The 144,179-nt window shown below is 44.6% G+C and overlaps 5 protein-coding genes, 1 long non-coding RNA gene and 1 pseudogene across 8 annotated transcripts; 3 read left to right on the forward strand and 4 right to left on the reverse strand.

The window, feature by feature from the left end:
- Positions 1-15,912: 15,912 nt before the first annotated feature.
- Positions 15,913-17,315, forward strand: LOC136351446 (uncharacterized). Its single transcript, XR_010734555.1, has 4 exons — positions 15,913-16,182; positions 16,456-16,651; positions 16,740-16,845; positions 16,932-17,315. It is a non-coding gene; the product is annotated as an uncharacterized lncRNA (long non-coding RNA).
- Positions 17,316-28,827: 11,512 nt separating this feature from the next.
- On the forward strand, positions 28,828-31,555 carry LOC4344823 (uncharacterized). Its single transcript, XM_015792830.3, has 3 exons — positions 28,828-29,114; positions 30,842-31,161; positions 31,312-31,555. Exons 1-3 carry the CDS (start codon positions 28,917-28,919, stop codon positions 31,388-31,390), a joined length of 597 nt encoding a protein of 198 aa, XP_015648316.1. The 5' UTR covers positions 28,828-28,916; the 3' UTR covers positions 31,391-31,555.
- Positions 31,556-59,448: 27,893 nt separating this feature from the next.
- LOC107277247 (uncharacterized) lies at positions 59,449-60,758 on the reverse strand. Of its 2 annotated transcripts, none has more exons than XM_015793593.3 (3): positions 60,522-60,758; positions 60,089-60,371; positions 59,449-59,843 (listed from the first exon to the last, which is right to left on the reverse strand). In XM_015793593.3, exons 1-3 carry the CDS (start codon positions 60,587-60,589, stop codon positions 59,628-59,630), a joined length of 567 nt encoding a protein of 188 aa, XP_015649079.3. In that variant the 5' UTR covers positions 60,590-60,758; the 3' UTR covers positions 59,449-59,627. The 2 variants fall into 2 exon arrangements, with proteins under 2 accessions (XP_015649079.3, XP_015649080.3); XM_015793594.3 differs by having other exon boundaries at positions 60,089-60,368; positions 60,522-60,730.
- A 3,036-nt stretch (positions 60,759-63,794) lies between these two features.
- On the reverse strand, positions 63,795-65,137 carry LOC107281872 (uncharacterized). Its single transcript, XM_015793606.3, has 2 exons — positions 64,342-65,137; positions 63,795-64,240 (listed from the first exon to the last, which is right to left on the reverse strand). Exons 1-2 carry the CDS (start codon positions 64,972-64,974, stop codon positions 64,019-64,021), a joined length of 855 nt encoding a protein of 284 aa, XP_015649092.1. The 5' UTR covers positions 64,975-65,137; the 3' UTR covers positions 63,795-64,018.
- Positions 65,138-68,714: 3,577 nt separating this feature from the next.
- On the reverse strand, positions 68,715-70,042 carry LOC107278382 (uncharacterized). 2 transcript variants are annotated; one of them, XM_026027342.2, is made up of 3 exons: positions 69,252-70,042; positions 68,968-69,154; positions 68,715-68,883 (listed from the first exon to the last, which is right to left on the reverse strand). In XM_026027342.2, exons 1-3 carry the CDS (start codon positions 69,969-69,971, stop codon positions 68,843-68,845), a joined length of 948 nt encoding a protein of 315 aa, XP_025883127.1. In that variant the 5' UTR covers positions 69,972-70,042; the 3' UTR covers positions 68,715-68,842. The 2 variants fall into 2 exon arrangements, with proteins under 2 accessions (XP_025883127.1, XP_015648790.1); XM_015793304.3 differs by having other exon boundaries at positions 68,715-69,154.
- A 9,372-nt stretch (positions 70,043-79,414) lies between these two features.
- On the forward strand, positions 79,415-82,606 carry LOC136351419 (uncharacterized; annotated as a pseudogene).
- Positions 82,607-108,643: 26,037 nt separating this feature from the next.
- On the reverse strand, positions 108,644-111,238 carry LOC4344824 (cinnamoyl-CoA reductase 1). Its single transcript, XM_026027584.2, has 7 exons — positions 111,001-111,238; positions 110,712-110,884; positions 110,301-110,486; positions 109,743-109,911; positions 109,101-109,347; positions 109,054-109,067; positions 108,644-108,982 (listed from the first exon to the last, which is right to left on the reverse strand). The coding sequence occupies exons 1-7, from the start codon at positions 111,128-111,130 to the stop codon at positions 108,855-108,857; spliced, it is 1,047 nt and encodes a 348-aa protein (XP_025883369.1). The 5' UTR covers positions 111,131-111,238; the 3' UTR covers positions 108,644-108,854.
- Between the last annotated feature and the right edge of the window lie 32,941 nt (positions 111,239-144,179).

Consider the following 144,179-nt stretch of genomic DNA (forward strand, 5'->3'; position numbering starts at 1 on the left):
AAATTGCACTGTATAGTAAAGTTCTTCAGCATAAACATTTGAACTATGTAGAAAAGAAACTTCTTTTGCTGCAATGGATGTATTTTTATGAACTTTGTAAAGATAGAGGAATCATCCTTTGTAAGGTGATTAATTTGTATCCATGTTGTTTGTTTCGGGGATACCTTCACTAAATCAAATGGTGGATGTGATTTATAATAACTTAATCAGGTGTCTGTACCTAATTCTAACCACAACAATATTTTGCTGGAGTTTTCAGGACTCAAGGACAATAACGTTATGCCAAACAGTTAGATTTCATAATACTAAGATTATGTAAAGAATCATCACAGCTTGCTTATGAAAGCTTCAAATTTACTTTCAACTGTGAACATAGCAGGCAAACCCCAAACATCTTGTGGTATATAAAAAAAAGGATAACATCGTTGAGTCAAAGTACAATGAACGTGTCGAATGAAATTTTTTCTTTAGACCAACAATGTAATTCTTATTCTAGGTTGTACATGTATACTCCATCTCGAATAAATGCAATTCTTACTCTAGGCAGCCTATACATTACCCTGCTCAGTCATGACTCAAAATTAGTTCCAAGAACATGTAATTAACGCAGCTATTAATCATGTTTGTCATTAGTAAATCAAAGACAACATAAACCACAATGCTTACAGTAAGTAAAATCCAAGTTTGGATAATCATGTTTGGATCTTCATAGGTCTGTTTGCTTAAGATGTTGGTTGTGTCCAAATGACATGGCTCAACTTTCATGCTCTGGATATCTTGAGGTGACTCCATTTGTGAAGATGAGCTCTACATAAAAAAATAAAGTATTAATTATTATGCAATACTAATTATTTAAAAGAAATTAGGGATACTTATTACGTCATGCTTTATTTTATTGGATAATATAGGCGCTAATCTTCTCATCCTGAATTCTTATGAACTTGTTGATTTCATTGCTGCACAGGAGATGGCAATAATTTTTCCAATAATATCTGCAAAAAGAAATCATTAGAACAAGATAATGATGTGAATAGATAATATCGAGAAGCAAGAAAGGGAAGCACTTAAGGATTGCGGTAAATATCATCTACAGAAATCAATGACCATATGGCAATTGAATGACTTTGGATGGGAACACTTTCACTTTCTGCATTAGACACTGAAAGAGATCAGTAGGCACCTACAACCAAGGTCTGTGTGCACTGTACAGTACCAGATCAAGGTCCTGGATGAGTTTGAGCAACAGATCAAGCTTTCTCAAGGCTCCTTTTCAACTGCAGTTATGGTTTTTCATATATTAATGGACTCACAGGATCAACGAAGAACAAAATCACCGAAGAACAATTCTAATTCTAGGATCAGCTATAGACATCAAACAATAATCGCTTAAAAATTAGTCACACTTTCTAGAACCATAACAAAAAATTGTCACACTTTCTAGAACAATACAAAATCTGCATTGTGTTTGTACCCAACTGTTATGTAGGTACACTCACATTCATGTCACTCTAAGTCCCGTCAGGGGAAGGGGAAGTGGACTCAATCAATTTTTCAAGTTCGTAATAATTAAAACTCAATCAATCATACGTTAATACCACCTCATTTTGTATAAAAAACTTAATATTCATCTTCACCTTCAGGAGAAAAGAACATCTCCTAGGTAGCATTTGAGACTGAACAGGACAAGGGCACAGTAGCCATTTCAATGTTCTTCTGTTCTGCCCTTCTGTGCAGAGGAGACCAAATCTAAAACTTTTTATGTGCATCATATTGATGCTATATTTAATTCCATGAATAGAAGAAATATGCTTTTGTTACATCGAAAATTCATTCTGACGAGGTTTTACCAGGAGCTACTCAGTTCTCACATGATAATGAAAAGAATTTTGTAGTATGTTGTACATGGAGCCTGAGATTTTGAATTGACAGCAAAATTCGGTAGGAGAATGTTAAAATCATCCCATTATCAAACCTTGAAAACATACATCGATCACCATTTTCCTCCCAAATTATTCAGTACGCACCCAAACCAAAGATACAAAGATGAAGTTGAAAACTTGACACCTCTCACTCCGGAGTGCCTATTTGTAACCATCACCTGTTCACCTTACCCACGGCGAACAGGCGAGGCAGCGAGAGTGAGGCCGGCGAGCAGAAGGACGAAGAGCCCAAATGCCACCGGCGGGCTGACGTCGCCGGCGGCGACCATGGTGACGGCAGATGAGGCGGCCGTGATTCCCACCACAGCTGAAGCAAGGTTGCCGCCACGGCCACGGTGAGTGTCTGCGCCGGCTGCTACCTTCGCCTCCATTGGGAACACCGGCCTTGGCACCCAATATAAGCCACTTCAATGGAAACCTTCACGGATTGAATAATTGAAACATACGTGTTTCCTGAAAATAGCTAGTAAGAACAATATACTCCGGTATAATGAGCTAAGCAAATTCGATGAACTAAAACAAAGGGCGGAGGAAGTTGTTTACCTGCCCTGCGTTGAGGGAGGAAGGCTGTGGCGCAGGGATGGTCTCAGGTGCTTTGCAAATGTTCGAGATCGATGGCTCGTGTGACTTACTCCCTCCGTCACTAAATATTTGACGCCGTTGACTTTTTTAAACATACTTGACTGTTCGTCTTATTCAAATTTTTTTGTAAAATATGTAAAATTATATATATACATAAAAGTATATTTAACAATAAATCAAATCATAGGAAAAGAATTAATAATTACTTAAATTTTTTAAATAAAACGAACGGTTAAACATTACTTTAAAAAAAAGTTAACGACGTCAAACATTTTGGGACGGAGGAAGTATTATATAGTGAGCCAGGCCAGACCGCGGTGCAATTTGACGTTGGAAATGGTTTGAAACACACAGGACACAACTAACAAACCTGGATTAATTTCTTCTAGACCATGATATGTGTGTACTTTTCCAACCATTGACCACGAGAGCTGACCAGATTAATTAGTTCCTGCACCTCCTTGTTTTAGTATACGTACAAATTGCTAGCTAGTCAACGTGGGTGGCTCGGCGCATAACAGCGACGAATCTAGGATGAAAATAAAGAGGTGCCTTGTTTGAATGAGTTTCGGACGAGCAATCATCTAGCTTATCAGAATTTAGACAAGCCTCTTAATTAACGTATGATTAGATAAGTGTTCACTCTTACAAACTTTAAATTTTGATTTAATTGAATTTTGAAGAAACTTCTCTATAATAAGTTTTTTGAAAAATCATAATATTTAACGGTTTGACAAAAAAAAAACTCAAGAACTCTAGATCTGAAAGAACAACAGGGCCTAGAGCAAGTAAACTATACACACCAATCTCTTGTCGATCAAATTTCTAACTTGTACCAGAAAGGACTCAAAATAAAGAATAAAAATACAACAAGTGTGATAACTGTAGTTGCTGGTAAATATATATTTGAAAAACGGTGCAATGTTTTTTTTCCATTTTTTGTATTTGGTTGCACTTACAATATAAAAAAATTAGTTGGATATATATATTGTTGAGATTATAGACATATAATGATTTAATCTATTCCATAAATAAATCATGACATTACAGATGAAAACTAGCATGAACGCATCATTAGATCTATACATGTAAACTACACAGTATAACATGAACAGATCAAATATGCGCAACATATTGAACACATACCGAGGTGACGGAAAGACCGGCTGCTTGGTCGAAACTTTTCGCAGGTGTCTACGAAGGCACGAAACACGCGAGCGAAGAGGAAGGCGAGCCGTCGCGAACAAACAGGGAGCAGTCGCGCGAAGCGCTTCCCAAAAACCTTATTGCCGCCTTCTCCCGGTGCAGGACGACGAAGGCAGAGGTTCCGGAGACCTGCTCTCCCAATCGCCGGTGCACGCCGGCGAGCGGGATGGAGTAGTCTACGAGCGACGGCGTAGTACAGAGTAGGAGAAAAACCCTAGATTGATTTCGCAAGTGTTGCGTGAAGACGGCAGGTCAGTTTATATAGAGAAGGGTCGCTTGATCAGGGCGCCCGCACGATCTCTACTGCGCGTAACCGAACCGGATAAGTCGCGCGTAACTTATCCGGACTCCACGCCGTTTGCACGCACTGGATTTTTCGGAACGTTTCCAAAACAAAAACGAATCCGAATTTGCAGCAAAACAAAACTGCAAAAGGAGGCTGCATCTGCGCAAGGGTGAGAAGCCAATTTTTCGGACCATTCGACGCGTACGTCCTGCCCGGCCCGGCCCGGCCCGGCCCGGCGAGGCGAGGCGAGCGAGCGCGCGCGTGTGTTTCCCCTCTTCTCTCCACCACACATGCTTCAAGTGGCTAGGAGGGCATCCTCCCTTTTAAGGAGGTCCCCCTCTCCTAGAATAAGCAAGGTGGTACTAAACTCCACATGCATGCCATCCCATGAGGTGGGCTTTTGTGATTTTTCAAAGAATTAATCTTCGAGTGGGCTAAGGCCCATTCATTAATTCCAACAATCCCCCACCAAATCTCAAAATCCCACTGAGATTTGCCTTTTCCAATATACTGTTTATATACCAGCGGTTCGATGGAGACCAATTAAGGTTGAACATCCACCTAGAACTCCAAGCTACACTTACTCACAACTTGAACAATGGACTACGCCTTGAATTGCAAGTCTTGTGCAAGCAAGTTTCACTCAAAGTCTTATCTGGTACTAGACCGTCTGTAGACTACCCCTCGGGTGGAGCGTATAAGTCATACTCCTAGGTCTTTAGTAAGCTTCCTAGAAGATTCACCCAAAATCTTCATAGACTGCGACCAACAGTCAAGCTCACAAAGGTGAGTTCTTTCAAGAATGCTCTGCAGGACAACATCTTCGCTAATTAAAGCCAACAGAACTCATTAAGGCATAGCCAACCTGCCTTGCAGCTCACGAGAGTATATGCATCTTCACTTGGAGAGGGTATATATATTGGTACTCTCCTCTAGTTTATTAATGGTTTGTTCTTCCCAGGATCTAATTCACGGGATCTCCGATCACATAGACTGGGTTACCACCATAGTATAACTCACATGGGTCTCAAACCCATCTCCTTCGATGCATTGTCTATCACATTTCGTGATAGTCCCTTCGTGAAGGGATCTGCCAGGTTTCTCGTTGTTTGGATGTAATCCAACGTTATAACTCCGGAGTTTCTTAATTTCCTGACAGACTTCAATCGTCTTTTCACATGTCTAGACGATTTCATATTATCCTTAGAACTATTCACTTTGACAATTACCGTTTGATTGTCACAGTTCATAAGGATAGCCGGCACCGGTTTTTCAACAACAGGCAGATCCATTAATAGATCACGCAGCCATTCTGCCTCAACAGTAGCAGTATCCAGTGCCGTTAGCTCTGCTTCCATGGTTGACCTCGTCAAAATGGTCTGTTTGCAAGACCTCCATGAAACAGCACCACCACCCAGTGTGAAAACATATCCACTAGTGGCTTTGATCTCATCCACATCAGAGATCCAGTTAGAATCACTATAACCCTCCAGTACCGCAGGATACCCAGTATAGTGAAGCCCCAATTCCACAGTACCTTTCAGATAGCGCATTACTCGCTCAAGCGCACGCCAGTGATCATCTCCTGGATTAGAGGTAAATCGGCTCAACTTGCTCACAGCAAAGGAGATATCAGGCCTAGTTGCACTAGCCAGGTACATCAACGAGCCAATGATTTGGGAGTATTCCAGTTGATTCCTAGCAATTCTCTTGTTCTTGCGAAGCAACAAGCTAGGATCATAAGGTGTTGGAGAAGGCTTACTATCAATGTAGCCAAAACGATTCAAGATCTTCTCCACATAATGGGACTGCAAGAGTGTAATCCCATTCTCACCTCTAATTAGCTTAATGTTTAAGATAACATCAGCTACTCCCAAATCCTTCATATCAAAATTTTGAGACAAGAATGATTTAACCTCATTTATCACCTCAAGGTTTGTCCCAAATATCAGTATGTCGTCAACATACAAGCACAAAATAACTCCCTCACCCCCACCATGGCGATAGTACACACATTTATCTACCTCATTGACTGCAAAGCCTGCAGATGTCAATGTTTTGTCAAATTTCTCATGCCATTGCTTAGGAGCTTGTTTCAGACCATACAAAGACTTCAACAATTTGCACACTTTGCCTTCTTGACCTTCAACTACAAACCCATCAGGTTGATACATATAGATCTCCTCATCCAGCTCTCCATTAAGAAAAGCTGTCTTAACGTCCATTTGATGAACGAGAAGACCATGTGAGGCTGCTAGGGAAAGTAGCACACGAATTGTGGTCAATCTAGCAACAGGTGAGTAAGTGTCAAAGAAATCTTCGCCTTCTTTCTGAGTATAGCCCTTAGCAACAAGCCGAGCCTTGTACTTTTCAATAGTACCGTCAGGCCTAAGCTTCTTCTTGAACACCCACTTGCACCCCACAGGTTTACACCCATAGGGTCGCTCTATCACCTCCCAAGTCCCGTTAGCGATAATGGAATCCATTTCACTACGGACAGCCTCCTTCCAGTAGTCTGCATCAGGAGATGCATATGCTTCTGAAATTGACTTAGGAGTGTCATCCACGAGGTACACAGTGAAATCATCACCAAAAGACTTAGCCGTCCTTTGTCTCTTACTCCTTCGAGGAGCTTCACTGACATCCTCCTCAGAGACAAGTTCATGTGTATGTTCAGTTTGTTCTGGTGGTGTGATTGAACTGGGAATTATTTCAGAGGGTTGATTCGAACCACTATGTGTATCCTTCATTGGGAAAAAGCTCTCAAAGAAGGTAGCATCACGAGACTCCATAATTGTACCAACATGCATGTCCAGTACCTCGGATTTAACTATTAAAAATCTATAGGCAATGCTATGATGAGCATATCCCAGAAAAACACAGTCCACAGTCTTAGGTCCAAGTTTGCGCTTCTTCGTTATTGGTACATTGACTTTCGCCAAGCACCCCCATGTGCGCAAATAAGAAAGTGATGGTTTTCTACCAATCCATATCTCATATGGTGTTTTGTCCTTATTTCTGTTAGGAACTCTGTTTAACACATGATTTGAGGTCAACAATGCCTCCCCCCACCATGCCTTAGGCAGTCCCGCGGTGTCCAACATGGCATTCACCAAGTCAGTCAGTGTGCGGTTCTTCCTTTCAGCAATCCCATTAGACTCGGGAGAATAGGGAGGCGTCCTCTCATGTATGATGCCATGTTCCTCACAGAATAAGTCAAACTCGTTCGAGAAAAACTCTCCACCACGATCAGACCTAAGCCTTTTTATCTTTCTGTCAAGTTGATTTTCAACTTCTGCCTTATAAATTTTAAAATAGTCTAGAGCCTCGTCTTTCGTTTTCAACAAGTACACATAGCAAAATCTAGTAGCATCATCAATCAATGTCATGAAATATCGTTTTCCACCCTTCGTCAACACCCCATTCATTTCACAAAGATCTGAATGTAGGAGTTCTAGTGGTGCCAAGTTTCTCTCCTCGGCAGCCTTGTGAGGCTTGCGAGGTTGCTTCGATTGCACACAACTATGGCACTTAGAACCTTTGACAATGGAAAACTTAGGAATTAAACACATGCTGGAAAGCCGAGACATCAAGCCAAAATTAATATGACATAAACGTGAATGCCAAACATTAGCCTCATCATCCACACTGCCACAAATATGGTTCACAGACTTATTGCAGAAATCAGAAAGGGAAAAGCGGAACAGGCCTCCGCACTCATAACCTTTACCAATAAAATATCCATGTTTAGACACGACTACTTTATTAGACTCAAAAACCAACTTAAATCCGTCTCTAGTCAGACGGGAGCCACTAACAAGATTCCTGTCGATAGAAGGGACATGCTGCACGTTCTTCAGCTGCACGATCTTTCCCGAAGTAAACTTCAGATCTACCGTGCCAACACCATGAACAGAAGCATGTGACCCATTCCCCATTAGGACGGTGGAACCCCGTGCGACCTGATAAGAAGAAAACAATGAGATGTCAGCACAAACATGTACATTGGCCCCAGTATCAACCTACCAATTAGTAGATTGATTAACTGAAAAAACAGTAGGTAAATTACCATACCCGCTTCCATCTCCAGTGTTGCCAATGGTCACATTAGCAGACTTAGAAGTCTGCCCTGCAGGTGCCTTCATCCCCTTGCGCTGTGGACACTTCCTAGCCAGATGACCAACTTGACCACACACAAAGCAAGTCCTCTCATCCTGATTAGGATTGTTGTTGTTCTTCTTCTGCTTCTTGAAGTTGGTGGTCTGCTGAGCTTTGTATTTCCCCTTGCTCTTGTTCTGGGCCTTGTGCACAACATTGGCACTGGACTGCCCACCATCGCCCTTAGACGCGGCATCTTTTTCCCGAGCTTTCTCCTCAACATCAAGAGACGCTATCAACCCCTCAACGGAGTATTCCTATCTCTTGTGTTTGAGTGCAGTACCGAAACTTCTCCAAGATGGAGGTAGTTTTGCAATAATGCACCCGGCCACAAATTTGTCGGGTAAGACACACTTAAGGAGTTCGAGTTCCTTAGCCATGGTTTGTATCTCATGAGCCTGTTCGACTACAGAACGGTTGTCAGCCATCTTGTAGTCATGAAACTGCTCCATGATATACAGATCATTGCTAGCATCAGTAGCACCGAATTTAGTATTCAGTGCATCCCACAACTCCTTAGCGTCGGTCATATGCATATACACCTCGACCAGACGATCGCCAAGAACGCTAAGAATGCATCCCACAAAGAGAGTAGTGGCTTCCTCGAATTGCTTCTGCTGTTCAGCAGTAAGAACTCCTTCAGGTTTGCCAGTACTCACCCAGAAGCATTTCATAGCTGTCAGCCACAGAGTGACCCTGATCTGCCATCTCTTAAAATGCACACCGGTGAATTTATCCGGCCTCAGTGCATCGGCAAAACCAGCCATAGTAAAATCACAGTGCCTATAATAAGGTTTTTCGATTGTTGAGATTATAGACATATAATGATTTAATCTATTCCATAAATAAATCATGACATTACAGATGAAAACTAGCATGAACGCATCATTAGATCTATACATGTAAACTACACAGTATAACATGAACAGATCAAATATGCGCAACATATTGAACACGTACCGAGGTGACGGAAAGACCGGCTGCTTGGTCGAAACTTTTCGCAGGTGTCTACGAAGGCACGAAACACGCGAGCGAAGAGGAAGGCGAGCCGTCGCGAACAAACAGGGAGCAGTCGCGCGAAGCGCTTCCCAAAAACCTTATTGCCGCCTTCTCCCGGTGCAGGACGTCGAAGGCAGAGGTTCCGGAGACCTGCTCTCCCGATCGCCGGTGCACGCCGGCGAGCGGGATGGAGTAGTCTACGAGCGACGGCGTAGTACAGAGTAGGAGGAAAACCCTAGATTGATTTCGCAAGTGTTGCGTGAAGACGGCATGTCAGTTTATATAGAGAAGGGTCGCTTGATCAGGGCGCCCGCACGATCTCTACTGCGCGTAACCGAACCGGATAAGTCGCGCGTAACTTATCCGGACTCCACGCCGTTTGCACGCACCGGATTTTTCGGAACGTTTCCAAAACAAAAACGAATCCGAATTTGCAGCAAAACAAAACTGCAAAAGGAGGCTGCATCTGCGCAAGGGTGAGAAGCCAATTTTTCGGACCATTCGACGCGTACGTCCTGCCCGGCGAGGCGAGGCGAGGCGAGCGAGCGCGCGCGTGTTTCCCCTCTTCTCTCCACCACACATGCTTCAAGTGGCTAGGAGGGCATCCTCCCTTTTAAGGAGGTCCCCCTCTCCTAGAATAAGCAAGGTGGTACTAAACTCCACATGCATGCCATCCCATGAGGTGGGCTTTTGTGATTTTCCAAAGAATTAATCTTCGAGTGGGCTAAGGCCCATTCATTATTTCCAACATATATGACCGAAAGCACTAGGCGGTAATGCTTCATAGCCAGCTATTTCGTTTCTTGTCACAATGGCTAGCTGCACGCAGATACCTGTTAGCACCTATGGGGCTATGGCCGGCCAGAGCTGGGGCTGGAGCCCCAATCAGCCCCATCGATGGATCCGCCGCTGCGCATAAAGCCAAGTTGCCGCCAACCACTGGATGATAGCGAGTGAGCGGGGGCGATAGCGAAGCGATCGAGTGACCTGCGATGTGCGCGGGTGGCGATCTGGCTCGGAATTTTGCCATATTTCTTGCCTCGTCTGGCAGGCTGGCGCGTGGTCCTCGGCGTCGTAATGTCATCTTCTACCTTACAACTCCCTTACCACTTAGCACTGTGTTCGGTAAAAAGGGTTGGGAACCCTTCCCACCTAGCACACTGAATCAAACGGTGGATTAACACATTTTTTTAAGATAATAGAATATAAAATTCCAGCCTTTGCTCAAAAGAGGTACAGCCAATTATTACATAATAGCACTAAAGAACAGAGTGTAATTCTAAACGAATAAAACATACCACAAAGGATAACAAAGAATCCAAACTAACGTAAAGAGATCACAATCATTGAAGTCTATTTGTAAATCTCCAACCATATTTGGTAAAAAGTTGCATAACCGTAGTCTCCAACTTGCGACATGCAACTTTCAGAAACTCTTCATCTTCATCACACCTTTATAATTGTGCCCAAAACTGGAGTCAATGAGTTGCCCTGAAAATTAACTGCATATAGGAAAATAATGGTGATTTATCAAAAACCATATCATTTCTACTCAACCATATTGCCCAACAAATGGCAGAAGCTCCAACAAGTATCAATTTAGTCGTTTTCTTATCAACTCTCAAAAGCCACCTATCAAAAATATGAGATATGCTAATAGGAAGGTTAAAACCAAATGAGAACTGGACTGCTCTCCATATGAACTTCGCAAAATGACAATTTATAAAGAGATGTTGAATAGACTCATTCTTCAAACAAAAAGAACACCTCAAGCTGCCATTCTAGTTCCACCTCGCCAAATTATCCTTAGTTAACACAACCCCTTTAAGCAAGTACCACATGAAAATTTTAATCTTAAGTGGCATCTTAAGCTTCCAAATGCACTTATTCCTGTCAATATAACCATTATTAATTAAAGCTATGTACATAGACCTCATCGAGAACAAGACATTCTGATGGAAATTCCATCTAAAACTATCAAACGAATTATTCAACTGGATATGTATAATAGAGGCACACAACTCATGCCAAGAAATAAGATTCTGACCAACTAAAGCTCTCCTGAAAGAAACATTAAGCGGAACAGATCCCATAATAGTGGCAATAGATGATGTTTTCCTTCGGACAATAGCGTATAAAGACGGATATTTATCCTTGAAAGCCAAGTTGCCTAGCCATCTATCTTCCCAAAATCTAATTTGTTCCCCATCATTGACAATCCAAGAACCCATATTTAAGAAAGTACTTTTGATATTCATAAGACCAGATCAAAAATGGGAGTCATATTGTTTCTTGCCTACTTAGGTTGTAGACTTATTATAAAGATATTTCCTCTTCAATAAGTCTTGCCAAACCCCTTCCTCATTAATTAACTTAAACAACCATTTACTCAAAATACATTTATTTTGTATCTCCTGAATCCCAAGACCCCCCTGGTCCTTGGGTTGGCAAACAATATCCCACCTAGTGAGCCTGTACTTTTTCTTATGATCATCCAATTGCCAAAAGAACCGCAATCTATAATAATCAATTTTACGAAGAACCCCTTTCGGTACCTCAAAAAAAGATGTCATAAACATGGCTAAACTTAAAAGTATAGAATTAATCAACACCAATCTACCGCCAACAGATAAATGCTTGCCTTTCCAACTACTAAGCTTTTTCTCAATTCTCTCTTCAGTAACTTTCCAATGTTTATTAGAAAGCTTCCTAAAATGCATTGGAATTCCTAGATATTTAAAAGGATAGGAACCTAACTTACAACCAAAGATATCAGAATGTTGATCATAACATTCCTTTGACTGACCAAAACAAAATAATTCACTTTTGTGAAAATTTATTTTTAGGCTAGATAACTTTTCAAATACATATAAAATCAATTTCAGATTCTTTGCCAGTTGCAAGTCATGGTCCAAAAAGATGATAGTATCATCTGCATATTGCAAGATAGACAAACCATCATCAACAAGATGGGGAATAACCCCATTCAAAAGTCCCGCCTTCTTAGCCCTCTTAATCAATAGAGTAAACATGTCAGCTACTATATTAAAAAGAATATGAGATAAAGGGTCCCCTTGCCTAAGACCATTGTAAGTTTGAAAACAATTACCAATTTGATCATTAACTTTTATACCAACATGACCACCTTGAATAAAAGATGCTATCCACTCACACCATCTAGGAGAAAAGCCTTTCATTCTCAATGTTTGTTGTACAAAAGGCCATTTAACTTTGTCATAAGCTTTCTCAAAATCAATCTTAAAAATTACACTGTTTTTATCTTTACGATGTAATTCATGCAATGTCTCATGTAAAATAACCACCCCTTTCATAATATTTCTCCCAGGAATGAACGCTATTTAAGTGGGAGTAATTACCTTTTGAGCGACATCCATAATTATATTAATAGCAACTTTGGTAAAAATCTTAAAGCTAACAATAAGTAAGCATATAGGTCTATATTGTTGAATCTTCATAGCCTCTACACACTTAGGCAAAAGAATCATAGTACCAAAGTTCAGAGAATATAAAGGCAAACTCCCAGAATGAAAGTCTTTAAACAGTTCTAATAGGTTAAATTTAATGACATTCCAAAAAATTTGGTAAAACTCAGCAGGAAATCCATCTGGACCCGGAGCTTTGTTGTGCTCCATTTGGAAAATAGCATCCTTAACCTCATTTTCAGTAAATTCCTTAGTTAATGCTTCATTCTCGAAATGTGAGACTTGAGGAATGTCAGCAATATTATTCTCATCTAACTGAAGGTCAGACTCATTAGGAGGGCCAAAAAGACCTTTATAATAAGTGGTAACATGCGACTTTAAATTGACATCACCATTTATTAATTGATCACCATCCTGTAATTGATAAATTCTAGTTTTCCTATGTTTTCCATTTGCCACTAAATGAAAATACTTTGTATTAGAATCACCCTCCAAAATATCCTTAGTTTTAGACCTCTAATACCATTTTATTTCTTCTTCCCGTAGGATAGCAGATAATCTATTCCTAAAAAACCATCTAATATCAATTTCCTCTTGAGACAGGAGAACAGTTTCTGCCTTTTTATCCAGCGCATCCAACCTATCTAAAATCTGCTTTTTCTCTTTTTTGTATATACCGCTGGTATGTTTAGCCCAACCCCTAAGATGTTGTCTTCTCTTTTTTATATACCGCTGGTATGTTTAACCCAACCCCTAAGATGCTATCTTAAGCGGCGAATTTCCGCCTGCTAACGCTCCATAGGAGTATTTCCTTCATCAACACTAGACCAAACTTCCTTTACCATATGAACAAAACCATCACATAAAAGCCAACCAAGTTCAAACCTAAAACTATGTTCAGCATTACTAAAAGAGGAAGATTTTTTATTTAGAAGCAAAGGAGTATGATCCGAAATATCTCTATTAAGAGCAACAACAGAAGATAAAGGGTACTTTTGCTCCTATTCCGTCAACACTAAAACCCTATCCAGCTTTTCATAGGTTGGATGTGCTAAATTATTTGCCCAAGTAAAATTCCTACCAGACATTTGTAACTCCTTGAGGCACAACCCATCAATAATAGCATTAAAAAAAGGGCCATCTATCATTATAATTGTCATTATTGTTTTCATTAGGGCTACAAAGTATGTTGAAATCACCACCATTAAGAATTGGTAAAGTCTCATGACTGTGCAGTAATTCTGCAAGGAATTGATCCTTAAACTCATTCTGTGCAGGTCCATACACTAAAACTAAGGCCCACTTAAAATTGTCAGCCTTACTTCGCAAATGAAACTTAATATAAAAATCACCCTCATCAATCAAACCAATATCAGCATTTAATAAATTAATGCCCAAGAGAAGTCCACCATATCTACCTCTAGTGGGTTTACAATACCACAAAAAATCTTCACCAGCACAAAGATTGTTAAGAGCAGTTGTAGAAAATTATTTCTTAACAGTCTCAAACAAAGCAATAAAGTCAAGTTGATGTTCTTTGGTTAAGTTAGAAATAAACTTATGTTTGAAATAAACTTATGTTTTTTCGGGTCCTTGAACCCATCACAATTCCAAAAGATTCCTTTCGTTTAAAACTAATTTTTATTATTCTTTTTCTTTTTTTACCTTTCTTACCATTATTAATAGTATTAGGAGAAGGTACCATAGAATCCAAAGTGGACTGAATATTAATATTATTTCCACTTAAATCCATCACCTTACTAAAATTTTCCTTTAAAAATCATGGCCAGAAATATTTTTGTAAAATTCTAAGTGGTCTAAATTATTCTCTAAAATTTTCTGTGAATTTTTAGAGCTCAATAACTAGTTTTAATACCACAAAGTTCATTTAACCTATTAAAATAAATAGAAAACAAATTAAAATCCCTCTCCCTATCCTTGTGCCTTTTCGGCCCAAGTGTTACTCTCCCTCTCCCTCAGCCCGCAGCCTCTCTCCTGATCCTTGGGCCGGCTTCCCCATCCCCTCCTCCTTCTTCGGGCTGCCGGCCTTGCCCATTTACTCCTCTCTCGCCGAGAAGTCCATTTTGCCTCCCTCCTCTTAATTAATTTCAAAACATTAAAACTCCGAGTCGAATTTTAACTTTTGTGAAAAAGTTATCAAAAACAAAGTTGTATAACTTAATGAGATCTATCAAATTTATTATGGTTATTTCTCCATCCGAGTTTGATTAACCTATATAAAATTTGAATTTTAAAATATAAGAAAAATCAAATAATTTTTCGGGTAGTAAATAATTTGAAATGAAAAAAATTGTCAACAACAAAGTTGTATAACTTATCAAGATCTACAACTTTTTTTTTGGTCATTTTGCTATATGACTTCATTTCAATAATTTGAATTTGAATTTCAAATTATGACAACTTCAAACAATAGTTTCAAATACTAAATGATTTCAACTGAAAAAGTCATCAATAACAAAGTTGTATAAATCATCAATATCTATAACTTTTATTTTGGTCATTTCTTCATCCGACAAAGTAATAGTAATATTATTTACAAAATTTATATATCTCTCTCATAGTTTATAAACTATATAAGAGATATGTACATTTTGTGAACAATGTTACAATTCGCTTTGTCGGATGAAAAAATGACCCAAATAAAAGTTATATATCTTGATGAGTTATACCACTTTGTTATTGATGACTTTTTTAGTTGAAATCATGTAGTATTTGAAAATATTGTTTGAAGTTGTCATAATTTGAAATTCAAATTCATATTGTTCAAACCAAGTCATATAGAAAAATGACCAAAACAAAAGTTGTAAATATTGATGAGTTGTACAACTTTGTTGTTGATGACCTTTTCATTTGAAATAATTTATTATTTGAAAATATTGTTTGAAGTTGTTATAATTTAAAATTCAAATTCAAAATTTTGAAACAAAGTCATATAGCAAAACGACCCAAACAAAAGTTGTAGATCTCATTAAGTTATATAACTTTGTTTTTAACAATTTTTTCACATAAGTTTATTTAATATGATAAAATTCGATTTGCAGTTTTAATATTTTGAAATTAATTGAGAGGAGGGAGGAAAAACAGACGCTGGGCCGGCGGCCCGAAGGAGCAGCTGGCGCCAAACTTTCAGTGTGGCAGGATGTTGATCAAAATTTCAATGTGAAATGACCATTTTGTCCAGATATTTTAGTGGTAACTTCGGATGCACCATGGGTATTTTAGTAAAATAGCCAATCCAAATCAGATAAGCCGCCACCACACGCGAGGCGCTACTGCAGATGAGACCGCCGGCCTCCGTCTCCGCCGCCGCCGGGCGCCGCTCACCGCGCCGGCTTCCTCCCCCTTCGCCGCTTGCCGTGCCGGCATCCGTCTCCACCGCTGCCGGACGCGGGAGCTGTGGATCCGCTGCCGCCGGCGCCTCTCGGGCCTGGTGGGGGCGTGCAGCGCAGCATCCGGAGCAGCCACCGGCGACGTGGATCGAAGCGCAAGAAGCACCGGCGAGAGAGAGCTCCGACGAGTCCTCCTCCTCCTCCTTCTCCGGCAGCAGGTCAGGGCGCAGATCCCCTCCCAGCAGCGCGCCTGCTTCCTACATCTCGCGAGCTCCGTCCATCGAGAGGCTGCTCGATGAGGACGCCGCACTGCTGCACGCGTGAGCATAGGGAGCACGGCAGGCGATCATGGTGGGCCAGGACGGTTTGACACGGATGAAAAAGAAGAGGAGAGGCGCCAGTCTTCAATTCTTGCTTTATGCCTTTCTTTCTTTGTTTCTTGCATTAGTTTTCTTGGCGAGTTTTGACGCATGTGCCTCACCCATGTGCAGGAGGGCGGAGGCGGGATTTGCTACTGTGAGAGGGGCGCTGGTGATTGGTGAAGCGCCCCAACTTCGACTGCTATTTTCAGAGATCTTCAAAACTGAATAGTGTTTTAATCCATTTGCCAACAAAAAGAAAAAGAGGTGCAGAAAACAGCTTACTTGGGGGATACCATGGATCATGCTTGATTTGATCAGCTCAACGGTGATTTGATGCTATCTAGATTCATCCTTTTTTTTAAGTTCAACACTGTACACATTTGCTGGACATAATGCATATATGTTGTTTTCAGGGTGACAAATACAATGAAGAAGAACCTAATGCATTTGATTTGTTCAAGGAGTTCCACTACAGCAAGAAAAAAAAATTGCTACACCACTGCTGTATAGGAGGCTATTGTAAGATAAGTTTCAAACTTTTTGCTCTTTGTAATGCTTATTTTTAATTCTCTCATCAACAACAATGTTTGCTCCTTGCTTGCTAGACTCAAATGGAAAACAAGCTGTCTACAAGTTCGATGAAGAGGACTCAATCTGAGATGGAAGCGAAACTTAATCTTTTGCTCAGTCAAGTTCGATCAAGTTAATTCATGCATGATGCTATATCTTTTGCTACTACATGCATTTTGCTGCTGCTGCTAACTTGTGTCAAGTCAATTTTGACTAAGCTAAGCTATACATGCTTGCATTTTGCTGCCGCAGCATTCATTAAGCTCCTAGACTTGTATGCATTGCTTGGAATCTCTATTTGTTGTTGGCTTGAGCCATGGTAAACTGCAAGGTTGTATGCACTTTGAATGTTGTAATCTGATGTTGGATGAAAAATCATGTGATATGATATTGAATGGAAAAATGATATTTCTATTTGATTTGCTGCTGGCTGTGTATATGGGCTTTAGTTGTGAAATTAGGCTGTATATATGGGCTGTAAGCGATGTAGTAGTGGGCTGAAAAGGGCACTAAAAAATGGTGACAAAATTGGGCTGCAAAGCTGCTGAAATGGGTTGTAAAGCTATTGAAAATGAGCTGCCAAAATGGCTGAAAAGGAGCTGCGAAAATGGATGAAATTGGGCTAAAAATTGGCCCATCTTTGATTTTGGCCTGTTAATAAATAGGTTGAGGTAGTGTCTACGTAAGCAACCATGTCCGCATCCATGATGATGTGGCATTCAATCCGTGACGGTTATTTTTCGTCATAGAAATGAACTTGGGCTGGGCTAACTAGGCCTCGGGCTCTATCGTGATGGTTTAAAACAGTCACCGATTCCATTAATCCGTGATGGTTTTTGGTAAATCGTCATAGAGGTTAATCCATGACGCTCAATCCGTGACCATCTCTGAAACCATCACAGATGCTGCATAGTGACGGTTTTTTGATGATCCGTGACGGAAATTTTTCATCATGGATTAACAGATTCCTTGTAGGAGTTATTATTATTATTTTTCTGTATTTTATGGTTTACCACGTTGTTGCAACAAGTTTAGGTCTAAATGACTACAACCATATGCTCTTGAAAAAGCATTGATGACAATCCTATTACTCAATTGCTTTCCGAAGTTTTAACCAAAGCCTATTGATCAGTTACTGACGATGGGCAGCAAATGGTGCGCAATACATGTCCACGTCGGCTGGCTCAACTTGGGTTATAGCGGTAGCAGTGCGATTGCCCATGTATGTTTATTTTTTACTGTCTACCCATATGACATATCATTTGACTAGAGACCACCCCAAAAATAATGCGAATTTTGAACCGTTGGATTGTTTTGAGATACGTGCAAGACAACAAAACCCTAAAACCCCGTTCTTCCCTCCCTTTATTGACCCCCTCCTCACGTTGCCGCCACTATCACCAGCACCGATCATGACTCCCCCTTCTGCGCCGCCGTCGTCACCCTAGCACGTCGCCTTTTGGCCTTGCTAGATGGCTGAAATGCGTCAACAGTGCCGACGAGTGTCCCCCTCTTCCTTTCCCTCCCCTCCTCTCCTTTTCCGCAAGCCAGCGGCGTTGAGCTGCCCCCGCGCAGCGGATCCACCACCATAGACCGCTACCTCCTATCCCGTCATTCTGCTTTGCCCCTAACGCTAGCACCGACCCACCACCCATTCTCGACCTTGAGGCGCCGCCGTTGCCCTACCGCCCGCCCATTCCACTGCCTCCCACGACCATCCCCCTACAGGCCTATACTCGCCGATCTTCTCTCTCCCCCAACCTCCCTTCCCACCCTCACTCTAACCCGAAACCTTAAACCCTAACTCGTCGAGCCATCGTTGATCGCTGAAGCTGGGGGAAAAGGACCAGGGATCACCAAAGCACAAATCATGAAGCAAATCCTAATGTTAGAAATTTGCAAGATATTGACCCAAATTTCTACCAATGGACATTTAGCAATTCCATTTTGTATCATTATTTAAAATATTTAACATCATTCCGTACAATATAATTAATAATTGGTACAAAATTTGTTCCCATTGCAACACATGGGCATGTTTTCTAGTATAATACAATCTGAACTACTCATAAAATACGTAACTTTCCGATCATCACACATAAAATTTTGCAAAAAAAAAAAAGAGATCAGAGATCGAATCAAATAAGAAAATAAGAGATAGATTTAAATGTTACCATGATCGGTGGTAACAAACTAAGAATTCTATCTGGATTGCCCCTGAGCCGCACAAGTTACAAATAAAAATGTGAAAAGGCATTGAGAAGAGGTGACAAACCAAAAAGCAAAACCAGACATCAGCTTCAATAGTGTAACACCCTGAAAATTTGACCGACAAAAATCTAAACTCTAAAAAAAATGTGGGCCTTCGAAAACTTTTTAAATAAATTGCATCATACCGATTTTATTCGATGATTTTATTGGATTTTGATCTCGGAGTTCATCGATTACAAATAGAGGAAACATTAATTAGGAATTAACCTTGAAATTAGGTTGGTTAAAGAAATAAATAAATTATAATTTAAAATAAAGATTAGGTGTGGATTGAAATAAATAAAATATTACCACGACCATATTTGTGTCAATTAAATTTAAATGCGATGGAATAAGAATTAACCCTAATTAAAAATTCAAATAAATTATATAAAATATGGGTAATATTAGTCTCGGGAGAATGCATTAATTAAGATAACACAAATATTGAGTAAAATTCATATATGCAAAGATTAGGAATTGTGGAATCAAATTTATAAAAGAAATAGACTAAAATGAGAAAAATAGGAAAATGCACTGTTCATTGCACTCTAGGTGCTCGACGCGGTTCCCCTAACCCAGCCCCTCCTCTGCCAAGCTGCCTCGCGCCCCGCGCGCCGCGCGTCGCTCCGCCTCTCCTCTGCCGTCGCCGACGCGTCTTGCCGCCGCCGCTGCGCCGCGCACCGTCGCCATCGCCGTTGCCGCGCCGCGCGCTCACCGCCCCGCGCCCCGTGCCCTGTCACGCGTCGCCGCACCGCCGTCCCCTCGCGCCCCGAGCCGCCGCGCGCCGTCGCCGCCCGTCACGTCGCCGCTGTCGCCGTCGCTGTCGACGTCCCGTCGCCGAGCGCGCGTCCCATCGCCGCCTCGCGCCCCGCGCCGCCGTGCCGCCGTCGCGTCACCCGCCCCCTCTCTCTTCCCTCTCCCCTTACTCCCCCTCTCCCCTATAAAAGCCCCCGGCCCCTTCCCCCTTCTCCACCCCACTCCCTTCCCTCCTCCTCTCCCTCTCCCCCTTCTCCACGTGCCGCCGTCGTCGTGCCGCCGCGCCGCCGCCTTCGAAGCCGCCGCGCCGTGCATCGCCGCCTTGCACCACCGTCGCCGTCGCCGCCGTCGGTAAGCCGCCGCCCTTTCCCCCGCCATGCGTGCTGTCGCCGCCGCAGCCTCGGGAAGGGAGAGAGAGAGAGAGCCGGGAGAGAGAGAGGAAGGGAGAAGCCGAGAGAGAGAAAGAGAAGGAAAAAGAAAAAGAAAAGAGAGGAAGATAAAGAAAAAGAAAAGAAAAGAGAGAAGAGAAAAAAAAAGAAAAAGGAAAATAAATAAGAGGTTAAGGAGGCTTAGAAATTTAAAATAATTAGAATTTAATTATAGGTTGATTATAGTCGAAGAATTGCAAAATTTAATATAGATTATGGATTATTCTTGGTAATTTCTATAAGAAATCAATTCGCGGTAGTGATTTAGATGTAATTAATAACTAAACAAATAGATGAATTCTTATAGATTATTATAGATTATTTTTGGGTAATCTCTATAAGTAATCAATTCACGATAGAAAATTCGGATTTAATTACTAGGGATTTTAGCCATGTATTATATTTAATCATTTAGTCATAGACTAAATTAAATCGTATAATATTTCTTGGATTTCGTCCGATATTTAGCTCGCGATAGAAATTTCTAACCTATTATATGGATATAATACCCGGGCGGATTAAATTAAAAACTTGCGCTAGTAAAATGATTATGCTACAAAATAGTTTGGGGATGGATGGAGTTAAACAAACGAAGTAGCTCTATTTCACGAACGAAAATAGATAATGTATGAAACCGACTTTCGCGCTTGATATCTTCTTGGATTTACTTGGATTTTATTTGAATTCTAACCGAATTCAAATCAATTTTCGCACGTAACTATAGAGCCCGAGGGAATTGCGGATCCAAGCGAAGGCCAAGACCCGCAAGACTTTGAGCAAGGCAAGTCATCACTATTCCTTAAACATGTTGATCTCAATTGCGAAATTGTTTTGTTTACAAATAAAATTGCATGCAATGATGAACATCCTACTTGCGATTATGCCATGCCTTAATTATTGTTTACCCCTTATTCCTTCGTAACCATGTTTACGTATGAGTGCCTAGTCAACTATGACAAATGCTTAGAAATGCTATTCTAGAATTATGCATACTCATATTTATCAAATGCTATATGCTTGGGCAATTACCTTTGGGAAGGTAATTGAGATGCGGCATGTGGAGACATGAGCACCACATTGCCATGATATTGATGACATGATTTGCGAAAGGAGAAATAAAACTAAACAACTGTTTTCGACTGGGGCGGACGGAGGATTTGGGTGGTATCTGGAAAGGGCTAGTACCGTCCCCGGTCAATTAAGGACCGAGCCATGAAGTTAAGCATGAAACAACCCCCCGTACAACCGCACTTCTCGTATGGGTATAGACCTAGCGGATTAGATAGCCGAGCGGAGGCAGTATCCCTGTATAGATGGTTCACCCCTGAGCGAGGCAGGTGCGCTACGGTGGGACAGTCGTTGAGGTAGGGCCGAGAGGCGTGCCCTACAGCGGTGTCGCCATTGGTAGGACTGCCATGAGTGTGTGTGAGAGAGAACTTAACTTGAACCATAATTTAATATGTGTGTGAGACTTCTCTTTCCCGGGAGCGCCAGAACTCCTCTCACTGCTAGAAACATGGACGCCTAGAGTGCATGAGGATTTAAGTTCATGGAGCGGGTACTGCCAATGCGAGGTTATCGAAAAGCTTTGCCGTGACGCGTCTCATGTGTTGGGACGAGGCTCATGTATTGGGCAGTCGCGGAGTGCGGGTAAAGTGTACATCCACTGCAGTGTGAGTAAACCAAATCTATTCGAATAGCCGTGCTCGCGGTTATTGAGCACCGGGACATGTATTACACTTGGCTAGACTCAAAATTCTTAACTGGTATGGAATGGGGTATTGCATAATGATTTCTATGCTGATGGAGCCACTTCCTGAGAGGCGGGAAGGTGGACGTCCTCAGAAAACCATGACGACTCGATGGCGGGAAGCTATCCTTGGGATCACAATGGATGGTGGACAGAACCGTCATTGTTTAATATGAACACTGGTACTAAAATTTGATCAGTCTGTGCTAGGTCTTAGGCTTGTGAAATGTCACACCCTGAAAATTCAAAATATATAAATTGTTGTTTAAATGGAATTTTTAGAATTTCTTTTAAAAGCCTAGAAGAGAAGATCTAATTTTAATTAATAAATTCCAATATAAAATGGGGCCAGATAAAATTTTATTAAATACTTTGCTTAATTCTATAATCCCTAGATTTTTCTGGGATTTATTTGAGCTAAGGAAGTATTTTTAATAAATGGAATTGCATTTAAGGAATAATTTAAATTGAAAAAGGTTTTAAAAAGTCTTCTTTTGGCTTTGGGCCGAAAGTCGGCCCAAAACCTCCTCTCTCTCTCCCTCGGCCCAGTCGGCCCAGCCCAGGCCGCAGCCGCGCGCGCGCGCTTGCTGTCGCTGACAGGTGGGTCCCACTTGTCAGTCGTCGTCTTCCTCGCGTCGGCCGCCGCCCGAAACCCTAGCGAGCCGCCGCCGCCGTTTCCTTCCAAATCCGGCCGCTCCCTTTCCGTTTCCGGCCGAATTTATAGAGGGGAAACAATCTCCGGGATCTCCTCCACCTTTTCTCTTTTGGAATCATCCTCTACTTCGGTTTGGAAATCGATGGATTCGAGTTTGTTTCGGATTCGTTCTTCCCGAAGTTTCCTTCGCCGTTGCCGGTCGCCGTGGGCCTTCGCCGCCGCCTCCTAGCCCCTTTAAAAGGACCCCCGAGCTCTCCTCTACCCGCCGCCTCTCTCGCCTTCGCCTCTCGTCGCCCGTAGCGCTCTAGCGCCGTGTGCCCTAGCGCTGCCGTCACCGCCGTCGCTCCAGCCGTGCGCCGCCTCCGTTCCAGTCATCGTCGTCGCTCGGGAAGACCGCCGTCGGGATCGCCAAGTCGTCGCCGTCCTCGTCCGCCTCTTCGTAGCCGTCGGAGACCGCCGGAGCACCGTCGCCGCCGTCGACCCGATCTCCGCCGCCGTTTCAACCTCGTCGTCGTCGCCGTCCGTTGGTCTTCCGCCGCTCTTTTGGTCACCGGTGAGTTCGCCGCGTCGCGCTCTACCCGTTGGTGCCCTCCGTTTGCGTCCTCGCGCCGCCGTTCGCCGGCAAGCGTGCGCCGTCCGAGCCGCCGAGCCGCCGCCGCCGGTGGTGACGTCATCGCTAATGTCATCGTGGCCGTCTGCCGTGAGCCGCCGTGGACCCGATCGATCTCGGCCGTCCGTTTTGGATGGATCGATCTCAGCCGTCCGTTCGCGTGAACCGCCGCCGTGCGCCCGGTCCACCGCGAAACCCTAGCCACTGATGCAATAATTCCCTTTTTCCTTTTCAAAAATAATTCATTATTGCGTCATAATTCAATTAAAATCAATATAAGTGTTTTAATCCGAATTAATCTTCAAAAATTCATAACTAATTCATCTTAGCTCGGATTTAGTTGGTTCAAGTCTCTAAATTTTTCTAAAATTGAGATCTACATGTTAAAAATATCCACATGTACTGTTCATGCTTGTTTATGTGCTGTTTTGGTGATTTTGCTCTTTTCTGCTTAGATTCCGTCGTTTCCGGAGAGTCCGTTTTCGCCGGAGAAGAGTTTGAAGAGTTCTAAGGCCAGCAAGGCAAGTCACACAGATCCCAAACAACCCTTTGAACATGTTGATCCTATTTAAAGCTATTGTTTCTATTCAACTATTGCATTTATTTTCGAATGTCATTGGGTGGAATTAACCTATTCTTTGTTATAGCCCTTTTGTTCTTGATTACTTTATTCCTTGATACCTTGGGTTAATATAATTGGACTAGTTGAGCTTTATATATATTGGTTCAACTAGATATTAGATATAATTGCTTAGCCCTGCTTAGAAACATTAGCTCACTATTGGGATAATTTATGACTCACTATTATTTAATGATGGCTTAATGATAGTTCACGATGGTCAATCGTGATTGGTTAATTAATTATTTGCCAACTAAAACTTGATAATGGTGGGTTGTGAGCACATGGTTTTGATGGTCGTGCTCATGACAATTAAGGACCGGTTCACGAGTTTCGGTTGTGAAACATTAACCGTGCCAACCACAAGCCAGCGTGGGCAACGGCTTTATCTTTTGTATAGCATGGTTCATTGCAGGGCACCAGACTGAGAAGTGGCGGTGATAAGCCCACGGGGGTCGCTGGGGAGTCCATGCCTTGTTTATAAGGGGGTGATTATGATCCAGGAAGGTGCGCTGCGGTGGATTGTGTTATGCAAGGGGTATTGTCACAACTCCTTTCCGAGGTACCGTGGTGGTATTGAGGCACATGGTGACATGATGTGGGGTTGTGTCTTGTGGGTACAGTGGTACACCTCTGATCAGAGTAAAACTATTCGAATAGCCGTGCCCGCGGTTATGGGCGGGTCTAACAATGTCTTTCGTGATTAGTCTCACCCTTCTCACCATAGTAAATGATGCTATAATTGGTAATAATTTGATTAGCTCCTGGTTTGGAATGGTATATTCCTGGTTTGGAGATAGAACTGTGCGGCCGGGATGGTTGTTCAGAGTGGTTGGGCCTATGCAACAGGGTATGTTGTATAGCGTTGGATTAATATTGTTTAATTATTACTTAACTGTTTTATTAAATTCTGAAATATTTGCTAAATGCTGCTTTTGCAAATGAAACCCTACTATGCCATCCTTTGTTATCCTGTGCACTTGCATTTTTGCTGCGTGGCTTGCTGAGTATGTCATATACTCACCTTGCAATCATTCATCAGAGGAAGAGTTCTACAATGATGCTGAAGGTGTGGAGGATTAGGTGTAGCCTTGGTCAAGCTGCCTGTGAAGTGGAGCCGTCTGCGCCGTTTATCTTTCTTTCCGCTGCTTAGATCTTTATTGATTGAGAGGAACTATCTACCTCTGTAATGACATTTTATTCGCTTATTAATTAGAGTAATAATTGTACTCTATTATCAATTTGTTATTGTGTGCCTCGGCTGATTCCTGGACGAGGGTTCACACACATGTAAGCGTTTGGAATTTTGGATAGAAATTCCGGGCGTGACATGAAAAGAATTACAAAACCTGCTTTGCGCAAAAAGAACCATAGCCATCCTTTGAATACCCCTGTCATGTGCATTGTTGCTGTGGTGGCTTGCTGAGTACGGTTGGTACTCACCCTTGCAATATACAAACTTAATTAGAGGTCAGAGATGAAGCTTCGGAGGATCCCTACGCTTACTACCAGGAGGGTGATGAAGACGATGGCGCTCAGTAGGTCTTAGTTACGGTCGTTGCCTGTGGCAATGGCGTGCCGCTGCCTTAACTCCGCTGCCTTATCTACTTCTATTTTTGGGATGTATTCCGGACCGCTCGGTCCGATGATTTAAAACTATGCCTGTGGGCTTATGATGTAATAATTCGTACTAGACACTCATGTATGTGCACTTGGTATTTCAGGTATGAATTCGTGTGTACCAAACTACTTGATCCAGGGAAATGGTACTGTTTACACGTTTGATTCCTGTTATAAAAACGGGGGTCCACAAATAGCTTCCCCAAATTGAGAAAAGGGATAAACTAGATTGAAATTCCCAAAATTAAAGAGGAGATAAACGAGATTGAAACTCCCCAAACTCGAGAAGAGGGAATAAAATAGACTGAAATTTCCCGACAAAATTCCCCCAAATTCGAAGATCCTAATTTCAGGTAAGAACCCTAAGAGTCAAAATCCAAATCAATTATGGTAAGGGTTCGGGTTATTTACCAGACTTGAAGCCCCTAAGCTAACCGGAGCTTTCCGGGAAGCGGCATCGCCGCACCTTCACCTCCTCGGAGTCGCGTCGGGTTCCCCGTGCACGCGCTGTCCTGGAGCACCCTGCCATTGTCCCTTGCCGGAGACGGGAAGCGCTGGCTTGGTGTCGCACCCTCCCCCCACACCCACCCCCCTCCCCGCCGACGAGGACCTCGTCGTTTGCGCGCCCGCCTCACCGGATCATCGATGCCGTGACACGGCTAGGTGCCGTCCTCGGGTGCGCCTCCTAGCCGGTGAAGTAGGAGCCGCTTGGCATTCGTCACCGCACGTACACCAGCTCGCCAGACCGCCGTCGTTGCCTTCGCCGTTGTTCCGCTCGCTCGTCGCCAGAGAGAAAGAGGATCAGGAGAGAAGGATTTGGGAGCTACGGTTTTGCCCCTCTCTCCCAGTCACGCTTCATCCGGCGCCGGGATGATCGGAGCAGTCCATCAGATTGGACAGCTCAGATTCGCCCCGCGTCAGATCGCCGCCGCTGCTAATTACGCAGCCACTGGAGCGCGGAGGTGCATCGGGTCGTCGCCGCGTATGTGGGCCGCGATTGTTTGCTTGACTTGCGGGCCATCAAATTGATGGGTCCCCGCTACACAGTGCATTCGCGCGAAGACGGGTTGGCTTCGGAAGACGTGGGCCAAAAGCAAATTTAACTAAATCCCGCCAATTTTAATGCTTATAATGTTAAGAAATTTGTTTATAAGCCTTCTTAGCCAAATAAAGTTGCTAAAAAATTATTTCAGCTTCTAAATGAAATTATTTCTAAACCAGACATCGACTTCAATGGCTTCATCTTAGGTCAGAGAATTAATTTTCGTAATTGAAAGGTGATTGCTTATAGGTTAAAACAATAAGATCTTGAATTAGAACTCTAACATTGTGCTGTCAGAGCTTAACTTTAACCTACTCAATTCCTTATTCACATCATCCCTATGATTAGAAGCCATCGGTCCCATCTTGATTCGAGATGAACAATTTTGAGTCAAATAAGTTTAATCTAATCTGTTTAGCTTCTTATCTTTACTGCTTAGTAAAGATTAGCTCCTGTTCATGTTCAAATTAAGTTAATAATATTGAATTAGGGTTCATAATGCACTGCTATGTTTAGACTTATTTTAAATTTCATGTTTTATGTCAGTAGAATTAATAAATTATGGGAAGGGAAGAATGAGATCAGTCGGTTTCAATTTTCCCGAAATCCCCAAATTGAAAAGAATCATAAGCCCCGAAATCCGAATCAAATCCAAAACCAAATCAAAGTAAGAAAATTAAGCTCGAGTTTGGATTCTTAGTAGATTTGGAGCCCTAATTCTACCGGCAAACCCCACCACTGTGTGGGTCTCGCCGAGAAGCAGCACCGCCGCACACTTCACCTCCTCGTGGTCGCGTCAAGCTCCTAGAGCCCGCAGATCTAGGAGTTCCTCCTCTGTCCCATGCGTTCGCGTTGGCTTGGCGCCCCACCCCCACACTCCATCGACGAAGCCCGGCCGCTCTCGGAGCCCGTCGCCACTTGCGCACCCGCTTCGTCGGACCCCCGACGCCGTGGCTTCGCATGGCGCTGCCCTCGGGAGCGCCTCCCAGCCTGTGAAGCCATAGCCGCTCGCTGCCGCGTGCGTACTCCACCTCAACGGACCGTCGTCACCACCATCACCGCCATCCACTCTCTCGCGTCGCCAGAGTTTGCATCGGGGAGAGTAGGTGAGAAAGGGGATTAGGGTTAAGGTTTTCGGACCCATCCCCCCTCCGGCCGATGATTTCATCGACGCGGGACCGATCTGAGCCGTCCATCAGATCAGACGGCTCAGATCGGCCCCGCGTCTAGCCACCACTGCTGTTGGGCCACGCAGTCTTTGGGCCGCGGAAGATAACTAGGCCGCACTCAGTTCGCCTTGCATCGAGCTATCGCCGGTAGATGGGTCGCGCACCGCTTGCTGCGCGCTCGTGCTGAATGGGTCAGGCCGATATTTTGGGCCAGTTACGGAAGTAATGGGCTGAAATAAGATTTTATTTAATTCCTGTTGATTTAATTCATTTAGTCATTTACAGAATTTTCTTTGGCATTATTTTGAGCCAATTTTGATTTCCTTTACCTTTTCTGTACTTGTAGAGTATATTATAATAAATGTTATCAAAGTGCAATATCATTTTATTGTGAACTTTTTCCTTTTAAACTCGATGTTTAATTCAGAGATTGTTGTTTTAATTTGTCAATATTTTTCTCACCAGTGTTGAAATTAGTTGTTATTGTTCGTCACATCATCCTGTGTGTACCTATATAATATGATTTTTTTTCCGTCACATTGCAATGTAATTCCCTGGTTTGACTAAAATATTTATCAAATATGGTTCATATTTTTTAAATTAAACTCCGTTGGATAAATTTCTAAGTAGGCTCGAAAAATAAATCTAAGGCTGAATTCTAAATCCTATGCTAATTCATCAAATTAGACTCGATTCTATCGATTAATTTGGTAATATATCAAATTAGACTTGATTCTTACCGATTTGAGATTCTCAAGGCGTGGTAGATTTTTCCGTTGCAACGCATTGGCATGTACAGAGAAGATAGATGGAGATAAGATAAGATTGATATTTAGTATTAAGATAACAAGATAAGTTGTTCACGAAATAGTAGTAATTACTTACCGAGTTCCGACTTGTATCTGGACTGGATATGTAGTAAGTCGAATGCGGGTTGGTCACGACACGGCGTCGGTCTCGGCTCCTTGTATCCGACTTGTATCTGATAGTGTGCGTACATATATAGCAAACCTGGTGTCTTGCGGCCCCAAATTCAGATCTGAGGAGGGATCGAGGAATTGGAGTAAATATAGGAGCTTAGGAACCGACCGCCCAGGGATCTTGCAGCGGAATCGTCCATGGCGGCGGCGCTTCGATTTGCGGCGAGGAAGGTCAGCGGTCGCGCCCTTCAACAGGCGACGGCTTTCGTACCGCCGTCGCCGGCGGTTAGAGAGGAACAACGGCGGTTGTTGCCGAGGCTTATCCCCGGCGCCGGCGGCCGGATGCCGCTCCTCCGCTCATTCAGCTCCGCCGGAGCTGCTCCAAACAATAAAAAGGTATGTGCTCGTTTGTCCCTGATTTCCCTTTTACCGTCGTCCTCTCTCGGCAATAGATGACGAGCTATCCTGTTTGGTATCTATCGATTTGGAATAAATAAAAATATAACTGAACAATTTTAAGACCTAATGACACGATTGGCACCGTCCGTTAAGATTTAACTGGTATTTTAATTGCTGCTGATTGTGAATTTTCCCTGGGGAGATACACCCTGGTGGGGGATTGTGAATTTTCCCTGTGGAGATACACCCAGGTGGGGGGATTGGGTTAATCCCCTCCCAATCCATCTCCACTGTGGGTGTAGGAATCGTTACTGTTTGGATCACATAGAAATGTCTCATGTAAAGTTCATAACTTAAATAACATTCAGGGATTGTAGCAGTAATGTTACCCAAAATTTGAATTAATATACACAAAAAAATCGAATTTAAATAGTATGACAAGGTCAAAAATTACAACCCACAGAAAATTTGAAAAACTTTAAAGAAAATAAAAATATTTCTAAAAACTAACTTATAAGCGTGAAAAAAATAAAATAGGACCAAAATATTTCAGTTAGTAATTATTCCAGTAAACCATTCCAATATAGTCACAAGAAAAACTTCTCAAACTTTTAAAACAAGCAGAATAAGTAATTAGTGCTTGCCATTGCAAACATTTGACTTAATGACCTCCAATTTAACAACACAACCTTTGGTACTCCATGGGCAACAACTCGACTAAATCTGTAGTTGACGTCAACTGGACTAAATCTATAGCAGTTGGCATCATATACTAACTACAGTTTACACACAAACTTGCATATAACATTGCTCTATTGACAACACATGGTCACAAATCTATTTCTTTTAAAGTTGATGTTCCTGTCATTCCATCTCCACCCAATGAGGACTTCATCACTACCAAGGAAAAAAAATGTGACCAGATTAGGAGCTTAGTAACAAGTAACATGGATTAAATTGTAGAAAGCAGAATTATATTAATTGAAGCTAAATCATCTGAGCTAGCTTGCTAAAAGCCCCTCTAGTAACAACACATGAGATGAATGACAATAGTAAACAACACTCTACCTCACAACACCTCCCTGTGACAGTAGTGAAAACTTAGTACTATAAACTCATCTAGGCCCCGTCCGTTATGATTTAACTGGTATTAATTGCTACTGATTGATCGGAAAGCACTTCGAGCTTCATTATCTCTAGAGCTGTTCCCTTTTTCTAAGCCGATCTTGTCATTAACCTGCAAGGCTCTTCTTTAAATGTTGAAGTAGGGTATGTTTCTTCATTCTCCGCCGCCTTTAGTTTTAGGTTTTAGTTCCAAACTATAAGGACATTGAGGAGACAATCCTCCTTATTCTACCCGCATACAGCTTTTTAGGACATCGATTTCAATATTACCTGCTTAAATGTTAATACTGAAATGATTCCACGCACTCCCCCCCTCTGACCTTGTGCAAAGCTGCCTAAGCTATTCATGTTGGTCATTAGAAGAAAATTTAGCTAACAAATTTGGTAATAAAGAGAAGGTGCACTCTATGTTTCCTTCTCTAACCTTGTGCACAAATTGCCTCATGTACTCGTTGATCATTAGAAATTTAGCTAACAAATTTGAACCAAGCATTCAAGCTTTCTACCTTCATGCTGACAACTTTGATCGAATATGTTTAGTTTATTTTTCTCATATATATCTTTTCTACCTTCATGCTGACAACTCCTTGTATGGCCAGCATGATCATTTGCCTCAATCAAAACATATCGTGGATGTGGAGCTGGAGCTGTCTCGTATCCCTGCGAGCATTAGGCCACAAGTCAAGACCTGGTATGACCGGCATTTTCCTCACGCAGAACCTACTGTGAACGGGGAGTCTGGTATCAGCAACAAAGAACCTGCTAGCCTTAGGGCACAAGTCGAGGAGAAGAAAATCGAGCTGTTCCATCTGCTATCGCAGCTGGAATATAGTGGTGAGAACTCCAACCTGGAGGACGAAAGGATACTCAGGCAGCTTCCGCCATACCGTGAACTTAAGCACCTAGTTAATGGTTACGGGTAAGTAAATTTGCACTACTGATTGTAATCTCGTGTTAATAATGCCTTCTTTCTTTTGCTGACTAAAATAGTATAATATATGTATGTAACGTGCTGTACATTTTTTTTTTCTAAACTCATCTCCTGCCTTTGTGTGTCCATTACTGACAGAATAAAGCTAGTCGTGAAACGGATTGCAATAGCTTCTGTTCTGAGCGCCATTTTCATAACGGCGATGGTGAAGATGTGAATCCACAAAGTTTGGTAGCTGGAAGCAGGATGACGCTGCAATTATCAATTCGTATAAGTCTTTCTAGGGACTCAAGTGCTAGTGTTGATTCATTTTGCTGTACGCTAATTTGCCTGCTACTGTGTGAGACTGAAGTTTTCAAATACTGAGTGGTAACTTTTTAAATTCTGAGTTGAAAGTTTCAATTACTGTTGGAAAGTTTTCATAATTTGAGTTGAAAGTTTTCAAAATTTTCAATTTTAAAATTAAACATTCTGTTGAAAAGTTTCACTTAAACATTCTAATCGATCATGATAAAAAATTCACCTAAACACTATATATATTTATGTACACGGATTGGCCAATTGCAATTATGAAATACTCGCACGAATTAGCGAACTCGTAATAACGTAACCTAAATAAGGATATTTCCGATTGTCGGTCGTGCGATACCCGTGCGACGTCCGCGTGCGTACGTCTGATGATCCCGCGTGAGTACGCTCGCTGAAGCGTCGGTGCGGCTCTCTCGATCATCATCATGGGAAATTGAATTGAGGAAAGATCTTCAATACTTGGGCACTTACAAAGATCTTTAATTGAGGAATATTTGAACTTACAAAAAGCTTTTTTCTAGAAAAATAATAGCGCACACACTCACTCCAACAAGCGCACACATGCAAATCTTGAAGAATTAAAGTAAGAGAATTTGGATTTTAATTTGATCTATGAAATTGAGCTTAAATTTGAATTTGAGGGAATTTTGCGAGGGCATTTGGAAAAGATTTTGAACTTTAAATTGGGTTTGACCTATGTCTTTGGAGATTGACTCAAAAGAGTTAAATTGGTGATATCCGGACCAAAACTTGGACAAACCTAGGACAGAGATAAGCCTTTCTTTTCAAGAGAGAAGATTAAGATTTACTCTTGAGAAGATCCGTGGATAATACAAAAAGTCAAATATACTCCCTGTCCCATAAAAACCAACCTAGTATTGAATGTGCCTTGATTCGTTGTATTAAAATATATCACATCTAGTTTTAGATTCACTTTTTTTTTATGGAGGGAGTACGTAGGTAGTGCCAAGATAAAGGGTTTAATTTTAGCATGCATAACATGTATGCTTGTATCAGGAAATCATGGTCTCATTATCAGGAATTTTTTCCTCGCAGGCTATACCAACAGGTGCATCGCATCACATGGTGTTAGTTGAACAAAATGCTTTCAATTAACCAAAATAGATGCACAGAACAACCCACTACGCCACCATAACAGCAAACCAAAACCACACACAAATTCCTGTACTTAGACCGAAAGATGCTACCAGTAAGGAGGTAAGTTTGTGATGGGGGAATTTTAGTGGAAGCTTGAATTTGAAGGGTGCGTGGTCCAAGGTTAATCGAGTGAGAGCTCATTTGGGAGCCAAGGGAAAAAGACCTTGGGAAAAATTTTGGAAAACATGCTATGGGAAATTTTCCATGTAGCCAAAAAACAAAAAAATAAAAATCACATAAAATCTCGAAAAATAAGAAAAATCGCAGAAAAAATAAAAAGGGAAAATCTAGATAAATTGAAAAAAAACAGCAGAAAATCTAGAATAAAAATAAAAATAAAAATATTCAACAAGAATATAGAAAATACAGTCATATGAAAATGATGTACTTTTTACAAGATCATAAAAGAAATTGATCTAAAAACATACTGAGATCGATTCAAAAAAAAAAAACATACTGAGATCATGAGATCACGAGATCACGAGCTCATGATGAGCTTTATGATGTAACAACACTATATATCATCAAAGTCGAAGAAGTATCAATGACATCCATGCATCAACACATGCAAATACTATAGTATTTCATACAAGGTTATAATGTCTAGAACAAGAACGAATGATGAGTAATCAAATAAATAGGGCTGAAGTCTACAGACCAGACTATAGAGAACCCATGCTAGCTAGCGTTTGCTTATATCACGATTGGATAAAAGTATGTACAAAATCTGCCAAATGTTCTCCAGGTACAAAAACTTGATGAAATGCATGTGTGCCAACCATATCCAATAAGGCATCTTGAATCTCCCAATCATCCTCTCCATTACAAGAATAATTGTTCTGGGATGGCATCATCAAAATAAATAGAAAAGCATGTTCGTTTTCAAGAGAGAATGCAGAGTGTCATAACATAGATTATGGGCACTTACTGACTGAACCAGAACCAATATGACAGTGTATAGCGAAGTGAACCAACTACTTAGGTTGTGTTCTTCCCCCTTCTTTCCCAACTCATCTTTCTCTTTTTCCACGCGTAAACGTTGTATTTTTTATAAAAGTTTTCTATATGAAAGTTGCTTTAAAAATCATATTAATTTATTTTTCAAAAATATTAGCTAATACCTAATTAGACTCCGTTTTGCGTACGGGTGGGATTAGTTCCCAACCCCATATGCCGAACTCAGCTTTAGTATGACAGCTATTTGCTACAGCTAGTATAGCTTCCTGAAACAACAAGTTTCCGAGAGAGAACTAAAGAAAGGATACATGCATAGTATTATTTGTCAAATTGAAGAAAGTATGCCGAAAGAAGGATTGTCTAGGAAGATTAGTAAAACAGGACATTTACTCGATACAGTACAGGAAACTACTGCTAGTAAAACAAAACTAATCTTCCCTCAATCGACCAGCCATGATTCCCGCCCAAATTAATATACTATGACCAGTTTCTTCCTCCACTCTGCAATGCAGTGAACAAAAATAAACAACAATTGTAACGACAGTTAGCCGAAATCATCGCAAATGGAAACCAGGATACAGAACCAGAGATGGTGATGATCATCGCTGATCAAGAATAATTGGACTATGGGGCAACAAAAATCCACTTAGGCTGAAACTAAGCAAAACAATTAATGGCTGCTCATATATAGGTAGAACGGAATTGGGTTCGGCAGACCACTATAGTCAAATGTTTATTGTTCGTACGAATTAAATAGATTCTCTAACTTCCATGTGCGTTTTCATGTACATTGTAGTTGGATTTAACAACAGAAGTACTAGATAATATAGTCTTAAGAAATCTACAGGAGCAATCCCTTCTTTTATAATAAGAGCATAATTCTTTCTCGAAAACAATGAGCACAGATGAAATGAATTAATAAGCAGATCTTGGACTCAATTCTACAACCTTATGCCATCACATAAGGTTGGACTCTAAAGAAAATGGCAGAACAGTTTCAGAGCTTCGAGGGAGATCTCTACCAGAAATACATCCTGAAGGGGCAGACAACGAACTTCAACATATTCCCGAAGCTAAGGGATCACTGGGACGAGTTCGTTGCTTACAAGACAGGGCAACAAGGGCAGGCGATGATGGAAAGAAACAAAGAAAATGCCGCCAAGAAGAAGTACCATCACCACTTGGGGTCAGGCGGCTATAGCGTCGCGATGCCGAAGTGGGAGGAGATGGAGGCAAGCTTGCTTGAGAGGGGTATCGAACCGGCCACCGCTAAATGGTCGGATCGATCGAAGTTCTGGTACTATGCTCATGGTGGAACGCTTAACCCAGTTGATGGCTCCCTGGTCTTCAGCGATCAGATACGCGAGGCTGCCAGTCGACTAACGGACGCAGTGGAAGCCTCTTCTCAGGGCACGTTCCGACCCGACAGAGAGAAGGACGAGCTGTCACTTGCCCTACAGACTCCCGAGCATCCAGGACGAACACGAGGGAAAGGGGTGATTCCTTGGAAGATTGGATTCAAGGAGGACATCCACACGTACAGGAGTCGGATGAGGAGCAAGAGAGATACCGAGGCGAAGATTGCAGATCTTAAGTACAGGGTATCGAGCTATGAGCTCAGCATGAAAGAGGAGGTGGCAAGGAAGGTGGATAAACGCATGTCCGCACATCGGTCCCAAGATCCCCAGCTGTACATTCCTCCTGCAATGGTCAGCCCATCAGGCAATCGTAGCAGCTGTGCCTCAACGGGACAGGTAGGATCATAGAGCATGGACGCCATGCAAACTCAGGACGAAACCACCTGCCCCGTTGATGAGATCACTCAGCGGACACCATGTGAGCTGCATATTCCCTTCAAGAACTTATCAATCAAGGTATGCTCGTAATTTTATGATTTTTGACTTGTCCATTCCGCAAGTTGCTGCTTATGTTGATTACTAATAGATAACCTCTCACCACGTGAAGGTGGCGTCGGGAATGGCCATCCCAACGGACCCTTCAGGGACTTACCACTGCAGGCCGATTCCAGCAGGATACTCGAAGGTCGAAGTTGAGTTGGTGGAAGCCGCGTACAAGGACCTCGAGTTGGACTACCCTGGAGGAGACGGTGAGACGCATCTACGAGACACAAGCCACGCCATTATACTATGGCGCAAGCGGTACATCATCCTCCCTAGGCGACAAGCGGCGTCTCATGCACCATCTCCTCTGGCTCCGCCATCTCCTCCTCAGGCTCCAGCACCGTCTCCACCTCAGGCTCCTGCGTCAACTCCTCCTCAAGCTCCTCGTCCGGCACCTTCCAAGTCAAGGTCCCACCAAGCTCCACCGTCTGCCCGCACAAGGGCAACGAAGAAGGCGAAAGTTGACGCCGCCGAAATAGTGAAGATATTTTGCTGGCTGGCGCCTGTGATTTTTTCTCTCCTGTTTTGGGAGGGTTTTCTACGTTAAATCTCGTGTCTTCTGTGATTGATCTATTGTTCTTTATCGTTTGTTTGCCTATCGTTTCCTAACAAGTGGTATCAGAGCATTGTTTCCACATTAGGGTTTCACGATGGCGTCGATGAAGTATGATCTACCGCTGCTAGACTACAAGACGAGATTCCCGCTGTGGCAAGTTAAGATGCGGATGGTTCTAGCGCAAACTTCGGATCTTGATGAGGCGCTGGAAAGCTTCGGGAAGAAGAAAACGACTGAATAGACCGCTGAGGAGAAGCGAAAAGATCGTAAGACTCTGTCGCTGATCCAACTTCATCTATCTAATGATATTTTGCAAGAAGTGTTGTAGGAAAAGACTGTTGCAGAACTTTGGCTCAAACTGGAATCGATCTGCATATCTAAAGATCTAACCAGTAAGATGCATATCAAGATGAAGTTGTTCTCGCACAAGTTACAGGAGAGTGGTTCTGTGTTGAACCACATATCGGTCTTCAAGGAGATCGTTGCCGACCTAGTGTCGATGGAGGTACATTTTGATGATGAAGATTTAGGTCTTCTAGTGTTATGTTCACTGCCTAGTTCATATGCAAATTTTCGTGACACCATACTTTTAAGTCGTGATGAACTAACCCTTGCGGAAGTTTATGAGGCACTCCAAAACAAGGAGAAGATGAAAGTTATGGTTCAGTCTGATGCCTCGTCCTCTAAGGGCGAAGCATTGTAGGTCAGAGGCAGATCTGAACAAAGAACCTACAACGACAGCAATGATCGTGACAAGAGCTAGAGTAGAAGCCGTTCTAAGTCCCGAAGTAAAAAGTTCTGTAAGTATTGCAAAAAGAAAATTCACTTCATTGAAGAATGTTGGAAGCTGCAGAATAAGGAGAAAAGAAAATCTGATGGTAAGGCCTCTGTTGTTACCAGTGCCGAAAACTCTGATTCAGGAGATTGTCTTGTCGTTTTTGCTGGTTGTGTTGCTAGTCATGATGAATGGATACTTGATACTGCATGTTCGTTTCATATCTGCATTAACAGAGATTGGTTTAGTTCTTACAAGTCTGTGCAGAATGGAGATGTTGTGTGTATGGGAGATGATAACCCACATGAGATCGTGGGCATTGGCTCTGTTTAGATCAAGACACATGATGGCACGACACGCACGCTGAAAGATGTGAGACACATACCAGGAATGGCGAGAAATCTCATCTCACTCAGCACACTTGATGCAGAAGGATACAAATACTCCGGTTCAGGTGGAGTTGTAAAGGTATCAAAAGGTTCTCTCGTTTATATGATTGGTGATATGAATTCTGCAAACTTATATGTCCTTAGAGGAAGTACATTACATGGTTCTGTTACCGCTGCTGCCGTTTCTAAAGATGAACCTAGTAAGACTAACCTGTGGTATATGCGTCTTGGACATATGAGTGAACTTGGTATGGCAGAATTGATGAAGAGGAACCTGCTGGATGGCTGCACTCAGGGTAACATGAATTTCTGTGAACACTGTGTTTTTGGTAAGCATAAAAAGGTAAAATTCAATACCTCAGTCCATCGCACCAAAGGTATACTTGATTATGTACATGCTGATTTTGGGGGCCTTCTCGTAAGCCCTCTCTTAGTGGCGCTTGTTATATGCTTACCATTATCGATGATTACTCTAGAAAAGTGTGGCCTTATTTCCTGAAACATAAAGATGATACTTTTGCTGTTTTTAAAGAGTGGAAAGTTATGATAGAAAGGCAAACTGAAAAGGAGGTAAAAGTACTTCGCACTGACAATGGCGGTGAATTTTGTTCAGATGCTTTTGATGATTACTGCAGGAAGGAAGGCATCGTTCGGCATCACACCATCCCGTACACTCCACAGCAGAATGGTGTGGCTGAGCGCATGAACAGAACCATCATCTCCAAGGCTCGTTGTATGCTGTCCAATGCTCGCATGAACAAGCGTTTTTGGGCAGAGGTTGCTAACACCGCCTGCTACTTGATTAACAGGTCGCCTTCTATCCCACTTAATAAGAAAACTCCCATTGAGGTATGGTCTGGTATGCCTGCTGGCTATTCACAGTTGAGAGTTTTTGGATGCACTGCTTATGCTCATGCTGATAATGGAAAATTAGAGCCTAGAGCTATTAAGTGTCTGTTTCTTGGTTATGGTTCAGGAGTAAAAGGATATAAGTTATGGAATCCTGAAACTAATAAGACCTTCATGAGTAGGAGTGTTGTTTTTAATGAATCTATTATGTTTAATGACAGCTTGCCCACAGATGTCATACCAGGTGGTTCTGATGAGGAGCAGCAATATGTCAACGTGCAGGTGGAGCACGTGATGATCAGGAAACTGAAATTGTTGGTAATGATGTTCATGATACTGTTCAGCACTCACCTCCTGTTTTGCAGCCACAAGATGAACCTATTGCACATCGCAGAACAAAGAGGAGTTGTGGAGCTCCAGTCCGCCTTATTGAGGAATGTGATATGGTTTATTATGCTTTTAGTTGTGCTGAACAGGTGGAGAATACTCTTGAGCCAGCCACATACACTGAAGCTGTTGTTTCTGGAAATCGTGAGAAGTGGATCTCAGCTATGTAGGAGGAGATGCAGTCTCTCGAGAAGAATGGCACATGGGAGCTTGTGCACTTGCCAAAACAGAAGAAGCCTGTCCGTTGTAAATGGATTTTCAAGAGAAAGGAGGGTTTATCTCCCAGCGAGCCTCCAAGGTTTAAGGCAAGGTTAGTAGCAAAAGGTTTCAGTCAGATTGCTGGTGTTGATTATAATGATGTGTTCTCTCCAGTTGTAAAACATAGTTCAATTCGTACATTCTTCAGTATTGTTGCTATGCATGATCTTGAGCTTGAGCAGTTAGATGTGAAGACAGCATTTTTTCATGGAGAGCTTAAGGAGGAGATATACATGGACCAGCCAGAAGGGTTCATAGTAGCTGGTAAGGAGGATTATGTTTGCATGTTAAAAAGATCCTTATATGGTTTGAAACAGTCCCCCCATCAATGGTATAAAAGGTTTGATTCATTTATGTTGTCACATGGCTTTAAAAGGTCTGAATTTGATAGATGTGTGTATATTAAATTTGTTAATGGATCATCTATATACTTGCTGTTATATGTTGATGATATGCTGATTGCTGCCAAGAGCAAGGAACAAATCACTACATTGAAGAAACAGTTGAGTAGTGAGTTTGATATGAAGGATCTTGATGCTGCTAAGAAAATTCTAGGTATGGAAATCACTAGAGATAGAAATTCTGGTTTGTTATTTCTTAGTCAGCAAAGCTACATTAAGAAGGTTCTTCAGCGTTTTAACATGCATGATGCAAAGCCTGTTAGTACTCCTATTGCACCTCATTTTAAATTATCAGCTTTACAATGTGCTAGTACTGATGATGATGTAGAATACATGTCTAGAGTTCCATATTCTAGTGCTATTGGTTCTTTGATGTATGTCATGGTTTGCTCCCGTCCGGATTTATCTCATGCTATGAGTTTGGTTAGTAGATACATGGCTAATCCTGGTAAAGAACACTGGAAAGCTGTTCAGTGGATTTTCAGGTACCTCAGAGGCACAACTGATGCTTGCTTGAAGTTTGGCAGGACTGATAAGGGGCTTGTTGGATATCTGGATTCAGATTTTGCTGCCGATTTGGATAAGAGAAGGTCACTCACAAGTTATGTGTTTACCATTGGTAGTTGTGCTGTGAGTTGGAAGGCAACATTGCAGCCTGTTGTTGCCCAGTCTACCACTGAAGCAGAATACATGGCTATTGCTGAAGTATGTAAAGAATCAGTTTGGCTGATAGGATTGTTTGCTGAGCTTTGTGGAGTTGATTCTTGCATTAACTTGTTTTGTGAAAGTCAAAGTGCTATATACCTCACTAAGGATCAGATGTTTCATGAGAGGACAAAGCACATTGATATCAAGTACCATTATGTTCGCGATGTAGTCGTGCAAGGTAAGCTAAAGGTATGCAAGATAAGCACTCATGATAATCCTGCTGATATGATGACAAAGCCTGTTCCTGTTGCTAAGTTTGAGCTTTGCTCAAGCTTAGTTTGTATAGTGGTTTAGCCCAAGAGGCTATTTGGCGCTGAAAGTGTTTTTTATCTTTGTTGTGTTCAGGGTGAAGGATTGATTCATGCTATAAGAAGTAATTTGTCTCAAGGTGGAGTTTGTTGAGTTGTGATCCAAATTCATTTGCACTTAATAAATGCCAGCTTCTGCCGTAGTGGAGCGGAGGCTGAAGCTGGCCCATTGGGTCGTGCACCTGGGGACGCCCGGGGGTGCGAGGGCGGAGCCCCCGCGAAACGGATCGTCATCCCTTTTAGGGTTCCACCATATATATACCTCTTGTAAGTCGCCGTGCGGCGTTGTAACCTCACCCAGATATAGTAAAGATATTTTGCTGGCTGACGCCCGTGGTTTTTTTTCTCCTGTTTTGGGAGGGTTTTCCATGTTAAATCTCGTGTCTTCTGTGATTGATCTATTATTTTTTATCGTTTGTTTGCATATCGTTTCCTAACAGATTTTTAAGAGATTTTATTGTCAAATATGGTCTTCGGAAACACAATAGCTGTTTGCAATGTATTAAAGCAAAAAAAGAAATCACTGGGCTAATAGCTGGTCATTATTCTCCATAGAGCTTGTGTTAGGGATGAGCAGACTAGCAGTATTTAGTATATCCTTGTTCTTTTTAGCTCATTTAACATTTACACGTGGAACCATGAATTTTCATTTTACAAAGTGATGTAACAGAATTTCATTGCCCTCTTATTTATTAGATTAACAATTGACTTATGATCAAATATATTGGATATCTCGATTTTATGAAAAATTTCCTAATTCACTGTTGCAATATAATTGTAATAATGGTTGCTACAAAGGAGGGCACAGCTTTATACATTGTGCTGTGGTTAGACACTTTTTATTAGTACTTTATCATGATTCATGAGCCTATTCCTATCATATTTGGCCTTGATTTGACTAGCAAAAGAAAATTAATTGTTCTTGATTTCAGATAATGTTCTGTAAAAAGTTGTCTCAAAAACTCTGCAACCTGCATATTACATTAGACTGAATATTGGATACTTTAGTGTGTTCTTGATTAATTCATTGGCTGAAAAGAGTTCATAATGTTACAAACATATGGAGAAAATAGTTCATAATTCTTGATTAGTTCTTTCTTTTTTCCATACTATTAGCAATCTGACATTAATTAGATGTGCTAATTCAAAGGATTGGGATGAATTGGATGCACTACTACATGGAATGTGTAAAAATTTCGATCAATCTCTGTAGGTCTAGTCATAGATAGATCGATGTCATTTCCTGTACGGAGTAAATACTCAGGAGCCCCCCTCGGCCTCTTTGTGCTTTGCCATGAACTCAGTATAAGCTTGAGCACTGATCCTATTTTGCTAATGATGCTATACTGCTAATGTGATCTACTTATATTTATATATATTTCTATACAAATAGTTCCCTTCTGACATCGATTGTTCAAGGAAATGCTCTTCTACTGATGTATATTTCCTCCTTGTAATTCTGCTACTTTTTATACTATATTCCAAAACAGTTCTGCCTCTTGAATTAAAATATAGGGCTAGTTCTATTCATAGCATGGATTAATGCCTAATGCAGATCACTGATGATAACTCATTTTTCACTCGCAGCAGGTAATGGAGCTACTAATAGCCTTGCAGTAATGCCCTTCTGCTCTTGCACTTACGGAGAATTTGGATTTTTGGGACTCTTAGTTTCTGTTTGTATGAAATGAATGTAATTAGTCTTCAGTGGCTTATCCTAGCTGATTGTGGTGATGGATATGATGTTTAAATGAGTAAATCAGGTATTGTGAATGCGTGACTGATTGTGGTGACTGAATGGATATGATGCAAGCAATTTTTAGTACATTCTATGTGGTATTCAGAATTTTCATAATCTTTTTAGACAGTCTTCAGAATTTCTTATTTTCTCCAGAAATTTTAGTTTTTTATTTACAATATTTCAAATTTTCGGTAATGCTATTTTTAAATTTCAGGACTATATGTTTAGTTTTCTTTGTATTTTTAGTGATATGAAATTTAAATATCAGTGTTGAATGTTGCTTGGCCTGAGTTAATGTCTGAAGTGAACGTTAACCTTCCCCGCCATTTGCATTCCGAATGACCAAGGGAACCAAATCCCTGGGATGGAGGGGATTGGGTGATGGGAGGGGATTCATCCAATACCCCCCAGGTGGCGTTTCCCCTGGGGAAAATGCTCACCACGTGACGAACAAGCCCTAAGGAGAGGAAGAGAAGGAGAAGACACACCTCTGTCTCACGGGACGAGAGGCCCTGCGATGGCGGCGACTTGTGGGAGGGAGAGGCCCTGTGGTGGCGACGGCTCGGGGGAGGGTAATGCCCGCCGGCGGCGGCTAGTGACAAGGGGGCGGCACTGGCATGGATGCGTCGTGAGAGGAGGGGAGGCACCGCCGGTGGTAGCGACGGCTCGTGGGAGGGGGACGTCACGCAGCGATGGCGGCGGCTCATGAGAAGGGGAGCCGCCGGCCGCCGCAGAGTCGCGAGGACAGAGCGGAACGCCGGCGCTCACGAGAGACGCGACTAGGGGGATTTTGTCGACCTGGAAAAGAATAAGTTCACTGGAGGTCCCTCAACTTTTTAGTCCCTTAAACAAAACCAAAAACGTGTACTCCTAAACACATGCAAATCGTGCACTAAAGTCCTATAACAATATAGATACATGTCAGCTGCACATCTTTTTTCTTCCCTTTTCTTCTCCTTCTCTTCTCTCCCGTGCGCACCGTCCCGCCGCGCGGCGCCTCGCATGGCTGCCGCACACCATCGCTCGAGCCGTGCCCGCGCGCTGCCTACACCCCACATGGCCACCACCACCGTCACGCCGCCACACATGGCCGCCACTCGGACGCACCCTACACAGTGTCACGCCTCGAGCCACCTATGCACGACCACTACGACGCCTGGCTGATGCCGCTGAACGGCCGCCGCATAGCCTCGCGCACGACGTCGCCCCTATCCCGAGCCACCGCGTCGCCTACGCATGGCGAGTCGGCGACCGCATCGACTGGCCACCATGCTACCCTGCACGACAGCGACGCCATCCCACGCAGAGTTTCGCACGCCTTAACCTGCATCGCTCCGAAGAACCAACCACCGCCAATTGTGCCCCGCACTAGCGCGACGTCTGTGCCTGCCAGCCGCGCCGCCAGCACGGCCGCCGCCCCCTCGCCGTGCTGCCCGCATGGCCGTTGCGCCTGCGCCGGGTCTCCGCCGCGTCGCCGCACCTCGCAGCGCTGCCTGCCGAGCTGTGCTGCACCGCCGCACATGCATCTCGCCGCGCGCCGCGAGCTCACCGCCATCGCAGCTGCGCTCGCCCTCTGACGCCACCGCTTCACCTGCTCCGGCCGCCTCTCCCCCTCTGCAGCCGCACTCACCTACCGCGCCCCCCACATCCCAAGCCCGTCTGCTCCTCCCGAGCCCGGAGCCGTCGCTCGCCCGCCGCCACCGCTCCACCAACACTTGCTCGCCGCTTGCCGCCGCCGACGCCCCGCCGTCTTGCTCGCTCGTCGATACCGCCGTTCCGCCTGCCTCCAGCCGCGCGCCAGTGCCGCTCCCTCTCTACGGAGATTGCTGACTAGGATTGTTGATCTCACTTTTTTTTTCTTGCTTACATATGGGTCCTACATATTTATTTATTTTATTTTATTTTTACTAGGATGTTATGTTAACAAAAAGGTAAAAATTGAGTCGATACTGCCATGGGACCTCCCTGAAACGGTTTGAGTGAGTTTATGGGTATATATTTCTGATTTTGTGGTTAAAGGATATTAAAAAAAATTTATTGTTAAGTTGAGGTTCCTCTAGTGAACTGCACCCCCCTGTCTCCCTCCTGAAATCTGACGAAATCTCTGTGGATTGCGAAGTCTTCGCCCATGCCGACCGCCAGCCCGCGGGAGCCCAGCGACTCGCATGCTCTATCGCATCCCCGATCGTCGGAAAACTCCGGTGATCTCGCCGTCTCTCCGGCACTCTCCTTTCAAAGTGGTTGCTTTCCCATCTCGTTCCCCCATGCAACCACCATTTTCGTTGTAAGGGAAACAATCCTACTAATAATGCTCAATCAACACATTCGCTAGCTCAAAAGGTGTCAGGTGTGTGAACTTCCGAAGTCCCACTCCAGTGCTTTCTATCTGTAGTAGAGAATAATCTGAACCGTTGATCGCATTTGATCGAACGGTTCAGATGTATTTCTACTACCACCACACTTGATGGTAGTAGAATTGTGGAGGGATATTTTAGTCCAAAAAAAATTATATGTGTTGGGGTATTTTTGTCTTTTTCACTCTCAAACCCAGACGCCGCTCCTGGGTCGACCTCTCGCCCTCTCGGGCGCTGTCGCGTCCTACCGGAACGGCAACGAAGAGGACGTAGATGACGCAGGGGAGGAGCAGGAGGACGACGGAGATTCCTGTCGTGCACATTCCTGCAGCCAAGCAAAGCATAGCGATGGCGATGGTGGCCTCCCTCGTGCATCAATCTCCAAGGCTGGAGGAATCAGGAATTCAGGATCCTCTCCTCCTCATGACCTCATCCTCATCTGCAACTCTGAATAATGGAGAGATATGCTTGCGCTTTTGGCATCTCGCACCTCATTTATGGTGTGTTCGGATGCTAAAGTTCCCATCCCCTCTCCCTCGTTTTTCGCACGCACGCTTTTCAAACTGCTAAACGGTATGTTTTTTTAAAAAAAGTTTCTATACGAAAATTATTTAAAAAAACATATTAATCTAATTTTTTTAAAAAATAGCAAATACTTAATTAATTACGTGCTAATGAGCTGCTCCGTTTTCCGTGTGCACTGTGCAAAGTTCCCATCTGCTGTTAGCGAACACACCCTTAGTTTAGATTGGCTGTGTACATCTGTTTTATATGTAGAGGCCCCGTTTTAATCTATTTTCTAAAATAAAATCTGGCCGGTTCAGATAGAAGTTCAGAAACTTCAGATCAAGCATGTCACAACTGCATGCTGCACGTGCATGAGGTAGTATGGTGATATAGTCATCCAGTAGTACTATTAGTGCTACTAATTAATTAGTTGGCTACAAATTAAGTGCTACTTCAATAACTCTGGTGTTCTCTTTCTCTGGCGCTGGAGAGGGGGTGCTCCTCCGCGGAAGGGCACGGCGGTGAATCGGGATGCTGGCGTAGAATAGAGGAGAGGAAGGGGAACGGATAGATAGTGGGGAGGGGGGGGGGCCAAAATCCTATCTAGCGATCAGTCGCGCGGGGAGGGCGTGCGACTGGACACGTGTCACGCGCGGAGAGGGGGCGGCGGACGGCGCGCCGCGGGGTTTTCGTTTTTTTTTCCTTTTCTCTTTCTGTTGGTTTCCTCCGGTTTTTTTCGGTTTTCTCTTCCTGTTGGTTTTTTCCGGTTTTTTTTCTTTCTGTTTTTGTTCCGTTTTGCTGTTCTCTTTATGTTCTGGTTTTTTCGGGTTTTTCCGGGTTTTTTCGGTTTCTCTTTCTTTTTTTCCAGTTTTTTTAGGTTATATGTATGCGATGTTTGTACTAGTATGTATACCAAGTTTTGTATTTGTACATATACAAAGTTTGTATTCGTGTTTTTTTCTTTCGGTTTTTAATATGTACATATACAAAGTTTATATACGTGTATGCAAACTTTCTATACACATATGCAAAATTTATATATGCGTATACAAACTTTACATACACATATATGTACATTTTTTATACGTCAATTTTATAGTATACACAAAAATTATATATATATATACACACACACAAATATGTATATATTTTATATACATACGTATAAACTTTGTATTTCTGAAATACAAAGTTTATATGTATACTGGCAAAATGCCCGTGCGTTGCACCGGGTAATATCGCGGTGATTGAAGTTTAACTGTACTATTTCTTAAGCAGTCTACTATGTCAATAATAATCAAAGGCTGTGTTTAGATCCAGAGGTGTAAAGTTTTGGCGTGTCACATCGGATGTATGGACACATATTTAAAGTATTAAACGTAGTCTAATAATAAAACAAATTACAGAATCCACCTGTAAACTGCGAGATGAATTTATTAAACCTAATTAATCTGTCATTAGCACATGTACTCTGTAGCACCACATTGTCAAATCATGGCACAATTAGGCTTAAAAAATTCATCTCGCAATCGCCACGATCATGATGATCGTGAGAGGCGAATGCAGGGCGATACTGGTCGAGGACACCGCCATAACGACGAGGACGACAGAGATCGGCGCCGGGACAACAACGGAGGGCGACGACAGGATTCTCGAGAATCCAGCCGACGACCTCGTAATCCTACACCAAAACCAAGCGATCCATCATCATCGTCATCTTCTTCTTCATCCTCATCGTCAGACAGACATCCACGAAGGACACACGATCGCCGACAACCCACTGCTCCTAGCGCTGGGTGTAGAGCTTTCGGTCGTTCCCTGCGTGATGTCCGATGGCCTGAGAGATTCCGACCCGGAGCAATAGAGAAGTACGATGGGAGTACTGACCCAGAAGAATTCCTTCAAGTCTACTCCACAGTACTCTACGCTGCCGGAGCAGACGACAACACGTTGGCAAATTATCTGCCAACTGCATTAAAAGGCTCTGCACGTTCATGGCTGACGCATTTCCCGCCCTACTCGATTTCTTCGTGGGCAAACCTGTGGCAGCAGTTCGTCGCCAACTTCCAAGGAACTTACAAGCGCCACGCGATCGAAGACGACCTACATGCGTTGACACAGAACTCAGGTGGATCCTTGAGGGAATATGTTCGGCGCTTTAACGAGTGCAGAAATACAATCCCCGAAATCACCGACGCTTCTGTAATTCGCGCCTTCAAGTCCGGTGTCCGAGATCGCTATACTACCCAGGAGTTGGCGACAAGACGCATCACAACTACTCGGAGATTATTCGAGATCGTTGAGCGATGCACCCACGTAGACGATGCGCTGAGATGCAAGAACAACAAGCTGAAAACCGGGGAGAAAAGAAACCAGCCACGGACGCACCTGAGTCAAGCAAGAAGAAAAATCGCAAGAGTGGGAAAAGGAAAGCTCAAGCGGAAATTCTCGCAGCAGAATACGCGAACCCACCCAAGCGCCCAGACCCACAAGGTAGCGACGCAAAGAAAGCATGGTGCCCCATACACAAGACGGACAGACATTCTTTGGAAGATTGCCTTGTTTTCAAAAAGTCGCTCGAGAAGCACATGGCGTTGGAAAAAGGCAAGCGAGTACGAGTGGTCGAGAAGGATGCGGAGGCGACTCCTCAGGAATCGGACTCAGCATATCCAGACTCTGACCTCCACGTCTCGCACATTTTCGGAGGCTCCACAGTGTACTCCTCAAAGCAAGAATACAAGAAAGTGGAACATGAAGTCTGTTCGACATGGCAGGGGGCTGCACCCAAGATGAAGTAGTCTGAACAGAAGATTGAATTCTCGGAAGAAGACCATCCCAAGACTGCCGTCATCCAAGGACGCTATCCGATTGTGGTCGAACCCACTATTCGGAACATCAAGGTCGCGCGGGTTCTCATCGACGGTGGCAACTCAATCAACCTTCTCTTCGCCAGCACCTTGGACGTGATGGGAATCCCACAAAGCGAGTTGACACCCACCGATCAACCCTTCCATGGAATTACTCCCCAGTCCTCGTCCAAACCATTGGGCAAAATTACGTTGCCTGTGACTTTCGGCCAAGCAAACAACTTCCGAACGGAGCAGATCACCTTTGATGTCGCTGAATTCGATACAGCGTATAACGCCATCATCGGGAAAACTGCACTTGCGAAGTTCATGGCCGCATCTCACTACGCGTATCAAGTGCTCAAGATGCTGGGACCGAAAGGAACAATCACTATTCAAGGGAACGCCAAGCTAGCGGTACAATGCGACAAGCGGAGCCTCGACATGGTCGAGCACATGCCCAGCCCACCCGCTACAACTGAGCCTCCCAAGAAAGTGAGCAAGACAAAGAAGACGCCGAAACCAGATGGCGCGATCAAGATCGTTCCACTCTCTAGTGCCAACCCCGACAAGACCGTCAAGATCGGGGCATCACTAAGTGAGAAATAGGAATTCGCGCTCATCACCTTCCTCCGCGACAATGCTGACGTGTTCGCTTGGTAGCCGTCTGACATGCCGGGGGTCCCTAGGGAGGTGATCGAGCACAAACTCTTGGTGCGACCTGATGCCAAGCCAGTAAAACAAAGACTGTGGCGATTTGCACCAGACCGAAAACAAGCCATACGAGAAGAGCTCGACAAACTTCTCAAAGCTGGTTTTATCAGAGAGGTACTTCATCCAGAGTGGCTAGCCAATCTAGTCATGGTGCGGAAGGCCAACGGAAAATGGAGAATGTGCGTCAATTTCACCGACCTCAACAAGGCGTGTCCCAAGGATCACTTCCCTCTTCCTCGAATTGATCAGCTGGTGGATTCAACAGCCGGCTGTGAGCTGTTGAGCTTCCTCGACGCTTACTCTGGCTACCACCAAATCAGCATGGCGAAAGAGGACGAAGAGAAGACAGCATTCATCACGCCGTTCGGGGTATTCTGCTATGTTAAGATGCCATTCGGACTGATAACCGTAGGGAATACTTTCCAGCGCACGGTCCAGGGCGCACTTAGCGACCAGCTCGGCAACAACGTCGAGGCATACGTCGACGACATCGTTGTCAAGACTAAGACAAGCGACTCATTGATTGACGATCTATGGGAAACGTTCGACAACCTCCGATGATATCGCCTTATGCTCAATCCAGAGAAGTGCACGTTCAGAGTACCGTCGGGCAAGCTGCTCGGTTTCCTCGTATCTGGCAGAGGAATAGAAGCAAATCCCGAGAAGATCAAAGCAATCGAGAACATGAAGTCGCCCAAAAGACTCAAGGAAGTACAAAAGCTAACCGGATGCATGGCAGCGCTAAGCAGGTTCGTCGCTAGGATGGGAGAACGAGCACAACCCTTCTTCGCTCTGCTAAAGAAGCAAGACAAATTTGTATGGACACAGGAAGCTGAAGAGGCATTCATTGCACTCAAGCGCTACCTATCAAACCCCCCTGTACTCGTTGCTCCCCAACCTAATGAAGAATTATTCCTCTATATTGCCGCCACGCCTTATTCTGTTAGCACCGTCATTGCTGTCGAGAGAGAGAAAGTACAACGACCAATCTACTACGTCAGCGAAGCTCTCCATGACGCAAAGACAAGATATCCACAGATACAAAAGCTGCTTTACGCGGTAATCATGACATCAAGGAAGCTGCGTCACTACTTTCAAGCCCACAGAGTCACAGTTGTCTCCTCCTTCCCTCTCGGTGAAGTCGTGAGAAACAAAGACATTGTCGGCCGCATTGCGAAGTGGGTAGTAGAGCTAAGCCAGTTTGACGTCCACTTTGTGCCACGAACAGCCATCAAGTCCCAGGTACTCGCCGACTTCGTAGCCGATTGGACTATGCCTGATAACAAATCAGACAACCAAATCGACGACGAAACGTGGACAATGGCGTTCGATGGTGCACTCAACAGCCAAGGAGTAGGGGCAGGATTCATCTTGACATCTCCTTCCGGAGATTAATTCAAGCACGCAATCCACCTCAACTTCAGGGCAACCAATAACATAGCCGAGTACGAAGGACTACTCGCCGGGATAAGAGCTGCAGCCGCACTTGGGGTCAAACGACTGATCGTGAAAGGGGACTCCGAACTAGTAGCGAACCAGGTGCACAAAGATTATAAATGCTCTAACCCCGAATTATCCAAGTATCTCGCAGAAGTCAGGAAGCTGGAGAAAAGGTTCGATGGGATCGAGGTCCGACACGTATACCGCAAGGACAACATTGAGCCAGATGATCTAGCACGGCGTGCGTCCAGACGAGAACCACTCGAGCCTAGCACTTTTCTGGACATCCTGACAAAGCCATCAGTGAAAGAGGTCAGCGGCGAAATTAACCCAGACACCCCCGACATCAGCTCGGAGGCCACAGAGGCAGAACGCGCCGTTGCCGATATCGATACCATAGACGACTGGCGCACCCCACTGATCAAATTCATCAACAGCGAAGAGTTGCCCGAGGACGACGCAGAGGCTGAGAAAATAACCCGTAAAGCGAAAATCTATTGCACGATCGGCAACGATCTATACAAGAAAGCGCCAAACGGGGTACTTCTCAAATGCGTCTCGTCCGACGACGGCAGACACCTCCTCCTTGATATACATGAAGGCATCTATGGGTCACACGCCGCCGGTCGGACGTTGGTCGGGAAAGCTTTTCGACAAGGGTTTTTCTGGCCAACCGCCCTCAAAGATGCGTGCGACATAGTCCAGCGGTGTAAAGCCTGTCAATTCCACAGTAAACACACAAAACTACCCGCACAAGCGCTCCAGTCTGTCCCTCTTACTTGGCCATTCTCGTGCTGGGGGCTAGATATACTCGGGCCATTCCCACGAGGACAGGGCGGCTACAGGTTCCAATTCGTGGCAATCGACAAATTCACTAAATGGATCGAAGCGATACCCACGGGGGAAATCAAGGCCGACAACGCCATCAAATTCATCAAAGGGATATTTTGCAGATACGGACTACCACATCGCATCATCACCGACAACGGCTCCCAGTTCATCAGCGCCGATTTCCAGGATTACTGCATCAGGCTGGGAGTCAAGATATGTTTCGCTTCGGTTTCTCATCCTTAAAGCAATGGACAAGTCGAGAGGGCAAATGGCATAGTACTACAAGGGATCAAGACCCGTGTCTACGACAGGCTCATGTCACACGACAAGAAATGGGTCGAAGAACTCCCATCAGTACTATGGGCCGTATGCACCACACCGACAACATCTAACAAGGAAACACCCTTCTTCCTCGTGTATGGCTCTGAGGCCATGCTCCCCAGCGAGCTACGATATCAAAGTACACGAATACAGAGGTATTCCGACGAGGATCAGGAGGAGCAGCGAAACGACGATGTGAATCTACTCGAGGAACATCGCGAACGAGTTGCCGTTCGAGCAGCCAGTTACCAACAGGCCCTCCGCCGTTACCACGAGAAGCGCATCCGAGCACGCATACTTTCGATCGGCGACTACATCCTCCGACGGGTTCAAAGCCAAGCAGGGCGAAACAAGCTCTCACCCAAATGGGAAGGACCTTACACGATCACACAAGTCTTGCGGCCAGGCGCATTCAAAATTGCAGACGGCGATGGCCGCGAGTTGGCAAATTCTTGGAACATTGACCAACTACGTAAATTCTATGTATAAGTCAATACAATCCATACCTGTAAGACACCTTACAGTATCAATAAAGCCTATTTTCAGGCGCATATTACAATCACAGTGTTCCTGCCTGATGACCCCTTACCCAGATGACACCTTGCGTTGAAACCTATCCTCATGTCCCTTTATGCCGTCCTGACAAGGCCTCCGAGGAACCTAAGGGATCTTCAGCTGGGGACGCCCAGAGCCGATAAGGCCTTGTCGGATCCTGTAGAGACGAAAGACCATGTAAGACCTGGTCGTGTAAGAGTTCTCGCCGTGCGTATTAACCAAGCCGTGTAATCAGAAATTAACTTTCCAACTTCACGGTTGGGGGCTAGAATCAGTGCTTTCTCAACCGAGGCAGGTCAAAGGTCCAAGAGCCTTGTCCTCCGAGAAGAATTCCTCGACGACAAGGCTGGGGGCTAGGGAGAGTGTACGACTCAAACGACTAGCTAAAGTCGGGAACTGAGGAGGCACTCTTACACACTACATCCAGAGTAAGAAGGACTCATTAAGATAGATTTCTTTTCTATTTCACAAGATACTTCTTACAATTCCACACAAGTCCGGAACTATATTACACCTTTTTCCTAAGATATCTATCACAGGATACAAAGACTACCAGGAAGGCCAACGCCAGTCCATAGACTGGAAGACCTTCTCCGCCAGCGGCGCCATCTACTTCGCCAGGTGGTCTATCTCCACCGGAGTCCTCCGAGAACGAGCGAACCCTTCATGGAGAAACTCGAGGTGCAGTTGCGGACGATGATCTCGTATGCAAGCCAACACATGCCCTCCAGCATATCGGCTCGATCGACGGCATTCCTGCTTCAGGGCTTCATCGATGCGCTTGCCGATGCCTTCGAGCTGAGTACAGGCCCCATTCAGCCATGAGATGTATCCGGCCGCTGACTCCTCGGGATCTCCGCGGAGTACTCGGAGCTCTCTACAAACTCGGGCCATGGACGTGCAGCAACTCTTCAGATACGAGTTGAACCACACCTCACGACCTCGGAGTGTTTCCACGGCCTGCTCCTTCTTCACTTCCAACATAGCTCTCTCGAGTTCCGCCACTTCAAATTTTGTCTTCCAATATTGGATACGATGATCTTGGTCAGCAAGTGCATTCTCGAGATCTGTTTAATATGGAAACGACTAAGTCAAGCTGCTTTTCTCTCTCGAGAACACGGCTAATCAAGTCGGAGGAGCGAAACGGGATGAAGAGACCACCAACCTAAGGAAGTCGTTGCCGTCCCCATTCTCGCGGGTAAAATTTCATCCACATCGTTCAGCGACATGGGTTCCTCAGATGCAAGATCCGGAAGGATCACTGATGACTCAGGCTGCCCACGCTGCTGGACATCCTCGACATCGACATCTCTACAAAGGACAACAAGTGCTCGGGATAAAAAATGTTGGGGAAAACTAAAGCGACGACTGCACACGCAAAAAGGTTGAGAAATGTTTTTACAAAGCGTAACTAGAGAAAAGACACAGGGGAACTAAGGTCCTACTCTTCAAAGAGCGGGAGAACAGACTCTCCCAGATCGCCGACTTCTTCCATCACGCCTCTACGCGCGTCGTTCGTCGCCCCCTGCTCCAAGATCCGCTGGAGATCAAGTTTCGGATGTGCCAACTTGACGCACGCGAGGACATGACATGCCCCGGTATAGATCCCGTTGGACGTCTCCTTCCTGATCCTGGCCGCGTGCTTGGAGGGTATCGCCTCCATCGCCGTAGCCAGTTCTGCGAGTGAAGACGTCAGCGAGAACTCGTCGGGGTTCGCCGGGATCGTGGTCGTGACACCACATTGCCCGGCGAGCTGGTGTAGGCCAGTGAAAGTGACTCGCAGCGAGCCACGGAGCTCCGATAGGTTACTCTCGAGTTCCGCCATGCGGTCCTCAAGACCCCGCCGCTGTCGCTCGATGCCGGCCACCAGCTCCCTCATCTTCTGGAGGTCCTCGCGAACTTCCACCAGTTTGCGCTCCAGCTTGTCGGCGCGCTCGTTAGCCGACGACGCCGCCGCTGTCCTCGCCTCAGCAATCTCGCAACTTATGCCGCGAGCGCCAGCTTCGAGGAGGCGCCCCATCTCGACTTGGAGCTCCCCCCAGCTAAGGACGTCGGCAGGCGGGCCGCGAACAGGCCCGAGATCACCGGACAGGCCGTGGGGTGTCGCCTCCCGACTTCGTGGGGCGACCACGACGTCAGTGGAGACCGCTGCAGGAGACGCGCTGGAGGTCTCACCAAACCCATCCTGCGCCGCCTTCGCTCGCGCCTACCTACAAAAGATCATCGCATCCGAATATCTAGACTAGTCGCCAGATCTCCAACCAAAGGAAAGAACTCAATCTCCACCTACTTACTTCTCGCCTAGCGTCACCAACTTCTGCCGTCGTGGAGGTGGCGGAGACGCGTCGGAGGCCTTAGTAAACCAAGGATGATTTGAGGAACGACTTTTCTGATTACAAGGTTAATGGCTCAAGAAACTTACCGGGGGGAGGACGCCTTCCGGCGACTGCCAAGTACGGAGGTGAACTTCCTTCCCCTCCTTGGGGGGCAGCTCCCGCTAGTCGCTGAGGCAGCAGCAGCGGCCGCGTTGGATGCCCCCTGCGCGACACCCTCTTTTAGCGAGGCCACCGCCTGGTGATCCACGAGCGGTCCGATGACGTCAGTCAGAGGGAGAACCTGCACCGCATGAAGTCGTTATCCGATCCAGGAGCAAGAATAGAGGGGTCGCCGAATACACTCACGTTGATTGCGGTTTCACGATCGGCCGCCTCCTTCTCACAAAGGGGGACGGGGATGTCGCTTGCCGTTGTCGGGCTGTTGATCATCAGTTGGCCGACGCAGCGCTCCACCGTTTCGCTGTTCAAGCCTGCAAGTCAAGAACCGGAATTCGGTAAGCCAGGAGGAGCATGCCTATAAGGAGGTCAAATCAAACACAAGAAAAATACCCCGAGGAGAAACCCGGGTCGTGTCCTCCGGCCCAGAATAGTCAAAGGCTGGATGAGCTCGAGCCTGGAGCGGCTGGATTCGCCTACCAACGAAGTTGGCAGCGACTTCATACCCCGACAAACCTCGTACTCGGAGGTCATCGATGGCCTCGACGAAGAACCGAAGGGCAGGGGTCAAGGTAGGCTTTGCGGTCCAAGACGAAATCTTGTCTGGTTGTTCCTCAGGAACAACAAAGACAGGATCCGAATTCTCTATCTGAAGATAGAATGTCACACCCTAAAAATCCTAAATATATAAATTGTTGTCTAATTGGAATTATTAGAATTTATTTTAAAAGTCTAGAAGAGAAGATCTAATTTTAATTAATAAATTCCAATATAAAATGGGGCCAGATAAAATTTCATTAAATACTTTGCTTAATTCTTTAATTCCTAGATTTTTCTGGGATTTATTTGAGCTAAGGAAGTATTTTTAATAAATGGAATTGCATTTCATGAATAATTTAATTGAAAAAGGTTTTTAAAAGTCTCTTTTGGCTTTGGGCCGAAAGTCGGCCCAAAACCTTCTCTCTCTCCCCGGCCCAAGTCGGCCCAGTCCGCAGCCGAGCCGCTCACGCGCGCGCTCGCTGTCGCTGACAGGTGGGTCCCACCTGTCGGACTCGTCGTCTTCCTTCGGCCGCCGCTGCCCGAACCCTAGCCAAGCCGTGCCGCCGTCTCCTTCCAAATTCGGCCGCGCCTTTCCCGATCCGGTGAAATCGATTGAGGGGAAATGTTTCCCGAGATCTCCTCTACCTTTTCTCTTTTGGAATCGTCGGCTAATTTCGTTTGGAAATCCGTGGATTCGAGTTCGATTCGGATCGAACCCTTTCCTCCGAACCCTAATCTTTCCTTCGCGTCGCCGGTCACCGTGGGCCTTCGCCGCCGCCTTCCAACCCCTATAAAAGGACCCCCAAGCCCGCCGCTACCCGCCGCCACCCTTGCTTTCGCCTCTCGCCGTCGGTAGCGCCCTAGCACCGTGTAGCCTCGCGCCGCCGTCGTCACCGCCGCTCCAGCCATGTGCAGCCGTCGTTCCAGTCATCGCCGTCGCTCGGGGAGGTCGCCATCGTGGTCGCCGTCGCGTCGCCGTCCTCGTCCGCTCCTTCGCCGTCGCTGTTGACCGCCGGAGCATCGCCGTCGTCGTCAAGCCGAAGGTCTCCGCCGCCTTTTCCTCGACGCCGCCGCCGTCCGTTCTTCTTTCGCCACTGTTTTGGTCATCGGTGAGTTTGCCGCGTCGCTCTCTACGTGCTGGTGCCCTCCGTTCGCATCCTCGCGCCGTCGTTCGCCGGCGAGCTTGCGCGCTCGAGCCGCCGCCGGAGGTGACGTCACCGCTGACGTCATCGTCGCCGTCCGCCGTGGCCCGGTCGTGGACCGTTCGATCTCGGCCGTTCGTTTTGGATAAGATCGATCTCGGCCGTTCGTTTCCGTGAGCCGCCGCCGTGCACCCGGTCCACCGCAAACCCTAGCCGCTGACGCAATAATTCCTTTTTCCTTTTCAAAAATAATTCATTATTGCGTCATAATTCAATTAAAATCCATATAAGTGTTTTAATCCGATTTAATCTTTAAAAATTCATAACTAATTCATCTTAGCTCGGATTTAGTTGGTTCAAGTCACTACATTTTTCTAAAATTGAGATCTACATGTTAAAAATATCCACATGTACTGTTCATGCTTGTTTATGTGCTGTTTGGTGATTTTGCTCCTTTTTGTTTAGATTCCGACGTTTCCGGAGAGTCCGTTTTCGCAGGAGAAGAATTTGAAGAGTTCCAAGGCCAGCAAGGCAAGTCACACAGATCCCAAACAACCCTTTGAGCATGTTGATCCCGTTTAAAGCTTTAAATAGGATCAACATGCATTTATTTTCGAATGTCATTGGGTGGAATTAACCTATTGTTTGTTATAGCCCTTTTTGTTCTTGATTACTTTATTCCTTGATACCTTGGGTTATTATAACTTGACTAGTTGGGCTATATATATATTGGTTCAGCTAGATATTAGATATGATTGCTTAGCCATGCTTAGAAACATTAGCACACTATTGGGATAACTTATGACTCATTATTATTTAATGATGGCTTAATGATAGCTCACGATGGTCAATCGTGATTGGTTAATTAATTACTTGCCAACTAAAACTTGATAATGGTGGGTTGTGAGCACATGGTTTTGAGAGTCGTGCTCATGGCAATTAAGGACCGGTTCACGAGTTTCGGTTGTGAAACATTAACCGTGCCAACCACAAGCCAGCGTGGGCAACGGCTTTACCTTTTGTATAGCATGGTTCATTGCGGAGCACCAGACTGAGAAGTGGCGGAGATAAGCCCACGGGGGTCGCTGGGGAGTCCATGCCTTGTTTATAAGGGGGTGATTATGATCTAGGAAAGGTGCCCTGTGGTGGATTGTGTTGTGCGAGGGGTATTGTCACAGCTCCTTTCCGAGGTACCGTGGTGGTATTGAGGCACATGGTGACATATTGTGGGGCTGTGTCTTGTGGGTACAGTGGTACACCTCTGGCCAGAGTAAAACTATTCGAATAGCCGTGCCCGCGGTTACGGGCGGGTCTAACAATGTCTTTCGTGATTAGTTTCACACCTCTCATCATAATAAAAGATGCTATAACTAGTAATAATTTGTTTAGCTCCTGGTTTGGAATGGTATATTCCTGGTTTGGAGATAGATCTGTACAGCCGTGTATGGTTGTTCAGAATGGTTGGACCTATACAACAGGGTATGCTGTATAGCATTGGATTAATATTGTTTAATTATTACTTAACTGTTTTATTAAATTCCGAAATGTTTATTAAATGCTGTTTATGCAAATGAAACCCTACTATGCCATCCTTTGTTATCCTGTGCACTTGCATATTTGCTGCGTGGCTTGCTGAGTATGTCATATACTCACCTTGCAATCATTCATCAGAGGAAGAGTTCTACAGTGATGCTGATGGTGTGGAGGATTAGGTGTAGCCCTGGTCAAGCTGCCTGTGGAGTGGAGCCGTCTGCGCCGTTTATCTTTTCTTTCCGCTGCTTAGATCTTTATTGATTGAGAGGAACTATCTACCTCTGTAATGACATTTTATTCGCTTATTAATTAGAGTAATAATTGTACTCTATTATCAATTTGTTATTGTGTGCCTCGGCTGATTCCTGGACGAGGGTTCACACACATGTAAGCGTTTGGAATTTTGGATAGAAATTCCGGGCGTGACAAGTTGGTATCAGAGCCTCCTTGACCCTAGGTTATGCCAAATGGTTACCCATAGAAGCCCTCTAAAAATATTGGAAAAATAGAACTGTTCTCCTCCCCTTCTCTTTTAATTAAACCAAACTAATAGCACATGCACTTCATAATCTCTTTTAGTGGTTCTCATTCAAAATTTATTCCAGTGTTATTAGTAATGTACATCTATTACTGTACTAATGGCTCATTTACCAGCAAAAGTTTTACAATATTGTTTTATTTAATCTTGCTGCAATTAAATAAATTTAGCATGTTGATTTTATAACTTTGTTTTATTTCTTTGGAACCTGTTGTTCAAAAGTACAAAATTTGTGACCTTATTTCCAACTGTTTCAACTTATCTTGCAAGCTTGGTTTACTTTATTTACTTACCTTTTACTTTGATTTTCTAACTTTATTCAAATTAATCCAAAAACTTGTGCTATTAATTGGATAAATGTCTTAACTCCCTCCTTTCACTTGTCTTTAGATGTCGCGTTACAAGCCTGAGTACTTGTTTGGTGTTGAGGGATTTGTCTAGGAGATGCGTACGATGTCCTTTGCCATAGGATTTGGGACTGCCCCTTTTTATGCCCAGATTCCTCATGATCGTCACGAAGAGAAGTGCCGAGTCAAAGTCACCTTGAACAGTAATAGTGAAGATATCCCCTCAGTGATGTTCGAAGCTGGAGGAAGAAACTACATCCATGCATGTCAGGAGGTGGCAAGGATCGCCATAGGAGAGCTCCGCGATCGCTACAGTGATCAGTTGGCCGACACTGAGTATCGCTACCATCCTCGCCAACCACAGGGAAGTGACCGTGGCAGCTACCTTGAGACTGAGGGAATTGAGAATGATGCTACCACGAGGCATTTGGTTGAGATGCTGTGGGCTATGGATGAAACCCGTGCGGAGACTGTGTTAGCAGCTCAAGATCGTGAAGACCGGAATCGTGGCAAGATTTGCAAGTTAGAGGACAAAGTGGATCGTTTGGAGAAGGAACTAGCCGCATTGAAGGGAGAAGCACCACCGCAGAAGGCCAGGATTCGTCTTACCGCAAGGAAGAGAGCTCTATTTGTCCCTCGCTACCAATTGGCGCCAAAGGTCCGTGTGGTGGAAAAAGAAGTTACCCCAGCCCTAGCGGATCCTCCGGTCGTCAACATAAGTGATGATGAAGTAGAAGAATCCAAGCGCACCTATTCCAAGATTGAGTGGGGAGCCACTCAAGATGATGAAGACGAGCCGGACGAGCCTTCAATCAACTCCGTTCATTATTGAATTAAGAAACTAGTCTTCATGATACAATACATGCATCCAATAGAATTAGAGAACATGAGAGTGGAGAATTTAAAAATGTAATAATTTAATAGAGAAGGGGCCATAGTTAATTGACTACATGCATGCATGCCTTATATTATGAAACATCTAAAAAAATGGTTGTGCCTTATATTATGGAATGGAGGGAGTATTTGATATTAGGTCCTTCCCTAATATTCACGTTTTTTTATAATGAGCCGAGAGAGTTTGAACCTGGCAACAAAGGGCCTGTTTAGTTCGCGAAAAAAAAATTTTGGATGTCACATCGGATGTTTGACCGGATATTGGAAAGAATTTTTGGACACGAATAAAAAAACTAATTTCATAACTCGTCTGGAAACCGCGAGACGAATCTTTTGAGCCTAATTAATCCGTCATTAGCACATGTGGGTTACTGTAGCACTTATGGCTAATCATGGACTAATTAGGCTTAAAAGATTCGTCTCGTGATTTCCTGCCTAATTGTGCAATTAGTTTTTTTATTTATCTATATTTAATACTTCATGCATATGTTCAAAGATTCGATGTGATGTTTTTGGAAAAAAAATTTGGGGAACTAAACGGGGCCAAAATTAGGCAGGAGCATGTTAAATCATCCCATGTCAACCAAGTTCACCACATTGACTCGTACCATTTCCTTCCCCCATTATTCAATATGAAAAATGCCATGGAAATAAAGAAAGAAAGAAAGAAAGAAAGATACAAAGAGGAATTTGACCAATCCCCTTACGAACGACGAACACCGGAGACAGCAAGAGAGAGGCCGCCGAGCAGAAGCACAAAGAGACCAAATGTCAGCGGCGGACTGATGGCGCCGGCGGCGAGCATAGTTACCGCAAATGAGGCAGCGGCGATCCCGATTACGGCCGAAGCAAGGTTGCCGCCGCGAGCATCTGCGTCCGCGGCTGCGTTTGCCGCTCCACTGGGAATATCAATCTTAACCTGCAGGGTCGATAGCGTAATTGAAACGTGTAGAACTTCTCGCAAAAAAAAAGAGAGAGAGAGAGAGAAAAAAGAAGACGATTCGTACGAGTAGTAAATAAACACAAGCAGTTGAAGAAAAGGAGATGGTCCCCGCGAAAAATAAACAAAAAATAACTGTTCGGGTCCACTGGGCAGTGAGCGAAAATTAGCACTAACACTGAAACAAAAGGGCGGAGCTGAACAGAGTTTGGTGGTTTAATTACCTGCTCAGCATCCATGCCGTGCTCGCGCGCGAAGCCGCCGTCGCTGCCGTTGCCGGAGTAGGGCGCGGCGGCGGCGCCCAGAGCCAAGAACGGCACGCGCAGCTCGCGCGTGAGGAGGTCGTCGACGTCGTCCAGAGTCCCCTCGCCGAGGGGCAAGAGCAGCTCAGGCGTGGAGATACTCATGGTCATGGCTTGGGGAAGCAGTGATTGAACGTCCATGACCGAGCTTGGAACGCTCGAGCTTGAAGTGTGCTCCACGAGGTGATGAGCTCTAGATCCGCTGCTGCAAACACCACCACCATTAACATCAAAATCTTGCTGTACGGGAGAAACTCCACGGTGGAAATCAGAACAAGGAAATGGGGATGAAATAATGGTCACGTACGAGGCTAGACTAGAACCAATTGAAGGGGAGAGGAGGAGAAGCACTTGCCTGATCTGGTCGAGCTCGTCGACGGCGGCGCCGAGATCCTCAAGCTTCACGTTGGCAGCGGAAGCCATCCGATCCGATTGGGCGATGCGATTTGTTAGATAGGATTCAAATGGGAGGAGATTGGTGTGGTGGTTGGGGTGAGGCAGAGGCCGGTGTCCCTTGTATATACAGGGTGCGCTAGGAAGCCGCGGGACGCAACCTGCAACTGCAAGCGCCGGGGGTTTGTCGAAATGTTCTGCTAAAAAAGCTACTGTAATGCCGAACTCGACCGAGGGCTTACGTGTGCGCCAAGGGGGAGGGGGGGTGAGCCCGAACTCGACCGAGGCTGATGCCGACGCTGACCGCCAAGACGTCGACGGTGGGAGGGGGTGGGGCCCGATCCGACCCCGACCGAGGCTGATGCCGACGCCGACCGCGAAGAGGACGACGGTGAAGCCAGCCGCCTTTACCCAGCTGCCCTGAGGCCTCATCCAATCAAGTGCTTGGCCCAGTCAGTGCCCTGTTCAGAATGACGAAAAATTCAAACAAAATTCGCAGAATTTCTATCGAAATCGGTGCAACCTGTGTGTTGGATGGAGCAGTCAGGCGAGGTGAAATAAGGAGTACTGTCCCAAAATAAGTGCAGCCATAGATATTCGTGTACAGCGCTTTGACCATCTATCTTATTTAAAAAATTTATAATTTTTTTAAAAAAATTAGTCACACATAAAGTACTATTCATGTTTTATCATCTAATAACAATAAAAATACTAATCATAATCTTTTTTAAATAAGATGAACGGTTAAATGTTGAACATGAACAATGCTAAAACTGTGCTTATTTTGGTAAGTGTGTACCACCCCTTCATGGTGATGGTGAATTCCGGATTCGTTGCAGGAAAAGAAATAAGGAAAGAAATCTGAGCGACTAGACGAGACTGCAATGAATAGTATTTTAGTACTCACTCCATACAGATTTGATCATACTCTGTTTGATTCTTAAAAAAAAAAAGTTGTTTGGATGGAACTAAAATTAAATTTTTTAGTCCCTATCATATCGGATGTTTGACACTAATTAGAAGTATTAAACGTAGATTAGTGATAAAACTCATTCCATAATCCTTGACTAATTCACGAGACTAATCTATTGAGCCTAATTAATTCATGATTAGCCTATGTGATACTACAGTAAACATTCTCTAATTATGAATTAATTAGGCTTAGAAAATTTGTCTCATGAATTAGCTCTTATTTATGTAATTAGTTTTATAAGTAGTATATTTTTAATACTCTAAATTAGTGTCAAACATCCGATGATCCAAACAACACCTAAGCAAATAACACCAAGACATCCATCATTCTGAAATTAAGGGAAAAGAACTCTGCTTTGGGAAAACGCCCACAGATCTCTGGTTAGCTCCACAAGGTGGTGGGCTAATATTCGCTTCTTTTTTTAAACTCTGCTTTGGAAACGGAAGGGTGAAGCATGGAAACACTAGTTGAAAGATCCATCCATTATCTTATTTTCATCTCCAAAGACACATCGGCCAAGTCACCTATACTGAAAGTGTTTTCGGAACGATCAGGTCTAAAACATGAGGATTCAGTTTAGAAAATCCAAAACTCACATCACATGAGCCAGTTCAGTTCTGAAACTCTTAATAAAAGTTAAAATTCCAAGAATCTGTGTGATGGCCCCATCCACAATCTTGAAAGTGCATAAAATCAACTTAAGAGTACATGGCTGATAAATCCATTTGTGAAACTGTGTCCTGGTTTGCTGTGCCAAAACTTTTCTTCACCATATTGCTAATTAACTTATCTTGGAGAACAATTAGGAAACATATTCATCAAATAGATCTGCGTGTCAGGATCCACAAATAGAATAGTACATCTGAGGAGTTTGTCGACAGTGACAACACCTAATTAAGCAAGACCTGACTGTAGTTGTATTACGTATGACAATGGCGAGGCCATGATTAATATAATACTGCAGAATTAGGCTCACTAAGCTTGCGCTAAGCACATTGTCAAACATAATCTAATCGGTGAAACAAACCCGGCATGGAATTACCACCAGCTTAGCAAGTTCTTCAGGTTTCAAACTTGAAGGTTCCGTTCTAAAATCTGAAACTCACATTATTAGTTATTATGCTATACGGGCCTGATTAGATTCCCTGGCAAGTTTTTTCACCTTGTCACATCGAATATTTGGACACACGCATGATGTATTAAATATATAAAAAAAATTAATTACATAGATTGCTGAATTGCGAGGCTAATCTTTTAAGCCTAATTGCTCCATGATTTGACAATGTGATGCTACAGTAAATATCTGCTAATGATGAATTAATTAGACTTAATAAATTCGTCTCGCAGTTTACAGGCGGAATCTGTAATTTATTTTATTATAGACTACATTTAATACTTGAAATTGAAATGTGTGTCCGTATATTCGATGTGACACGGCAGAAAATTTTACCCCTTTATCCTAACCACATCCTACATTATCGATATCTCTGTTTCGTGGCAGCGGTACTTTGTTGCGTCTGCCTGAGAAGGATGAACGAGACGTTCAATCACACAATTGGCTCAATACCCTTTCGTGAAGTCAGCAGTGACAGTGAGCTCTATCTAGCCTCTAGCTAAGCAAGCTGACCTTATCGTGACGACACCAGGTTTACCACAATAGTACTACGGATTGGACTAAAGTCGAAATTAGGCTTATTAAGCTTCCGCTAAGCATCACAAAAACATCGTGTAATCGGTGAAATTAGTATCTATTAATAGGACAAGATGAACACCAAGGTTACGCCGTGTTTAATACCAAAGTTATTCTTTAAACCTCCAACTTTTATATCACATCAAAACTTTTGAACACATGCAAACTTTTAACTATTCCGTCACATTTTTTCAATTTCAACTAAACTTTTAATTTTTATGTGAACTAAATACAGCCTTAATTAAGTTTGTTTCTGGTAATCATCTCAGAACTCAAAAAAAAAAAACCGCCTTTAAGCTCTCGACATCTCAATCTGAACAGGACGAATGGGATAGCCACTTGCCCATTTCTATCACAGAACAGCTGGAATGTGCTTCTGTCTCTTTATTGGATTTTTCCTCTGTAGGCAGACCAAACCGCAAATGTTGAAAAATATGGCGTGTGTGTTCTATATTTATTCCTGTTATATGCTTTCGTACGAAGAAATCCTTTTCGAGGAGATTTTATCAGAACGCAATACAATTCTAGTAGGATCATGAAAGAGAGAAATTCTGGAGCGTACATATATCATGAAAGAGAGAAATCCTGAGAATTTGAACTTTCAGCAAAATTCGCCATGAGCATGTTAAAAATCATCCCACACGAAACCTTTAAAACATCCATCGATCACCATTCACCATGTTGAAACCTACCATTTCCTCCCAGATTATTTAATCGATTAGCCACAGACAAGAGGGAGTTGACCCCACACACTCACACATGCTCCATAGCCTATTGACGATATATCCCTTCGACTTCACACACGGCGAACGCCGGAGACCGCCAGCGAGAGTCCGGCGATCATGAGGACGAAGAGCCCGAATGCCACCGGCGGGCTGACATCGCCGGCGGCGACCATGGTGACGGCAGATGAGGCGGTGACAATCCCCACCACGGCTGAAGCAAGGTTGCTGCCACGGCCGCCGACTGCTCTCTTCGCCTCTATCGCCTCAGCAACGAAATCCACATCAATTGTAACCTGCGGGGATTGAGAATAATTGAAACGTGTTGACCACAAGAACATTAGTTAAAAAAACAAAACGAAAAGATGTTCAAGAAGCTGAATTTTGGGTGGTTTACCTGCGCCGCGTTCGGGGAGGAAGGCGCCGCTCCGGCCGCGGTGCCCACGCTCTGCGCCTTGTCGAAGGGCACGCCACCGGCGACGGTGTGGGGCGCGGCCATGTCGCGCTCGACGAAGTCGGCCACGCCGCCAAGGGGAAGCTCGCCGGCGCGGTCCTTGTCCAGGAGTGGCGCTGGCGCACCGTGTCCGTGCGCGCGCGCGACGCCACCGCCGTTGCTGGAGTAGAGCGCGCCCAACCCGGCGAAGTGCTCGGCCGTGTCGCGCTCGAGGAAGTCGGCCACGCCACCAAGGGGAAGCCCGCCGGCGCGGTCCTGGTCCACGAGCAGCGCGACGTGGCCGCGCGCGAAGCCTCCTGCCCCGGTGTAAGGCGCGCCGGTGTTGCGGGCCTCGCCATGGACAAGCTCGCCGACGCGGTCCATGTCCACGAGCACCGTGCGTTGGTCGCCCGCGTAGTCGCCGACGCTGGAGTAGAGCGCGACGGCGTTGCCGGTGAAGTCGTTCCCCCCGCCAAGGCCGCCGCCGGCGTGGCTCATGCGCAGAAACCAATCAGCGGATGGCGCGGCGAGCTCCCGCGTGTAGCCGGTGGCGCGGCCGTCGGCCAGGACGGCATCCGCCATCTTTGATTGCGCCATTAATTTGGCTCTTGATCGGGCTTGGTGGCGTCTCCGAGACCGGGGGGACTGGAACGAGACCGGACGAACACCTGCAAGCTGCAGCTAGATAGCGCTCGAGCTCGCGATGCTTTGCGAGGTTAGCCATGGCATCGCATCGCTTTATAATATAAACGGGGACAGCGATCCCTACCACTTTTGACACATTGCAACTTTCGGAATGAGACAGTTTATTATCAATCATCTTCGTATGATTCCGAATTTCTGACAAGAACAGCCTTTGAATTTTTAGCCAAGGGTCACTTGCAGAATCCCATCAACACTAGTACTATCATAATCTTTATATCCAAAATAGGGTGCTTTGTTTCAGCTTTGTTCGGCTGCAGCTTACAATAATGCTACTTCTGATGTTATTATTCAATTGTAGAACTATACAGGAGTGTCTCTCTTTTCTCGAGTTATCAACAACAGGAATTTCAAATGAACAGAAAGTGGGGGAGAGATGTATAGACAATTTCTCTCGTGCTCAGTCAAAATAGGAGAAAGCATTATTTGTTCCATACAAGTACTCCTCGGTGTAACAATATATAATTGTAGTGCCATGTTCTCTCAGACAAAAATTAGTAGCAGCAATATACAGTATATAGTTCGATGGGCAATCACTTCTGGATTTTCTCAAATCGCATATCTTCGTAGAGCTATCACGATCAAAAGCGAAAGATAACGGATTTGACCGCCTGCTCCAAATTACGAGTATATCAACAATCCCTTTCGAAATTGCAGGTGGTAGAAAGGGTGGATTATAAGCCACTCCAGCTAGCTAGCACTAATTAATCGTCGATCATTGATAATTCAGCACTTGTATGAATCTTATCGTCGATCAAGTATACTAATTAATCGCTCCCTGATTTTTAATGCCCTTGGAGCCAGCATACCTTGAAGGGTACTAGAGACTAGACTTGGCATTTTGCCAATTCGCCATGCGTTCATCTTCATGGATCTATGCAGCTTGTATATATGCATTTGGGTTTATGATACCGTTGAATTCCTTAACTGTGCATCTGGACTATATATAAAAAGTTCAATCACGTCCTTGCAGCCCCTCTATCTCCTTTCATTTTCTTTTAATTTTAATTTCCCGAGAATTAAGAAAATGTCACGTCAAATCTTGTTGAACTAGACCGCAATGCTTAGGCCCGGTTTAGTTTCTAACTTTTTCTTCAAACTTTCAACTTTTCCATCACATCAAAACTTTCTTACACACACAAACTTTTAACTTTTTCATCACATCGTTCTAATTTCAACCAAACTTCTAATTTTGGCATGAACTAAACACACCCCTACTCACACAAACTTCCAACTTTTCCATGACATCGTTCCAATTTCAACCAAACTTCCAATTTTGGCGTAAACTAAACACACCCTTACTCTCTTAAATAACTTGGGGTCCTCTTGACGTTCAAAAGAAAATGAAAATAAAATCTGTGCTCTTCTTGTAAAACTAAATCATCATTTGATCCAATCCTCTCTTTTCTTGTTAAAAGAAAACAAAGTTGGACAAATGTTGTTTATTTGCCTCCCTGTTATGATATCTCCAGATAATACTGCGGCGCGATACTGCACACAAATGCTTTCCCTCTTTCTTTAAAAAAAAAAGAAAAAGAAAAGGAAAGTGTTGGGATGACCGAAATAGAAAGTTTATTTGGACCAATCGACGTGGACAGTCACATGTCTGTCTTCATGGCATATTACGTTGGATAAACTAATCATCTAATCATCTCTTTGTTTAGTAAGTACTTATCTCTTCTCTAACTGCTGGCAGTCCAGATCAAAATGACATTTTCCCTTCCTTTTACCTTTGTTCTTTTCCTATATAGCTTGTGAATTTTGTGGTAGACTAATCTTATACTTCAATATAAGCCAGTAAAAGCTGGATCTCTCAAAACGAAATTGTATTATCTAAATAACATATACATCATCGTCAACTAGTTATATAGATGTCGACCCCCCTGCAATTGGTGGTTTGATCTTAAGTTCTGAACTGTTAAGGCTGTGTTTAGTTCACGCCAAAATTAAAAATTTGGTTGAAATTGAAACGATGTGATGGAAAAGTTGAAAGTTTGTATGTGTAGGAAAGTTTTGAAGTGATGAAAAAGTTAAAAATTTAAAGAATAACTTTGGAACTAAACACGGCGTAAGTCTCTCTATACATTTTTAATTAATGAGGCCACAAAACGATATTAATTTGTTTAGAGCAGCAATAGAGATTTTCTTTACTGATAAAATTAAATTTCATCAGATTTCACGAACCCTACGCGTTGTTTCGGGCGATCGGACGGCACCAGCCGGTCCCTTTGACGACACGCTTCAGCTGAATTCAATTGTAATCTGAACAATTGCAGCAAAAACAGCAGTATGTTCTCCCAACCGCTGAGTCGGTTCCAAGGAGCTAATTCGTACTCTCTCTCCGTTTCTAAATATTTAACGCCGTTGACTTTTTTAAATATATTTGACCATTCGTCTTATTAAAAAAATTTAAGTAATAATTAATTCTTTTCCTATCATTTGATTCATGGTTAAATATACTTATATGTATACGTATAGTTTTACATATTTCACAAAAGTTTTTGAATAAGACGAGCGGTCAAACATGTGCTAAAAAATCAACAGTGTCAAATATTTAGAAACGGAGAGAGTATTTTTTTTTAATCCCAAATGTACATCACGGAGCATGCGAATATAATACTAGCACCACAACGTCGTTTTAATCAGCCTGTGTCATGGTCATGGTCTATCTTTTCATCCGCACAATCTGAACCTCGCCTACTTGTTGGCACTATAACCTGAAGAAAACACCATCCATCATCTCCCTTGTTTTTCCCATGAAAAGAACACTAGTCTTTTTCGTGGAAATTGTAGCTGATGCGTCCGTCTGCCGCTCGACAAATTTTCAATCAGCAACAAAAATGATTTGATACTACTGAAATTAAGGAACTAAACTTTCATTTGGTTGGACTATTGCAGATTGCATTGCGTGTAGAATGTATGCTGAATTGTACTGGATTAAAGGTTAAATTAGGATTATCAAGATTCGGCTAAGCCTCATCTAATCGGCAAAATTAATCTCTGTTAACACTGCAAGATGGATGCCAAGCTAAGTTTATTTCGGGTATTCATTTGAGAATTCGAGAAATTTTGGCGCAAGACCCATTTCACAACGAAACGAAAGCTTTTTTTGTTACACGTGAACACAACGAAAGCTTTTGACGACTCAACTAATTAACTAGCTATGAGACTGAGGACAAAACGTCCTTTTCTATTCTTCTTAAAATTGACTTGAAGAGCTCAAATCGGATAAGGGCACACGCATTAGCCTCTTGCCAACTTGCAGTACTAGAAAATGTCTGAAATGTTCTTCTGCCTCTTTTCTTTTGGACTTCCACGGCAGAGCAGACAAAACCTCAAGAATTGAAACGTGTTGTGTTCATCCTATTGATACTATCAGCCTATCAAGATGGAGTACTATGCTTTGGTACACACAAATTTATTTTCGACAAGATCGTATAAGATACAATTCAGTTCCTCATAAATTAACAGCAAAATTCAGCATGGACTTGTAAATTCACCTCAACACTACATTCTGAAACATAAGATGAAAAACATTTCGGAAACATCAGATGAAAAACATTTCGTGTAGCACCAATTGATCGATCACACCAACATCCATTATTGCTAAACCGCAGATGAAGGAACTGATAATCTGAGATAGCATCTGATATTATTGCTTCATTAACATATATAGGACAAGATCTTGTACAAGTGGCGTTGGATCTGACCCATAGTTTGACATGTCGCATCACTGTAATTGTTAATGAAGCACCATGTCATGCTATGAATTCGGTCCAAATTCATCTGTAAAGGATCCGAATCCTACAAAATTATTCCCCAATTTTCGTCAGATATCATCAACCAGCTGATTCTCAAGAACACGGGAGACAGAAACTAAGAGGCCACCAAGCAGCAGGAGAAAGGCACCAAACGCCACCGGCGGGCTGACGGGGCCGGCGGCGACCATGGTGACGGCGGTTGAAGCAGCGAAAATCCCCACCACAGTTGACAGGTTGCCGCCATGGCCGCCGCCGGAATCTGCACCGGCCGCTACCGGCACCTCCTTGGCACCGACAAGAACATCAATGGCAACCTGCAAAATTTGAACAATTGATGGATTGATTCTTTGTAGAAGAGAAGCAGCTCGAGAGTAAGAAATGGTGGCCATCGAATTTGGCTCGCTAGTCTACCTGCTCCGAGTGCGGGGCGGAAGGCGCCGGGCGGAGAGCCTTGTCGGTGCGCGCGCCGTGCTCGTCGGCCGCGACAAGCCCGGCGAAGGGCGGCGCGGCTGTCTTGCGCGCGAAGGAGTAGTCGTCGGAGAAGAATTTCTCGTCCAGGAGAGGTGTGTCGATCTCGCGCAGCCCAGCGGGGTGATTGTTTCCCAGGAGGGCGTCGCCGAATGACATGCCGCGTTCACGCGCGAACACGTCGCGGTGCTTGTCGAGGAGGAGGAGGAGGAGGAGGAGAGGCTCGCCGGTCTCACGCGGGAGGAGGTCGGACTCGGACACGCCGCGCTCGAGCGCGAAGACGTCGTTGGCGTTGGTGCCACCCACGGTCAGCCCGCCGGCACGGGCCATGTCCACTAGCGGCGCACCGGTCTCGCGCTTGAAGAAGAGGTCGGACACGGCCAGACCGGCCGGACCGTTCTTGCTGAGGAGGGCCTCGCGGGAGGACACGCCGCGCTCGCGCGCGAAGACGTCGGCGCCGTCGGTGTCGGCCACGGTTAGGCGTGGCCGCGCGTCGCGGTCGGCGAACGGCGCGCGGTGATCGCGCTCTAGGACGCGCGCCCCGGCGGCGGCGCGGTCCTTGCCCGGGATGAGGCCATCGGTGACGGGCTCCGGCTCGGAGGCGCTATCATGGGGATGCGCCGCGACGGGCACGGCCACGAACTCGCCGGACTTCGCCGCCATCTTCCGGGGCACGATCGAGCAGAGCAGCAGGAAAGCAGTTTGTTTTGCGTGGTGGTTAGCCGTGGTGAGCTGGGGACTTAGGATTTGGGGGCTAAGAAATAGTAGGGGGGACAGCCGGACAGGTGGCCCCGTTGAATTGCAGCTCGACAAGTGTCCCGGCGGCTGCCAAGTGACACGTGGTGGTGCCGCCTGTCCCAAAATTAGGATGCAAGTGGAACGAGCAAGCACGTTTTCTTACTTGCTTATCGCACTTAAAAGATTTTTTTTTTAAGAAAGAAAGTGTACTCTCACATAGACAGTGAATTAGTAAACGAGCTTTTATATAGGTATATAACGAGATTGTCCACTTGTATATCTCTAGTGTAGCTTCCTCTTCATTTAGAATTGCTATATATCTTCTTTCCGATAAGATGGATGGTAGAAAATCGATTTTCAAATGTATCAGAATTATGTTTTTAACTTTCTATGAACACAAAGCAATAAATTCATGAAGGAAGGATTGGAATCCTGCAGCAAAAAACAAAAGGATAAAGACAGTATTTTGCTTTCACTGTTAGAGAAGTCGGCTGTATGCGGTGATCTCTCTTAAAAAACTGATGATCAGGTGATAGGTGACATGATGTTAACCTAATTAAAAAGAAATGAAGTACCAAGGTGGAAGGAGAATAAGATTAGGTAGCTATTTTAATCTCTCTGACCAAAGTAGTTCTTAATCCCTCGGTCCACATATATAGGGATTTTGTGTTCAATCTTATACGTAAATATAAGAGATTTTAAGTATTACTTGTTCGATCTAATCACCCTTCACTTAATTTTCGTTCAGTCGTATTCCCAGTTTCCAAACTATCCTCTCACCCTTCAACTATTATCTTATTTTTTGAGGATCATCATAGTTTTTTTTATAAGTAAATTTCACTTTAGGCCACTTATATTGACCTAAGTTGCACATTGGGCTAGGGGTGGGTCACTTTTTTCACTTTACACCACCTATTTTTACCATCCTTTGCAAGTTGGACCAGGTTTACTGATTGGGCCACTAGGCTGGGCTTCAGCCCACGCAAGTAGGTGCGTTTACCAGCGGTCGGCAGTCCTCGTCTCCGGGCTCCAGCGAGGGCTCCCTCGACGGCGGTTCTGCCTCCCTCTCTAGTACGAGTACTTCCCTCCCAACACAAAAAAGTCTCTGTTCACACACGGCTGTTGTGCAGCGGCGTGAACTCAACAATCGACACACAAACACCACCGTCTAGGTCCACCGTCCACCGGCGCCAAGGTGGAGCAAGTCTCGTCATCCGGCCGTGTCGCCAGCGTCAGGCCAAAGGGCCTCTGCCTGGTGGACGCCCATGCCACCTCGATCGGGAAGCTGCTTCCCGAGGATGGAATCACTGGGGTCGTCAGCTGCCTCGTTGCTAGGATGCTTGTTGGGTTTATGAGGTAGACAGGTATATGCATCCGCGATTTGATCATGGAGTAATCCATGGAGGAAAGTTTTGACCCTGGGACTTGGGAGAGTGAAACAAAGCAACGCATTCAGTAATTCCTATGAGATTTGGGTTTTGTGGGGATAATCAATATTCCTCTTCTGCTCTTCGAAAAAACTAGAGTAATTAATCTGTGTTCCTCGGTTGGTAACCAGAAACATGTCGAATTTTCACAAGAAAATTAAAGAGAAGATCGGATCTTGATTACTGCTAAATGGAATAGTTGGTCTTTTTTTTATTTCACATGCATGATCTGAATGGGATAGTTCTAGTATGGTCTCAGATCTTGTCAACGTAATCAGATGTGCCGTAGTATTGTTTTGAGCGCGACAGGGCCGAGCGTGATCACCACAGGGTCCGCGTCCACTGGACGACAACATGCTCGCCCTCGCCGATGACCACACCAACGCGTCGCGCGCGCTCCTGGTATCGCGCACCACTGCCACCATGAGCGAACACCAGCTGCTCGCGTGGATTAGGTCGAAACGCAGCCCATGCCGTAAACCTGGTCCAACCTGGAAAAGATTGTAAAATTAGGTGGTGTTAAGTGAAAAGAGAAACTTAGCCCTAGCCCATTATGCCACATTGGTCAATATAGGTGGTTCAAGATGAAATTTACTCTAGTTTTTTCACACTAATCTTAATATTTCTAAAAGAGCCTACGATCATTTGCATTTATGGTTGGGGAGGGAGCAATTAGGAGTAGTTTAGGGGCTGTTTGGTTTTCAGGGACTTATTCCAAGTCCCTGTCACATCGGATGTTTGGACACTAATTTAGAGTATTAAACATATACTAATTACAAAACCCATTCCATAAGCTTGGACTAATTCGCAAGACGAATCTTTTGAGTCTAATTACGCCATGATTTTGACAATGTGATGCTACAGTAAACTTTTGATAATTATGGATTAATTAGGCTTAAAAAAATCGTCTCGCGGATTAGCTCTCATTTATGAAATTAGTTTTTTTATTAGTCTATGTTTAATACTCTAAATTAGCGTCCAAACATCCGATGTGACATGGGCTAAAAAGTTTTAGTCCCATCTAAACACCCCCTTAATCTGACCATATATAGGGGATATCTTCATCTGACCAATCAGCATGGAGTCATGGACAATGACATGTTTGTCATGCAATCCAATTAGGTTGTGTTTAGTTCAGCGCAAAGTTTAAATTTTGGTTGAAATTAGAGATGATATGACTGAAAAGTTGTGTGTGTATAACAGGTTAATATGATGGAAAAAGACTGAAGTTTGGATCCAAACTTTGAATCTAAACACAGCCTTAGAAAAGGATAAAGTAAAGCATCTCCGAGAAGTACTATGAGCGCTGTCTCTTCTCCAGATTTCAATCCTAGAACTGACTGTTTGAGCTTAATACGCCACCCGCCGTTCGGAAGTGATTTTTGGCTGTGATAACTTTCTCATTTTTCATTAGCATGTTTTTTACACTGCTAAATTAATGTTATGTTTTTTGTAAAAATTTCTGTACATAATGTTTCTTTAAAAATCAAATAAATCCATTTTAAGTTTATTTACTAATTATACACAGATAATTTATCTCGTTTTTACGTGCTGCTAATACGTTAAGCCTAGCAGCCAAGTCAAACTCAATGGAACAAACAATTGAAGCCTTGTTTTTTTGCCACAATGTAGCTTTCATTAGCCACAACTTATATCTAATATGCTAATACTCCATATGCATTCAAATACTGTCACTGGATATATACCAATTAAGAGTATTTATCGATCTTGGCCGCTCGTTTTTGAAATGTATGTATAAATACTTCCAGGAAAATGATCGATGAGTAATCGATCTCTTGGCTGGATCTGTTGTGAGCTACGAGCCAAAGAAAATGAGATTAATTCTTCTCCCTGGATTCCCAGTTTCATACGATGGATAGAAGTCTTCCCCACGAAGCGTATAGCTGATCGTGGGGGTCAATTTCTCTCTTCTTCTCGCGATTTGCTGATCCATTAATTCCAGCTTCTTATTTCCTCGTGTTTTTTTCTTCTTTGTTTCGATGGCTTTTCGTCTTCATTAATTCTCCTCACCTGGTCACCGGCCTCTCAGTGCTTAAGCTGCTGTCTCGCCATCACTATCTCATATACTCCCTCCTTCCCTAAATGTGAGACGCCGTTGACTTTTTTAAACACGTTGGACCGTTCGTCTTATTCAAAAAATTTAAGCAATTATTAATTATTTTCCTATCATTTGATTCATTGTTAAATATACTTTTATGTATACATATATTTTTACATATTTCACAAAAGTTTTTGAATAAGACGAATGGTCAAACATGTTAAAAAAAGTCAACGGCGTCAAACATTTAGGGAATGGGGGAATATTTTTTACGAAATCTATCGTACTATATGACTATCTTTTTCCTTCCAATGGGAGGCGATCAACATACCAATACATGGTTGACTGCAAATTAAGAATAAGTCAGTAAAAGAGACAAAAAAAAAACACATGCCGAGTGTACTATCAGAATTCAAGGTAAGGTCATAAACCCAACCGGGTGATAGAAAAGGTTAATTTCTCCCCGATCCATTCGTGACCTGCCCTAATAATTCCATACCAAAAAATCTGCGATGGATTAGTGATACTAATTAATTAAGCTTAGCATCAAAACTAATGATTTAGGATCTGTGGAATTTATCCCATAAGCTAGCCGGCCAGTGAAGCAAGGAAGAACTGATAGAGATATCCATCTCCTATCTTGACTTCATCACCAAATGTACATCATGGCCAACCATAGATTGATACTACTAAAAGCTTCTGGAACTCAAGTCTGAAACTAGAAGATTCAATATTTTTAGAAATTTTGGATTGCATTTTCCTACAATCTAAGTGGACTTCAAGACAGCTTAATTTTCTAGTCAAGTACTACTCCTAGGTTTTTCTTAATCACGTGTACATATCAACGTCGTCGTGCTAACTATCACGACGAGAATGCGAAAGGTACGTAAAACGAACTTTGAACCGGCACCGCGACAAAGCATGAATCCTTTTCGAGTTTTGTAATGGCATGATTAATTAATAAAGCAACTCTAGCTTTATTATGTACATCACCACTGATAATTCACTACCTGTCGGAATCTTATACTTGATCAAGTAGTGAGTAATCAAACCCCATGGTAGCCCACGATGAGCTCGCCTTCCCATCTGGTAGCAGCGACCTCTCTCTTCTCGTCCTCCTAATTTCTCATGTATGTAGCCCCTATCCGAGTCTAGTCATGAGGAGGTTTGGCCGTTTGGGTGGCCCACGAGAAAATTAGTAATGGGTCCTTAAAATATAAAATCAAATAAAATAATCAATCGAAACACCTACAAATTGGATGTCCGATTTTTGTTGTAAAATTCCGGACGTTATTTCAGTACGTGTAAGAAAAATGTTTCACCACTAGTTTAACTCATGTTTCAGATAAATTTAAATGATGAAACACGTGCGGTTGAATCATGGACTGAAATAATTTGTTTTGAAACATGAAACATTAAAGTTCAATTATTGAAATATTAACAAATCCACAAAGAATTAAAGACAATTGAAACACCTTACATAAAAATGTTTCAATGCTGAATATGTTGAAACACAATCATTCACACTAAGAAACATTTTGTTATAACGTGTGAAACAACGGTTTCGATTGTATTAAAACATGAAACAAATATCCAAATACATTGATAAAAAGAATGAAACACCATCGAAAACCTACAACAACATTTCAAATCTAACATAAAACATCATGGTACATGAACTAAAACATCAAAAAATTCAAAATGAAAACCTAGATCTACATATTCGATCGTCCACTCTAGTGGTTAGCATAAGAAACGATCGCGAGATCAATCGTGCAGTGGGAAGCAAGGCGCAATTCACCTTCGAGTAATCTCATCTTCTGCCCTCGCTCCTCCACTACGCCAGCACCTACCGCGCCGGAGCGTACTGAGATCTGTCCCACTGGAGCGTCGACCACCTCGCCGGAGTCCGCAAGGGAAGGGAGCACCAGTCACAGGCCTAGCTCGGACGCCACGACCGCCACGGCGGCGGCGGCAAGCACCCCTTCGCGTCCTGCCGGCGCCTCTGCTGCAACGCTCGAGACAGGAAGTCGCGGGGCCGCCTCCGTCAGTGGCTCCGCCTTGAGCCATTGGATGGTGGACCGGAGGAGGAGGACCACGCGGCAGGTCAGGAGAGCAACCATGCGAGGGAGGAGGGTTTGGTCATCGGTTGGAGATAAGAGCGAGGTGGTGGTGGTTGGGAAATGCACCTGATATTTTCTTCTCTTCGTCGGGCGCGCGGTAGCCAAACATTTTCGATAATCAATACATATTATTTCTCGTTTCATTATGTATACCTTATACATACTTTTTGACGACATGGTATCTAAGATAAACTATAATTAAAAATATTAACATGTCGGTGATTAAGTTCAAGTAATTCATAAAACTACAAAAGTATCAGAATAATTGAAAGTGATATTAGTCTTACCAAATAGTTCAGCCGGCTTTTGGTAATACACACCATGCGCTGGGTGCTGCTTGACTGATTCAGTAATTCATCCAAACAGGGACGGATATAGGAGTAAAGCAGGCTAGAGCCTACTCCTATACCCAAATATCCATTAAAATTTGAAAAATAAAATACAAAAAGCTAAATTTATGTAGATTATAGCTAGTTCAACCAATCAACCCTACTCTTGAGCACATTCTGACACCACCATTGCATCCAAACCTCCAAGGCTCCACGCTAACCTCACAAAGCCAGTCAGACAATTAGCTAGCCAAAGGCAAGTAAGTAAGCAAAGCAACAATTAATGGCAAGGCAAGAAAGTAGGCAACGCGGTGTTGATCAGTTGGCTTGCTGCAAGCCTACAATGCTGCTGCTCTCACCTCGAGTTCACACGGAGATAAAATGAGCAGATCGATCACGCCGTCACGGCAGCCGGAGAGAGGCAACGGCGAGGTGGCCGTTGAGTGGTGACGCTAATTAACAACAGAACGGAGCAGAGGATGACCGATCCCCTTCGACACACTCTCTGTGTGTGTGTGCGCGCCCGAGTACCCACCCAATATAATTTTTCCTCGTTCTTGCAATCTCGCCTCATCCGTCCAGGCGTCCGGCTCTTATCAGTGCTGAACGCGTCGGATCATGAAACCGGTTGCATCGATATACGTGCTTCCCTTCGGAAAATAGGGTGCACTAAAGATACGGTGAGCCCATAATTATCTTTAGTTTTTTATAATAGGTAGAGATACGGATTATGTATCAAAATCATGATAAAAATATCTTCAATTTTATAATATTAGAGATTTTTACTAAATGTTTTATAATACACGAATGATCATATATATTTTTAAAAGGAGGGAGCAGGAGAAGTCAATAGGTATTCTCTAATTAGTGCTATTCTGTGAAACTAAACCATTTGGCCCTATCTTTTTTTATCATTTTCCCTTTTTTTCTTTTATTAAAAAAATAAATCTCCTTTCCATGATTTGGCACCAAAGAAACAACGGGAGGACAAAGAGGGGAAGGGTGTGGCTAATGGGCGGGTGATCACTGTGGGCGATCACCCCCCCCCCCATCGCCCCCCCCTAACACACTAATCTCCCCCTTCCTCCTCCCTTTCTTCTCTTCCTACTACACCATAAATTTTTAAAAAATAAAAAACAAAGAAAATTTATGTATAGAAATACTATATATAAAAAATATTTGAATTCAAATTCAAATTTAAATCGGGTATATAAACTTTTGATTTATAAACTTTGGGTCTATAAACTTTAGGTGTATAAACTTTAGATGTATAGAAATACTATATATAAAAAATATTTGAATTCAAATTTAAATTTGAATCGGGTATATAAACTTTTGGCTTATAAACATTGGGTCTATAAACTTTAGGTGTATAAACTTTAGATGTGTAAAATTGAGGTGTACAAACTTTAGGTGTATAAATTTAATAAAATAGGAAAGTAATGTGGTGCAAAAAAAAAAGAAACACGTGGAAGAGAGGGTGATCGCGCCTCGCGAGCGATCGCGCATTAGGAATTTCGGGACAAAAGATGGTCTCCCTCCCTTGATAATTTATTGGTGTACATTGATATTTGCGCACATGGATGAATTCCCAAGTTTTTTTAAATGAAAAGAAATGGGACACCCGACAGAATTCTTATAAATTCATAGTTTACAGTGGATAGTGTTGATGGAAAACACGAGGCCTGGGAAATCTGCTTAACTCCAGTGCAGGTCCAAAACTCGCCTTCGGATGTATGAGCGTGCCAGTTGATTTGATCCTGCAATCAACAAGAAACAAAGACAAAGAAATCGTGATTAAATCCATAAATGATAGCCGATTGGCTAAATGCCGATGACATATCATTTATCTTTGAGCCGATGTCATATGTAAATCGATCGGCAATTGTTAAGGAAACAAATCAGAACTAAATCTGCTCGATCGGCTGTAGATATCAATGATATATAATCCTTATATCGACATATACTTGAATCAAGTGATTGGGATACATCGGTCACCTTGCCGAGACAATATAAATCACTTAGATTGAAATATATATTAATAATGAGATTATACATATTCATAGCATAGCCGATCAAATATATCTAGCATGTATCGGCTAATACTCCGATACTACTTTATATTAAGATATTAAAGCAAATAGAATATACTAAACAGAAATCTAATATACTTAAATGCAACAAGATCTTAATATGAATGGCAGATTTAACATATTAATTGAGCATATAGAGCAAAAGCAATTAGATCAGATAAGATCGGCTGAAACTCCGATACTACCCTAATCGGCAACCAGTAGGCAGGCTAGAGATTGAAATTCTAAGCACGACTTAATAGATCAAACTCAACTGATACAACATTAAGTATGAAAAGAAGAACAACATCTAGACAATCAAGCTGCTGGATGTTTCATAAAGTGGTGGATATCTCATATAATCTAAGCCAACATCGTTATTTAACCTAACTGATTGCTTTCTGGTAGCAGATGTTAGCCGATTGTAGGTTAAATAATGATATTGTCAAGGATTATGCAAGATATATGATAACTTGACGGATTACATAAACAAGATTAGAGTATCATAAAGATGGAAGCACTAATCTTCGAGAACACAAGCCGTCAAAACAAGTTTTACCTCTTGTTGAAGATCGAAACCGATGCAGCTCAACCCGAAAGCAATAACTCATCGAGATAAAACAAAAGCAAAAAGTGTGGCGATGCGCCGAAATTGTATTGAACGTGTGTGTTTTTTACATAGGGCTCAGGGTCTATTTATACCCGAGAATTACAAGATATGTCCATACCGGACATGACTATTGTCTCTAACAACCCTAAGATACTATAAGTCTTTGCGGTAGACTTTTGCCTAAACATATCTCTAAGGAAATTACATAAAATATCCTAATTAATAGATACAATTGCTTTCTCAGGACTCTATCCATGCGTGGCAATCATCTTGAAGCATAATAACTCAACCCGATGATGTACACCAAGTCGTATTCTTGAAATCGGCTGTATCGGCTAGCCCTGTCTGACTCAAACTCTACCGATCCTGACTGTAGCCGATCCGGACTCTAGCCGATTCCCGTTCTGTTCCCAGATTGATCTCTGTCTCTGATTCCACTTCGATCTAATCTTCTTTTCCGATACTGATATTACCAAATTTGGTCGTTAACACATGCCCCCCAAGTCTGGAATATTTGGTAATGTTTCGGATTTGCCATATACCGACTCCGAGTGAATATCGCACTTGCCATTTCCGACCGTTACTCTAGCTCTTGAAATACTAACCGTCACCCCCGAGAAACTTCACACCGTTTCCTCCGTTTTCATCGCTGAAGCGAACCACGTCTTCCTTTTTCCTCTGGCGATCCCCTCAGCGCACAGGCGATTTCAAGACGATTCCGTCCCCGGCCAGATCTCCGCCCGCGGCAATGTCGACTTCCGCCAATCCATCCGCCGCGCCATCGGCCGAATACGTAGAGGTAAGCACCCACCGGCTAGATCTCTTTCTTCCGCAGCAGATTGATTTTCTTTCGTCTTATCTTGTTTTCTTCTCCTCCATCCCTACTTGCATTTGTAGCATCTGTCCAACCTGGTTGCGATTCCGAGTTTGTCGCATGAGAACCATTACTTTCTCGGCCCAATCGGCAACCTTAACCCTACTGATTTTATCACTGGTGAAACCAACAGAATCCCCTTTAGATTAGCCAACCCTAATCTGAATCATTGGAAGAATACCTTCAAATCTTGGCCATCCCTTGAGAAAACTTCACCCGAGAAAAGTTGGATTACATGGTTCAAGCGCATGTCGGCTAGCAAAAGAGTTCACTGGGACGAAATCGGAATCAGCCAAGCACTTGACCTAACCATAGCAAACTCAGCCAAAGATGAACCTCTAATGGCAGCTGCTTCTTACTTTTGGTCCAACACTATCAATGCCTTCTTATTCAACCAAGGGCCGATGACCCCAACTCTCATAGATATCATTATGACCACGGGTCTAGATGTCACCTCATCGGCTAACCCTATGAGCCTAAACACGAAGAACCAATACGATTTCAAGACCAAGAGTATAGGCGGTTGGTCAGGCTATGTAGCAGCATACATGGGTAAAGGGCCCGTCACTCCTCGAGAGCATGTAGCCTTTCTGCTGATGTGGCTGGAAAAATTCCTCTTTTGTGGATCAAGCTGTGGCCCTACAACCAACTGGCAGTTCGTAGCCGAGGCCTTGGAAGCAAAAAAACAATTTCCTTTAGGCAAAATCCTCCTCGGCTACTTGTATCAAATGCTGAATAATGCTTCAGCTAAGTTAGCCGGCGGCTCAGTAGTCGGAGCAAGTGGACCATGGTGGCTGCTGCAGACTTGGTTGAATCTAATAGTCATGAAAGTTGTTAATCGGCCATCCATCACAGAAGCTGAATTTCCAATATTAGAGCCAATTATAGAAGATGACGAAGAACGCACTCATCGCCGATGTATGTCATATGGAGAATACGCATCCACACCGGCCGATGCTGGAGCAAAGTTATCAGCCGAACTGCTCAAAGATTGGTTCTGTAGTTTCTATGAAGGCTTTCAAAAAGACGCTCGAGTTTGGTTTCCCTATGAAAATTCAGCAGACCTTGAACTCCCATCAGATTTCAGATTTGAAGACATTAATCACGAAAGATTTCAAACATCCAGAGAAATCTTCACAGCTGCAATCAACCCATGCATTCTTCCAGTCGGCATCCATCAAGGAAGAAACATCCAAGCCTCTTACGAATTCTATCACCCAATGAGTTCAGCTAGACAGCTTGGAATGGGCCAACTCCCAATCGGCTTATTCTTTGCTGACAAGATCCAATGCCGAGGTGAAATTTCATCAACCTTGATGATGGATCGGCTGCTCAACCTTCCAGGACCCCCTCTGGGCAGCATTGAAAACCTAGAGCTAGCAATGTTCAGGAGCAAAAACTTTGATAGATGGTGGGGTGAATGGAAGTTGCATCTATTCCACCAACCAGCTTCAATGTACATGACAGACCTCTTTCCAGATGTTGTCCCTCAAGTAAGTCTCTGACTTTACTTGATTTCATTTGAATAACTGCCTAGCCGATTTATCTTAACTAATCTTTTCTTTGATTTGTAGACAACATAATCCTCTCCTCCTCGTCAAAGCAACAGTGGCAGGGATATCACCTACGCCCCAGGATTAATTCCTAATGGACGTGGGCCATCTCCTCCTGTCATCGGCTATGATGCCCCCAAGACTTCAGCTCTTCTTCAAGGGCTTATCAGAGAACCAGTCGATGCTGGTAGGAAAAGGAAAACCAGATCATTGGCTGTAGATACTTCAGCTCTAGCTCCAAAGAAGAAAATAAAAAAGAAAGCTAAACCAGCTGATGATCTGCTTGTCCTAGATCCATCCATTGAACAAGCTCTGGATGAAGAAGAAATCGGAGAAGATGTTGATCAAGCCGTAGCCGAAGTAAGTGATACTGAAAGAACACCATCGGCTTCACCTAAGCAGACCCCTCCAACTCCTTCTACTCCAACTCCTTTTACAAGAGTAAGCACCCTTCTTTAACCATTTTTGTAATCATCTCACTTTATGGCCGATTGCTCACATACTTGGTAATTGCAGAAAAGGAAGGCTGCTGTGAAGAAGAAATCGACTCCAATGACATCTAAACCAGCTCCACCGGTACAATAATCTTACTTCTTTCATTAATTAATTTCAGCCGATTTTATATAACACTTGTCTATTTTCAGCCTCCTTCCCCTCCTATTCAACAAGCATCAAGCCATCGAACCCCATCAGCTGTAGGGAGTCATCACATAGAAGAAGAAGTTCAACCAACTGCTCCAACTATTCCAGTAAATTTCTTATAACTAACATATGCAGATCGACTATGCCTATTTGATCTCTAACTCTCTTCAAATCATTACTGCAGGTCTTAGCCGATCTTTTCTCTTTTGATATTAGAGATTATCTTTATGAGGAGACAGAGGTTGACACTACTAGCAAGGCTCTAGCTCCTTTGTCTGATGATGTGAAGAAAACTCTTGAAGATATCTCTCATCGGCTAGAGACATCATCACTAGACAGCTTGGTAGTTGACTGTGGATCAATTAGGACTCGGCTTCATGAGGTCCAGGCTCAAATCCCCGATGAGTTAGCCGATATCCTTACTCCAGCGGTTTATCTTGAGCAACACCAATTTAAGCTGGAAAAGGCCAAGCTCAGATTAGCCGATCGTCAAGAGCGCAAATACATCGAAGCAACAATCCAGGCCAATCGGCAACTTGTTCATGAAGAAAAATCCAAGCTTGATCAATTATCTGAAGGCCCGATCAAATCCAATATTGACCGGCTTGAAGCTCGCAAGATCGAACTCTTAGCACAACTTCAAGAATCCAATGCTGAACCGGATTTAGAGAACAAGAAATTAGCCGATCTCCCATGGTCTATCGAAGAACAAAAAGCGAAGTTAAAATCGGCTATCAAGAATGTTGCTGATATGACCAAATCTCTGAAGGTCATTCCTAGAACCGATGCTCAAGATGCCCAAGCCATAGAAGAAGTAGAACAAATTAGGCAGAGAGCTATATCAGCTATCCTGCGATACTTATCTCGATAATTTTGTAATCGGCTAAAATATTCCGATTAATATGCAATATCACTTTGCTCAAAAATTTTGCACTGTATTGTGATAGAAGCTCAAAAATTTTGCACTGTATTGTGATAGATATATATGCCCACCTAGTTTTACAATGTCAAAAGCATTGATAAAAATATGAAACCACTAAGGACGATATAACAATATCGGCCATTGTACATCGGCAAACCTCAACCGATTACAATAAAACAACTAAAGGCGATATAACAATATCGGCCATCTCAAGGCGATGCAAACGCACCGGCTATCATGTAACGGCAATACTAGCCGATTATGCGTTAACCCAAATACTTGGGTAATATTTCTTCAAATACTTGCCATTAAGCGCTCGCCCATAAACTTCTCCATCAAGTCCTTGCAACATGTATGCTCCTTTAGACACAACCTTATGGATTTGGAATGGTCCTTCCCAATTCGGCGACCACTTGCCGAATTTACTATCACGAGTACCAATCGGCAAAATCAATTTCCATACAAGTTCTCCTTCCGAAAAATCTTTAGGTACCACTTTCTTATTATAATGCCGAGCAACACATTCCTTATCCCTAGTAACTTTAGCAACTGCTCGTAATCGCGACTGAACCAAGTCCTCCCGTTCATCGGCCATAAGAGTATAGTACTCTTCGGCTGTCAAATCATTTTGCAACTCTGTTCTTCTTGAGCCGATTCGAACTTCCCATGGTAAAACGGCTTCATGTCCATAAACAAGCTTATAAGGAGGAACTTGGATTGATCCATGACAAGCCATCCGATAAGACCACAACGCTTCAGCTAAACGAGTATGCCACTGCCGAGGATAATCAGAAACTTTCCTTTTAATTAACTTGATCAAACTTTTGTTAGATGCCTCAGCTTGCCCATTAGCTTGTGCATAATACGGTGAAGAATTCAATAATTTGATACCCATACTATTGGCAAACTAAACAAACTCATCAGACACAAAGATTGAACCTTGATCAGTTGTAATAGTCTGAGGAATACCAAATCGGTAGATTATATGTTCTTTGACAAACTGTATTGCACCTCCAGAATCAGCCTTTTTCAAAGGAATCGCCTCTACCCATTTGGTGAAATAATCAGTTGCCACCAATATAAACTTATGTCCTTTACTCGATGGTGGATTAATCATGCCGATCATATCAATTCTCCATCCTCTGAACGGCCATGGTTTAATGATAGGATTCATAGCCGACGCTGGCGCTCTCTGAATTGCACCAAATTTCTAACAATCTTGACAACCTTTGTAATATCTAAAACAATCTTCTAACATCGTCGGCCAAAAATACCCCGCACGCCGAAGTAACCACTTCATCTTATGAGCCGATTGATGAGTACCACAAATTCTTTCATGAACTTCGCCGATTGCAACTTTAGCCTGATCAGCACTCAAACACTTAAGCAATACTCCAGCAATCTTTCGATAATAAAGCTCATCATCCACTAAAGTATATTTCAACGCCTTATATCTTAATTTCCTAGAAGCCGATTGAGATGGATTTTGTAAATACTGATGCACATCATATCTCCAATCATCAGCCGTCATGGCAGCAATTTCAATCTGAACATCTTTGATCATCGGCTTATATCCCGATGCCCCTTGAGCTAAATCATTGGCCTCAATATCCTGCTCTCGAGACACATGCTTCAAAGTCACTAGCCGAAACGTTTTCATCAGTTCTTGGCACTTCTCATTATAAACCATCAACGTATCATTCTTGCACTCATATTCTCTTGCCAACTGATTGATAACTAACAAAGAATCTCCCATAATTTCAATAGCATCGGCTTCAACCTCCTTGAGCAATTGCAACCCTTTAAGAATTGCCTCATACTCAGCTTGATTATTCGTCGCATAAGGTTTAATAGTATAAGCAAACTCAAAGCATGCCCCCCGAGGTGAAATTATAACTAAGCCGATACCACAACCATGAGCACAAACCGATCCATCAAAAAATAAAGTCCATGGCACAATCTCAACCGAGCCGATTGAATCATCACGATAGTCAACTATGAAATCGGCTATAGCTTGCCCTTTGACTGCCTTCGGTGATTCATACCGAAGATCGAATTCAGTTAAGGAAAATATCCATTTTCCAACCCTTCCTTTCAAAATTGGAGCCAACAACATGTACTTAACCACATCGGCCTTACATATGACAATGCATTCATTGGACAACAGATAATGCCTTAACCTCGTACATGAAAAATATAGGCACAGACATAACTTTTCCACAGAAGAATATCTAGTCTCTGCATCCAAGAGTCTACGACTTAAATAAAACACAACCCTTTCTTTTCCTTCAAGCTCTTGGATCAAAACTGAGCCGATTGACTTCTCACCGGCCGACAAATATAACCGAAAAGGAACTTCTTTCTGTGGAGAAATCAAAACTGAAGGAGAACTCAAATATTCCTTAATATTATCTAGCTTTTTGCTGCTCTGCCCCCCAAGTAAACTGCTGATCGGCCTTTAATCGTAATAATGGCGTAAAAGGCTCTAATCTTCCAGACAAATTAGAAATAAACCTTCTAACGAAATTAATCTTGCCGATCATCTCTTGCAATTCTGTTTTATCCTCCGGAGGCTTAATTTTCTTGATCGCACTGATACTTCTTTGGGTAATTTCAATCCCCCTCTCATGAACAAGAAATCCCAAGAACTGACCAGCCGACACACCAAAAGCACATTTTGTCGGATTCATCTTCAAGCCATATTTCCTGGTTCTCTCAAAAACCTTCCTCAAATCGGCTATGTGGTCTTCTATCTCTTTAGACTTAACAACCACATCATCAATATAGACCTCAACCAACCAGCCGATTAAATCATGATATATATAATTCATAGCTCTTTGATATGTTGCTCCAGCACTTTTCAAGCCGAAAGTCATTACAACCCACTCAAATAATCCGATTGCACCGGGACATCTAAAAGCTGTCTTATGAATGTCTTCTTCAGCCATAAAAATTTGATTGTATCCAGCATTTCCATCCATAAAACTCAAAATCTTATGCCCTGACGCAGCATCAACCAGTTGATCGGCCACTGGCATTGGATATTCGTCCTTTGGGGTAGCTTTATTCAAATCTCTAAAATCAATGCATACCCTAACCTTGCCGTTTTTCTTGATAACAGGAACTATACTAGAAATCCACTCAGCATATCGGCAAGGACGAATAAAACCAGCATCATATAAGCGTTTAATCTCAGCCTTAACAGGTTCCAGCATATCGACTTTGCATCTTCTCGGCGGTTGCTGATGTGGTCTAACCCCGGGTTTGATAGGTAGCCGATGCTCAACAATCGATCGGCTGAGTCCTGGCATCTCATAATATTCCCAAGCAAAGCAATCTCTAAATTCTTTTAAGAGTTCTATCAACTTGATTCTAAATTCTGCACATAAATTTTTACTAATAAATGTCGGTCTTGGCCGATCGCCTGGACCTACATCAATCTCCTCCAGATCATCGGCTGACATAAAACCTTGACCTTGTTTGTCATCGAGATCATCTACTGTATCCTTGGTGTAGACGTTCGAACCCTCCACGACGCCCTCAAAATAATAGCTTGGGTTCTTCATCTTTAATTGGCTGTATATCAGAATCGGATACTCTTAAAAAATCTTCATCCCAAACTTTTCCAGATAAACAATCAAGGCCATCCATCTCCCAAAGAGCTAAATCGGCACTAGCAACATTAACTGACCTGTCGACTGGCACGATCTCTATCTTGTCGCCTTGCCATTGAATCAAACATTGGTGCATGGTTGAAGGAATACAACAATTAGCATGAATCCAATCTCTTCCAAGCAACAAGCTATAAGAACCCTTCCCATCGATGACAAAGAATGTTGTAGGGATTATTTTACTGCCGACTGTCAGCTCCACGTTCAAAACCCCTTTGGTTTCTGATGAATTGCCACCAAAGTCTTTAAGCACCATGTTCGTCTTGATGAGGTCTTCGGCGTTCCTACCCAATTTCCCGAAGGTAGCATAAGGCATCAAGTTTACTGCAGCCCCACCATCGACCATCATCTTAGACATCGGCTTCCCATTGACATAACCGTTTATATACAATGGTTTAAGATGCTGATTCTCTGTCCCCTCAGGCTTCTCGAACATTGCCCGCTCCGGTGACAAAACCAACTTAGCCGATTCCTCTTCTACCTCATCTACATCGACTTGATCAATCCCGAATTCGGCTGGCAATGTAAAGACCATGTTAATTGGTGCTGTTACAACACTCTTCCCTTTTGCCATCCTTTTTGCCTCTTCGGCTGCAACATCATCGGCTACAGGAACCTGGTTCTTAACACGCCATTCCTGTCTTGGCTTTGCTTTCTTTAGCCGATGGTTAATTTCCTGTTCAACTTCTTGAAAATGCTCCCTGTTCCTCAACCTCTGAACCCTTCTCTTCTGGTTCTTCGTGAAAATACCAGAAGGACACCATTGATTTGTCCTAACTACCTCATCCTCCTGACCACGACCTTGATTCACTGGGCCCAATCTTTGATGAGCAGACACTCTTTCCTGCCTCAGCCGATTATTCATATTATATGACTGGCTTGAGCTCTCAATGATAACACTGCACCCAGGGCAGTTTTCGATGGACAGTAACCTCATCCCTTCATTCCAGCAGAATCTAAAGAACTCACAACCCCAATGAGGATCAAAACCATCATCGTGTTCTTCATAATGCTTCTCCTGCTGCTTGTCATACTTCCTCTGATATTTGTTGATCATCTTATCCGAATTCACTTGAAAACCCTTTGCACGGACCCTATCGGCCGTATGTACCATATTAATAGGAAAAGGATTACCATCGACCTTCATTGGTTTCTTCGAATCATCAAACCTGATTTTTCCTCTCTCAATAGCCGTTTGGATTTGCTGCCTGAAGTCCTTGCAGTCATTAGTCGCATGAGACCCAGAATTATGCCACTTACAATACCTCTTCTTGCCCAACTCTTCAGCCGATGGAATTATATGTCCGGCAGGAAGTTGAATCTGTTTTTTTTGAAGTAGCAAATCAAATATCTTATCAACCTTAGTTATGTCAAAGTCATACCTTTCCTCTTTTCCTGAGCTCTTCACCCATCGGCATGGTATAACCTTTTTGCTCCTGACCCACTCGGCTGCAGCTATTTCGGAATCATCATCCTCATCATCCGATCCATACATATAAGAATAGACATGATTAATCTTCCTAGAGTTCTTCCTAGCATCCGCGAACCTTTGTTCATGCAAAGCTACCTTCTGTGTGAGATGCGACAAGCTTTCGAAATCTTCAGATGAGAATTTTTTCCTGATCGGAGCAATCATCCCTTGAAACGCCAAATCGGCTAGCCGGGCATCAGTCAAACTCAAGCTGTAACATTTATTCCTCATTTCCCTGAACCTTTGAATATACTCATGCACTGGCTCATCATGCTTTTGCTTGATTGACGTGAGATCAGACAGCTTCATCTCATGAACCCCACTATAGAAATAACTGTGAAACTGCTTCTCTAAATCAGCCCAACTGTTAATCGACCCATGTGGCAGAGAAGAAAACCAAGTAAAAGCCGACCCAGCTAATGACAACCGGAATAACCTAACCCTCAAAGCATCTACAGCCGATGCCTCACCACACTGAGCTAAGAATCGGCTGATGTGCTCATAGGTTGATGTAGTATCCTGTCCTGAGAACTTTGAGAAGTCTGGTACTTTAAACCGGTTAGGTAAAGGAACTCTTTCAAACCATTCAGGATAAGGTTGTCGGTACAAATTCCCAGTCTCTTTTGGTTTAAGCCCAAATTGCTCCCTCATTACATCAGCTATCACGTCAGCCCATGGTCGCTGCTGAGGTGTTTGTTGTGGTGTAGGCTCAAACTGGTTGTAGAATTGAGGCTGCACCGATCCTGCCTGGTGGTACTGAACTTGGGGTGATGGAGGCTGATATTGATAACTCAAATTACCCCCCGGCAATTGTGAAGGTTCGGCCGAATACCACGCGCCAAATGCTCAGGAATAACTTGAGGCACCACCGAACCATCCGGTTGCACATGATGAACCAAGTGTTCCGGGACCACCTGATTTGCAATGTACTGCACAGGCTGGCCACCAGGCATTGTAAACCCAGCCGATGCGTTCATTGAGGCTTGCTGCTGAATCGGCTGAATGACCTGCTGTCTCAACGGTGTCTGCTGAATCGGCTGTAAATCCGGTTGCTTTGGTGGCGTCTGCTGAACTGGTTGCACGGCCTGCTGAATTGGGGATGCTTGTTGAATAGGCTGCACAACCTGTTGCCTGGACGGTGTTTGCTGAATCGGCTGCTGCTGAGCCGAATTAATGGCATTCTGAGGAGGTAGAAACATAGATGCAACCTGGTCTTGTGTTAGCTGAGTCACATTCGGTCCAGGATACTGTGATTGCTCTCTTACCAATAATTGAGGATTGATTAATTGGCCTGGAGCCGACGATGGCGCTGCAGGTGCTGGAGCTGATGCTGGCGCCGTCGGCTGAGCTGATGATGCAACAGGAGGAACTCCCTGAGTAAGTGGATGAACATCGGTGATCAAAGTTCAATAATTTGGAAAAGTACCGCCTTGCAAGTAAACTAGGCCTGCAGCTTGATGTTCAGCTATTGAACCATCGGCTACCGATTTCATCATATTTGACAAGGTATTAGTCAACACTCCAGATTGATTAATCAAAGCATTATACACAGCATAGTCAACTCGATCTTGAAAGTTATTGAAAAAATCTTGGAATGCATTGTCATTCTGATTAAGATTTCCCCCTTGCGGTCCCTGAGTGCCGTCACCTTGAACTCCGTGAACTCCGTCACCTTGCACTCTATGGACCCCTTGAGGGTCATCGCCTTGATTTCCTGGAGAGCCATCAGTAGCACCTTTGTTACTCGGCTGGGCTGATCCGTCTGGAATTTGTTTCTTTTCTCCCTCTTTAGAAGAACCGATCCCAAAATCCTCAGGAACCACCTTCACCTTGTACTTCTGAATAAATGTGCCCTTACAAGTTTGCATGAATGAACTTAAAAATTGATCTCGTGCTTGCTGCATCATTGCATTGAAGTCTTTCTTCTGTTCAGGAGTGAACTTCTCTGGATCGATGGGTACAACGTTTCCTTCATGGACGTCAGTCAGACCGAATTTCTGGGTCTTTTCCTTACCACTACCCAGGCTGGCCGACGACGGAGACAGTGGTGGTTTCTCAGCCATGAAGGAAGCTGTTCTTCTGACTTCTGATCAGTCCCACCGGGCGTGCCAAAAGCGTGTTGATGGAAAACACGAGGCCTGGGAGATCTGCTTAACTCCAGTGTAGGTCCAAAACTCGCCTTCGGATGTATGAGCGTGCTAGTTGATTTGATCCTGCAATCAACAAGAAACAAAGACAAAGAAACCGTGATTAAATCCATAAATGATAGCCGATCGGCTAAATGCCGATGACATATCATTTATCTTTGAGCCGATGTCATATGTAAATCTATCGGTAATTGTTAAGGAAACAAATCAGAACTAAATCTGCTCGATCGGCTGTAGATATCAATGATATATAATCCTTATATCGACATATACTTGAATCAAGTGATTGGGATAGATCGGTCACCTTGCTGAGACAGTATAAATCACTTAGATTGAAATATATATTAATAATGAGATTATACATATTCATAGCATAGCCGATCAAATAGATCTAGCATGTATCGGCTAATACTCCGATACTACTTTATATTAAGATATTAAAGCAAATAGAATATACTAAACAGAAATCTAATATACTTAAATGCAACAAGATCTTAACATGAAGGGCAGATTTAACATATTAATTGAGCATATAGAGCAAAAGCAATTAGATCAGATAAGATCGGCTGAAACTCTGATACTACCCTAATCGGCAACCAGTAGGCAGGCTAGAGATTGAAATTCTAAGCACGACTTAATAGATCAAACTCAACTGATACAGCATTAAGTATGAAAAGAAGAACAACATCTAGACAATCAAGCCGCTGGATGTTTTATAAAGTGGTGGATATCTCATATAATCTAAGCCAACATCGTTATTTAACCTAACCGACTGCTTTTTGGTAGCAGATGTTAGCCGATTGTAGGTTAAATAACGATATTGTCAAGGATTATGCAAGATATATGATAACTTGACGGATTACATAAACAAGATTAGAGTATCATAAAGATGAAAGCACTAATCTTCGAGAACACAAGCCGTCATAACAAGTTTTACCTCTTGTTGAAGATCGAAACCAATGCAGCTCAACCCGAAAGCAATAACTCGTCGAGATAAAACAAAAGCAAAAAGGGTGGCGATGCGCCGAAATTGTATTGAACGTGTGTGTGTTCTTTTACATAGGGCTCAGGGTCTATTTATACCCGAGAATTACAAGATATGTCCATACCGGACACGACTATTGTCTCTAACAACCCTAAGATACTATAAGTCTTTGCGGCAGACTTTTGCCCAAACATATCTCTAATGAAATTACATAAAATATCCTAATTAATAGATACAATTGCCTTCTCAGGACTCTATCCATGCGTGGCAATCATCTTGAAGCATAATAACTCAACCCGATGATGTACACCAAGTCGTATTCTTGAAATCGGCTGTATCGGCTAGCCCTGTCTGACTCAAACTCTACCGATCCTGACCGTAGCCGATCCGGACTCTAACCGATTCCCGTTCTGTTCCCAGATTGATCTCTGCCTCCGATTCCACTTCGATCTAATCTTCTTTTCCGATACTGATATTACCAAATTTGGTCGTTAACGTCACATGTCTGTCGTCATGCCATCTAATTCCAGAAGGATAAATTTCATCTCTGTAGTCAGGGGCAGTACTGTACAGAGCGCATTGTCTTCTTTAACGGCCGGTTGTCCAGATCAAAAGAACTTCTCCCTTGCATTTACCTTTGTTCTTTTCTTTTTTAAGTTTTTTTATGTAAATTAATATATGCTTTATTAAAGTCAGTAGAAAGTTGGATCTTTTTAAAATATTTAGTCTTCTCTGAATCCGTATCCTTATCCAGTAGCTTGCTAGCTACAGCCTACATAAATGTCAATCGATTCCAATGATTTAATCGTAATTGTTTGCCCATTTGAATCGTATGAATGGAAAAAGGGCAATTAAAAAGGATTCTGATATAAATTCAAATGCAAACAGAGAATTGCAAAATGTATAAAATACATTAAGAAAAATAGCCATTTGATTGGACCACAAGAAAAATATAGAAAAATATAGGAATCGAATGAAAGAGAGACTAAAAAAATGAAGAGGTTAGAGTTTTTGCTAAATTTCCTCTGAAATCCCTATTTGATTGTCCATTACATTATTACATAAGAATTCTAAAGGATATGATAGGATTTAACCCTTTGTTTCAAAGGATTTCGCATGAAATTTTTCTATAGGATTAAAATCCTCCAAAATTCCTATATTTTACATACAAATCAAAGGGGCCTGAGTGACTTTATACATTTTTAATCAAGGAAGCCTCAAAACCTTTTTCGAAGCAACAATAGAGCTTTCGTTATTGACTAAAATTGAACTTCACATTTTTAATAGGGTAACTGGGAAACCGTTTGATGTTGGTTTCTATCTGTTGTGTCCACAAGAGCCAGTGAAAAGGAGGTCTCTCATTAAAGTAAGAAAATTAGTGTACATTTCGAGTCCAAAGAGAAAGGAAAAAAATATATATTCCAACTTAAGGTTACCAATTTACCTGAAGTTACCAGGTGTACAAAACCTGGCATGTTGCCATTTTGCCGTGCATTCATGGACCTGCATATACGTTTTGAATGCATTATTAGGGCGGGTCCAGGATTTTTAAGATTGGGTATTCGAAATGGAAATAGGGTAAAAAAAATTTTTACAACACGAGCATAATATTTGGTATGTATGATCAACAATATAGTATTTTAGTACTGCTTATTGAATTAAAACTTGCGACAAGGTTTTTAGCAATTTTCTTGATTTATTGTGATATACTTTGAGAAAAAACATATGAAGTACAATCTACCAACAAAGTATACATCGATTAGCATCATGCTATCACAACACAGTTAATGCACAAATTAGGCAACCATACAAATTGGGTTCGGATTTGAGCGAGCCAGCCTGCTAGGCTTTTTTTTGGGCTTCTTTTGATCAATAACGTTTATTTTCTTTAGGAAAAAGTACGGATTACACCCCGAACTATCGCGGTCGTCTCAATTACCCCCTGAACCATAAAACAAGGCATTCTTCACCCCCAACTATACAAACCCGACAAATTACCCCCCTCGACCCAATCCGCGGTGGTTTTGATCTAGTGGCTTACGTGTGGCAGTCTAGTCAGCACTCTAGTTACTTAAAAAAATGTGGGACCCACCTGTCATACTCCTCATCCTCTCTCTTTTCTCTCTCTCTCTCAAACGGATCAGCGGAGGCGGCAGGAGAGGACGCGGCGGCGGCGTGTGGGCGGTGGCGGAGCGCGGGGAGGACGTGGCGGCAAGGGAGGACACGGCAGCGGCGGGCGGCGCCAAGCGGCGCCGAGGAGGGGGATGCGGTGGTAGAGGATGACACGGCAGCGGCGGGCGGCGCCGAGCGGCATAGGGAGGATGCGGCGGTGGTGGGCGGCGCCGAGTGGCGCGGGAAGGACGCGGCGGCTACGGGTTGCGCCGAGGAGGAGGGATGAGGGCGGCGGCCGCGGCAGGTGACGCGGCTGCGGGCGGTGGCTGCGGCAAGTGACGCGGCAGCGGGCGGCGGCTGCGGCAGGTGACGCGGCGGTGGTGGGTGGCGCCGAAGAGGGGGCATGAGGATGACGACGACGAGGATGGCGCGCACGACAGCGGCGGTGGGGCGGGGGGAAGGGGGGAAGCCGCGCCGAGCGGCCGCCGCCACCTCCTCGGCGCCGCTCGCCGCTGCCGCTTCCTCCCCGCGGTCTACCTCTCCGCCATGGCCGCCGCAGCCAGCGCCCGAGCGTCGTCTCCACTCCTTCGTCGCCATCCTCGTCGTCCTCCTCGTCCCCCGCCGCCACCGCCGCCGCTTCTGCGTCACCTGCCGTAGCCGCCGCCGCCGCGTCCTCCCCTGCTGCCGCGTCCCCCTCCTCGGCGCCGCCCGCTGCCGCCGTGTCCTCCCCGCGCTCCGCCACCGCTGACCTGTTTGAGAGAGAGAGGAAGAGGAGAATGACAGGTAGGTCCCACATTTTTTTAATAACTAGAGTGCTGACTGGACTGCCACGCGTACGCCACGTAGACCAAAACCATCGCAGATTAGGTCGAGGGGGGTAATTTGTCCGGTTTGTGTAGTTGGGGGTGAAGAATGCCCGATTTTGTGGTTCAGGAGGGTAATTCAGACGACCGCGATAGTTCAGGGGGGTAATTCGTACTTTTTCCTTTTCTTTATTTCTCTGCGTACATAAGAAATATATACCTCGTATATGTATTTTTTGTCTAAAAATCTTGGGTATTCATTTGAATACCCTTGAATTGAGCTGGGCCCGCCCATTCACTGATCAATTCCTGAACAATGCATACAACTAGCTACCATTAAAAGCAAAAGTTTATCTCTATGAGCCGTTAGTTCAAACACGTTGATGCAGCAACACTCCTTTCGTTTTCTTTCTGCCCCAAGAATTAATCAAACATCATGTCAATATATTGGTTTTAGTATAACATGAATAGGCATATGTGTGCCACATGCACATGAATGAGTGAAAGAGTGTTGTAATTGATTCTTTTTAACAACTACTCACTCTGTTTCTAATAAATGACACCGTTGACTTTTAACATACATTTGATTAGTTGTCATACTTCAAATATTTAGCTAAATATATTATATTTTATTGTAACTTGGTTTATTATTAAAGAAACTTGAAGCATTACTTATATCTTTTATATATTCATACTGAATATTTTAAATAACACAAATGGTCTACTGTTATGATAAAAATCAATAATGTCATATATATTAGAAAAGAAAAGGAAAGAGTACTAGTTTAGTGGGAGAAGCCAATGGGTATTCTCTAATTTGTGCTATTATGTAAAACTAAACCATTTAAACCTCTCTCCTTTTCATCAATTTCCATTATTTTTTTAAAAAATAATGTAAAGCTCCTTTCAGAAAGGAGATTTGGAAGGAGAGACGTCGCTTCAAACATTTTCTAAGAAAAAAATATAAGTGTGTTAGGAATTGAACACGAAACTTTGGAGTTAACCACACAGCCTTACTACCATGGTTATTAAGACCAGACCGGTGATTGAACGGTTAGGGCACTTGGTTCACTGGTCTGTAGGTGGGACCGGTCAAACCACCGGTTTAAAATTGTTTAAATAAATGTGTGTTACAATACTACATCAACAGGCTATGGATTAGTGTTTTCACGGGAACATGGAGGTCTTGGGTTCGATCCCTCGAGGCAGCGGTTTTCTCCTTATTTTCTCTAACCTCACGTGATGGCTGTAGTTTCTGCTCCTCGCCCCCTCAGCGGTCGAACCACCTCCGGGTTTTTGTGCGGTTCGGCAAAAAAACCGCCTGCTGACCGATCTTTTAGCTAGGCCGAACCGGCCAACGTCCTGGTTCAGGTTTTTTTCTAGGCAACCCGCCGGTCCGGTTCTAATAAATATGCTTACTACTGCACTTGATAGTGCATATTGTAAAGGAAAAAGTACGAATTACACCCCCCCTCAAACTATCACGGTCGTCCGAATTACCCCCCTGAACCACAAAACCGGACATTCTTCACCCCCAACTATGCAAACCGGACGAATTACCCCCGTCGACCCAATCCGCGGTGGTTTTGGCCTACGTGGCGTACACGTGGTAATCCAGTCAGCATTTTATTTTATTTTTAATGGTGGGACCCACAAGTCAGACCCCTCTTTCTCTCTTCCTCCCTCTGTCTTTCTCTCTCTTCGTCGGTCAGCGGCAGCGGCGCTCACGCCGGCGGCCGGCACGCATGGCGCGGCGTGGGGAAGGGCAATGGACGGCGGCGCGGGGGTGGGCCGGCAATCAGCGCGCACGCGGCGCGCCGGAAGGTGGAGGGGATAGGGGAGAGGCGGGCGTCGGCGGCCATGGCCGGAAGCGTCGGGGGGAGGACGGGGGACGGCAGACGGAGGCGCGCGTCGGGAGTTGGAGCGGCGTTGGGAGGAGGACGGGAAGGAGGAGCAAGAGAGACGGAAGAGGGAGGCAACGGCGGTGGAGGATGTCACGCCCGGAAATTCACTAGTAATTTCCGAACTTATTTGTGCATAAAATCCTCGTCCAGGAATCAGCCGAGGTACACAAACTGACAATCAAATTAACTAAAATGATAAATACTTACTTAAGAGGCACTTAGTCCTCACCAAGAAGAAAACTGCAGCGGAAAATAAAATCTAGCGAAGCTCCGGCTCCACTCCCACAGGCAGCTCAACTGGGGTATAAGCCAAACGTCTTCTCCTTCCGGATCCTTTTTCTTCAACTGAGGTTGATTGATTATTGCAAGGTGAGCATATGACATACTCAGCAAGCCACACAGCAAATATGCAAGTGCACAAGGATACCAAAGGATGGCATAATATTGGCTCATTTGCAAAAGCAGCATTTAGCAAAGCATTTAAGAGAAGTAAAACAGTGGAGTAATTAATCAGAAATTTTAATCAACACTGAACAGCATACCCATGCTGTACAGGCCCAACCATCCTGAACAACCATACCCGGCTGTACAGATCTAACTCCAAACCAGGAGCTAAGCAAATTATTACCAGTTATAACATCAATACTTATTGTGAGAGGTGTGGGACTAATCACGAAAAACATTGCTCAACTCGCCCATAACCGCGGGCACGGCTATTCGAATAGTTTTACTCTGGCCAGAGGTGTACCACTGTACCCACAAGACACAGCCTCAATATCATGTCTACCATGCGTCGCGATACTGGAAAGTACCCGAATAGAGGCTGTGACAATACCCTTTGCACAACACAACTCACCACAGTGCACCATTCCTGGATCATAATCACCCCCTTATAAAACAAGGCATGGACTCCCCAGCGACCCCCGTGGGCTTATCTCCGCCACTTCTCAGTCTGGTGCTCCGCAATGAATCATGCTATACAAAAGGTAAAGCCGTTGCCCACGCTGGCTTGTGGTTGGCACGGTTAATGTTTCACAATAGTAGCTCGCGAACCGGTCCTTAATTGTCATGAGCACGACTCTCAAAACCATGTGCTCACAACCCACCATTATCAAGTTTTAGCTGGCAAGTAATTAATTAACCAATCACGATTGACCATCGTGAGCTACCATTAAATATAACCATAAGTGATAGTGAAACATTAGTTATCCCAATTATGTGCTAATGTTTCTAAGCATGGCTAAGCAATCATATCTAATATCTAGCTGAACCAATATATAAAGCCCAACTAGTCAAGTTATAATAACCCAAGGTATCAAGGAATAAAGTAATCAATGCAAACAGGCCATAACAAAGGAATAGGTTCACACCACCCAGTGACATTCGAAAATAAATGCACAGTTGAAATAAATAGAGAATTTAAATATAGGATCAACATGCTCAAAGGATTGGGTTTAGGATCTGTGTGACTTGCCTTGCAATAATCGGTCTTCAATTAATCTTCTTGAATACTTCCGGCGCACTCGCGAACCTTCACAACGACGGAAACGACAAGCTAACACGCAAAACAAGGAAAAGACTAATAAAAACCAAATAAACAATACATAAAAAGTAAACAAACATGTAGATCATATTTTTAGATGAATTATGAGACTTGAACGGCCTCATTCTGACTTCAAATGAATTTATTATGAATTTTACAAGATTAAATCTAATTAAAGCCCATTTAAAAAGAATTAAATAAATTTAATTCAATTTATGGACAATTTTAATATGTAGATCTTTATTTTATATAATTTTTGCAACTTGAACCACATTAAACTGAGTTCAAATGAATTAGTTATGAATTTTTAAAGATTAAATCGGATTAAAACACTTAAATTGATTTTAATTGAATTATGACGCAATAATGAATTATTTTTGAAAAGAAAAAGGAGGATTATTGCGTCAGCGGGCTAGGGTTTGCGGTGGACCGGGTGCACGGCAGCGGTTCACGGGAACGGACGGCCGAGATCAACCCTATCCAAAACGGACGGCCGAGATCGATTGGGTCCACGGCGGCTCACGGGAGAGGGCGACGATGACGTCAGCGATGACGTCACCACCGGCGGCGGCGGCTCGGACGGCGCACGCTCGCCGGCGAACGGCGGCTCTACGGCACAAACGGAGAGCACCAAGACGTAGAGCGCGACGCGGCGAACTCACCGGTGACCAAAACGGCGGCGGAAGAACAACGGATGACGCCGGCGACGAGGAAGAAGCGGCGGCGGAGATCGGGTCGACGACGGAGACGGCGCTCCGGCGGTCTTCGGCGGTGGCGAAGCGGTGGACGGGGACGGCGACGACCTTGCGAACCCGATGGTGGCGACGGCGACCGACGACGGCGGCTGCAACGGCTGCGCGACACGGCTGAACCGACGGCAACGACGGCGGCGACTAGGGCTACGCGGAGGCGGCGCTAGACGCGACGGCAGGCTAAGGCAAAGGAGGCGACGGGTAGAGGAGAGCTCGGGGGTCCTTATAAAGGGGCTAGCGAGCGGCGACGGAGGCCCACGGCGACCGGCGGCGAGAAGGAAAGGTCGGGGATTCGGAGGAAAGAGAGGAATCCGATTCGACCTCGAATCCACAAGTTTCCAAACCGAATTAGGCGATGATTCCAAAAGGGAAAAGGAAGAGGAGATCGAGAGGATCATTTCCCCTCAAAAGATTTCACCGGATCGGGAAAGGATCGACCGGATTTGGAAGGAGATGGCGGCGGCTTGCGCGCTAGGGTTTCGGGCGGCCGCGGCGGCGCGAGGAAGACGAATCTGACAAGTGGGACCCACCTGTCAGCGAGCGGGAGAGAGCGGCGGCTCGGCGGACTGGGCCGGCTTGGGCCGAGAAGAGAGAGAGAAGGAAGAGAGAGGTTTTGGGCCGACTTTCGGCCCAAAGCCAAAACAGACTTTTAAAAACCTTTTTCAATTAAAATTATTCATGAAATGCAATTCCATTTATTAAAAATACTTCCTTAGCTCAAATAAATCCCAGAAAAATCTAGGAATTATAGAATTAAGCAAAGTATTTAACAAAATTTTATCTAACCCAATTTTATATTGAGATTTAACAAATTAAAACTAGATCTTCTCTTCTAGGCTTTTAAAATCATTTCTAATAATTCCTTTTTAAACAACAATTTATAATTTAAGGATTTTTAAACAAGAAAAGCTCTTAACAAATATAATTAGATCATTATTGATCAAATAATTACTGAACTGTTCTTTGTATCATTTAGGAATTGAGCTCCGAAAAATCCGAGAAAATTTCAGAGAGTTGACTTAATCATGGAGAATTTAATAAAAATTAAATCCATCCATGCTTTATATTTAGGAAATTTTATTTCCCACATTTAACTTCACTTATAAATTAAAGATCATTTAATATAAATTATATTATTAATTTATTAAATAATTTATAAAACCTGAAACAAAAATCAGGATGTGACAGAGGAGGAGGCCGTTCCCACAACTAGATCTGCCGGCGACACACGAGGGGACGGCCGTCGTTGGATCCGCACGGGCGACGGCCACCGCACCTCCCCACTGTCGTCAGACCCGCATAGTTGCGCGCCTAATCCACCTTGCCGGCAGAGGAGAGGGGAGAGGAGGAGTGGGGGAGAAAAGGAGGAGGAGGCCGTTCCAGCTCGTCGGGTCAGGGCGGGGCAGCGGCTGTGGCGGCGGCGGCAACTGCGGTGGAGGCGGCGCATGAGGTCCTGTGGGCGCACGGCTACGCGTCGATGGCGGGGCGGCAACTGCGGCGGATGGATGCGCGTGGGGAAGGGGGCGGCCGCCACAGTGCCGGCGTGTTTGAGCTCCACGCCGCCGCGACGGTGGGGAAGGAAGTCGCCGCCGCCGCCTTGCTCCACGTCCCGCCGCGGACGCCATCGCCGCCGCTGCCGCTGCCACCGGAGCCGGCCGAGCTCGTCGACCCGCCGACGCCCGCCTCTCCCCCATCCCCTCCACCTCCCTGCGCAGAGAGAGAAAGAGAGAGAGGAAGAGAGAGAGAAAGAGAGAGGGGTAGAGAGAAAGAGGGGTCTGACATGTGGGTCCCACCATTAAAAATAAAATAAAATGCTGACTAGATTGCCACGTATACGCTACGTAGGCTAAAGCCACCGCGGATTGGGTCAAGGGGGTAATTCGTCCAGTTTGCATAGTTGGGGTGAAAAATGTCTGATTTCGTGGTTCAGAGGGGATAATTCGGACGACCACGATAGTTCGAGGAGGTAATTCGTACTTTTACCTATTATAAATATCCTTTTCATGATTTGGTACCAAAGAAACAAAGGGACGACAAAGATGGTTCCACTCCCTGTGATAATTACTGGTGTACATTAATTATTAATACCTGCCCATGAATGAATTCCCAAGATTTTTTTAAATAAAAAGAAACGGGGCAACCGAAAGAATTGTTATAAATTCATAGTTTACAGGTTTTCAGTGGACGGTTTTACTAACTCGCGCGCGTGCGTTGCCGGAGCGCATTCCCGGCCCACAAGGCCCACACGCGCGCGCGAGAATTTTTTTTCCGCTAGCGCCGGTTTTTCCGTTTTCTCTTCTGTGTTTTTTCTTTTCGTGTTTTCTTTTCACTTTTTTTTGCGCTTTTTTCATATTACTTTTTTAAATCTTTTAGCACGTGTTTTTTCAAATGTTTTGAGTTGAAAGTTTTTAAATATTGACTTGAAAATTTTCAAATCTGGCCTTGAAATTTTCAAATCTCGAGTGAAAATTTTCGAATCTGAGTTGAAAATTTTCAATTTTTTCAAATCGGACTTGAAAGTTTTCGAATCTCGACTTGAAAGTTTTCAAATCTCGACTTGAAAATTTTCAAATCTCAAGTTGAAAATTTTCAAGATTTTCAAATCCGGACTTGAAAGTTTTCGAATCTCGAGTTGAAAGTTTTTAAATCTCGAGTTGAAAATTTTCAAATCTCAAGTTAAAAGTTTTCAAAATTTTCAAATCCGGACTTGAAAGTTTTCGAATATCGATTCTCGAGTTGAAAGTTTTCAAATCTGAGTTGAAAGTTTTCAAATCTCGAGTTGAAAGTTTTCGAATCTAGTTGAAAGTTTTTAAAATTTGAAACTTAAATCGAAAGTTTTCAAATCTAACTTCAAAAAATTTTAATCTGTTAATAAAAAAAGCTCCCAAAAAGAATTTTCAAAATCTTTTCTAATTACTATTATTAATATTAAGTATATTAAGTAGTTAAGACTAAAAATAGGGAGTGCTCGCCAGCTCTTTTTTTGCTGGCGCGTACGCGCGCAGCAGCAATCCCCTTCAGTGGACGGTCACATGTCTGTCGTCATGCCATATAATTCCACAAGGATAACTTCAACTCTGTAGTTAGGGGCAGTACGTACTTAGTACAGAGGGCATTGTTAACTGCCAGCTGTCCAGATCAAATGGACTTTTCCCTTTCTTTTCTCTTTGTTATTTTCTTTTTGTAAGTTTTTTTATCTAAATTAATATATGCTTTATTAAATTCAGTAGAAAGTAGGATCTTTTTAAAATAAAATTTGTCTCTCTAAATCCATATCCTTATCCAGTAGCTGCAGCCACATAAATGGTTTAATCTTAACTGTTAAGTTACTTCATATACATTTTTAATTAAGGAAGCCGCAAATCTTTTTTTTGGAGCAACAATAGGGCTTTCGTTATTGACTAAAATTGAACTTCACATTTTTAATAGGGCAGCTGGGAAACAGTTTAATGTTGGTATCTATTTGTTGTGTCCACAAGAGCGAGTGAAAAGGAGGTCTCTCATTAAAGTTGGTATACATTTCGAGACTAAAGAGAAATATATACAATCAAAATCCAAGTTAGTCACGGTTGTACGTATATATAGTAAATTAATCTTACAATACCTGCCAGATCGTGCATAAAATTTAACTTTAAAAATGTTTGACCAACAAATCTTTTAATATGAAACAAGTTTTATTTTCTGAAAATAAGATTATTGTATTTACATTTGTAATTATTTTTTATATGATTATAATTTTATACGAGAAATTATAAGTCAAAGATTAAATCTTGAAGGCCATGCCTTTATAATGGAATAGAGAGAGAGTAGTGATTAATTAAATTGGCAATGTTTTCTAAAAATTACTAGCCTTCGTACAAGTGCATCAATTAATGCATACGCCGAAGTGTAAAAACATTTTCATATATTGTTAAAAAATTAAAAGTACAATACAGTTAATTACCTCTCGGTTTTCATGAAACTATTATTGATAGACCTATGAAACAAACAAAAAAAAAGTAGTAGTAAACACACTTAAGTAGGAGGAAAACATAGGCAGTGTGACTAAAAATCGACACATATGCCTCCAGTCCTACATATCACATGTCACTATGTCAGACACTCAGACGTCTTGCAGCATCGATCATGATCATGACGCATCCATGAACCATGTAGATGACTTGTAATCACGAGCCTAGGTTAACCATGGTGAGGCCGGCCAGCAGCAGCACGAAGAGCGCGAAGCTCGCCGCCGGTGAGGCTGTGGCGGCCATGGGCGCGGCGAGCGAGCCCGCGGCCAGGGACGCGGTAGCGAACCCCACGCCACGAAGGCAGCTGCGACGAACGTGCTCGCCGGCGCTCGCCGCGGCCGGAGGAGGGTCGACGCCGGCGCCGCTCGCCGCATTACTGTCCACGCGCACGCCGACGGCCTCGTGGTCGTCGTACGACGGAGTGGTCCCGCATGCCGATCGAGTTGGTTGACGCACGAACGCTGCACTCGCCACCGCCGGAGTAGCCTTCGCCGCCGCCGTTAGGACAGATCGTCGGAGGAGGTGCGCTCGCCGCCGTGCCGCCTACAGCTGTCTGTCAAGCAAGCTTCCCTGGGAGACGACGTCGACCGCGTGCCCGGTTTAAATAGAGGGGTTTGAGTTGCGTGCATCAACAGTTCAACCAAAAATAGTTACATGCACCAATCAGATTAATTCAGAATTATAAGCTAACGGGAAAAAAATAGTGAATTCACTTTATATTGTAACACTTCTCACACGAGGTCCCCTTCCCCTCAAGTGTGAAATAGAAGTGGGTTTTATCAAGCCTCAAGTGTGAAATAAAAATGGCTGTAATTTTTTTATTTAGTTGCACGTTAGATAAGTTTAAAACTCGAGATCTTTTAACTCTCATACCATATTAGTTGAATGAATCAACCAGTTCACCTTAAAATTCTAAGCTGATTAAAAAATATATATCGGTAATTTACTTTATATTCCAACGTGTTCTCCTGTAAAAGTGTGATCAATATTGTTACTTCCGGTCTTACAAAATCAATGGCGCATTTCGCTTCGAAAAAGATCCCATCACTTTGCCGGCAATCACCTCACCGGTGAGATCACATGATGATCGAACCGCACGCGCTCCAGGCCGGGTCGATCGGACGGCGTCCCGCGGTGGACGGGAAGCATCCCCTCAATTCAATTCTGAATTCTGATCTGTGCAAATTGCCGCCAAATTAAACCGCGGTCGATCGATCTGTTCTTCCCGCGGTTTGAGTCGATTCCAAGGGGCTAATGCTAAAAGCAAATGACAATTAAGGAGCTAGGCAACACTGCACAATAGTCTAACCTCTTGCATGTAGAGTATGTCGTTTTCGTTACCGAGCTTGCGTGGCGCCAAGCAAGCATATACTCTAGCTAGTACGAGTACAACACACTTACTACTCTACCCACCACCGAGATACTCCCTCCGATCTTTTTTGTATACATGCAAAAGAAATGTACTACTTGGTTGTTCTAGAGTGGTTGTACTTTCCCTTTGTTTTTGCAAGGAAGTGCAAATTGATTTTCCTTGCAGAAAAGTTGTTAATTGATTTTTGAACAACCTACGCACGTACATATTATACTCCTATAAATATTTTTTAAGTGGTTGCTTACGGTCTTCAAGCAAACAAAGGCTCCTATTAGTGGCCATATGTTGATCATAACCCTTACAGCTTATTAGCAATAATTTTGAATAAACTTTTATACATGTTTCCTTACCGATTTAAAAGTCAACATTAAGCAATAAACTTTGATAAAAAAACATAAAAAATTAAGTTTTAAAATTCAAAATTTCATAGTAGCTTATAACCGTAGGGGAAAAGAAGTAGTATATTTCATAGTTTTAGTATCTTGGCCTTTCTTTTCTTCTTCAGGTTCAGTAATATCGTAGATAGACATCTTGCTTTACATCTGGGTTTTGGTACCTGATCGGCATCAGCGCTGACCTATGCTGACCTATGGTTTGCGTTATTGTCAATAATACATTTCTAGTAGTGTTAAAATAACACAAGTTAGCGCTACGGGGTGTTGTTCTATGATGAATGGTGAATAGATTAATAGTTTTTGATAATTTTAGAGAACCAATAAATAATAACTATTACAAAATTAATTTAAAATTATACTCATATATGGAAAGTCCACACTACTTGTAAATTCGAGAAGCGTGTGCATTAATCATTTTATCATAGTATAGTACTCTTGCTCCCCAAGAAAACGAACCAATTGTTTACTTAGTACTCTACGTTATACTAGTTTCTACTCACGACTGGTCACAAACACGGCCGCTGAGTCATCTGAGGAACAACAAAGAGCAAATCAAAGATGGATGAGTCATGCTTGGGATTATTCTTTTGGCGCTTCATGTGATCGCAGATCGAGAAAAAGATCCTCAACTTTTGTCCCAAACTCTTAATTAGGGAAGAAGCCCATGATCCAATGCATGGGTTGTGAAAATTATCTTTACTATAGCTTTCTTTTTCTATCTTCCCTGCAGCACTGCCATACACAAGTAATCTCTCTATCTTTTTGTTCGGCGGTACTAATTAACATCATACATTTGAAAATAGTGGTAGCAGTATTTCTTACCACTTCACCTGCTACTAGCACCGACGGTTTGTGGGCCCATCGATTGGGCGTCTGCTGAAAATACGTCGTGCGACATATATATTAGCAAAATAATAAAAATTATAGGTAAAACTTATATATATATATATATATATATATGACATTAGCAATTTAAAAGTTAGTATTGAAAACTAAACTTTGATTAAAAAAACTTTAAAATCAAGTTCTAAAATTAAATTTTGGCAACAACTGATTTTATATAGAGCAAAAGATTTGAGGGACTGTTTTTATTTTGACGGTCAAGCTTGGAGATGCTAGGTTGTATTACGCCACATGAGCAAGCACAACCAAGCTATTACTCCCTCCGTCTAATAATATAAGGAATTATGCCATTTTTACAAAATTAAGGAAGTGGTAAAAGGACAAGACATGGTACAAAAGGTGATGAATAGGAGAATAAAGTAGTACGGAAGGTGATAGGCGGGGGAATAAAATAGTAAAAAAGTAGTGGATTAAGTAAACTAGTATAAAAGGTGGTAGGTAAAGAATAACATATTTGGGGTCACATTTTGTTGCCCATCACAGTCGAATATTTTGGCCACCCGATCTTCAGTTCGATTCGTGTTTGTGCATGTATAGCTTATCTAATCAATATGTACGTACGGTCATTAGCAGTGGGACCACCTACTTAATTTAGTTAATATAATGAATTAATTTGCATCTCATAGACTTCAGTATGTTTATTCATTGATTTAAAATAAAATTACACACTACTTACACTCTACTTACATATATAATTTTGAAACTTATATTATAAATACATTAAAATTATGTATGTAATTTAGGGACTTACAATGTAAATTCATGCCGACTATTTTTTTAGTGAGAAATATGACGTCATAAATATAGCTACCCTTAAGAATAAAGTGATGTCTTGGGATTGCAAAATCCCTTATATTTTATACTCCCTCCATCTATTTTTGATAGTCATATTTCCAAATCTGAAAAAAAAAATATTTTTGATGGGCATATTTCAATTCAACAACCTATCATCTTAATAACTTTCTCGGATTTAATGCGTGACTCTCCATTCTTCCACACAAGATTGGCTACATGGGCATCGAGAAATGTAAATATTAATGAATCGCTTGTTTATTAGAAATGACTAATAGCATGTTTAAATGGATGATAAGTAGAATTACTTATCCTTGGTCTGTGTGTCAAGATGAAATATGACTATCAAAAGTAGATGGAGGGAATAGTATATTACCTTATATTATGGTACGAAGGGACTATTATATTTTCGCTTATGCATATGCATGTCTAAATGACTTATTATCAACTAAGAATATAATTTATTAAGATCTTTATATATGTGTACAGAGTGATTCACAAGCAAATACTGTAAAATAAACTATGATGAAAAATCCACAAAATCAACTTAAAATAAGTATTGAAAATTGGCTTACAAACATAGTAAACCAAAAGATAGAGCTAATTGTAGGCAGATCCACCTAGGGCAGGATTTACAGGAGAATCGATAATTAAGCTGGCAAAACAAGCCCAGTATAATTTGCAGATAGGCCCGCACTTTGGTGGGCATCCCCCTAGATAGCCTGTTACCGCTTGGCCCAACTCCGCCGAGCAGCCCAACTATGTCAAAGAGATGTCGGTGGGTTCGGAGATTTCTGCCCCGACCCATCCGTACCAGGTGACGTCGTTGTGCTCATCCGATCCGCCGCCGCGGTTCATGTTGTCCGTTACCGGCTTCCGACGAAGGCAATGGCGGCGACCACCATTACCTAAATAGCTAATCGAGTTTGCATACTTCTTGTTTTCCGTTGATACGTTTTTCAAACGGTTAAACGGTATGTTTTATGTAAAAGAAAAAAAAAAGAAATTGTATAGAAGGGTTGCAGAGCCTGGCGGGGAGATTCTTTTCCTAGGAGGGCATCACCGAATGACATGCCGTGCTCACGCGTGAAGCCGACGGCCACGCCCACTCCGGCAGTGCGGTGCTTGTCGAGGAGGAGGAGGGGCTCGCCGGTCTCACGCGCGAGGATGTTGGACTCGGACACGTACGCCCAGCTAGGCGGAGTGCGGTTCTGAACCCGAATGGCCTCGCGGGAGGGCACGCCGCGCTCGCGCGCCAAGACGTCGGCACCGTTGGTGTCGGCCACGGCCACGGTCAAGCGTGCCCGTGTGTCGCGGTTGGCGAACGGCGCGCGGTGATCGGTGAAGGGCCCCGGCTCGGAGGCGCTGTCCTGGGGATGCGCAAGGAGGGGCACGACCACGAACTCGCCGGACTCCACCGCCATCTTCTGATCCGTCGCTTGAATTCGATCGAGCAGAGGCGGAGGAGAAAACCGTTTCTTTTGGGCTTTTGGTGTGCTGGGGAGTGGGATTTGTGTGTGTTGTGTGGGGGTAGGCAACTGACAATTGGCGGTGCCCGGTGGAAAGGAAACTGACACGTGGCGGTGCCTGGCCGGGAATCACCATACTGACGGCAGAAAATTCTTGCAACGCTCGTGCGTAATCAGCGGGTGCCGTTGAGGCACTGACATGTGGGCCCTTCTATCAGTGTCTCGACGGCACACATGCCGTTACGGTGAAGGATCAGCTTCCTGCAAAACATTTCAAACTAGATCTAGAGCTGATGAGTGATGTTAGATAACCGGTTGTTACATAGTAGTAGTATATATCAAAATTATGTTTAGAGTTAAATGCACGGGTGGTATGACAATTAAAATGGTTATAATTAAGGATGGGATGGGACAAACCCACTTTTAAGGGTAGTTTGGTTGAGGGGTAAGTGGGATGGGTGGGACTAGAAGGAGGAGCAGCGGCGGCGCATGTGGAGCAGAAGCGAAGGGACCGAGAGAAGAGTCACATAGAGAGATTTGAGGAGGATTGGATTAGGTTACACTAGATGTGCTAGATGGGCCGCCCGATGTAAAATAAGCTAAATAGAGTTGTTGTGTGGCCTGAAAGTTGCGGATTATCCGCCAAACAGAACATTGGATAATCCGATTAAAATATCGAATAATCCACATCCATCGGATATCGTTGATACCACATCCGCATTCGCATGACAAAATCCACATCCACATCCAGCCAGATATCTAAAAACCCTTACCGTATCCTCACATCGGACGGATTCGGAGCGGATCGGATCGGATAATATCCGCTCCGTTTTCACCCCTACCCTCAATCATGCCGATAGCTTCCTCCTCCCCTCGTAGTTTTGAGAAAATCACTCTGAAAGAATTAGGAATATTGAAAAAAGAGTTTTAGAGTCCGTATGGGAATAAAATTTATAAATAAGTAAAACTCTGAATTTGAAAATAAGAAATATTGAAAGAAAGGTTTAGAGTCCATATAAGAATAATATTTATAAATAATGGAACTTTAGAATTAATAAATAAGAAACATTGAAAGAAGAGCCTAAAATTCTAAAATTCATATAGGAATATAATTTAGAAATAACTAAAATTTAAAATTAAAAAATAATTAATTATTGACACTTCTATAATATAGATATTACACACTGATTAGTTTGGTCAAATTAGTACGGTATTTAAAATTATTTTGTTATTTTAATATATTTTAATAATAAAATATAAATATAAATATTACTAATTTTGAGCAGAGCATAGCAGCGGTGGGTTATGCTGCTGCTGTGTGTTATGCCGGTGTAGTTTGTAGCGCTTTGCACCATAGCGTGCTTTGTGCTTCTTTTTTCTGAGTTGTTGATTCATATAAAACTGTAAAATATAGTGTTTTGTCTTAATTTGAGTGTAGTTGGTCGGCGTCCTTCTATTGTCCCGGAAAAAAAAATTGTTGATTGAGCAAAGTCATGTGCTAATAATTTTTTTTCTTTTTATATTACACGATAGATGCACGCACACACACCATTACACACGTAACATCACACTCACACCTCTATGAATGTGTCCCCTAACACACGTTTTAAGAGACGGAAACCAGTAGCAGATCTCAAGTGACAGTACGTACCTCATCTACGAGCGTTCAATTATGATATTATGTGAAAACAATCAATTCTGATATTACATTATTTAACGGTTTTGCATCATACGAGTTCTTAAGCATTGAAACAATTGTGGTGAACGTTTGAGTCTTCAATCATGTACCTCCATTAACGAAATTATATCTCCAGCTGATTGTTTATCACTGATTACAGAATCTTCATAAGGTTGTGCCAGTAGGACGCTCAGGTCAGAATCCCCAAACCAATGTAGGATTCAAAGCTATCCCTGAGGGTTTCCTCCATGGGCCTGAAGGTCCAACCTAGCTTCTCAAGCTTCTCTGAACTAAACCTAGTGTTTTGTTCCTCATCCACTTCGATAAAGAAAAACACAACACAATAAGTCTCTACATATATCACGAATAAACAAAAATGCATATATCACACTTCAGGCATGTACTAATTAAGGAACACAAAAATAATTAAGCTTACTTTTGGGGATAATTGAAAGCTGGATATAAGCTCTTTGACGTGTTTATTATATCACTTAGTTTTCTTGGAGTTGAACTGCATATGTATCGTTCAGATCCCCCTGAGTTTTCATAGACTAAAAGAATAGCATCGGCAACATCGCGAACATCCAACAGAGTCTCGAGTCTGTTTCCAGCCGTCTCGTTGTCTCCTGCATTAGAAACAGGGGCGCAGCCAGGCTTGGGGCAACTTGGCCTCGAGTCCAATACTTGGCTCCAAAACTCCAAGTAAATCCTTTAGTGAATTGTAAATAAAATTTGGAAGTATATAATTTCTAACTGAAATTGTCAAATTCAGCCCTAGCTTGCATATTTTTTTGCTCCACCACCGATAAGAGCAGTATGGTATTTCAGTACGCAACACTTATTACACTTATTATACAGAGTAAAGTAGCTTGATGTTTAATTATTGAGCTACGAAAATATTATAGCAATTTCTTTGCATGATTCATATTGGAAAAGGAAAAAATATGAAACAAGTGGTGAGATATCATGCATGCTATTATTGTCTAACACAACATCATACGGGAATTTTCAGTTAAACTAAATCCGCTACTATTGTTGAATGTAAAAGGCAAACTGAAATAAGAAAATTCCTATCCACCTTTTATAATATGAAAGAAGACTTCAATACTTGTAGGTACTGTAGGCTGCATCAATGGACCGATTATCAACGCCGGACAGATAGTTACAATGTCCATCCCAGTTTTTGCCGCGTACTCAAAAGCCTCACGCTCTGCCAGTGTATTGGAAAGGTAATAGGGGTACCACTCCTATCAGAAACAGCATAATTAATTGATTTTTAGTGCATTTGACAAAGAAGTAGCATGAATTACTGAAGGTAAGGAAATTGTCTCTATGATTGGTAAACAAACCATGCACGCATTGCCAAAAAGGAAAAAAAATTGTACCAAATATCAGGAAAAGAAAATTCAGATTGTGCCCTTGTTTATCTATATAAAGTGGAGTGCATAGGACAAGACAAAGTCTTTTTTAATTTTTTTTAAAAATCAATTCAGACTGTTTCTCTCTCCTAGAGTGCATAGGAAAAATTGCATATGCCCACCTAACCCAACATGCCAAAAATTGCATGTTACAAAAGTAGAAAATGTTAGGACGACATAACACTACTTCATCAGTACTCTTAATAACAACTTAGTACCTCATTCTTCCTGCAGGTCTCCTCATCTGACCAGCTGTCTTCGTTGAAGGGCTCACCCGTTGGCCAGTTGGGATTATTGAACACTGCGACAACTGAAGAAACCACCACAACTCGCTTCACTTTTGCTTCGTGGCTAGCTCTCAACACATTCAGTGTCCCAGTTACAGCCGTAGCGATGATATCTACCTGCATCACAGTAATTTTTGTAGGACTTTATTACACATCTTAAAAGTTAAAAACACTTTTTGCTTCTAAGTGAACCTAGTTCAGTACTAGTAGTATATGTCATCGGAGTGATTACATTGGAACTAGAAGCAAATCCAAACTAGTATAGTACAGTAATTTTGACTGAAACTTCTGAAAGAAAAGGTAATTTTGTCTGAAAGGTTCAGGATGGTGTAAGCTACTGACCTCAGGATTGGTGGGTCGGCCGGAGGTGACAGGGCTGGCGACATGGAAGACGCCGTCGCAGCCGGCGATCGCCGCCGCGACGCTGCCGTAGTCGAGCACGTCGGCCTTGAACAGCCGCAGTCTCTCGCCGGCGTTCTCCAGCGCCTTCAGATGGGCGTTCTTGCCCTCACCTGCACGATACTTTCTCAATTTATAGCTCAAAAAATTATTGCAATCATCTTGTACTACTTGTAGCGATCCTTCGTTTCAGAAAATTTCTTACAGAGATAAAATCGAAGGTTTTCTTACCGAGGTCGCGCGGTGCCGTTGATGACGTAGTGGTCCTTGGAGAGGAGGAGCTTGACCAGCCACGAGGCGAGGAATCCGCCGGCGCCGGTGACGCACACGGTGCTCGACGTTGCCGGCGGCGGCGCTTCCATGCTGTCTCTCTCTCTCTCTCTCTCTCCTTGCTTCTCGATCCCAGCTTCCTGGCTGCTAAGGTTGATAGCTAGCCTAGCGAGTGGTTTGCTTGCTCCGATGTCATACGCTCTATCTTTGCCAATTGCCACGTGGCGCGAAACTGGACAGCGATCGATCGAGCTCCACAAGTTGATCAGTACTATGTGTTCGCTACTATTTGTGGATTTTTCGCGTACACGTGGACGTGGTCCGGTTTTTATTTTTATTTTTTTTTCTGTCGTTTTTTCCAGTGCCGTACATACAGATTGGAGTGGAGGCGCCGGTGAAAATATCATTATTAAGGGCCAACTTGGAAGCCCTGTTTGTGGCCAAATAGCAATGTAAAATACCAGCCTAAATCTTTTTTAGGTGTGGAATAAGTCCATTTTGCCTCCCTTATCTCTTGTTGCTAACTAAATTACCTCCCTCAGCCACAAAACCAGATATAACGCCTCTTCCGTCTTCAAAAACGGTGCAAATAGACTCTTTGATGGTTTGGAAAGTAGTTTTGCTGACGTGGCAGGTTGATCACGGTTGACTTGTTGAGTCAGCGGGTGGGGCCCACATGTCATTGCCCGTTTCCACCTTTCTCTCTCCCCCGGTTTGGATCAGGGGCCTCAGCGATGACCTTCTCATTCCTCTCCACCGGCAGCTTCGTCGCGCAACTATGGAAGGCGATGGCGGGGGAGACGACGCTCCTTTGGAACCTGAGGTTCGTGGAGGTCACAGATGAGGCGCCATACATCGACGGGATTCACCCGTGCTACAGTAGGTTGTCGTCATCGTCATCCTCGCCAGTCGGCAACCCGGCGAACGACGCCTCCACGTCTCTGCTCCGAGCGATAGCGTTCATGGTGTTTGCGTCGTCGACTCATCATCCACCGCGCCGTTGCGGTGCTCTCCTGCTGCTGCCTATGAAGAGAGAGGGAGAGAAGAAGGATGGAGAGGTGGGGAAGAAAAAAAAAAGGACTTGACATGTGGGCCCACCGTATTTTTTTTTCATATCTCACCGACATGTGGGCCCCACTTGCATAAACCGCTTCCCAAACCACCAAAGGAGTCTATTTGCACCGGTTTTCAAAAATGGAGGAGGTGTTATACCCGGTTTTGGGGCTGAGGGAGACGATTTGATCAAGGGTGATGAGGGAGGGAGGATAGACTTATTCCATTAGGTTTTAATGTACAAGTGGTGCTTGGATGGCCCGTAGCCCACTAAATATACCTCCGATTGTCCCCACTTCGCAGAGTAGCTGACAGCAGAAACACGAGATATCGAGGTTGCGAAATGGGCACAGAACACATGAGAGATTTTTCTTGTGTGCTTGTGAAATGGGGTCAGTTGATTATGTTCACAAATTTATGAAATATGCCTCGATCTCTTGTGTGTTTCTGCTGTCAGCTACTCTTAAGGGTTTGGATGACCATAATTTTCATGTTCTGTGTATAATTTTGATGTAGTTTCAATTGGTTTCTCATTAAAATTTCTGTATATGACAATGTTTATACTCTTTTTTTAAAAAAAATCAGTTATGACCTTTACGCAAATCATGCTTGCTTGCTAGAGCTGAGTAGGGTTCAGCTCTTTTTCAGTGGTATTTTTGGGCCACACCAAACTACAGGTGTTTTTATTTTACACCTGAGAAATAAAACTAAACTCTCAAACAAGCTTTAAATGTGTATTTTACTTTAGATTGTGCATATGGATTAAAGTTACAAATAGACCAACATTATAATCACTTTTCATTCAATACCAAATATTTTATAATTTATTGTAAACGTATCCACCACTGCTATATATGTTTTCCTCGTTTACGTCTTAACTAGTGATCTTCTATCCAGATTAGAAGAACTAACCATAGATCTAATAAGCTCCCTCTAAAAAATAGAATAGTGTGTGACTAATGACGGCTAAAGTTATAAAGAAAAATAAAATATAGACGTATAGATGGTCAATGAAGCCTTACGAACAGCCAACAACAACGGTTTGTTTAAACTTAGAAAATCATTGCATCCTAATGCAATGATTTTGTTTTCTTTGCCGAACATGTGTTGACATCATCGTCACGTGTCCAATGGGTGGATATACCGTTTACGAATTTTTCTGACCGAATGATCTAAAAGTGATTGCCGACATTGTCTCGCCTATATATGCATTGGCTCCCATCGGTTGCCCATTTTTTCCAAAATGGCTTATTTGGCTTATTAAAAAATTAAAATTAATTTATAAGTAAAACTTTTGTAGATTTGTTCGTCGCGACTTAAAAGCCAACATTAACAAAAATTACGTTAAAAGCATTTCAAAATCAAATTAAAAAATCTAAATTTTGGCATATTCTTTGACTGTTTAGGCCAAACGATGGGGCTGATTATTTTTTCTACTTTTTGTCAAAGAAAGAAAGCCATACTCGATTCCTCCAATGTAGAGCCCACACGAGGGGAAAGGGGATCGATCGAGGATGTGTTGGAAATGGAGGAGCAGAGTTGGTTAGAAGGGACAAAAGAAAAAGATTACTTATACTATAAGCTAATCAAATACTGACCACTTGCATTAAAGTGTTGCTTTCCGTTCTTTTTCTTGCGTACTAGCAAGAAAAAGTATTTTGGTGTTTTTTCTTCCTTCACTGTACTTTTCTGCACGACGACCAAGAATATGTGTGGTGCTCGTCGTTCCCAGGATGGTTAATTGGCGGGTTTAGTGGATTATTGCTCGGATCCGTTGTGTCTTGCCACGTCGAGCGAAAGTGAGAACTGGACAACAATGAGCTGCAGATTTCACATCATCTAAATTGTGCTTGATTAATTATCTGCGAATTTTAACATCTTTCCTCTTCTCCTCCTCCTTTTAGTATAAACCACCTGATTAATCACGTACCATGGAATGTGTCGTAGCTAGTGTATACCGTCTGTCGGAGTCGTGGGTCAGATTGAATACCGTGGCCCGTGGGTCGTGGGGCAGGAAGGCATCTTCCAGATCGAGTTGCTTAATTAATTAGTAAATCCGTTAATTAATTAGAAGACGAGATAGCGAAGTGAAGACGACAACGGGCAGAGCACGACGTACAGGAGAATAATCCAGCAATTAATGCAACTACCAACTTCAGGGTTGGGTTTTGTTACAAAGGTTGAATGAAAATTTGGATATTTGTAACACGTTTTTCAAATTGCTAAATGGTACATTCAGTGCGAAAATTTTCTATACGGAAGTTGCTCTAAAATATTAGATAAATATATTTTTTAAGTTTATAATAATTAAAACCTAATTAATTATACATTAATACTACCTCGTTTTTATGTAAAACACTTCCTTTTTATCTATATGAGATGACTTTGTACCTTAATCCAATGCTGCTTTTGGGAGTGGAGTTTGGAACATCACTTCCTTGCATGAAGAATATATTAGTTTATTAATATATAATTAATTAAGTATTAGTTAAAAATGGTTAAAAATAGATTGATAGGATTGTTTAAAGCAATATGCATGTAGAATTTTTTTTAAAAAAATGTATCACTTAGCATTTTGGAAAGCATGGATGTGAAAAATAAGATAAATGAGTTGGAAAATAGGGAGAATAACACAACATAAAGATTAAAGATTCAATTTTTAAAGATGCTCATGGAGAGAATTAATTGATGTCTATGTGTGTGTTTACCTTGATTAGGTATACGTGCGTTCGATGTCTTAACCATAATATAATCAATTAAAGGTACTACTGTGTACTTAATTAATGGCAAGGATCTTTGATCACTGCATGCTAGCGGCGGCTGACAATATCGCGATCGGGTCAACTAGGACCCTTTTTGGCCTCCAAATTGCTTCTAGAAAATATATTACGCAGCGTGCAGGAGAGAGGCAAACCGATCGCAAAGACTAAGACTGCGTCATACTCCTTCCGTTTTAAAATGTATGAGTATGACAATCTTGTTGATTTTCGTATAACGTTTAATCATTCGTCATTTGCAATAGACTTCTCATGCAACACTAATTCCCTCTTTGTATATTGGTTACATGATCATGCACGTGTAGGTCGACAGTCCGATGGAGCAAATAAACCACTAGAATCAGTTGTCGTTTGCTCCAATCGCGTTGAATTTTACCTTGAGTACGCTGAAATCAGGCACTTATAAAAATTAAGATAATCAAGGTATAATACCTGTCGAAACATGAATTCGGCAATAATAAAAGGGATAGCGCACGAGACCTAAAAGTGGATGGATGCGGAGACAAAAGATTTAGACAGGTTCAGGCCCTCTCAGTGAGAGGTAATACCCTACTCCTGTTTAGGGATTTGAATCCGCCGGGTGTGTATTGATCTGACGATCAGGTTGTGGCATGTGCCCCCTAGAGGGCCTCCTGCCCACCTTATATAAGATGGGGGGCAGGATTACAAGATAGAAACCTTAACCAATACGGTATCGGTTTTCTAAATCTACTTTACAATCTTATCAAACCAGGACTTTAGGCCGTACCATAATATACATGGAAACGTAATACCCAAGTCATGATCCGTTACATATTTCATAGATATAAGTTATCCCCTATAACCAGTCGGATAACCATGCCGTGTGGGTATAGGGTACCCATAATCTCCACAGTAGCCCCTGAGACCTTCACAGTCGAAAAGATAATCTTCTCTCGGACTAGATTACTCCAAAGCCTAGTGCTTCAATCATCTTCGCCATGATCTCCCGAGTACTTTTACCAAATCAGAAGACTGTGGAGGGCTGAAAAATAAAGTCAGGTGCATCGACTAGATGCACCTAATAGGTGTAGCCCCCGACTATGTGGTTAGTTGAACAAACAAAGCATATAGTCAAGGAATAAATAATCCAACCAACTGAAAGGTTTTTAATAATTATAGTCAACCAAGTGACTTAATATTAATATATAGCATATGCATCGTGAATCCCCGAACAACATGATCCGAGTGATATACCGATTGCTTTGTAAAATATGATGCGAGCAACCTAAAGTTGTGTACATCATGGAAAATTCATATAGCAAAACAGTTATAAAAGAAGCTTGTATGCTGCGAATAAAGAAATTTCCAAAGTATTAAGCACACACAATGCGCACACTGCTTTAACAAATGTGCTTAAGTCCCTAAAAGACACATGGTTTCACCACACCTGGAAATACACGGCATATGTGGTATAAAATCCGAGTAAATAAACTCATAAAGGATTTACCAATCGCCTGAAAAATGACCACAATATATAATCAGCCTAAGCCATAATATTGGTCAATAAAAATGCACACTTACGTGGCAAAAAGCAATGATATTGTATCCAATCAATTGCTGTATAAACCCAAACAGCGCCTTAACTATATAAAAAAGTCAGCAGGGCAGCTATGAAAAACTTCACTGTTGGGCACCTTTTAAAGTGCATTGTACCAACTCCTAAAAAGTTGAATAACTGTGGTATAAAAGGATTTTAAGGTATTGGGCACTTGATCACGCGCACTTTGGCCGAAGCAAAAAGTACCTAAGTCCCTAAAAGAACGTGACAGGCCACACCTAAAAATATGGGCTGCAAACATATTAGGGCTAGGACAAAAAATATGCCTTCGACACCCTTTAAAGGATGACGCATATAACATGCTCCCGAGTAATAATTCTTCCGGTTGATATAGACCAAGTGTAGCTCATATGAATAGCTTCTGATCTGAGTGATTATCCCTTATGGGATACTCCAAAATAGATATAAAAATTGAATCCCGACTGGCGCAAGTATTCGGTTGATAGCCCTTACGGGGAATAATGATTGGTCCAGTCTTCGAGCATAGAAAATAATCTCAGAACAAAATCCAACTTGAAGGTATGATCCTTGTGTTGAAGTTGATAAGCCCCTGAGCATTTATAGCTTGTCCTTCTGTCATAATCAAAATTATCCATTGGCAATAGCTGACGCAGTCGGCATGGAAATGAAATGACCAACATGAAGATGATATTGCTCATCAGAGGTGATAGAGTCGAGAACTGTAGCTTGTCGTCGAGTAGACTTTACTTGAGTGAAGATACGTGTTGAAGATGTCCGACTAGAATTCTTGAAAATTGGAGAACCACTTGTTGTAGTAGAATATCACGGCGTCGAATCTGGAAGTGTGTGCCGAGATGTCGAAGATCTTGTAGACGTCGTGGTTGGTGAAGTAGCAAAACTTGCGAAGTTGAGGCAATAGGGTTTGCCGGTTCCGAAGATAATGAAGATGAAGTCGCTCCACCAAGTCGGCGGCGGCATAACCAGTTGGCGATGGAAGAAGTAAAATGATGACGAAAACGAAGACGTCCTTGAACGGCGGCAAAATAGACCAACCATGAAAGCGAAGACACCATGGGCGGCGGCAAAGGTAAACCGATCATGACGATGACGCCAGTCAATGATGACGAAGGCGCGCAACCGTGGAAGTGAACAAGCCAGTCGGTGTCAGACAAGGCGGCCAGCAATGAAAACGATGACGTCCATCAGTAGTGGTAGCAGTATAAACCAACCGTAGAGGCAAGGGCACTAGTCAACAGCAGACGAGATGACCGGCGGTGAAGACGATAAGGCCAATCAACATTGGCAGAATCTTACAGCCATGGAAATGAAGAAACCAGTCGGCAGCAGACGTAGACAGCTTGCGTTGAAGGTGATGACGCCTATTTGCGGTGGCTGCGACGTGGCCAGCCGTGAAGACGATAGCAACAGTTGGCGTCATACGAGGTGGCCGGTTGGAGAAGATGTAGACGTCCTACAACGGCGGCATAATAGGCCAGCCGTGCAGGCGGAGACACCAATCGGCGGTGGCGAAGGCAAGCCGGCGGTGAAGACGTAGACGCCCAACAACAATGGTGTAACCAACCAACCATATAGGCGAAAACACCAGTTGGTGGCGGACGAGGCGGCCAGTCGGTGAAGACAAAGACGCCCAACAACGGCGGTGTGGCCACCCAACCGTATAGGCGAGGACACCAGTCGGCGGCGACGATGGCAAGCCGATGGTTATGTTCTGACTGATCTATTCCTGTAGGAGATAAGCTTAAAGCCATGAATCCCTTTTATGCATATCTGGATCTGGATCCTGCAGAACAAACATATAGGATGACTAGTATCTGATGTAAATATAATACTCGAGGAAAATTCAAGTATTTTAAAATATTTATAAATATGTATTTCTCCTCTCGTCAATCTTGATTTCCCCGAGCAGATGACTCCTTACGTTTAAACACTCTGCCCGACTAGTCATAGCCCCCAAGCACCGGGAGTTGGCCTAGGCGCTTCCCAGACATGCATACGAGTGACATGAGTTCGTCATTAATAGAACAAAGTTTCACGGATCAGAGTTTACTACTCGAGTACTTTTGCAATTGTTAAGAGCAGAAAATAAATTATCTTATCTCTATGCTTGTCACATCCTGATAAATTCATCCCGAAATAAAAATCATTCCCTAAAAGGAATAATAGAATTAATTAAAATTCGAAAAGAATTTGACAAACACTAAAATACGTGCCAGAAAAATTCGAATGTGGTCCGGAGAATTTTTGTTAAATTCTCCTTGGTCTAAAAGGAGCCCTCAAATTTTACTTGAATTTTCAGAGCACCGGAAATAATTATTAAGCAACAAAAACAATTATCAGAGTTTATTAAAAAGAAAAACCTAAAAATAACCCTCTCTTTCCCTTTGGGCCAAGTCTGGCCCAAAGTCCTCTCTCTCTCTCTCTCGGCCCGCGGCCAAAGTCCTCTCTTCCTCCCTCTCTCCCTCTCCTTCTCTCCCTCCTTCTCTTGGGCCTTCCCTCCCCCTCCCGGCCCAGCTCCCTCCCCTCCCCTCTCCCTCCCGGGCCTCCTCGCCCTCCTCTCCTCCTGGGCCGCCTCTCGGCCCAAGCCTCCCCGCCCCCTCCCACCTGGGCCGCCTCCGGGCCCAACCCGAGCGGCGCCCTCCCGCCCGTGCCGCGCACGTGCGCGCGCGTGCGCGCCGTTGCCGCGCGCTGACCGCGCGCCGCGCGTGTGTCCCACCGCCCGGTCGTCTCCTTCCTCCCGCCCGGCCTCCTCCTCTCTCCTCCGTGAACCCTAGCCATTTCCTCCCTCAAATCCGCTTGATTCATTTGGCTAATTCCAAAATTGATTAGGGGGTTTTAATCCCCATTGATTCCTCTTCAATTCCCCCCCAATTTCCCCCTTGAATGGCGCCCCCAATCGTCGGGAACGGACACGTCTTTCCCGGCCGCCTTCCATGGCCGCCGGCCGTGTTTCCCGTCGCCGTTCCGCCCTCTCCCATGCCCGACTTGCTTCCCTCCGCTATAAAATGGAACCCCCTCCGTGCGTTCTCTCGTTTTAGCCCCTTCCCGAGCTCCCCCGTGGCCGCACCACCTCTCCCCGCCTTCTCCTTCTCTCTCTCCGGTGCCGGCCCGCCTCCAGCCGCCTCTCCCTCCTCGCCCGAGCGCCGTCCGGCCGTGCCGTCGCCTACTCCAGCGTCGCAGCCGCCTCCTCTCCCACGGCCTGCCCTCCGTTTCGCGCGGTGACCACCGGAGGCGCGTTCCCGCCGTCGCCCTTCTCTTTCCTCCGCGCCGGCCGCCTCCAGCCGCCTCTCCCTCCTCGCCCGAGCGCCGCCCGGCCGTGCCGTCGCCTTCCTCGGCGTCGCAGCCGCCTCCTCTTCGCCGGCGCTGCCTCCGATTCGTGGGGAAATCGCCGGAGACGCGCCCCGCCGGCGTCCAGTGGCGTCGCCACCACTACACCGTCTCCGGCCCGCTGCTGTTCGTCGCCGGTAAGCCGATCGACGTCGCCGTCTCCTCCGTCGACGTCGCAGCATCGTCCTCTCCTCCGGCTGCTCCTCGGTTTCGCCGGAACACCGCCGTCACGCGCGCCGCCTCTCCCTCGGTCTCGTCGGCACCCACTCCGGCAGCCCCTTTCGCCGTGCCAGTGCGCCGGCCGACGTCGCCGTCTCCACCTCCGGCGTCGCAGCGGCAAGATCGCCCTTGGCCTCGCCTCCCCCTTCGACCGAACCCCTCCGCGGTCCATCGTCGTCGTCTCCGTTCGTTCTCGTCGTCGACGTCCGGTCGCTCGCCCGGCTCGTCGTCTGGCTGCGCTGCCACCGTCGTGGGCATCGCTGCGGCGTGTCCCACGCCGTCCTCACCTCCGTGCAGCTGCTGCCGGCTGCCCTCGTCGCCTCCTCGCCAGCCCCAGTCGTCGTCGTCGTCGTCCTCTCGTCGTTCCCGGTCGTTGTGGCATTCGTCCCTCCGTCGAGCCGTCCTCGTCCGTCCTCGGTGTTTCGTCAAGGTCGCTGCAGCCCCCGTCGTCGTCTTCGTCCTCGGCTCCGCGTCGTCAAGCCTCGTGCCGGCCGCGTCTCGCCTTCGTCCAAGGATCGCCGCTGAAGTCGTTCCCTCGCCGTCCGTCTCCGCCGCGCCCGTTCGTCGTTGTCGTCCCCTCGCCTCGTCGCGTGGTGGTAAGGATCTCTCCTCTCGCTGCCCCGTCCTCGTCCTTTCGGTGTCGCCCGTGCCCGTTGTGCGGTTGTCGGCCCCGGTATCCGTGTATCGGTATCGGTAGTCGTTCGCTTGTCCGTGTAGTGTCCGTGTTAGTGTGCCCGCTTGGTAGCCGCGTTGTTTCCACGTGTGAAACCCGTGTGGTGTCTAGTAGAGTCCGTTTGTCGGCCACTCGCCTCGGTTGACACACGGGGTCCGCTTCCGTCGACCCGTGGACCGTCTCTGTGTACCCGGTCTACCGCGGTCCTTTAGGTTGACATGTGGGGTCCGCATGTCAACAGCGCAGCCTTCCTGTCTTTTCCAGGCTAGCGCTTCCACATGTTTTATAGTCGCAAAGCCTAATTATAATAATCCGCAAATCTCCATATAACAGCATTAAACTTCGGATGATCATATCTTGGTCATACGAACTCTGAATCGACCCGTTCAAGTCTCCTAATGTTTGTTATAACCTAAAGAACCGTGTGCTTTCTTTTTATGTATTGTTATTGCTTCTTTATAGGCTTGTAGCTTTGCTTGTGTGCTTCGCGTAGCTTCTGTCGTTCCAGAGGTTCCCGAAGCGTGGTTCGCGGTCGTCGCCGAAGGTTCGGAAGGCCGTTCTCTCTGAGCAAGGCAAGTCACATCATCCTTGAGCATATTGAATCCCAGTTTATAAAATTATTTTGATTTAAATTAATGCATTATCGCTTTATTTAAATTCCCGCGTTATCACTGTTTTATCTAGCCATGCCTATTTACCTTTGTTATGACCTTATCATTGTTGTTATTGTTATTATTACCTTGTTCACCCTAGAATAAACAAAACCCCAACTAGTGGGTACTCTATTCATGGTTCCACTAGTATGAATTTAGGTAGATGCTTCGCTGATTAATTAGGCAACATTAGGTGGTTTTATAACTTTAGACTTTGGGAATTCTCATATCATTTGGACACTATGGAATGGTTGGCTTATGTTGGAATTGGACACACACCTCCCCCTCTATTCAAAACCCCCAAAATGGTTTTAGGCTGGGCTCGAGGTGCGTGGTTGGGTTTTGTTAGTCGTACCTCGGGTACTATAAGGATTAAGCTCGAGCCTCTGTTGCGAAGCACTACCGTACTTCCACATGTCTAGTGGGTAAGGCTTAGTTTGTGGCTCAGTCTGGTTATAAACAAAAGTACACGGATGGAGATGGACGAAGTCGGGGGTCGATGGACATCTCTAGGACAAATGAAGGCTACACGAGCTGCGGCCCGGTAGTCGAGATGTCATGGCACAGGGCCGGTGTCCTGCTGCTGGGGGCTCAGTCCTGCCTACCTGTCCCGGGGGTTCCGGCCGTAGGTGGGGTTGGGTCGGTACTCTTGTTTATGGCTAGGATGGGTTGGGAACTATGTCACGTCTTCCGTCCGTATACCGTGGTGGTATGTGGCACGTGGTTACACGTGAGGAAGATGTGTCTTGTGGGTAAAGATGTACACCTCTGATCAGAGTATAATCTATTCGAATAGCCGCGCCCTTGGTTATGGGCAAGCCGAGCAATGTACCCAAGTTAGTGTTTTAATTCTTAAAATTTGCTCAACAACTAAAATGTGGAATGGTTGGCCTGGGTTGGCTTGGGACGAGCTGGGACCCAGGGTCGGGTTGCCAGTTCGGTCTGAATCATCGTAGGCCTTGGGTTAAGGCAAGTTCGTGAGGGTTCACGGCCTTGATTAATAATACTGTGTAGCTCTAGGATAGTCTTTATAAAATAGCTTTGGGCAACTAAGTGACTTTTAAATGCTGTTTACTGCAAAACTTAACCCCGATATTATTATCCCCTTGTACCCCCCTTGCATTAATCATGCATCTGCCGGTGTGGCTTGCTGAGTACTGTGGTCGTACTCATTCTTGCTCAATCTTTCCCCCCTTCAGTAAGAGAAGCTTTGGAGAAGAAGTCTTAGGTGGAGTCTTGGCTTATACCCCAGTTGAGCGCCTGTGAAGATGGAGCCGTAGGCCCGCTAGTCCGCTGCTGTTTATTTTTGATTGCCAGGCCTGAAGCGCCTTTGTAATAATGTAAATATTATCGATATAATTGTCACACCCTGAAAATTCAAAATATATAAATTGTTGTTTAAATGGAATTTTTAGAAATAATTTTAAAAGTCTTGAAAAGAAAATCTAAGTTTAATTAATAAATTCCAATATAAAATTGGGCCAGATAAAATTTCATTAAATACTTTGCTTAATTCTATAATTCCTAGATTTTTCTGGGATTTATTTGAGCTAAGAAAGTATTTTTAATAAATGGAATTGCATTTAAGGAATAATTTAAATTGAAAAAGGTTTTAAAAAGTCTTCTTTTGGCTTTGGGCCGAAAGTCGGCCCAAAACCGTTCTCTCTCTCCTCGGCCCAGTCCGGCCCAGTCCGCAGCCGCCCGCGCGAGCGCGCTGTCGCTGACAGGTGGGGCCCACCCGTCAGTCGTCGTCTTCCTCGGGCCGAAACCCTAGTTTCGCGCCGCCGAGCTGCCGTCGCCGCCGCTTTCCAAATCCGGCCGTTCCTTTCCTTCTCCGGCCGATTTGTTAGAGGGGAAACAATCTCCGGGATCTCCTCTACTTTTTCTCCTTTGGAATCTTTGGCTCAATCGGTTTGGAATGAGTTTGATTCGAGTTCGAATCGGATCGGTTTTCCCCCTCTCCAAGCCGAAAGTTTCCTTCGCCGTTGCCGTCGCCGTGGGCCTTCGCCGCCGCCTCCGAGCCCCTTTAAAAGGATCCCCGTGCTCTTCTCTTTCCGCCGCCACCCTCGCCTTCGCCTCTCGTCGTCGGAAGAGCTCTAGCGCCGTGTGCCCTAGCTTCGCCGTCGCCGCCGCCGCTTCAGCCGTGCTCCGCCGTCGCTCCAGCTGTCGCCGCCGCTCGGGAAGACCGCCGTCGTCATCGCCAAGTCGCCGCCGTCCTCGTCTGCCCCTTCGCAGCCGTCGGAACCCGCCGGAGCATCGTCGCCGTCGTCAACCCGAAGGTAGCCGCCGCTTCCTTCTCGTCGCCGTCGCCGTCCGTTCCTTTTCCGCCGCCGTTTTGGTCACCGGTGTGTTCGCCGCGTTGTCCTCTACGTGCTGGTGCCCTCCGTTGGTGCCGTGGTGCCGCCGTTCGCCGGCGAGTGTCCGCCGCCCGAGCCGTCTTCTTCGCCGAGCCGCCGCCGTCGTCGGTGACGTCATCGCTGACGTCATCGGGATCCTATCCCGTGAGCCGGTCGTAGACCGATCGATTTCGGCCGTCCGATTTGGATCGGATCAATCTCGGCCGTCCGTTCGCGTGAACCGCCGCCCATGCGCCGGTCCACCAAACCCTAGCCCGCTGACGCAATAAATCCCCTTTTCCTTTTCAAAAATAATTCATTATTGCGTCATAATTCAATTTAAACCGATTTAAGTGTTTTAATCCGATTTAATCTTTAAAAATTCATAACTAATTCATCTTAGCTCCGATTTAGTTGGTTCAAGTCTCTAAATTTTTCTAAAATTGAGATCTACACATTAAAAATATCCACATGTACTGTTCATGCTTGTTTATGTGCTGTTTTGGTGATTTTGCTTCTTTTTGCTTAGATTCCGTCGTTTCCGGAGAGTCCGTTTTCGCGGAAGAAGAGTTTGAAGAGTTCCAAGGCCAGCAAGGCAAGTCACACAGATCCCAAACAACCCTTTGAGCATGTTGATCCTATTTAAAGCTATTGTTTCTATTCAACTATTGCATCTATTTTTGAATGTCATTGGGTGGAATTGACCTATTCTTTGTTATGGCCCTTTTGTACATTGATTACCTTATTCCTTGATACCTTGGGTTATTAATTTGACTAGTTGAGCTTTATTTATATTGGTTCAACTAGATATTAGATATAATTGCTTAGCCCTGCTTAGAAACATTAGTACACTTATGGGATAACTAATGACTCACTATTATTTCATGATGGCTTATTGATAGTTCACGATGGTCAATCGTGATTAGTTAATTAATTAATGTGCCAACTAAAACCTGGTAATGGTGGGTTGTGAGCACATGGTTTTGATGGTCGTGCTCATGGCAATTAAGGACCGGTTCACGAGTTTCGGTTGTGAAACATTTATCGTGCCAACCACAAGCCAGCATGGGCAACGGCTTTATCTTTTGTATAGCATGGTTCATTGCGGGGCACCAGACTGAGAAGTGGCGGAGATAAGCCCACGGGGGTCGCTGGGGAGTCCATGCCTTGTTTATAAGGGGGTGATTATGATCCAGGAAGGTGCGCTGCAGTGGATTGTGTTATGCGAGGGGTATTGTCACAACTCCTTTCCGAGATACCGTGGTGGTATTGAGGCACATGGTGACATGATGTGGGGTTGTGTCTTGTGGGTACAGTGGTACACCTCTGATCAGAGTAAAACTATTCGAATAGCCGTGCCCGCGGTTATGGGCGGGTCTAACAATGTCTTTCGTGATTAGTCTCACACCTCTCATCATTATAAAAGATGCTATAACTGGTAATAATTTGATTAGCTCCTGGTTTGGAATGGTATATTCCTGGTTTGGAGATAGAACTGTGCAGCCGGGGTGGTTGTTCAGAATGGTTGGGCCTATACAACAGGGTATGTTGTATAGCGTTGGATTAATATTGTTTAATTATTACTTAACTGTTTTGTTAAATTCTCAAATGTTTGCTAAATGCTGCTTTTGCAAATGGAACCCTATTATGCCATCCTTTGTTATCCTGTGCACTTGCATATTTGCTGCGTGGCTTGCTGAGTATGTCATATACTCACCTTGCAATCATTCATCAGAGGAAGAGTTCTACAATGAGGCTGATGGTGTGGAGGATTAGGTGTAGCCTTGGTCAAGCTGCCTGTGGAGTGGAGCCGTCTGCGCCGTTTATTTAATTTCCGCTGCTTAGAACTTTATTGATTGAGAGGAACTATCTACCTCTGTAATGACATTTTATTCGCTTATTAATTAGAGTAATATTTGTACTCTATTATCAATTTGTTATTGTGTGCCTCGGCTGATTCCTGGACGAGGGTTCACACACATGTAAGCGTTTGGAATTTTGGATAGAAATTCCGGGCGTGACAATAATAAAGATGTGCTTTTTGGTATCATGTTTGTGTGGTGTACCCCGGCTTTTCCTGGGACGGGGACTAATACACTAGCGTTCGGGAAAATGCAAATTTTCTCGGTCGCGACAATGCTTTTGATTTATTCCGAGTAATACTTAGCACCTTGTGTTACTCGGTCCATCCAACGAGCCCCCGGGTGCTTGGAATCAACCCAAAGGCAACTATCCATTGACAAACCAAACGGAAAGCATAGGAAGATAGAACTTCATAACTCGATAGGCACTTTACTGTTACTTGGATTATTTCGCAAGCAATCAAGATAAATATTATGAAAATTATTGAAAAATAAGATATAACATCTGTAGCCCCCGACTCACTAGTCAACGGCGAACCAGTTGATGTAGTGAGGCAGAGGAAAAGGAAAATATCATATGAAGAAAATTAATGATGACTTAGCTTTGTAATATTCCCCTTGGTGATGGCAGAGGTGGCCAATGTGGGAACAAAGTCGTCCATCAATAACAATGAAGACACCAGTCGGCGACGACGAAGGCGGTCGACGGTGAAAGCGAAGATGCTCACCAACGACGGCATAATAGGCCGGCCGTGTTGGCAGAGACACCAGTCGGCAGCGGCAAAGGCAAGCCGGTCGGTGAAGACGTAGACATCTAGCAACGGTAGCATAATAGGCCAGCCGTGTTGGCAGAGACACCAGTCGGCGGCGGCAAAGGCAAGCCGGTCGGTGAAGACATGGACGCCCATGAACGGTGGTGTGACCAACCAACCGTATAGGCGAGGACACCAGTCGGCGGCGACGGAGGCAGGCCGTGGTGAAGTCGTAGATGCCCAATAACGACGGCATAATAGGCCAGCTGCGTAGGCAGAGACACCAGTCGACGGCGGCGAAGGCAAGCCAGCGGTGAAGATGTAGACGCCCAACAACGGCGGCATAATAGGCCAACCGTGCAGGTAGAAACACCAGTCGACGGTGGCAAAGGCAAGCCGGTCGGTGAAGACGAGGACGCCCATGAACGGTGGTATGACCAACCAACCGTATAGGCGAGGACACCAGTCGGCGGCGATGGAGGCAGGCCGGTAGTGAAGTCGTAGACGCCCAACAACGGCGGCATAATAGGCCAACCGTGGAGGTAGAAACACCAGTCCGCGGCGGCGAAGGCAAGCCGGCGGTGAAGATGTAGACGCCCAACAACGGCGGCATAATAGGCCAACAGTGCAGGCAGAAACACCAGTCGGCGGCGGCAAAGGCAAGCCGGTCGGTGAAGATGAGGACGCCCATGAACGGTGGTGTGACCAACCAACCGTATAGGCGAGGACACCAGTCGGCGGCGACGGAGGTAGGCCGGTAGTGAAGTCATAGACGCCCAACAACGGCAGCATAATAGGCCAACCGTGGAGGCAGAAACACCAGTCCGCAGCGGCGAAGGCCAGCCGGCGGTGAAGATTTAGACGCCCAACAATGATGGTGTGACCAACCAACTGTGTAGGCGGGTAGACCAGTCGGCGGCGACGGAGGCAATTGGCGCGGGTACATTTACCTGTAGCTCGAACCCTAGATACATCCACGCATCACCCGACCAATCCATGCTCATGCAATCTAGTTGTGAAAACGTGTCCTTTTATGAATCGGACTCAACCGTTCATGAGACTTGTATTTTCGGCGACGGCGACAAAGTCCGAACTAATTGTAGCATGTATTATCTGCACAGCTTGACCTGATCTGGTTGAAAAATTGCTTGTGCTTGATGAAGTGCTCCTGCTTGCATGCATGTGCATGTATACGCATGGATCCAAACAGACTTAACTAAACTAATGTGGCTCTTGCCTGTATGTACAGCGACATGCAAAGCCAGTCAAACATTCACGTCCAAGATAGGAACTGAATTGCTGACGGCTGAATTGCACTGTATAACCGTCGTGTGGGACTTGGCTTGATAGTGATCAGATTCCGATGACAGGGCATGTATCTGATTAATGATCTTGAATAGGTGATGTCGAAAATCAAATTGAATCCGAGATGAATAGAACTTGAGCATAGTCCTTCCGGCGTGTTCGCCCAGCATCTCGACCGATGTCTCTTTGGTAGATTGATTTTTGATCAGAAGATGGTGTCGACGGCGGCAGAATCCATGAAACTCAAAGCGAGGATGATGCCGGCGACTCAGGATGATTCCATCACACTTCTTGACAGAAAAACTCGACGCACACCTACCTGGCGCGCCAACTGTCAAAACATGAATTCGGCAATAATAAAAGGGGTAGCGCACGAGACCTAAAAGTGGATGGATGCGGAGACAAAAGATTTAGACAGGTTCAGGCCCTCTCAATGAGAGGTAATACCCTACTCCTGTTTGGGGATTTGAATCCGCCGGATGTGTATTGATCTGACGATCAGGTTGTGGCATGTGCCCCCTAGAGTGCCTCCTGCCCACCTTATATAAGATGGGGGGTAGGATTACAAGATAGAAACCTTAACCAATACGGTATTGGTTTCCTAAATCTACTTTACAATCTTATCAAACCAGGACTTTAGGCCGTTCCATAATATACAAGAAAACGTAATACCCAAGTCATGATCCGTTACATATTTCATAGATATAAGTTATCCCCTATAACCAGTCGGATAACCATGCTGTCACGACCGGAAATCACCCAACAGGCGCTCCCGACGTGCGTGTATTATTCCTTGTCCCAGGAGGCAAGGTACACCAAAAGTTGATACAATACAGAGTTTAACAAGCGGAAGCGTATATAAAATTATTACACGGGCAACAACGGCCCAGCACACTCAAAGACAACGAAAAACAGCGGAAGACTAGGGCGACGACCACAGGCGCTTGACGGCAGGCACGAGCTAGACACCAAAGCCTTCATCTTCCAGGAACTCCTCATCTGGGCTTGGGAAAATTAAGCAAGACTGAGTACAACCACCGTACTCAACAAGACACACCCACAAATGCAGAATAAATGCACGGGAGTACAAGGGAATTATAATATAAAGGGTTAGGGTTGCAGTAAACAGCATTTAAAGACATTTAGTTGCTCAAAGCTATTTTGTAAACACGATCCTAGAACTAAACAGTATTATTAATCAAGGCCGTGAACCCACACGAACCTGCCTTAACCCAAGGCCTACGATGATTCAGACCGAACTGGCAACCCGACCCTGGGTCCCAGCTCGTCCCAAGCCAACCCAGGCCAACCATTCCACATTTTAGTTGTTGAGCAAATTTTAAGAATTATAACACTGACTTGGGTACATTGCTCGGCTTGCCCATAACCGAGGGCTCGGCTATTCGAATAGATTATACTCTGATCAGAGGTGTACATCTTTACCCACAAGACACATCTTCCTCACGTGTAACCACGTGCCACATACCACCACGGTATACAGACGGAAGACGTGACATAGTTTCCAACCCATCCTAGCCATAGACAAGAGTACCGACCCAATCCCGCCTACGGCCGGAACCCCCGGGACAGGCAGGCAGGACTGAGCCCCTAGCAGCAGGGCACCAACCCTCTGCCGTATGACATCTCGACTACCGGGCCGCAGCTCGTGTAGCCTTCATTTGCCCTGGAGAATGTCCATCGACCCCTGTCGCGACCGGGAAAATTGCCTTTTCCCGCTCGCTAGTGTATTAATCCCCGTCCCAGGAAAAGCCGGGGTACACCACACAAACATGATATAAAAGACACATCTTTATTATATCGATAATATTTACATTATTACAAAGGCACTTAAGGCCTGACAATCAAAAATAAACAGCAGCGGACTAGCGGGCCTACGGCTCCATCTTCACAGGCGCTCAACTGGGGTATAAGCCAGGACTCCACCTAAGACATCTTCTCCAAAGCTTCTCTTACTGAAGAGGGGAAGGATTGAGCAAGAATGAGTACAACCACAGTACTCAGCAAGCCACACCGGCAGATGCATGATTAATGCAAGGGGGTACAAGGGGATAATAATAGGGGTTAGGTTTTGCAGTAAACAGCATTTAAAAGTCACTTAGTTGCCCAAAGCCATTTTGTAAAGACGATCCTAGAGCTACACAGTATTATTAAACAAGGCCGTGAACCCTCACGAACCTGCCTTAACCCAAGGCCTACGTTAATTTGGACCGAACTGGCAACCCGACCTGGGTCCCAGCTCGTCCCAAGCCAACCCAGGCCAACCATTCCATATTTTAGTTGTTGAGCAAATTTTAAGAATTAAAACACTGACTTGGGTACATTGCTCGGCTTGCCCATATCCGAGGGCTCGGCTATTCGAATAGATTTACTCTGATCAGAGGTGTACATCTTTACCCACAAGACACATCTTTACTCCGCATTCCATGGCCTTGGAACCCGTCGTAAAGATGTGACATAGTTTCCAACCCATCCTAGCCTTAGACAAGAGTACCGACCCAATCCTACCTACGGCCGGGATACCCGGGACAGGCAGGCAGAACTGAGCCCCTAGCATTGGGCACCAACCCTCCGCCGTATGACATCTCGACTACCGGGCCGCAGCTCGTGTAGCCTTCATTTGCCCTGGAGAATGTCCATCGACGCCCGACTTCATCCATCTCCAATCCGTGTACCTTTGTTTAAGACTAGACTGAGCCACAAACTAAGCCTTACCCATTAGACATGTGGTTAGTACGGTAGTGCTTTGCAACAGAGGCCCGAGCTTAATCCTTATAGTGGCCGGGGTGCTACTTCCCATAACTGGCATGCACCCAAACCCCACCGAAAACAGGTTTTAGGGGTTTTGAAAGAGGAAGAGAGGTGTATGTCCAATTCCACCACAAACCAATAATTCCATAGTGTCCAAATGAGATGAGAATTCCCAAAGTCTAAAGTTATAAAACCACCTAATGTTGCCTAATTAATCAGCGAAGCATCTACCTAAATTCATACTAGTGGAACCAAGAATAGAGTACCCACTAGTTGGGGTTTTGTTTATTCTAGGGTGAACAAGGTACTAATAACAATAGCAATAATAATGTCATAACAAAGGTAAATAGGCATGGCTAAATAAAACAGTGATAACGCGGGAATTTAAACAAAGCGATAATGCAATAATTTAAATCAAAATAATTTTATAAACTGGGATTCAATATGCTCAAGGGTGATGTGACTTGCCTTGCTCGCTTTCCCAAACGCCGGCTTCAACTTCCACGAAGAGCGGATCGTCCGAAGCTGCAGCGTCTACACGACCAACGGAAAAGAAAAGGCTTTTACTCTAATAAACTCCACACAACAAGCAGGAACAAAGCACAAAAATGGGTTCTTGACTTCTTAAGGAAAAATTAGAGACTTGAACGGTCCAATTCCGAGTTCAAATGGCCAAGTTATGGCCATTTGAAGTTTATATGCTCTTTAAATGGATATTTACGAATTTCTTCATTTAAATTTTAATTAAAAATCGGATTATTGCGTCAGCCGAGGGGGCGGGCGCGCGGACCGGGTCCACGGGAGTGGGGCCCACGCGTCAGCCTCTCGGTCCACGGTGGACCGGGAGCACGCGGCTGGCGGCGGTCGGCGCCGTGGGTCCCGCGCGTCAGCCGCACCCGCGGGCGCGGGCGGCTGACGGCCGGGCCCACTTGGCAGCCGCGAGGGCGCGCCCAAGGGCGGCCTCGCCGGCGCGGCCGACGGGAGCGGCGCGCCCGCGCCCCGATGGTCACCGCCGGCGACCACCGGCGCGGCGGAGCGGCGCCCGAGAGAGCGGAGAGAAGGGGGAAAGCGAACGGCGGTCTTCGGCTCACCCCGGGACAACGACGACGACGAGAACGGCGGCCGGAGTGGAGGGAAGCGGCGGCGCGGTTCGGGATGACGATGACGACGGTGCTCCGGCGGTCGGCGGGCGAAGCGGAGCGGCGGACGGGGTCGGCAACCACTCGGCGAAGCTGATGGAGGTGGCGCCGAGTCGGGAGGAGGACCGGAGCGACGACGGCGGCGAAACGGAGCTCGGCGGCGACGGCGGAGAGAGAGGAGCACGGCGCGGGCACGAAACCGACGGCGAGAGCGAGCGGCGAGCGGCGGAAACGGAAGAGCGAAGCACGAGGGACGATTTTATAGCAACGGGAGGGGGAGAGCGCGGCCGGGGAGAGAGGAAACCGCGCGCGGAGATCTCGGGCGCCATTAAAGACGCCGGCGAACTTCGCGGGATGAATCCGGACGAATCTGAGGGAGAGAGAGAGTGAAAAGAAGGGGAATCGGGAGAGGGAAACGCGGGGAGTAATTCCCCTCTCTTTAACGCGCGCGGGGACGGCGGGATGCGGCGGAATCCGCGGCGGCGGCGGCGCTAGGGCACGGGCGGCGGCGGCGGGCGCGGCGCGAGGAGGGAGATGACAGGTGGGCCCCACCCGTCGGCGAGAGTGGCGGGCGGGCCCGCCTGTCAGCGGCGCGCGCGCGCGGGGGAGACCGATGGGCCGCGGGGGAAGAGAGAGAGAGAGGGACTGGGCCGAGCCGGCCCAAGAAGGAAGGGGGGGGAAAAGAGGACTTCTTTTAGGGTTTTTCTTTTTATAAACCTTTTCAACTTTGTTTATTTCTTTTCAATTATTATTTGTGCTCTGAAAATTCCACTAAAATTTGAGGGCTCCTTTTAGACCAAGGAGAATTTAACAAAAATTCTCCGGGTCACATTTGAATTTTTCTTGTACGTATTTTAAGGTTTGCCAATTTCTTTTCGAATTTTAATTAATTCTATTATTCCTTTTAGCGAATGATTTTTATTTCGGGATGAATTTATCAGGACGTGACAAATCCACCCTCCTTACAAGAATCTCGTCCCCGAGATTCGAGGAGGCTAGCAAGAAGATAGGTTGGGCGGTCTTCTCTTCTTGTCTGACTTCTTCCGTCGCGTCTTGACAAACTTCCAGCAAAACTTCACCACTCGGAACTGCTTGGCTTGACCTCCTGTTGCGGATGGAATCTTCCCTTCACCTGACTTGGACCAGGGTGCACCTTTTGGCTGACTCAGACTAGGTTGCGGTAGTGCAGTGATGCTTCCGTTCCAGAACTTCTCATGATTCATATCTTCGGAGTCAACCTCGGACAAGTTATCAACTTCATGTCATGCGTCGTAACCTGCTTGTCATTACTAGGATACCATGCTTGTTATTTGCTTCTAACTCGCCACCAACTGCCTCATATTAGCTTCCCTGGTCTCCGGGTGATAGCTACTTCTGCTATTTGATGCAAGGGTCAACCACTCTAACTATAAGTTATGCTTCCCAAGAGAACCAATTTATCCCACTTGACATACTTTGACGTCTTCCCGAATGACTTTGCTGCTGGACTTGTTATTGTCTGATCGTGGTCCTGCCAGACCTGAAGCTTCGTTGTTGGAGGTGATTTTAATCTGACCTCTGTAGACTATCTTCGATCATATCACTTGGTTCATAACTGGGAATAGCTCCCACGAACAAGCAACGCGGATTCACTTTCTTTATGTTCAGTTTACTTCCCATTATTATCTTCAGGTTGTCCTCAGTTAGCATTCAACGTATTCCTTTACACCTTTAACCTTGATGTGTTCTTTCCCATTGGATCATCTCCCAAGACATGGCATTACCTGGTAACCGGTGCTTGCACTTCTCACTCCGTGTAGCATCTGATACCGAGTTGAAGATTTCACTCCTTGCCTTCATAGAAACATTTTTACCTAGGTCATCTCGCTTACTTAATGACAAGGTGACTGTTGCGGGGCAGTTACTATCAGGGGTCGTCCTTGAGCGATGCAGAGCATGTTTCTGTTTATCAATCACCTTTCGGCCTACTTCTTTCATGCTAAAGAACATCTTTGCCAATCTCTTTTATCAATCATCTTTCGGCTTATCTCTAACAGGTGGTATTCTTTAATGTGGATTGCGGACGCTTCTGGGGACGATGAGGTCCTTTGGCTTGCTGCCTTTCAGTGAAACCTTGATGTGGTGCGTCAAAAGCTGCACTGACTACCTTCAGGGAAATACATTGCCTGCTATCTGTATCTATACCACTAGGGTTTAATTGCCGATGGTCATCTTTAGTGCTTCCTCGAGATGGGGAGCATCCAAATTGTTCTTCTGCCACATCACCTTTGACCTTTTTCTGATACCAGATAAACTAATTACCAACCATCGACTATTATGTTCTCAAATATTGATGTCTCCTGGATCTCCTTAACTGTTGGCAGGTATATCCGATCTTATCAATGTAGAGGCATGGCGGGTACCCTTAGGGGTTTCCTCCAACAATCCTTATCTTGATCTGTAAAAGGCGTATCCAAACTCCTATCCTCAACTACTGTCTCGTTGGCTTTTTAACCCAACACAGTTTAATTGTTTTTCTTTTCTATCCACAGGTTGGTTATTAACTCGAGGTTAGTATATAGTTCCTCTGACACGAGACCCTAGGTCTCCTTTGTCAGTAAACAATTATACACATGATCACATATCCGCATCTTCCAAAAGAATCCTCTTAGGGAACTTGTCTGTATTACACATTTCTCCCTTATTACACGAATACAAGGCACTGCCTTAAACAAAAAGGGAAGGTGCTTATCATCGGTACATTGTATCCTCAACATGAATCATCTCTAAACATAGCAAGCTCACTGTTTACAGACATGATTATATTTATGAATTACATGATTGCTGCAAACTTTCGAGTACACCATGATAAGTAGCGAACTAAAAACCACAAACATGGCTGCTCATTTTGATTCTGGAGAGATATAGCTGGCATTGTTCTAGTGACTGCATCCTTGATTGGTTCTGTGATGATGTGATAGGACTGCATAATGCTATCATTCACAGGAGAAGCTTCCTTCTGATTGCTGGTTGAAGCGGATGACGGTCTTCTGCTTGGTATCGCCCTCCGGAGGTTGATTGCCCTTGGCTCGGCCTGGAGTAGGTCGGGGAGAGACACAACTTCTTCCATCTACGACAATTCTTTGCTGAGGCTGTCGATGCAGAGAATGGTTGCTAAGTTTTATTGCCGAGTCAGGTGCAGCAGGAGGAGCATTGGTGCATTGTTTCTGCTATGGGTTCTGATTAACACGAGGCCTTACGGGTACGGCGTTTGCTCCAGTGACCACAATACGATTGGAATGTCTGCTTCGTGTAAATTGGCGGTAATGTGGAGGTCGATTTTGCCTTGGTTGGGGACAGTTTTTGGAGTAATGCCCTTCTTCACTGCAGTTGTAACAAACAATAACTTTCTTACACTCGGGTTCTTCATCTTGTACTTGATTTCTCAGCTGCTGTATTGGAACTTCCAAAGGTACAACGCAGATACTGGCCTCTGTCTTGTCAGCTGGTGGCTGGGGCTGAAATTGAGCATTGACACCTTGTGGTAGTGCACTCATTGGAATTGGAGTTGTTGCAACGCGGGCTATAGGACTGCTTCGGGATGCATGGATGACAATTCGTTGCGGAGCAAGCTTCTGATTGCAGGGAGTTGCGTGGACTGACGTGCCGGCAGCTATGGTTCTCGGTTTTGGGCACTTGTCGGCGAAATGACCCATTCCTTGACAATTGAAGCAACAGATGTCTTCCCGGACTCGGCATTTTCTTTTCTCATTTCGATTCCTCTGTCCTGGCACTGGAGTTAGGCTGAAACGGTAATCTTGGCGGGGATTTGTGTTGCCTTGATGCTTCTCTCCGTTGGAACTGGCGGGTTGGTTGGCCATCTTCTTCGTCAGCAGAAAACTGAATTGACAATCTTTTGGTACATGATCAGTTCCTTCACAAAAGAAACAAGTGATCCTGCTCATGGGGCATTCACCGGGTGGATGGTCTTCCTCACAATGAAAGCAGGTAGTGGCACACGAGCTGGCAACATGACCGACTTCTCCACAACGAGAGCATGCCTTACGTTCCATTTCATCTTCATCATCTGAGGAGACTTGATCTGAATCTTCACTATCAGACACTCTACCTCCATTAGCTAAAAGATGCTCTGTCAACTGTTGTGCACCTCGGAAGGAATTTCTTCTCTGATGTTTTGTCATTCCTGGTGGAGGCCATTCTGTGCTGGTAATGATCATCTTACGGACTTCATCTTCGGTTCGCATTGGTGCTTTTCTTTTCTGCTGAGGACAGTTCCTTGCGTAGTGCCCTTGCTCATCACACATAAAACAGATGATACTTGCTTCTTTTGGGTCAACATGTGGCATGGCATGAGGGGCCTTCTGGGATGTTGGCGGTGCGCTGACTTGTGGTGTGAGTGCTTGGACTGCCTCCAACTGCACTTGAGGTTGCATCTGACTCGGGTTCAAAATTGGCATCCGATGCTGCTGTAGTATCTCTATAAGCAATTTGTTCTGGTTAATCAGGTGTTGGACCACTGCCGCACAACTGGTGTCTGGTGCTTCATTCACTCGGGAGCTTGAGGTACCAATGTCCTGACTTCTGACCTTATTGCCTTTCTCATTGTCAGCCATCTGTTGCAAAGGTTTGGAGAGGGAGAGAGGGAAAACAAAGGGGAGAGACAGATTAGAAACTAAGGATAGGACCTTAACAGATCTAAGTCTTTTGCTGTTATGATGTATGTTAGGCTTATTCTGCAAGTTGATTAAGCAAACAACCTAGCATGGTTACATCACACCCCACTGATGCAAACCACGCGCTACACACACAAACAAGGAAACACACGACTAACGACTCTACCCTAGAGGGTGGCTTAGGTTCTGCGACGGGTTCTCCAAGATCTTCACTCCTGCTTCACAGCTGGCTTCACTGCTTCCTCCACTTCACTAGCAGATCCTGCAGTCTTCTGGAGCTTCGGCAAACAACTGACGATGTCCTCTTCTTCACTGACCTGACCATCTAGTACTAGTTGAAAATCCGAAGAAGGAAGAACGGAGTAAACATTTTGCAAATAGCATTAGGGGAAGGAGAAAAAAGGAACTTTCACAAATAGTTTTATTTATAAAATATGTCCTTAGGTTTTATCCACTTGGCTTATCCTACAGTCGAGATGGCTCTGATACCAGCTTGTCGCGACCGGGAAAATTGCCTTTTCCCGCTCGCTAGTGTATTAATCCCCGTCCCAGGAAAAGCCGGGGTACACCACACAAACATGATATAAAAGACACATCTTTATTATATCGATAATATTTACATTATTACAAAGGCACTTAAGGCCTGACAATCAAAAATAAACAGCAGCGGACTAGCGGGCCTACGGCTCCATCTTCACAGGCGCTCAACTGGGGTATAAGCCAGGACTCCACCTAAGACATCTTCTCCAAAGCTTCTCTTACTGAAGAGGGGAAGGATTGAGCAAGAATGAGTACAACCACAGTACTCAGCAAGCCACACCGGCAGATGCATGATTAATGCAAGGGGGTACAAGGGGATAATAATAGGGGTTAGGTTTTGCAGTAAACAGCATTTAAAAGTCACTTAGTTGCCCAAAGCCATTTTGTAAAGACGATCCTAGAGCTACACAGTATTATTAAACAAGGCCGTGAACCCTCACGAACCTGCCTTAACCCAAGGCCTACGTTAATTTGGACCGAACTGGCAACCCGACCTGGGTCCCAGCTCGTCCCAAGCCAACCCAGGCCAACCATTCCATATTTTAGTTGTTGAGCAAATTTTAAGAATTAAAACACTGACTTGGGTACATTGCTCGGCTTGCCCATATCCGAGGGCTCGGCTATTCGAATAGATTTACTCTGATCAGAGGTGTACATCTTTACCCACAAGACACATCTTTACTCCGCATTCCATGGCCTTGGAACCCGTCGTAAAGATGTGACATAGTTTCCAACCCATCCTAGCCTTAGACAAGAGTACCGACCCAATCCTACCTACGGCCGGGATACCCGGGACAGGCAGGCAGAACTGAGCCCCTAGCATTGGGCACCAACCCTCCGCCGTATGACATCTCGACTACCGGGCCGCAGCTCGTGTAGCCTTCATTTGCCCTGGAGAATGTCCATCGACGCCCGACTTCATCCATCTCCAATCCGTGTACCTTTGTTTAAGACTAGACTGAGCCACAAACTAAGCCTTACCCATTAGACATGTGGTTAGTACGGTAGTGCTTTGCAACAGAGGCCCGAGCTTAATCCTTATAGTGGCCGGGGTGCTACTTCCCATAACTGGCATGCACCCAAACCCCACCGAAAACAGGTTTTAGGGGTTTTGAAAGAGGAAGAGAGGTGTATGTCCAATTCCACCACAAACCAATAATTCCATAGTGTCCAAATGAGATGAGAATTCCCAAAGTCTAAAGTTATAAAACCACCTAATGTTGCCTAATTAATCAGCGAAGCATCTACCTAAATTCATACTAGTGGAACCAGGAATAGAGTACCCACTAGTTGGGGTTTTGTTTATTCTAGGGTGAACAAGGTACTAATAACAATAGCAATAATAATGTCATAACAAAGGTAAATAGGCATGGCTAAATAAAACAGTGATAACGCGGGAATTTAAACAAAGCGATAATGCAATAATTTAAATCAAAATAATTTTATAAACTGGGATTCAATATGCTCAAGGGTGATGTGACTTGCCTTGCTCGCTTTCCCAAACGCCGGCTTCAACTTCCACGAAGAGCGGATCGTCCGAAGCTGCAGCGTCTACACGACCAACGGAAAAGAAAAGGCTTTTACTCTAATAAACTCCACACAACAAGCAGGAACAAAGCACAAAAATGGGTTCTTGACTTCTTAAGGAAAAATTAGAGACTTGAACGGTCCAATTCCGAGTTCAAATGGCCAAGTTATGGCCATTTGAAGTTTATATGCTCTTTAAATGGATATTTACGAATTTCTTCATTTAAATTTTAATTAAAAATCGGATTATTGCGTCAGCCGAGGGGGCGGGCGCGCGGACCGGGTCCACGGGAGTGGGGCCCACGCGTCAGCCTCTCGGTCCACGGTGGACCGGGAGCACGCGGCTGGCGGCGGTCGGCGCCGTGGGTCCCGCGCGTCAGCCGCACCCGCGGGCGCGGGCGGCTGACGGCCGGGCCCACTTGGCAGCCGCGAGGGCGCGCCCGCGCCCCGATGGTCACCGCCGGCGACCACCGGCGCGGCGGAGCGGCGCCCGAGAGAGCGGAGAGAAGGGGGAAAGCGAACGGCGGTCTTCGGCTCACCCCGGGACAACGACGACGACGAGAACGGCGGCCGGAGTGGAGGGAAGCGGCGGCGCGGTTCGGGATGACGATGACGACGGTGCTCCGGCGGTCGGCGGGCGAAGCGGAGCGGCGGACGGGGTCGGCAACCACTCGGCGAAGCTGATGGAGGTGGCGCCGAGTCGGGAGGAGGACCGGAGCGACGACGGCGGCGAAACGGAGCTCGGCGGCGACGGCGGAGAGAGAGGAGCACGGCGCGGGCACGAAACCGACGGCGAGAGCGAGCGGCGAGCGGCGGAAACGGAAGAGCGAAGCACGAGGGACGATTTTATAGCAACGGGAGGGGGAGAGCGCGGCCGGGGAGAGAGGAAACCGCGCGCGGAGATCTCGGGCGCCATTGAAGACGCCGGCGAACTTCGCGGGATGAATCCGGACGAATCCGAGGGAGAGAGAGAGGGAAAAGAGGGGGAATCGGGAGAGGGAAACGCGGGGAGTAATTCCCCTCTCTTTAACGCGCGCGGGGACGGCGGGATGCGGCGGAATCCGCGGCGGCGGCGGCGCTAGGGCACGGGCGGCGGCGGCGGGCGCGGCGCGAGGAGGGAGATGACAGGTGGGCCCCACCCGTCGGCGAGAGTGGCGGGCGGGCCCGCCTGTCAGCGGCGCGCGCGCGCGGGGGAGACCGATGGGCCGCGGGGGAAGAGAGAGAGAGAGGGACTGGGCCGAGCCGGCCCAAGAAGGAAGGGGGGGAAAAGAGGACTTCTTTTAGGGTTTTTCTTTTTATAAACCTTTTCAACTTTGTTTATTTCTTTTCAATTATTATTTGTGCTCTGAAAATTCCACTAAAATTTGAGGGCTCCTTTTAGACCAAGGAGAATTTAACAAAAATTCTCCGGGTCACATTTGAATTTTTCTTGTACGTATTTTAAGGTTTGCCAATTTCTTTTCGAATTTTAATTAATTCTATTATTCCTTTTAGCGAATGATTTTTATTTCGGGATGAATTTATCAGGACGTGACAACCCCCGACTTCATCCATCTCCAATCCGTGTACTTTTGTTTATGACTAGCCTGAGCCACAAACTAAGCCTTACCCACTAGACATGTGGAAGTACGGTAGTGCTTTGCAACAGAGGCCCGAGCTTAATCCTTATAGTGGCCGGGGTGCTACTTCCCACAACTGGCATGCACCCAAACCCCACCGAAAACAGGTTTTAGGGGTTTTGAAAGAGGAAGAGAGGTGTGTGTCCAATTCCAACATAAACCAACAATTCCATAGTGTCCAAATGATATGAGAATATCCCAAAGTCTAGAGTTGTAAAACCGCCTAATGTTACCTAATTAAATTGCGAAGCATCTACCTAAAATTAAACTAGTGGTGCCATGAGTAGAGTGTCCACTAGTTGAGGTTTTGTTTGCTCTAGGGTGAACAAGGGAATAATAATAACAATACAATAATAATATGGTCATAACAAAGGTAAATAGGCATGGCTAAATAAAACAGTGATAACGCGGGAATTTAAATAAAGCGATAATGCAATAATTTAAATCAACATAATTTTATAAACTGGGATTCAATATGATCAAGATGATGTGTCTTGCCTTGCTCGTTTTCCCAATCGACGGCTTCGACTTCCACGAAGAGCGGATCTTCCGAAGCTGCAGCGTCTACACGACCAACGGAAAAGAAAAAGGCTTTAACACTAAATAACTCCACATAACAGCAGAAACAAAGCACAAAAATGGGTTCTTTACATCTTAAGGAAAAATTAGAGACTTGAACGGTCCAATTCCGAGTTCAAATGGCCAAGATATGGCCATTTGAAGTTTATATGCTCTTTAAATGGATATTTGCGAATTTCTTCATTTAAATTTTAATTAAAAATCTCATTTATTGCGTCAGCCGAGGGAGCGGGCGCGCGGACCGGGTCCACGGGAAGTGGGGCCCACGCGTCAGCCCCACGGTCCACGGTGGACCGGGCGCACGCGGCTGGCGGCGGTCGGCGCCGTGGGTCCCGCGCGTCAGCCGCACCCGCGGGCGCGGGCGGCTGACGGCCGGGCCCACTTGGCAGCCGCGAGGGCGCGCCCGAGGGCGGCCTCGCCGGCGCGCCCGCGCCCCGATGGTCACCGCCGGCGACCACCGGCGCGGCGGAGCGGCACCCGAGAGAGAGGAGGGAAGGGGGAAAGCGAACGGCGGTCTTCGGCTCACCCCAAGACGGCGAAGGCGGTGGAAACGGCGGACGGAGCGGAAGAAGACGGCGGCGCGGCTCGGGATGACGATGACGACGGTGCTCCGGCGGTCGGCGGGCGAAGCGGAGCGGCGGACGGGGTCGGCAACCACTCGGCGAAGACGATGGAGGTGACGCCGAGTCGGGAGGAGGACCGGAGCGACGACGGCGGCGAAACGGAGCTCGGCGGCGATGGCGGAGAGAGCGGAGCACGGCGCGAGCACGAATCCGACGGCGAGAGCGAGCGGCGAGCGGTGGAAACGGAAGAGCGGAGCTCGGGCAACGTTTAAATAGTGCCGGGGGAAGGAAAGAGCGGCCGGAGAGGGAGGAATCGGTCGCGGAGATTTCGGCCGCCATAGATGCGCCGGCGATGAATGCGGGAAGGAAATCGGACGGATCCGAGGGAGAGAGAGAGGGGAAAACGGGGGAAACGGGAGAGGGAATCACGGGGAGTGATTCCCCTCTCTTTAATGCGCGCGGGGACGGCGGGATGCGGCGCAATCCGCGGCGGCGGCGGCGCTAGGGCACGGGCGCGGCGGCGGGCGCGGCGGGAGGAAGGCGATGACAGGTGGGCCCCACCCGTCAGCGAGAGCGGCGGGCGGGCCCGCCTGTCAGCGGCGCGCGCGCGCGGGGAGGCCGATGGGCCGCGGGAGAGGAGAGAGAGAGGGAGAGAGAGGTGGGCCGAGCCGGCCCAAGAGGGAAGGGGGGAAAAAGAACTTCTTTTAGGATTTTCTTTTTATAAAACCTTTTTAACTTTGTTTATTTCTTTTCAATTATTATTTGTGCTCTGAAAATTCCACTAAAATTTATTTAAGCATTTTAGGCTTTTAGGAAATATACAAAAATCCTCTAAGCCTCATTTGACTTTTTTCTTTGCACATTTTAATTGTTGGAGGCTTTCTCATGAATTTTAATTATTCTTTGCACAATTTCGAGGATAGATTTTAGAGTCGTTTTGGGACGCGACAAACCTACCCCCCTTAAACGGAATCTCGACCCCGAGATTCGGAAGAACTGGCGAAGAGATCGGGATGGGCTGCCTTCAGCTCGTCTTCGCGCTCCCAAGTAGCTTCTTATTCGGCGTGGTTGCTCCACTGGACCTTGCAAAAACGGATTACCCGGTTCCTGGTCCTGCGCTCCATGGTGTCCAGGATTTTCACTGGCTTCTCCACATACGTTAAATCTTCGCGAACTTCAATTTGCTCTGAGTCGGCCTGCTCGGATGGCACTCGAAGGCATTTCTTGAGTTGCGACACATGGAACACATCATGCACGTTGCCCAAGGAGGCGGGCAACTCCAGCTGGTAGGCGACTTCTCCGCGTCGAGCGATGATACGGAAGGGACCCACATACCGAGGCGCGAGCTTCCCTTTTGTCTGAAACCTGTGCACACCTCGCAATGGCGTGACCCGAAGATACACAAAGTCATCCACTGCGAATTCCAGATCACGGCGACGGTTATCTGCATAACTTTTCTGCCGAGACTGTGCCACCTTTAGATTATCCCGAATGATTCTGACTTTAGCTTCAGCTTCTCTCAGGATATCAGTCCCGAACACTTGGCTTTCTCCAGCTTGGTCCCACAAGAGTGGTGTCCGGCATTTGCGCCCATACAGCGCTTCATAAGGTGCCATTTGTATGCTGGCTTGATAACTGTTATTGTAGGAGAACTCGGCATAGGGGAGACTCTTATCCCAAGTCTTCCCGAAGTCCAGGACACATGCGCGAAGCATATCTTCTAAGATCTGATTTAGACGCTCGGTCTGTCCATCTGTCTGCGGGTGATACGCGGTGCTGAAATTTAGTCGGGTACCAAGCTCTTCTTGGAGCTTCTTCCAAAAGTGAGAGGTGAATTGGCTTCCCCTATCAGATACGATTTTCTTGGGAACGCCATGGAGACTCACGACCCTAGCGAAGTAGAGCTCCGCTAGTTTATTCCCTCCATAGGTGGTCTTCACAGGAATGAATCGAGCTACCTTGGTTAATCGATCCACTATTACCCATATAGAATCATATCCACCTTGGGTTTTTGGAAGGCCGGGGATGAAATCCATCCCAATTTCATCCCATTTCCATTCCGGCACTTGGAGAGGCTGGAGAAGTCCAGCCGGTCGCTGGTGCTCTGCCTTGACACGCTGGCACACATCACATAGAGCCACAAACTCTGCAATTTCCCGCTTCATGCTGACCCACCAGTATTTCTCCTTCAAGTCTAAGTACATCTTGGTACTGCCCGGGTGAATGGAATAAGGACTTTCGTGAGCTTCCTGAAGTATCAGCTGTTTAAGTTCTCTGCTATCTGGAACGCATACCCGCTTTCCGTTCCATAAGGTTCCGTGTTCATCCTCTGTGAAACCAGCGGCTTTACCCTGTTTCATATTCTTGAGGAGTCCATGCATGTCCGGATCATTCTTCTGAGCCTCGCGGATTTGATCGAGCAAGGTGGGCTTGGCTTCCAACGCGGCCAAACATCCACGACCAACTATGTTTAGGTTCAGGGCTTCCATCTGTTGATTAAGCTCGGGTGGAATGCCTCGGACGTTGAGAGTATTGCAATGGCTCTTCCGACTTAGAGCGTCGGCAACCACGTTAGCCTTACCAGGATGATAGTGTATTCCCACATCATAATCCTTGATGAGTTCTAACCATCTCCTTTGCCGAAGATTCAGATCCGACTGGGTGAAGATGTATTTCAAGCTCTTGTGATCAGTATAGATTTCACAGCGATTCCCAATGAGATAGTGCCGCCAGATTTTTAGAGCATGAACCACTGCGGCTAATTCCAAGTCATGCGTAGGGTAGTTGCCTTCATGAGGACGTAGCTGGCGTGAGGCATAGGCTACCACATGACCGTCCTGCATGAGCACGCACCCCAATCCTTGGCGCGAAGCATCACAATACACCATGAAATCCTTGCGAGTATCCGGCAAGATTAACACTGGCGAGGAAACCAGCTTTTCTTTGAGAGTTTGGAACGCCTTCTCGCATTGCGGGCTCCACACAAATTTCTCTTCTTTCTTCAACAACTGTGTCATGGGTCGGGCGATCTTGGAGAAGTTCTCGATGAATCTCCGATAGTATCCTGCCAAACCTAAGAAACTGCGGACTTGAGTAACTGTCTTGGGTTGCTTCCAATCGGTGACGGCGGTCACTGTTTCGGGATCCACAGCAACTCCTTTTGAAGATATCACGTGCCCTAAGAATTTGACTTCGGACAACCAGAACTCACACTTGC

This window comes from Oryza sativa, chromosome 8, assembly GCF_034140825.1.
Source record: "Oryza sativa Japonica Group chromosome 8, ASM3414082v1".
Lineage (NCBI taxonomy): Eukaryota > Viridiplantae > Streptophyta > Magnoliopsida > Poales > Poaceae > Oryza > Oryza sativa.

Excerpts from the sequence above, each read along its gene's own strand:
- LOC4344823 (XM_015792830.3), top strand. The coding sequence starts at position 28,917 with ATGGCGGCGGCGCTTCGATTTGCGGCGAGGAAGGTCAGCGGTCGCGCC. Across the intron at positions 29,115-30,841 it reads CTGCTCCAAACAATAAAAAG|CATGATCATTTGCCTCAATC; the intron begins GTATGTGCTCGT and ends TTGTATGGCCAG. Across the intron at positions 31,162-31,311 it reads CACCTAGTTAATGGTTACGG|AATAAAGCTAGTCGTGAAAC; the intron begins GTAAGTAAATTT and ends CATTACTGACAG.
- LOC107277247 (XM_015793593.3), bottom strand. The coding sequence starts at position 60,589 with ATGGCTTCCGCTGCCAACGTGAAGCTTGAGGATCTCGGCGCCGCCGTC. Across the intron at positions 60,372-60,521 it reads GACGAGCTCGACCAGATCAG|CAGCGGATCTAGAGCTCATC; the intron begins GCAAGTGCTTCT and ends TGGTGTTTGCAG. Across the intron at positions 59,844-60,088 it reads ACGGCATGGATGCTGAGCAG|GTTAAGATTGATATTCCCAG; the intron begins GTAATTAAACCA and ends TCGACCCTGCAG.
- LOC107281872 (XM_015793606.3), bottom strand. The coding sequence starts at position 64,974 with ATGGCGCAATCAAAGATGGCGGATGCCGTCCTGGCCGACGGCCGCGCC. Across the intron at positions 64,241-64,341 it reads CCTCCCCGAACGCGGCGCAG|GTTACAATTGATGTGGATTT; the intron begins GTAAACCACCCA and ends CAATCCCCGCAG.
- LOC107278382 (XM_015793304.3), bottom strand. The coding sequence starts at position 69,971 with ATGGCGGCGAAGTCCGGCGAGTTCGTGGCCGTGCCCGTCGCGGCGCAT. Across the intron at positions 69,155-69,251 it reads CCGCCCCGCACTCGGAGCAG|GTTGCCATTGATGTTCTTGT; the intron begins GTAGACTAGCGA and ends CAAATTTTGCAG.
- LOC4344824 (XM_026027584.2), bottom strand. The coding sequence starts at position 111,130 with ATGGAAGCGCCGCCGCCGGCAACGTCGAGCACCGTGTGCGTCACCGGC. Across the intron at positions 110,885-111,000 it reads CAACGGCACCGCGCGACCTC|CAGGTGAGGGCAAGAACGCC; the intron begins GGTAAGAAAACC and ends GAAAGTATCGTG. Across the intron at positions 109,348-109,742 it reads CTTCTTTCATATTATAAAAG|TATTGGACTCGAGGCCAAGT; the intron begins GTGGATAGGAAT and ends TTTGGAGCCAAG.